The sequence below is a fragment of the Balaenoptera borealis genome, assembly GCF_965194805.1.
Source record: "Balaenoptera borealis genome assembly, chromosome: 1".
Lineage (NCBI taxonomy): Eukaryota > Metazoa > Chordata > Mammalia > Artiodactyla > Balaenopteridae > Balaenoptera > Balaenoptera borealis.
In genome coordinates, this window is record NC_138860.1 from 166,225,155 (window position 1) to 166,367,019 (window position 141,865).

Consider the following 141,865-nt stretch of genomic DNA (forward strand, 5'->3'; position numbering starts at 1 on the left):
GAGTACAGTACAGGGTCTAAGTTTCATGGCCTTCAGGCTACAGCTGAATTCCAGCTCTACCAGCATGTGGCATGGCTGAGTTCCTGCTTCACTGGTTCCTAGTGGTGGTGGTGGTGATAACATCGATAAGAATGGAGCTTCAGCAGGAGTATGATTCTCATGGAATCGTTAGGGCCTGAGGTGTGGAGTCCCTGCCTGTATGTCCATGGCAGTGAGGAAAAGAATGACATAACTAACAGCTCAAGCAATTTCACTGCAGGACCTCTCAAACTGAGCATAACATAGAAAAAGCTTTCTCTCCATTTCACAAGCGATAACTTTAATCTCAAGTATCAAGCCAAAGCAGCAGCATTTTAATTCCATTAACAATGGCACATAACAATGATGGGGGTGCCCATGCCAATGTGGAATGGAGCTTCCACAAATGGTTGGGCTCTGACTGAGCAGGTTTCTGGCTTGGCTAGCCATGGGTTAAAGCTCTCACTTTTTGCTTGCTTTCAAAAGGCCTGAGTTTTAAGCTACCAAGATTTAGTTGTGAATGTTAATGGGTGACATTTGTATTCACCTCCTGACAAAGTTTGACACTTCTGATTATCTTTGCGAGATTTTATATAAAGGTGTGTGTGTGTACATAAAATCTAGTCTATATCCACACTGTTGTTAAAGTGCCGTTTCTTAAAGCGGATCTGATCGTGTCAGTCTTGCCTAAATTAAAACTTCACTGACTCCACATTGCTTAGGCATCCAACTCCTCAGCTGGGCTCACCAGACCCTTTATAATCTGACTCTTGCTTTTATGACTAATCTCATCTCCTACCATTATTCCCACAGTCTCATCATCTTGAAATGGTACTTGGATTCCCACTTTCATTGACGAACTTTTATTTCAATTTTTCTACAACTGTTTGGGAAGTAATATATTCTATTTCTATTCTTTTTTTGATTACTCTAGAAAATTTAACATACATACTTATCAAAGTCTGAAGTTAATCGATCTCTTTATCCTCCTCTCCTCTAATACAAGAGTCTTAGATACTTTAATTCCATTTTTTTCTTTCTTTTCCGGAGATATATGCTATTGCTGTCATATGCTTTAATTCCAACTTTGAAAAATCCACCATCCTGTATTATTACTGTTTTATACAGTCAAGGCCTATTTATATGTATCTGCATATTTACAATTTTCTTTGCTCTTCATTACTTCTTGCATCCTAAACCTTCATCTGAGATCACTTTTTACATGAGAAGATATTTTGTCTAAAGAACTTCCTTTATAATTTTCTTTAGTGAGGTCTGCTAATGGCAATCTTTCAATTTTTTCTTCTCTGAAATATCTTTATTTCACTATGATCTTGAAAAGTCTTTTTTTTTTTAACATCTTTATTGGAGTATAATTGTTTTACATTGGTGTGTTAGTTTCTGCTTTATAACAAAGTGAATCAGCTATACATATACATATATCCCCATATCTCCTCCCTCTTGCGTCTCCCTCCCACCCCTCTAGGTGGTCACAAAGCTCCGAGCTGATCTCCTTGTGCTATGTGGCTGCTTCCCATTAGCCATCTATTTTACATTTGTTAGTGTATATATGTCCATGCCACTCTCTATTCTATTTGTTAAAATTTGGGCCTTTTTAAATGTATTGGCAGTATGTGCATACAGAAGCTTTTTATTATCATTAAGATGATGTATTCTGGAATAAAATTGATGGTTTTGTGTATAGCAAAAAAAAAATGTGAAAAGTCTTTTTTAACTGGGCATAGATTTCTAAGTTGACTGTTTTGTTTCCTTAGCATATTGAACATACTGATCCACTGTTTTCTGGGTGTCTGTTGTTGCTTTGTGAAGTCAATTGTTAGCTTATCTATTGCTTCTTTGAAGGCAACCTGTCTTTGGCTGCTTTTAAATTCTTCTTTTTATCTTTGGTTTTACAGTTTTAATATAATGTTGTAGGTATGGATTTCTTTCTATTTATTCTACTTGAAATTTGTTGGGAATCTATAGTTTGATATATTTATCAGTTCTGAAAAATCATCATTCTCTCTCCATATATTGCTTCTGCCCTATTCTCTCCCTCTTTTGGGGGGGAGGGCTTCTGATTAGAAGTATGTTAGGTCATTTCATGTTCCCTTCGTGTCTCTTAACCCTTCTCCCTCAGAGCTTTATTTCTCTATGATGCTTCCTGCATATATTTTTTCAGTCCTATCTTTCTGTTTCACTGGTTCTGTTAGTACCTGCATCCCCTTGGCTGTTAAACCCACTTATTGAGTTTCTAATTATAACTAGTATATTTTTCACCTCTAGAAGTTATATTTAGTTCCTTTTCTTATCTGCTTGGTCATTCTTTAAAATTCCTTGTTCTTTGCTCATGTTTCAAAATTGTCTTTAATTTTTTAATGAATCTGAGACACAGAATTGGATAAATCATAACCCTTAGTTCATGGTCACTGGCATCATTGGACATAGACCTCTTATTTGTGTATGAATGAATGTTTGTATGTATATATAAAAGAATGTAGTGAATACCTATAATCCCACCATCCAACCCAACAGCTGGAAGAGCTACCTATCTACTCCTCTTCATCCTATAACTGTGCTTCCCCCTTCCTAAATTTGTGATGATCATTCCCTTTCTTTTTTGTTTTTATAATATATCTATGTGACCTAAATATATTGTTCAGTTTTAGTTGTTTTTGAACTTTATGAAAAGCGTATTAGCGTGTATATAATCTTCTGGGACCTAGAGAAAATTTGACATTATATTAACTAAGATTTATCCATATTTCTGCATGCTCTTTATAATATTCCATTGTGTGACTACTCCATGATTATTTTATCTGTTCTTCTGGTAATGGGAATTTTGACTGGGCATTAATATCTAACAGTCTTGCTATGAATATTCTTGTACCTATCTCTTGATAAACATGAGCAAGTTTCCACTGGTATGTAAATAGGGGTGGAATGCTGAGTTATACTGGAAGTAGCATTAGTAATAAGCCAGTGCACACCAGTAGCACTATTGGCTAGCATCCAGTCTGGTTGGCCAGGCATCTGTTCTAATTTGTCAGTATCCATGTGGTATTGGTTGTTAATACTCTGAATATTAACCTTGAGGGTCTGTGTAATGGCAAACTTTGTAAATTAATGCCAAATTATTTAAAAATCGTTGTTCAAATTTATACCTCCACAAGAAATATAGGAGATTCTGTTGATCCACTTTCTCTCCAACATTTGGAATTGTCAGATATCTTAATTTTTGCCAATCAAATGGGTGTAAGTTGGTATCTCAATGTGATCTTGATTTGCATTTCCTGTTTACTAATAAGTGTGAGCATCTTTCTGAGTGTATATTAACCATAGGCCTTTCCTCTGAGAATTCCCTGCTCATATATCTTGCTCATGTATTTTACTCTTGTATCATATATTTTTCTATTTGATTACTTTTTCTCATTCATTTGAAGGAACTAATATAAAGAAATTAAAAAATTCTTGATGCCAATTCTTTTTTAATTGAAGTATAGTTGATTTACAATGTTGTGTTAATTTCAGCTGTACAGCAAAGTGAGTCAGTTTTATATATATATATATATTCCTTTTTATATTCTTTTCCATTATGGTTTATCCCAGGACACTGAATACAGTTCCCTGTGCTATACAGTAGGACCTTGTGGTCCATCCATTCTATATGTAATAGTTTGCTTCTACTAACCCCAAACTCCCAGTCCATCCCTCCCCCAACCACCCACCTCTTGGCAATCACAAGTCTGTTCTCTATGTCTGTGAGTCTGTTTCTGTTTGAGAGGCAGGTTCATTTGTGTCATATTTTAGATTCCACATATAAGTGATATAATATGGTATTTGTCTTTTTCTGACTTACTTCACTTAGTACGATAATCTATAGTTGCTGCAAATGGCATGATTTTGTTCTTTTTTATGGCTGAGTAGTATTCCATTGTATAATATGTATATATGTACCACATTTCCTTTTTTTTTTTTGGCTGCGTTGGGTGTTCGTTGCTGTGCGCAGGCTTTCTCTAGTTGCGGAGCATGGGCTCTAGGTGTGTGGGCTTCAGTAGTTGTGGCTTGCGGGCTCTAGGGCGCAGGCTCAGTAGTTGTGGCACACGGGCTTAGTTGCTCCACAGCATGTGGGATCTTTCCAGACCAGGGCTCGAACCTGTGTCCCCTGCATTGACAGGCGGATTCTTAACCACTGAGCCACCAGGGAAGTCCTGGAACATATTCTTATATTAGAAAGCAAGGAAATCACCAATATTTCTGGAGTTGCAAAGTGCCCAGCAGTCAGCTTAAAAAGGCTCTCTTTGGTCAAAGATGGGAAAAAGAGAGCAAAATAGAATAATTAATTCAATGGATTAAAATACTTTAAATATATTTAAATCCATGAGTTTGTAATGAGATTTTTTAAAAAATTTGTTTTAATTAATTAATTAATTAATTAATTTTTGTCTGGGTTGGGTCTTCATTGCTGCATACAGGCTTTCCCTAGTTGCGGCAAGCAGGGGCTACTGTTTGTTGTGGTATGCGGGCTTCTTATTCCAGTGGCTTCTCTTGTTGTGGAGCATGGGCTCTTGGTGCCCGTGCTTCAGTAGTTGTGGTGTGCAGGCTTCAGTAGTTGTGACTTGTGGGCTCTAGAGCATAGGCTCAGTAGTTGTGGTGCATGGGCTTAGTTGCTCCACAGCATGTGGAATCTTCCCAGACTAGAGCTCGAAACTGTGTGCCCTGCATTGGCAAGTGGATTCTTAACCACTGTGCCACCAGGGAAGCCCATGAGATATTTTTAAAATATTTATTTATTTATTTGGCTGTGCCGGGTCTTAGTCACAGCATGCGGGATCTTCGTTGTGGCATGCCGGATCCATAGTTGCGGCATGCGGGATCTAGTTCCCTGACCAGGGATCGAACCAGGGCCCCCTACATTGGGAGTGCAGAGTCTTAGCCACTGGACTACTAGGGAAGTCCCTGTAATGATATTTTAAAAATCCTCATTGGTCCCCTTAAGAATGCTAGTGAACCAAATCATTACTTTTATTTGATTATCTTAACTTTGTATTGAGTTTAAAAAGACACAGTAGAGTGCATCTTAAATGTATAGATCTAAATATGTACAATTGAAAGTATTATCTTAAATGTAGAGATTGATGAAAATTTACAGTTATATACATCTATGTAACTATCACTCAGAACAAGATATAGAATAGTGCTTCTCAAATCTCAGTGTGCATTTGCATCAACTAGTGAATTTGTTAAAATGTATATTCTGATTCAGTAAGACCTTGGATCCTGCATTTTTAACAAGCTCCCAGGTGATGCTGATACTGCTGGTTTGTGGACCACATTTTAAGAAGCAAGGTTATAAATTCTTCAATGTTGTAACATGTAGCAGTAGTTTGTTCTCTTTATTGGTGCATGATTTTCCACTGTTTTAATATTCTAACATTTATTTACTTATTTTACCATTGATGGACATTTTGTTGTTTTCAGTTTGGGGCCATTATGAATTAAGTTGCCATGAACGTTCTTGTACATGTCTTTGGGTGGACATATGCACTCACTTTGGGGGGGATATATATCTAGGAGTAGAATTGCTGGGTCATAGTGTAGATATATGTTTAGCTTTAAGAGATATTGTCAGACAGTTTTCCAAAAATGATTGTACCATTACACACTTACCAGTAATATATCAGAGTTCTAGTTGCTCCACATTTCACCAACACTTGGTATTGTTCTTTTAAAAATATAGCCATTCTGTTGGGTGTGTGGTGGTATCCAATTGAGGTTTTTTGGCCAGTGAGAGACCCTCTTTTGAGAAGTAGTTACTCAAGTTTTTTTCTCATTAAAATTTTTGGTTTGTTATTTTGTTTCATATTGATTTGGAGGGATTCTTCGTATATTCTGGATATGAGTTCTTTATTGGATACACGTATTGCAAATATTTTTTCCCAGTCTGTGGTTTGACTTTTCATTCTCTTAATGGTGTCTTTTAGTGAACATCTGCTTAATTTTAACAAAATCCAATTTGTTAATATTTTTCTTCAATTAAAAAAATTGTGGTAAAGTACACATAACATAAAGTTTACCCTCACAACCATTTTAAAGTGTACAATTTAGTGGTATTAAGTACATTCATATCATTGTACAACCATCACTACCATCCATATCCAGAACACTTTTCCACTTGCAAAACTGAAACTGTATACCTATTAAAACAATTACTCTCCATTCCCTTCTCCCTCCGATGGGTGGCAATCACCATTCTGTTTTCTGTCTCTATGATTATGACTACTTTAAGTACCTCATATAAGTGGAATCATGTAGTATTTATCTTTTTATGACTGGCTTATTTCATTCAGCATAATGTCCTTCTTTGTCTCTTGTAAGGCTTTTTTGATTTAAATTTTATTTTGTCTGACATTAGTATAGCCACTCCTATTCTTGCATTATTGTCTTCTTTTGTGTTTAGGTATTTTTTTTGGTAATGAAACATTTAAATTCCTTTCTCATTTCCTTTGTGTATATTATAGAGCTATTTTTCATTGTGGTTACCATGGGGATTTCTTTAAAGTCCTAAAATTATAACAATAATTTGAATTTATACCAGCTTAACTTCAATAACATACAAAAAAACTCTGTCCCCACCCCTTTCAGTTGTTGATGTCACAAAATTTTGTCTTTACATGTAGTGTGTCCCATAACATAAATTAATAATTCTTTAAAATGCATTAGTATCCTAAATTATGTAGAAAACAAAATTTGGAGTTACAAACCAAATTTATAGTAATACTAACTTTTACACTAATTTTTTTCTTTAAATGTATTAGTCTCTTAAATCATGTAGAAACAAACAAAAAATACAGTTACAAATCATCATTACAATAATACTAGCTGTTACAATTGTCCATGAATTTACCTCTAGTGAGATCTTTATTTCTCCATACAGCTTTGAGTCTAGTGTCCTTTCATTTCAATCTGCAGGACTCCCTTGAGCATTTCTTGCAGGGCAGGTTTACTGGTAACAAGCTCCCTCAGCTTTGTTTATCTGTGAATGTCTTAATTTCTCCCTCATTTTGAAGAACAGTTCTGCCGAATATAGGATTTTTGGTTGATAGTTTTTTCTTTTAACATTTTGAATATATTGGCCACTTTCTTCTGGCCTCCAAAGTTTCTGATGAGAAATCTGCTTACTATTTTATTGATGATCCCTTGTTTGTGGCAAATTGCTTTTCTTTTGTGCTTTCAAAATTCTCTCTTTGTCTTTTGAAGTTTGATTATAATTAGTCTCAGTGTGGGTCTCTTTGGGTTCATCCTACTTGGAGTTCATTGAGCTTCTTGAATGTTTATATTCATGTCTTTCATCAAATTTGGGAGATGTTTAGCCAAATATTTGAAGAGTCCTTTCTCTTTCTTGTCCTTTCTCTTTTTTGTCTCCTTCTAGGATGCCTGCAATATGTACATTGGTCTCCTTGATGGTGCCCCACAGGTCCCTTAGGCTCTGTTCATTTTTCTTCAATCTTTTTTTCTTTCTGTTCCTCAGCCTCAGTAATTTCCATTGTCCTATCTTCAAGTTCACTGATATTTGCTTCTGCCTGCTCACATCTGCCTTTGAAACACTCTAGTAAATTTTTATTTCAGTTATTGTATTTTTTTCAATTAATTAATTAATTAATTTGGCTGTGTCAGGTCTTTGTTGCAGGATGTAGGATCTTCGTTGCGGCATGTGGACCTCTTAGCTGTGGCATGAAGGATCTTTAGTTGAGGTACGCAGGCTCTTCTTTGCGGTGCACGGGCTTCTCTAGTTGTGGTTCGCGGGCTCCAGAGTGCAGGCTCAGTAGTTGTGGCACATGGGCTTAGTTGCCCTGCAGCATGTGGGATCTTAGTTCCCCGACCAGGATTGAATTTGTGTCCCCTGTATTGAAAGGAAGATTCTTAACCACTGGACCACCAGGGAATTCCCCTCAGTTATTGTATTTTTCATCTCCAGAATATCTTTTCAGTTTCTTTTTATTAAGATAGTTGTTCTAAGCCTTTGGCTGGTAGAGCCACCATTAGGTCTTTTTCAGGGACAGTTTCAGTTGGCTTATTATTTTCCTTTGAATGAGCCATACTTTTCCGTTTCTTTGTGATTTGTGTTTTTTTTGTGGCTTTGTGATTTTATTGTTGTTGTTGAAATCTGGACATTTTAATCTAATAATGTGGTAACTCTGGAAATCAGATTTTCCCCTCATCCCGAGGGTTTGCTGTTGTTTTTTTAAAATAAATTCTTGTAGGCTGTTTCTGTACCGAGGATCAACATGAGGTGTAAAGTTGAGGTCTTCTCAAGTGTTTTCTGAGCCTGTACCTTTTCCTGGGCATGGATGGTGACACTCTAATTTCTCTTGAATATGTAGTTGCTTTTGAATATCTTAGTCTTTAATGCCTGTGTCTCAAAAATGGAAAAGAGGAAAATGAATGGGGAAAAAATCTCCAGCCCCATAAATCTCTGGAAATCACTTTAGCCAGAGGGGTAGGGTCTTGCAATAATAGGTGGAGGTCTAACAACAATGGACACTTCCTCTTTGTCTACATCTCTATTATTAGATATGGCTTCATTGAGCAGAGCATAGATCTCTGATAGTTGGAGAACAGAGCCCTTTCTGCACCCTGGCTTATGCAAGCTGCTCCAGGAACACATGCACAGCTGCCTGCTACATGGCTGAGGATGAGGAACAGGCCACTGCTACTGTACTAAAAGCTGAAATTGACCAAAATCAACAGCAATTTACCGTCCAAGTTTTCCCCTGAAAGTTTCAAGCCCTCAATAGACTCCAAAGTTCCAAAATAGTTATATCAGACAAATTCTCACGATGCAGATGTCTAGGTGGGAAGACAGATTCTTGGTGCTTCCTACTCCACCATATTCCCATAATCCTCTCTTCAATATTTTCTTATACTGGTAGCACATTTTGCATCCTGCTTAAGAAATATTTGTCCACTTCAAGGTTATAAAGATATTCTCCTATATTTTCTTCTGGAAGCTTTAATATTTTACCATTCACATTTAGGTCTATAATCCATTTTGAATTGCTTTTTTTATAGTCAAAGATTTTTTTCCCCTACTTTTTGAAGTCAAGTTTCATTTGTTACCCAACTCATTGTTTAAAGACTGAAAACTGAAGGGAAAAAAAAATCATGTGTTTTTTCTTCTTTTCCTCTACAAACTTTACATTAGGGCAATAAAATAATTGAGGAGAGAAGTTTTTTTTGATAGAAGTTTTTCTTTGTAAAAGTGCTCCAGCTAATAATTGAGGAGGGAATTATAAAACTGGTATACCACCATTTTGCAGCCTCTAATGCAGAAAAAGGAGACATCATAAAAAGAGAGATTATGATAGAAATATATAACACTACTTATGAAGAATTATTGCCCCAAAGTTGAACCTGCATCTGATCAAACTTCTAGATCTAATTAGCAATGTACAAAAAATATGAGGGATAAAGAAATATGATAAATAACTCTGCAGGTAAAAAGATCCAAGCTGTAGGATTAACAATCTTGTTTTTTGCAACAAATAAATTTGCTGAGAAAAATGGAGAGAGGGAATCTAGATATTAAAAAGACTTAAATGACATCAGTCAATTACAGCTGACCCTTGAACAATGTGGACGTTAGGGAAGCTGACCCTCCGAGCAGTCAAAAATCCACTTATAACTTTACAGTGGACCGTCCATATTTGCTGTTTCACATCTGTGGGTTCAACCAACCATGGATCATGTAGTACTGTAGTACACATTCACTGAAAAAAAAATCTGTGTATAAGTAGACCCACACAGTTAAACCTGTGTTGTTCAAGGGTCCACTGTACAATGTATGGGAAATCAGAAAAAGTTGATTGTCTATTTCCCTAGATGTTTGATGATATTAAGGGATTATTGTTAAATTTATTAGATGTGATCATTATATTGCAATTAGGTTTAACAAAAAATTCTTGGGTTTTGGAGATACATACTAAAATATTTATTAACAAAATATTATGTTTATGACTCACTTCAAAATAATACAGAGAGGGAGAGTGGAAGATATATAGATTAAACTAAGTTGGCCGGGAATTTATAATAATTGAATTTGGGTAATAGATACATGGGGGCGGGGGTGTTATGCTAGTCTTTCTACTATATATTTGTGTGTGTGTTTGAAATTTTTCATGATAAAAAGTTTTTAAAAATGTGTCTTAGTTGTTCTTGGTTCTTTACTTTTCCATAATGATTTTAGAATCAGCTTATCAATTTTTTAAAATTGAAATAGCATTGAATGTAGGGATCAATATGGAAAGAACTGACATCATTACAAAATCATGATTTTTTATCCATGAATGTGAAATATCTCTCCATTGATTAGGTCTTTTTTAGTGAATTTGAGTAAATATTTATACTTCTATGTATCTTTTATTAGATTTATTATTAAATATCTAACACCTCTGTAGCTATTATAAATGATGTATTTTTACAGATTACATGTTTTATTATTGTGTTAATGTAAAAACATGCAAGTGACTTTTTTTAAATAAATTTATTTATTTATTCATTTATTTAATTTTTGGCTGCATTGGGTCTTCGCTGCTGCACACGGGCTTTCTCTAGTTGCAGTAAGCGGGGGCTACTCTTTGTTGCGGGGCGCAGGCTTCTCATTGTGGTGGCTTCTCTTGTTGCAGAGCACAGACTCTAGGTGCATGGGCTTCAGTAGCTGTGGCACACGGGCTTCAGTAGTTGTGGCTCGCGGGCTCTAGAGCGCAGGCTCAGTAGTTGTGGCGCACGGGTTTAGTTGCTCCGCGGCATGTGGAATCTTCCTGGACCAGGGCTCGAACCCATGTCGCCTGCATTGGCAGGCGGATTCTTAACCACTGCGCCACCAGGGAAGCCCGCAAGTGACTTTTGTATATTGATCTTCTATTGACACCTTGCTAAATACAATTACATCTAATAGTTTGTCTTTAGATTATTTTCTAAGTAGACAATTATGTCATCTGAAAATAATGATAGTTTTATTTTTCCGCTTTAATCGTACCATGCATGCACCTAACAAAGTAGCCTTAAGGTATATAAAGAAAATTTGATAAGGCTACAATATAAAATCCACAAATCCACCATTACGATGGGAGATTTCAACACATTCTCTTAAATTGCTGACAATCTCAAGCAGATAAAAATTCACCAAATATATTGAAGATATAAACAATAAAACTGAACGAACAGAAGCTTGACTGTACATAATTCTCCTTTCTACAATAGAGAGTACAAAATCTTCTTCAAAACTGTCTTAGTTATCCACTGCTGCACAAATTCAATAGTGTAAAACAAAAATAAGCATTTTTTAAATCTCTAAGCGTCTGTGGGTCAGGAATTCAGGAGCAGCTTGGCTGGGTGGTTTTGGCTCAATATGTCTCATGAGATTCAGAGAGATGTTGTCAGTGGCTGCAGTCTTCCTGACTGGAGCTGGAGGATCTGCTTTCAAACAGGTTCACCCACATAACAAGTAAACTGGTGCTAGTGGTTGGAAGGAAGCCTCAGTTCCTTCCCATGTAGGACTTTTCACAGGGCTGCTTGAGTGTCTTCATGACCTTGCAGCTGGCTTCCCTCAGTGTGAGCAACCTCAGACCAAAAGATGGACACTGCAATGTGTTTCATGATGTAGCCTCAGAAGTCCCATACTGTCATTTCTGCAACGTCATATTGGTTGTACATAACAGCCTTATTATTCAATGTGGGAGGGGACTACCCAAAAGAATAAACATCTTGAGATGAGAATAATTGGGGGCCACCTTGGAGACTAACTACCACAAGCACACATGTAACATTCACAAACATTGATTGTATACTAGTCACAGAGCAAATTTCAAACAATAACTAACATACAGGCAAGATTCTTTGATCACAATGCAATTAGGTTAGAAGATAATAACAAAAATGTACACTAAATACTGCTCTTTGGAAATGATTAACACACTTCCAAATAACTCATAGGTCAAAGAAGAAATCTCATTGGAAACTTAAAAACACTCAGAATTGAATGATAATGAAAACATATGAAATGCAGTGAAAATAGTTCTTTAAGGATAAATTTTTTTTTTTTTTGCCATGCTGTGGCTTATGGGTTGTTAGTTCTCTGACACCAGGGATCAAACCTGGGCGCTTGGCAGTGAAAGCACCAAGTCCCAATAACTGGACTGCCAGGGAATTCCCAAGGATAATTTATAGCCTTACATATTTATATTTAAAAAGAGGAAAAGCCAAAAATTAAAAAAATACATTTCCAATTTAAGCAGTGAGTTAAAGAAGGAGTAGACTTAAAGAAGATAGAGGGAAGTAGATAATAAAAATAAGAGCAGAAATCAAGAAATTAGAAAAGATACAATAGAGAAGAGCAACAAAGCTAAAAAAATTGGTCCTTTACAATAATTAAAATATGGACAAGTCTCTGGCAATGAGAATCAAGAAAAAGAGAGAAGGCACAAATAAATATAATAAAGGGGGGGGGGACAATTACAGAGGAAGCAGATACAAAAGATAATAGAATTTTATCATCAACTTTATGACAATACATTTGAAAACTTAGAAAAAATAGACATTCTTAGCAAGATATAAATTATTAGAATTGATTCAAAAGAAATAGAAAACCTGAAACAGTCCTTTAAATAGTCCTATTAGGGAAGTCCCTGGTGCTCCAGTGGTTAGGACTCGGTACTTTCACTGTCAGGGAACTAAGATCCCACAAGCCGCGCAGCACGGCCAAAAAAATAAAAATAAAAATAAAAATAAAAATAAAAATAAAAATAAAATAAATGAACAGTCCTGTTAAAGAAACAGAAGCAATAGTGAAACAAAACAAAGCAAAACAGAAAACTTCCCATTTAAAAAAAAAACAACACCAGTTCCAGATGGTTTTACAGATGCGTCTCACCAAACTTACAAATATCTGATCATCCCAATCTTATACAAACATCTTCAGAGAAAAGAAAAAGGATAATATTCCCCCTACTCACTCTATGCAGCTAGGATAATTCAGAAACCAAATCCTAGACAACAAAAAACAGGAAAATATCAGACTCATTTTATTTATTAATATAGGATGCAAAAATCCAAAACAAAATATTAGCAGATCAAATCCAACAGTATATGTAAAATAAATCATAAAGCTCTTCAGGTAAGTTGGGTTTATCTCAGGAAAGTGAAATTTAATATTAGGAAAATCTCTAAATGGAATGATGACAACAGATTAAAGGAGAAAAGCCATATGATCATGTCAAAAGATGCAGAAAAAGTCCTTGAAAAATTCAACATATATTTGATTAAAACTCTTAGTGAATTAGAAGTAAAGCAGAACTGCCTTTTCCTGCCTTTTCCAAAAATCCTACAATAAGTATCATCCTAAAGAAAAAATGTCAGAGCATTAAAGTTATGAATGAAACAAACATACCCACCGTCACCACTTCTACCTAACGTTGTACTCTGGCCAGCACAATAAGACAAGGAAAATAAGCCAAAGGCAACAGGATTATTTTATTTCTCTAAATACATTAAACATAATTATTTTATGTTCTGTGTCTCATAAGTCTAATAACTGGGTTCTTTGCAGATGCATTTCTGCTGTTTGTTGTTGTTCATTTTCTTTGGAACTTTATCTGTGGAAATTATTTGAGGCCTAAGATGAAAGTGAGTTCCTCTAACAAAGATTTACATTTGCTTCTGCCAGGCACCTGGGGCACTACCTGTCTGAGAACATTTTATACTAAATTTTTGGCTTCAGGTTTTTCAGATCACCTCGGTAGAGTGAATTTGATTGCATGTGAGGTCTAAGTTGTAGTTATGGAATCTCAGGAGGTGACTCTTCCTCCCTACACTCATTGTTATTGCCAAGGTTTAAAACAGATAATTTTCCTTGCAATTTCCTACGTGTGGGGATGGGGTGAGTTTTTTCCTAGTTCACCTGTACATTAGAGTAGAGCCCTTTAGGGTTCTAAGTTTAAACAGGGGAGTATTTGCCCAAGTTAAACCCTGTGCTTCATCTTCTTTCCCTCATGTCCTGTCCTGTCTTTCCCTCATGTCCTTCTTTCACAAAAAGTGAAGTTCAATTTCATATGTTAGCAAATACCCCTGAATCAGTTATTTATTGCCACAATATTGTGATACAACACATTATTCAAAAATTCAGTGGCTTAAATTAATAAGCATTTATTATTGCTCAAGAGTCATCAGACTGACTGGGTGGTTCTTCTCATTCAGCTGGTCTCACTTAAATGTCTGCAGTCAGCCACGGTTAGGTATATGTCTCTGTCGCTCTCGGCTGGACTCTCTCACATGTTTGGGGGTCAGCTGGCTATAGGCTGGTCTATGATGGTCTTGTCTTGGATAGCAAGGCTCTCTTGCATCTTGTCTCTCATCCGACAGCAGGTTACCAGGCTTGTTCTCAGAAAGGAGGCAGGAGACCAAGAGAAAGAGTAGAAGTAGGCAAGCCTCTTATAGCTTAGGCTTAGAACTGGCACACCATGACTTTTTCCACATTCTATCGGTTAAAGCGAGTCACAAGTCTACCCAGATTCAAGGGGTGGGAAAATAGAGCGCCCTCTTGATGCAGGGAGTTGCAAAGTCATATGGCAAAAGACAAGGATTCAGGAAGAGGTGAGCCACTTTTGCAACCAATGTGTTATAGCTCCCAAGGCTAAAGTTGGCTTCAGTGCTCTGCTTACTTCCCTGGTTCTGCCTTCACTTAGATTTTGGCTGGAGTGATTTTTATTTTTTTGCCAGCTCATTGATGAATTTAAGAAGATTTAAAAATTTAAAAATAATCATTTATCATGCTTTCAGTGAGAGGATCAACCAAGCACCTAGTCTGCCATACTGCTTGATTGACATTTTGATGAATTTCTGTCTCTGTACATGTGTGGCTCTCTACCCTAATTCTCTCTCCCAATCTTTGAAACTCTACTCATATGCTTCCGTTATGCTTCTTCACTTCTTTGACTGCCTTTCTTCACCCAGACAGAGCTCTAGATGCTAAAGGTATTTAGTGCCCATTTCTACTAAGGCATGGAGTTCCTAATACAGCAGTCATAATTTGTGGAGTGCAGGGTCCCTTGTTAAAAAATTATTAAGAATTTCAAGACAGTGACTGCAGAGCATAAAACCTTGTAAGCGTGGGGCCCTGTGTGACTCCCATGAAGCTGGCCCTGATAGTAATGATTGATTTACGTCTCCATCTCCCTTATACATCACTGGATGGATGTGGGAGAATACTGTCTAAAGTCTGTCTGACTAATCTTTATGCCTCAATGGGCTAGCAAGGTGCCAGGTACAATCAGTAAATGTTTGTGGAATAAACAAGTGAAAACTACACTATTTCTCAATTCTAAAACACATCAGCTCGTTTATACAACTGTGAGAGAAATGTAGAAAACCATATAAAATGTCCCTATCCATTGTAAGATGCTCTTCCAATTTCAGAATAGTTAACAAAGTATACATCTTAGAACTGAGAAAACATGGTGGTGCCTTTTAGCATCCTACATGATGGCTGTTCTTATGCTTCATGGAAAGTGAGATGCTTCTTGTAGTTCTAAGGGGGGTTCCTAGGATCAACTTTATATCTTATTTTCCCTGATATCTGCTCTTGGCTGATCCCTAGGCTGGGAATTATCTGCAACCTTAGCTCATGTTGAAACGTCTTGACTGAACAGGTCATGTGGGCAGTAGGACAGGTGACCAGTCTGCCTATCTCCCGCCAGAACTTTATGTCATGTGGCATCTTTAAACGTCTTCTTGGGAAATGGGAAAAGGGCTTGACTCCCAGTTTTAATTCACTTGGGCCTGTGACTTCTACTTTCTCTGTCTCAGTTTCCCCCTTTATATGAGAAGGAGAGCCAGTGACCCCAAAGGGGTACAGGGAGAAAGAGGTTGTTGGGTGGGTATTGAATCAGAACTACTCCAAGGTCTATTCCTAGAGAGGAGGATGGTCGGTCTCCCTAGCCTCCCAAGCCCACACCTCACCACCCCAAAGCTTTCAAGACCAGAAAGTGTGGAAGAGGGAAGAGGGCAAGAAGACTTTAAGGCTGCCCACTACCCTCCACCCCAACTTTCGGAGCCTGAGGCAGTGCTCTCTTCACACTCACCCAGGGAAATCGGAATCCAGAATGAGCCCCTCCCCAAGCGGCTTCCCCAGTGCGCGCCCCCACCCCCCCCCACCATTACAGCATCGCTCTGGGCGCCAAGACGGATTCAAGCCAGGGACTGCTGCAGTCAGCTCTCCTCCGCCTCTCCTGTCTCCTGCAGCCTGTGTCCGGGCTCTGCAGCCTCCGGCTGTGCTTCGGACCATCCCCTTTCCCTCCCCCACCCCGCCCCCGCCTAGGCACGACCCCTGGCTCAGGGCCTAGCGGTGGGCGGCCACAGTGGGTACAGGTGGGGGCCCCAGCAAAGTCGGCAGGTCTAGCGGGGTTCTCGCTCCACGCTGGGGATGCCTGGGCTGTGCGGACTGTGAATGGGGGATGCCGGTCTGTGGCTCTGAGGCCCGGCACAGCGCCCCACCCTGGGAAGCAGAGGAAGGGGGCTCTTAGACCCGAGGCCAGGAGCTGAAATCGCGTAGCTCACCCGGGAAGCCCGAAGAGTCTCCTAGAGGGATGTGCCCGGGGGGCTGTGTGTGACATTCAGGGTGTGACTGTGCCTCGGTGGGGCGCGAGACCGTGTCTGGGAGGCTGTATGACTGTTGCCCTAACCGCTCGCCTCTGGGCTGGGGTCCCTGTGCCTAGGCGGCTGTGCGTGACCGTGACACTGTGTGTGCCCGTTCCTGGGTCCCCGGGGAGGGGGGTGCTTATTCGCTCCCCCACCTGGGTCTCCCCAGCGCTGTTGCTCAGCTAAGCGGGCGCTCCTCTGAGACCCCGGCGGCCGTTCGCGAGCTGCAGCCTCGGCCCTTCTGGGTCCCGTGCGGGGGCGGGGAGCTCGGTCCCCCTCCCTCTCGCCGGCTCCGGGCTTGGCGGCCGTGCGCGGGGGCGGGGGCGGGGGCGGAGGCGGAGCGCGCGGGCGGGATCCCCCCGCCTCCCCTTCCTGGTCCCCGGGAAATCCAGCCTCCGTGGCTTGGCCGCCTCCCGCTCCCGCGCCCGCAGCCGCTCGGCGCTCGCTCGGGGCTCCGCAGCCAGCGTGGCCCCTCAGCCCGGGGCTCCGCAGTGCCGGGCCCCGTCCTTGCCCGCCCGTCAGCCGCCGCAGCGCCCCCGGCCCGGGCCGCCGGCACCATGTAACCCGGCCGGAGCCCAAGCCGGGCCAGGTAAGGCGCGGAGAGGGGTGGGGACGGGGCCGCGCGCGCCGCGCCCTCTGCAGCGCCCCCCAGCCTCGGCCTGGCTGCGGCCCCGGCGCCGCCCACGCCCCGGGCTCCGGCGGCCTCGGCTCCCGGCCCCGGGATGGGGGAGGACTGGGCCTCCTCCGCCGCCCCCGCCCCGCCCCGGCCTGGCTGCCCGCGGGCCTGACCGGAGGGACGGGTGGCGGACCACGCGGAGCGCGGACCGGCTCTCGGGGTAGAGCCGCGTGGCCGCCCGCCCTGGCCCAGCCCTGGCCCGGCTGAGGCTTGGGTCTGGGAGGGAGTAGCCAGCTGGGTTGTGGAGGGCAAGTGGCGGTGTCGGGGAGATCCGGAGAGAAGTTTCCTCTGCAGGTGTGTGAGTGCGCGTGCGTGTCACCGTGGGTCTGTGGGTGATTGTGTGTGCCAGTGAGTGTATGCAGCGAGAGTGTGCGTGTGTCATTGTGGGTGAGTGTGTGCGTGTCAGTGGGTGTATGCCTTGTGAGTATGGAGGGTGTTGCTGTGTATGTGTCGGTGGACATGTGTGCGAATGAGTGTGTGTGTTGCCACTGTGTGTGTGCCTGTGGATGTCTCTGAGTGTGTATGCGAATGGATGTGTGTGTGCCGGTGCGACTGTTTCTGTGAGTGGGTCCAGGTATCTGTGGCCTGTGTGAATGTGTGTGTGTGTGTGTGTGTGTGTGTGTGTGTGTGTGTGTGAGAGAGAGAGAATGTATCCGAGCAGGGTTCACTCTGAATCACCCGCACCTGGGCTTTGTCCCCTCCTCTCCCAGGGGATTCCTGGTGGTGGTGGGGATGGGACAGGGAGAGGGGACTTTTCAGAGGTCAGCTCAAACCCCCTCCCCAGGGACTCCTCACCCCTGACTCAGGCAAGAGCTGCATTGCACTTTCCACGTTGGTTCCCACCTTCACCCACCCCAGGGGGTACCCTCTGTGATGCTGCTGGTTGTGTCCTAGCTGCATGCTGAGGCCTTTGGGCCTGGGGTGGGGGGGAAGCTGGAGTGTATGTGCCTGTGTGTGCTTCTCCTTCTTGGGGCCTGGAACTTGTGTCACCCCAGTACTGTTTCACCAAGGGCCCTTTAGAGCCAGGAGCTGAGGAGGCCAGGTGGAGGCTTCTGTCCTGTTCTTAGTCATCAGAGCAGGTGGCTGTTTCCAGACTTCTAAGCCCTAAATTTCCAAGTTCTGGGTCATTGGTTCAGCCCACTGACTCCAGGTGGGTCTGTGCAAAAGCTCTTTGAAATAATAATAATTAAAAAAAAATGCCCTTATATCAGTTCAGGGCTTTTAAAAAACGCTCCCTTCTCAACACTTTTCTCATCTTCCTAACAGTCCCGGGAAACAGGCAGGGCAGGTTAAGCCATATGAAATTGCCAATATTCAACTGTTTTGTTTTTTACCTACAAAACAGCAATTTCATGTGGTTCAGCTTAATATAATGCCAATTTACAGATGAGGATGTTGAGGCTTGAGAGGTGAATTGCATTCCCCACAATCACACACTGCTAGTCAGTGGTTCGGAAAGACTCCAACCCAGGTCTTTTGGTGACTCAAAGAGCTGGGCTGGGCCAGGGCTAGAGAGTGGTACTCCCTGGTGTGATCTCTCTGACCCTGGTGGCACTGCCCTCCACCTCCGCCCAGCATTCCCTGAGTGCTGGGGCTACTTCTGCACCCAGCTGCCAAGGCCTAAAAGGGAGAGAGGGGGAGAAGAGAGGAGGGAGGGGAGGGAGAGGCTTCGTGAGTTGGCAGTGAATCAGGGTCTAAAAAGGGAGCCGGGAGGGCTAGGGTGGCAGGTGTTTCTAAAAGGAACATGCACATAGGACGAACAGCTTCAGATACAACCCCCGCATCCCCCACACCCCCGCCCCACTGATCTGGCAGGCAGTGCCCACTGCATTTTATGCCAGGGGGCTCACATCCAAGGAGTGCGCTTGTATGTAGCTCTAGAGTGATGGCCAGGGGAGGAACCTTAGAATTGACTTGGTCCAAACTCTTAATTACAAAGTGAGGAGACTGAAGCCCAGAGAAGGGAGGGGACTTGCCCAAGGTCACACAGCAAACTTGTGGGTTCCTGGCTAGTTTTAGCCTAGGAACTTTACAACCTTCCATGTTGCTTTCCATTCCTAGAAACCCCCAGTCTCACCCCACGCTCTGCTCATCAAAACTGAGCAGAGGGGATTTGGGGAGAAGAAACAAAGACTCAGTAACCTTAAGGCTGTAGACCCTTCAACCTGGGACCCCTTTCCAAAGAGAAGGAGTTACAGATGTTCCTGGGAATGGGGATTCCTAGCCATACCCACCACTGAGGTAGGCCATTGAGCATCTCTTAATTCCTGCTGAGGGGTTGAAGCTGCTGCAGGCCAGACTCCCAGACTTTCTTCTGTGGCAGCAGCTGCTTTCAGCTGCTGCCTGGCAGCTCACATCATCTCTCTCCAGTTGATGTTGGAACTTGGGCTGGCTGAGCTCCATTTTCCTTCATCCCATCCAGTTTCTGATGCATTTTGCCTCATTGGCCTGATGGTTCCTTACTTCATATGTTCCTGTTAGGTAGAGAAACTTCTGGGGCTTGTCTGATTTTGGAGGGGGTCTGTGGTTACCCTTAAACTCTTTCTAATTAAGCCTTCCAGGAGCCTGGGCTAAATGATAAAGATAAGCGTTCCCGTTTTACAGATGGGAAAATCAAAATTCATAGAAGTGCCTCCTGTTTGTTTGGTTTTTCTATTAATCTACTGAGATCAGTAGAAGAGGTTCTTTTGAGTGAGGGGACAAAAGAGCAAATGGCAACAGGAGCTTTTGTCTAGAGGGGCTTCTACAGACCCCTTCCAGTGTCTTCCATCCCCATGGTCAGGAAACCGTTCCAGAATCTGATTTCATTCCACTTGGTAGCTTCAAAGCTTTGTCTCTCAGTGGGGGTTGGAAGAACAGCTGCGTACCCTCCACTCTACAAGCGCTACCTCTTGATTCCCTCTTTACCCACCCCCTCCCCCAGGTCTGAAGGCTGCTGGCTCAGCGGGCCTCCTGCCGTCTGGGGAGTCTGGGTTTGAGCTGGGGTGAGGTGGTGGCACCATCGTTATGGTAACGCACTGCCAGCTCATCGTTGCTAATAACTTGTAAAGTCCCTGGGCTCAAATGCAGCATGCCTTCCCATCAGTCCTTCTCCCCATGTTACAGAAAGAGAAAGTGAGGCTGTGAGGGAGGGGCCTGTGAAAAGGGAGTCTGGGGAGGTGGGTGGCCTTGTCCTTGGGGTTTTAGCTGGAGAGCTGCGAGGAGGTCGCTTGGGGACTGGTTGACACATACGATTATATAAGTTTGCATATGATTGCATGGGCTGTTACATGTGGATGCACTCAGAACATACTCGTATAAACCTGTACATGCTAGCTGACATGTTCATGTGCTTTTACACAGCGGTCCACATGCAAACACGCCTCCAAGCATCAGAACGTGCTTGCGCATGAATACTGCCTCTACCCTCTGAACATAAGGCACCCGAGAAATCTGGGTTTGTGGGGGTGTCCAGGTATGTGGGTGGGGATCTGATCTTTTTCTGATGCTGCTTCAAAGTGTCTTGTTAACAAAGGGACAGAATGGTCCCAGGGTTCCTTCTTCCTTCCAGTCAAGAGCTCAGAATGGGAATGGGCTGGGGATGGTGTGAGCTCCTAGCTCCCCAAGGCCCCTGCGTTTATGCCCTTTGAGCTCAGGTATCTCCTGCCCCCCTCACTCTCTGTTCTTTCTCATCCTCTCCTCTTCCTGTGTGTAAATATTAAAGAGCTGAGCCTGCAGGGCTGATGTAGACATGGGGAGAGAATGAAATTGAAGGATTCCCTCGCCCCCATCCCGACACCCCCCCCCGGCAGTCCTCCGCTCCTGCCTCCTCCCCTCTCCCTTCTCCCCTCCCCTCACTCAGTGCTTCCACATGTCTCTCCTCCCCCCAGTCCAGATGGGAGCTGGCTCCTTCGGAAAGGGGGCTCAGAACGGGGTGTGGGGAGCTACCTCTCTCTGCCTCCCCCCGCCATATCTGCTTACAGGGCTGGGGGCCCCCACGTGAGTATTTATTTTATTTTATTTTTGGGGGGGGTGGTTGAGGAGGAAAATGGTTTTAGAACCAGCTGTGAGTGGCGTTGAGAGGCTCAGGGCTGAAAGGAGGTGGGTGGGGTCCTCTCTCTAGGCTCACTCAGGGAAGCCTAGAGTCTGGGTTTCTTTTCTTTCTTTGGATACAGAGGGAAGAGAGGAGTACCAGGTGCCTCCGGTGGATGGGAGCGAGTGTGGGAGGGGCAGGGGAGAGGGGCTTCTGTACTAAACCGGGGGTGTAGTGGGGTAAGCCTTTCGTTTCTGGCATCCTGGGTTTCTGGCAACAGGACCGCAGAGTGGCTGGGAGCTGTCCCAAGTGCTGAATTGGACTTGGTGGGATTTGCTCCTTTGGAACTGTCCCGGGTATTGAATGGGGCTGTGTTGGGGGCCCAATGATGGAAAGGTTGCTGGGCAGTGCTGAGGGCTCACTAGAAAAATTCTCCCTGATGACCTACTTTCCAAGGACAGGGTGCCTGGACGGAAAGATAGATTTTGGGGTCCTTCCTCTGACCTTAGGCCTCACGGCTCCTAATGGTATTTGGGAAAGGGACTCCTCTTTTCCTGTTTCAGTTCCCCCTCCCCTTTCCAAAACCACCAGACTGCTGGTGTGGGGGTAGGGATGGAGGGTGATGTTGCGGTTGTGAGCGCTCTTCTCTTGGATAGTTTTTAGTGCACTAAGCTTAGGGGTACTGGCACCAGCCTTTCTCCTACTGGGTCCCAGAACTTCAGGCTCAAGGCAGATCTGGATTAAGAGACTTTAGGTTTTGCTGGTTAGGCCTGGGGTGTGTAGAGCTCAGGAGTTTAGGATAATCTGATTGACCATGTAGCATCCCCCTGCCCACCAAACTTTCAAACTCAGGACAGGAGACAGTGAAATTTTCTGCAAGCCTGTCTCATGCTTTGCCCAACCCAACCAGAGCTCAGAGCAGCATTTGGGAGAGACTTTTGTTGGGGAGGAAGATTTCCAAGCACAGGACTCAAGGAGTGGGTGGGATTGTTCAGTGCCATGCAGCAGAGAAGGAGGAGGTTACTAGAGATGGGGCAGTGGGAAAAGAGAAAAAGCTGGGGGAGAAAAAAACGATTCAAATTGGGGGATGGGGGTCTGCATTTCAGTTCTCAGCTCCCTTGTAAATCTTTTCCACACTAACCTAGGGTCAGGATCATCTTAATTTTCTGGGTTCTTAGGCTCCATCTTTGTAAATCTGAAGGGAATAGAGCAAGGACTTATTTTTCCAGGTCCCTTCCCTTGTCATCCCAGGGGGATGAGAGCCAAATGTCAGGACATGCAGATGAGACTGTGGGGGAACAACAGGCAGGAGTGGATGATGGCAGCTTCACCTCCCATCCCCAAGGAACAATCAAATATTCAAATGGGATCCTTCTTGAGGGGAGAGGAAGGAGAAAGTTTCTGGATGCTGGGCAAAAACTGGGTGTGGCAGGGAGGTCAAAAAAAAGGGGAGGTATTTAGGGACCCCAAACTGAACCAGTTCATCCCTTTCCAGATGTGACTTCTAGTTAATAAGGAGCCCCTCACCCATCATGTTTTTGATGTAACTCATCAAGATGATTCCTCCCTTCTCTAGCTGCTTGGGAGGAGCTGAGTTTTCCTATGCTGTGGATGCTGGGAGGTGGTGGGTGTGGGTGTGGGTGCCTGTTTGGGGAGGGGAGGTGTTTGTGCTCCACTCAGCTCCCTTGGTTACATAACAGCTTTGATAAGACTTTACTTTGGAGCTGCCGCTACTGCCTGAAGCAGTCACCCCTCCACCCCCACATGGAACGTTGGATGTCCGCCCCCTTCTCCCTGGCCCATTGGAGGGTCCTGCTATTCACGATCCAGTGTCCCAACAGCTGCCTTCCTGCTGGGAGGTGTCTTCAGCTTGCTCCCCTGCTCCCTACCCAGCTCCTCTTTTCTAAATACTTGCTTCTTTTCTTATTGTGAGCCCAGATCACCCTCTGCCCCTTTACATTTTTAAGCCTCCAGGTCTACCCTGTCTTTGCTGGGGTCCTTGGCTGGGGTGGGAGGGGTTCACTGAACATCGTGAAGCTGCCCTCTAGGGAAGAAGAGAAGCATCCCCAAGAAGTTTTAAGGCCCAGAGATAATTTTCTTACTGTTCCTTCCTCCGCCCCAATAGCTGTTTTGGAGTCTGGGAGCCGTGGACCATACCCAGAGGTACTGGGAGGAAGAACTCTGGCCTTGATATTTTCTCTTCATTTCCCCTTTTAGAATTAAAAAGTTGTATATATATGGGAGGTGGGGGCTGCCTGTTGGGTGGAAAAAGGTGCACCTATTCTGAGGTATACCTACTCCATTTTTCCCTGCCTCCCAGGTTGTCTGTGGAAATACTGGTTATTCCAGGCATGAGACAAGGGGATGACAGAGACCTTGTTTGGAATGACTTTTGTTTTCTTTGAGTGGGTAGGAATGGAGTATATCCAGGAGTGGGGCATATCCTATTGATAATAGGAATAACTTTCCAAAATGAAGTGGGAGACTGGCAAGAGGAGAGAGCAAACGCAAACTTGTGATGTCACTTGGGAGAATATGGACTCCTGGCTTTGTGCACATCTCTGCTATTCCAGTGCATGTGCATGTGTATTCCTGCCTGTGAGTGTGTATGTGACCGTGTATATGTCCATACGTATGTGTGAGTATGCTGTATGAATGGGTACAAACACATTTATGAGTTTGTGTATTTGTGGACATATGTATACATGTGTATATGTATGTATGACTATGTATGCGTCTATGTATATATGTGACTATAAAGGCAATTACTTAAACCCGTGTGTGGGAGGGTGCTCACCCAACCATACATATATGTGAGTGTAAGTATGCATGTGAGCACGTATGTGGGGGCACATGAATTAACAGCATGTGAATATGTGTACATAAGTTGAGTCATTCATGTGAATAAATGCGACAGAAAGAATGAGACGGAGAGATTCTGACTGAAAATTGGGGCTGTCCAAAAGTTGTTTTCACACAAGCTTGAACTTGATCCACTCTCATGCCTGCGGCTCTTTTCCAAAAACCAGGCTCCTCGAGGTGTCTCAAGTTATCTTCTCACGGGGACCCAACTCTTCCCTGCCACCATCCGTATGAAAGGAGCTTGCAGAGGAGAAAACTGTACAGGCCTTGGGGACAGCTGAGAAAGGGAGCTGAGCTCAAGGCTGATCAGATGCTATGGTGCTCAGGGGTGTATGTAGGGGAAAGAGTTTGGGAGCTTGAACATTACCACTGAAGTTTCAAGAATCAAGCAGAACAAGCTGGGCTTAGTGGATGAAAGGGGTAGGGATTTTTAGGGAGGCCCAAGTGTGTGCATCAGCTTCACACATGTGCGTGTGTGCATGTATATGTGTGCATTACTTGTCTATGCCTTAATACGCATATCTGAACATAAATGCACTTTCTAAGATGTATATATACACGTGAAAAATCTACAGGAATGTACATACCAATGGAGGGATTTGTCGACATGTACATACATGCTAACACATATATGCATATGGACAGAGTAGAAGAAATACGTGGACCTGTGTTAATACTGGCCTGATTGCCACCCGTGACGACATACACGTGCACCTCATTCACCCAGGTTAACAACAGCCTACAAATTGTCCCTGTTCCATCACATGTGCCTCCCCCAATTCATCCATTCATTCAGCCAGTGTTTTTTTATGTCTGTGATGTGCCACGTGCCGTGCTGGACACTGGTGATGGTCCTTGACCTCAGGTAACTTACAATCTAGAGAAGGTAAAAGACCTGGATCCAAGTAAGGAGAGTGTTCAGGAAAATAGGAGGACATAAGTGTTCATGGGGTGAAAGTGGAGGCCTATGGAGGGCTTGGTCAGTTCTGGAGCAGGGAAGGGAGGGGTTTGGTGAAGGATCCATAGAAGAGGAGGCCTTTGAGCCAAGGCTTGAACAGCTGTTCACCAGGTGGGCAGAGGTAGGAAAAGGTGGTTTAGTGACAGGAAATGTCCCAACTGGTCTCCCTACCTCCACCCTTGCCATCCCCTCCTCCGGAGAGTCTCCCCACAGAAGCAGCCAGCATAAGATGAGATCATGCCTTTCCAATGGCTTTCCATCTCACTCAGAGTGAAATCCTAAGTGCTTAGTGGGGTCTGAGTGACATAAGTGCTGTGTGTAAAATAGCCTCCAGTGACCTCCCTGATCGCAGATGCCACCCCTACAAGTGCCTCCCTTCGGTTCCACAAAGATGCTGAGCACAGCCTCACCTTGGGGGCCTCTGCTTTTCCCTCAGCCTGAAATGCTCTCCCCTCCAGATACCCACATGACTTGCTCCCTCACTTGATTCAAGTCTTTGCTCAGAAGTCACTTTTTCGGAGAGGCCTCCCCCACAGTCTATCTTAAATAGCCCCTTGTCATGCTGTCCTCTCACCTCCCCTTTTTTAAAAAAATTCAGCACTTACCACTTCCATTATTTCATATACTTGTTCATCATCTCTTTGTCCATTAGGAGAGAAACTTCATGAGAATGGAGCAAGAGAATGTTTTGTTCACTACTGTACCTACTGTGTCCAGAGGAGTGCCTGGCTTGGAGGCACTCAATACATATCTGTTGAATAAACCGATTTTAGGAAGATCGCACTGGCAGCCAGTGAGGAGAGTGGATCGGGCTGGGCCAAGATGCAGGCAGGGAGATCAATTAGGAACCCGTTGTAAGAGCTTTAGTGAGAACTTAGGATGAGGGCAGCCTGATGGAGAACATTGGGAGTGGAGGTGGAGAAAGGGAGATACAGTGTACCAACACGCGCATGTATGCACACACAGGCACACGTGTGCACATGTCATATTTTAGCCAGTGACATCTACTGTCTTAGTCGCGGAAGGCTAAGGAAGAAAGTAAAAGTGTCTTTGTATATAAATTGGTATGTATGTCATGAACACCCAGTGACAAGCGGGACAGCCTCCAGCTAACCCTGGTTGATGTTCTCCTTTCCTTTGGGATCTTCTCACCACCACCCCACGTATGTCTACCCCTGTCAGCCAGGCTGCGAAGGGCTGCCAGGAAGGTTCCATTTGGTCAGTGATGCAGGGCTCCTGCCTGAGGGAATAAGGATAGGGCACAGGGCGCTGAACGGTGGAAAGGGTCTCTGGAAGTCAGAGTCACAGAGCCTTAGAGACACACGGGGAGAGGCACGTGGACCAGTGAGAGGGGTGCTTAGAGCCGGTGAGGAGCTCAGGCCCGGCCCAGACTTCCTGAGGCCAGATGTGGTGGGAGGCAGGACAGCATCCTCAGGCAGCGTCCACTTCCTAGCCCTCACCTTTCCCTGCCCCCCCTTCCTCTCCCTGTTCCACTCTGGTCCCGTTTCCTAGCCGGGTGGGTGCCTTGACCAAGTCTGGGCTTAGGAGTGAGTGGTTCCCCCCTAGGGTGTGTGAGTTCCGGGATGTGGGGACACCCAGGGAACTGGGACCCGATTTCTAGCGGACAGGCTGGGGCTTTGGCGGTAGGGGAGGAATCTCTCTGAGAGGCTCAACTTTGTCTGATTTCCTCTCTAAGGAAAGAGCATAGAGGCTTGAGCTTGTGTTGCAGAATGAGGAACTGAGGCCGGACCTCAGGCGGGACCATTCAGCTTCTAGGGTGAAGTGACTGAAACTTAGTACCTGGGGAACGCTTGGAGGCGGGCTGGTGAGAAAAGGAGGAAGAGGTGGGACCTGTGGGTCAGCCCCGCTGGTGCCGCTGCCTGACCCGCGTAGGGGGCGGGCCCTGAGGCCTAGAATCCGCGTTGAGAGATCCTCCGCAACCCCTCCAAGAGCTAGGTTGCCTCATTTCCAAGAGCTAGAGCCCCTTCCAGGATCCGCGGTGTATGATGGGGACCTTCTGCCAATCTCTCCCCTCATTTGGACCAGGGGCGGGGGCGCTGCCGCCGCTCTCCTCCCACCTGGGCTCTGAGCGTGGGGGTTGGGCCGAAAGAGCCGCCAGAGCCGCCCACCTGCCCGCGGTGTCATGGCAACGACTCTGCCCACGTGGACGACGAGGAAAGGGAGGAGAAGAGAGGAGAGGAGGCACCACAACAGACAGGAGGATGGGAGGGGGCTCCTCAGGGTCTTGCACGCGGGAGCCCCCATCCCTCCAGCTTGGCCCAGGGCCCCCAGGGCAGGGTGGGGCTCATGCTCCCGGCCTGGCCTCAGAGAGTGCGTGTCCTTGGGCGTCCTGAGTGATGACGACCTTGGCCTCCTGTGCTGGGGGCCCCCCCAGTGGAGTCCTGGGGGAGAAGGGGCTTTGGCATGTGCAGACCTCTCCTTCTCGCCCCACCCCACAAGTCCGGGATGGTGCCTGGGGCTGAGGGGATGAGAGCCCGACCTACTTCTCCATTTTCTCACTATTTTTCAAAAGGAAAATGACCCACTTTTCAGCCAATCGGACTGGGGCCTGTTCCCAGGCTCATTCCCTGAGCCCCCCTGCCCAGGCCTCTGCTCCATCCGCAGCCTGTTAGTCACGTGCTGGACCCACTTCCTGAGGGAAGCAGGTGCACCTGTGTGGAGGGTCCTTCCCTGCCATCTGCGCCAGGCAGGGGAGGGGCCTATTCCAGGGGTGGCCAGGGCCTGATTTTACGTCAGCTCCCCTTTGGGCTGACAGTCCCCATTGACGGCCATGGTCCTGGGCACTTTGAGTGTCCTGTCCGCCATCCCCTTACACTCCTAGGACGCACACCGTGGAGGGGCAGGAAGGACTCTGGGGAGGGTGGGAGGAGGACTGTACCCCGCCTCTCACTCTGTATTAGTGGGTGGTGGTGGGCTGTCTTCCCAAGCTGCTCCATTTCCATGTGGAAAGGGAGAGCCAGTAGCACTGGAGAACCATGTCTGTCTGTCTGCCTTCCAGAGAACCCTCCTAGAGGGTTCTGTCTATGCCTGTCTTCCCAAGCCCCTCCTCCTCTCTAGGATATTGGTCTGGGCCTCAGAGCCCCCTCCCTCCCTCAGCTATATTGGCTTGGGCTGGCTTGGGGGGGGTGATTAGGAATTTAATTATTTAGTTTCTCCAGCTCAGTAGATTAATTCCATCCATCACAGGCAGGCTGAACCATCTCCCGATCTTTGGGTTGCCTGGCCAACCCCAGAGGGAGGCAGCATCATTGCTCACCTGGGCCTAGTACTGGATCTGGGAACAATGGATAAAGTTCTTGTTGGGGGAGGATTTGGTGTATGACATTGAGCAGATGTGGGTGCCTAAGTGATGTGAAATGAACATTTATGTCTGTTGTGTGGGGATAAATATGTGAATGTGTATGTGAGGTTTTGTATCTGTGCAGCTTCTGTGTGCACAAGCATCAATGTCCATTGGATGAAAATGCACGTGCGTGTGAACCCTTGTGGGAACAAGTTTGTATATATCTGTGCACATTATGTGACGATGACTAGCTATTTGAGGACAAATGCCATGTGAGTTGCGTTGGATGAGCCTGCATCGCTGTGTAATCTGCTTCTGGAGAACACGTGTGTTAAATTGTGAATAAGCAGTCTTGGGACCGGATGCCCATGTGCAAGGGAGGGATGGCAAGGGTGGAGGTTTCCTGAGGCTGAGTGATGAATCAGGGCACACTGAGGGTCCACCTGGTGACCTCATCAGACCAGTTTGGTCAGAGAGAGATGCTCCTTTAGACCTGCCAGGGCTTGGTCTCCTAGTGGTTGAGATGTCAGGCCAGGACTAGATCCAGATTCAAATCCTCCACCACCTGTGTGACTTTGGGCAATTTTCTTTGCATTTCTTAGCCTCAATTTCCTCATCTGTAAAATGGGAATAATAACGGCACCTACTGCAAAGGATGGTTGCGAGGCCTACACAAAGAAGTACATCTAAAGCACTTAACACAGTGACTGTTCAGTTGTAGGCGTTCAAAGAGCTGAGCCTTACACTTCAGAGTTGAAAGGTACCAGAGGGTGTATGATCTGAAATGTGTTCTGTGCTTGAATGCATCCTATACCATCCTCCAAAGTGGTCCTCCAACCTCAGCTTATATGCCTCCCTGGACAGGACACTCCCAGCTCTTCAGGAAACCCACGTCACACTGGTCCAGCTCTGCCTGCTGGAGAGTTCTGGTCCAGCTGCAGGGAGTCATTTCGCTCATGCCTCCTCCCGTTTCTCTCCCTATTTCTCTCCCACAACCAGCAGAGGGGTGCTACTTCTTGATGGCTCAATTACTGATCTTGAACTTATTGAGCATCTACTATAAGCCAGGTTTTGTTTATACAGAGATAGATCAGATGGATCCTGGTTTTCAAGGAGCTCACAGCCTGCAAACAAATATTTATCCTACTGTGTTGAAGTATGGGACCTCAGAGAAGGTAGCAACTGCTTTGCTCTGGGACTGATGAGGAGGGCACGCTTAGGTGAGGTTTCTTGGAAGAGAGGATACTTGAACTGCGTCAGAGGCAAAGTTGGGAGGACAGGCTTTCCACACGGAAGAATCTCATAGTCTGTGCTGACTCCTCTCCCCATACTCTCTCCCGTTGTGGTCCTAGCTCCTGCTAAGCCCAGAAGTCCAGCGAGGAGAGCAGGGATTAAGATACTCTGAATTCTGGGGGAGGATCAGGCAGAGCAGAGGGGAGGGAGGTGCCACCACGTCAACCTGGCAGTTAGCCAACCAACTAGCCCTCATTGGGTCCCCTGGGGGCCGACTCTGTGCTTGACTTCCCTGTAGGAGAGGCCCAGAGAAGACAGGCCCTGGTGCAGGCAATCCTGGTCCCACCTCTCACAGAGAGCTTCAGGACAGTGTGCCAACCCAGGAGGCAGGCTTCACGGGGCAGCAAGACACCTGGGCCAGAGAGTAGCCCAGGCCACAGGCCTGGCCTGGCTGAGAAGCTGCTGCCCAGGGGACCCTTGCCGTGGACTTGGGATTCTACCTGTTGTTTTCTAATGGCCCTAGAAGACACAGGTCTGGCAGCATCCTGGAGGCCGGGGCAGCATCAGCCCAAATCTCATCAAACACATACAAATAAAAGAAGGCACTAGGGTGCTCAAGTCAGGAGAAGCCAACGTGTGGAAACATATGTGCCAGTTGCCTTGAACAGATCAGCCTATTTACTCATTGCCACAACCTTAGAAGGTAGGTATTGTTATCCCTATTTTACAGATGACAAAATTGAGACTCATGGTCATGCAGGTAGGCTGAGATGGAATGGTTGGAAGCAGATGATTGTCTTTTCAATACCGAGCAATAAGCTCACTGGGCTTTCCCTCCCAGATCCTTGGAGTTGGAAGAGAGACCACCAGCCCTGGCTGCGGGGATCAGTGGGGTCTACAAATCAAGGGCGTCTAGTTCTCTCAGATGCCGTCATCTTTGGCCACCAGAGCTGCTCTGCTGTCTTCAGCATGCTCGAGGGGTGGGAGGTCTTCAAAAGGAACCTAGGCAGACAGAAAGTCCTGGGTGAAACATGAAACAAATGAGTATTCAGAGTTTTGGATCTCTGATCCACACCTGAGTCAGGTATGGCTACAGCCTCTGTCTGAGGCTGTCTGAGAAACACTCTCAAAGGCGCTGCTCCCAGATCACACGTGTTTTAGTGGTTTCTCCCTGGTTGTCAGGCGCTAACCCTCAGCACTGTGCTATTCTACCTGCAGTACCTTAATCCTCATGACATCATGGTGAGAAAAGAACTAGGCTTGCCCCCATTTGAAAGGTGAGGAAACTGAACTAGAGAGAGATGCAGGGACTTCCTTAAGGCCACATGTCTAGTAACTGGTGGACCCGGGACATGAACCCAAATAGTTGTAACTCGGGGCCCATAACCCACAGTCTCTCTCGTTAGCCGTCCCTGACCAGGGTCCTATAGGAGTCTAGTCCTGGGATCCTGCCTCTCAGCGGCTGGCTGGGATGACTTCCCCAAAGAAGACTCCTGGAGACCCTCAGGAGGCGGAGCATGAACAGGCTGAGCAACCTGAGGACTGATCAGTTGACAGAAAGGGAAGAACGGGCCAAAAGCCGTTGGCTGTGGCTGCAGCTAGGGGGTACGAGGGGTGAGGCGGACCAGGCGGAACTGTATCCCGTAGGGCATTTGGTAGCCCTGGAGAAGTCTGAACTTTGCTTCTGGTGCCTCTTGACTATATGGCCCCAGCTGGGAGAGAAGCTGGGACCCAGAGAGTCTGGAGGAAGAGACCTACTTGGGGCTGGGAGATTCCCTCCTCACGGTCTCCTCCTCCTGCTCTGCAGTGTGGGGAGTGTAAACTTCCCCCCTTCATTCCTCTTTCCCCTCGCTGCCTTCCTTGAACTCTGCAAAGGGGCACACCTAGAGAGCCCCAGATGTGGCTGGAAAAGAACCATCTTTACCTGCCAGTTGAGAGGGGCTAGATAAACAGTGACGAACAGGGCTGGGTTTGGTGGCGGGATTTCGAATACCAAATCCTCCAGGGGCTCTCTAGAGCCCTTAGAGGGAAAGGAGCGGAGGTCCTTTCTGTGGGCTGCTGGGCACAAGAGTAGAGTGGAAAGTGACGACATTCATTCATGCGATAGATGCTTTTTGAGCACCTGTTCGTGCTAGGCATCGTTCTAGACACTCAGGATACTGAGGATACACTCAGCACATAAGACAGACTTAATCCCTGCCCTCCTGGGGCTTATATTCTGCTACGGGGAAACATACTATAAACACGTAATAGATAAAGAAAATAATTTCAAAGAGCAATAGTGCTATGAAGGCAATGAAACCGGGTGATGTAGAGCGTTCCTGGGGGATGGAGTTTGACTTTAGTTAGAGAGTGGTCAGGGAAGGCCTCTCTGAGCTGAGACCTGAGAGATGAGACAGAGGAAGCCATGGGAATATCTGGGGCAGAGTGTTCCAGCAGAGAGAACATCAAGTACAAAGCCCCCTGAGGTGGGATTTTCAAAGAGATTATAGGTAGTGTGGGTTATTCACGGGCTGAGCACTGTCCAATGGGTCAGGAGATGGATATAGACTTGGATCTTCCTGTGTCTCAAGTGTTTTGGAGCAGTAAGCCCATTTACTGTAAAATTCCTACCCTAAACCCCTAGGAAGAGTTGATTAAATAAAGTAATAAAGGTGAATGAAAAAGGTCCCAAACCTCCCTCCTGTTCTGTTCCCCCTTCCTTCTTTCCGCTTTCTGGGGCAGTGAGAGGAAGAGAAGGCTTTTCTAGGGTCCTAAGGGTGGGGGCTGGGCACGAGGCCTGCTGCGTCTTCAGTGACAGAGCTGGGTAGCGAGGTTGCAAGAGGCCAGGGGTGAGGAAACCAGCCCAGCTGCAGAGATCCTGCCGAAGGCAGCTGAGAAAAGCCAGTGCTGAAATGGTCAAGGGGGCTCGGACAGCCCTGGATGCAGGAAAAGGCTGGGGCTGAGGAGGAATTCCTATCGGTGGGCATGGGAGTGTGGGCTACAGGTCAGAGGCTCTGTGTTAGGGCCCCCCACTAGCTGGCCCCTTCACCGTGGACGGAGCCCCAGCCTCGGAGCTGCTGTCAGGATAGGGGGTGGAGGAGGACTGGAAAGGGAAACTGAGGCAGAATCTTGGCCACTCTGGTTAGGTTGACACAGGGAAAGGGGATGGGAAGGCAATGCCTGAAACTTTGAAGTCCCAAGGGCACACGTAGCTCACCCACAGGTGTGGAGGAGCCTGGGCCTACAGCAGCAAAATGAATTCCAGTCCTCACTTGCTGTAGGTTCTGCTATGTTGGAACTGGTGAGGGGATGACCTCAGAGGCTCCAGTGTGAGGGGACTAGAGAAAGCTGATCCACAGCAAGAGAGCAACGGTACCTTTTTGCTGCCATCTGGACCATCATGTCCTGCTTGTAGCTCTTCCAGACAGCTTCTTGGGGGAAGGCATGAAACAGTTAATATTTGATTTTTGAAATCTTTATCTTTGCCCAAAGCATCACTTTGTGTCAGCCTCTGAGACCCTGGCTTTTGTCGAAGGCACCTTGATCCTTGGCTGCCCAGGTGTGGACAATCTTGAGTAAGAACTGCTTTTTTTCCAGTAGAATACCTTTGGTCTTATACAGTTGTCCCAGAGATACTAAGTGACCTACTCAAGGTCACACTGTAAACCAATGGAGGAAGTCATAAAAATGAAAATGCAAATACTGATAGCTACCTTTATTGAGGATTCACCGTGTGCCAGGTGCAGTATTATATGCTTTACCTGGTTAACCATCACATCCTTCATACCTTTCTGATGGTGCTAATATTATCCCCATTGTACAGAAGAGAAAATAGCCAGAGAGAGGTGAGTCACCTGCCCAAGTACACACAGCTAGTAAGTGAATGGAAAGGGACTTGAACCCTGAGAGTCTGACAACAGAGGCTATACCAATAACTGCTTTGATCCAGGGAGTTTGGGAGTCAGCTAGGTCTCAAGAAAGGAAAATCAGCTGGTTTGGCTGCGCAGGGTCCTGGGAGAGAGGACAAGAAAACCCCTGTGACTCTCTCCTCTGCAGCCCTTTTCCTTCCTCCATTTTCCATTGTTTTTCTGGAAGGTAATTGCTTGGGGCAGTGACAACCTCCTGGCGAATTACACAGCTGGTTTCCCAGTGAGATTTGTAACAACAACTCCGCCAGCCTGGCAGCCCCCAGCAAGTTCCGGTTTAAGAAACTAATTGCTGGATTGTGTAGTTGGTGCTAAATTGGGTAATTTCTCGGTGACGGCATGTGTGCCACTTCTTCCAATCCCAGATAGATGCGAGCTGCATCAGAGAATGTGCCACACACAGCACCCTCCTAGCCTCCTTCACTCCCCACTTCCTAGCCAGCTACAGGCAACTGCAAAAGCAGCTGCTTCCCTGGGCTCAGAGGTTCACCATCTGGGCAGCTCTCTGTGTGCTGGTGGCCTGGGATAGTAGATAGATGACTTGGTGCAATAAAACGGGGGAAAGTAGCACCAGCGCCCAGAGTTGTCAGAGGGTTTCAGGGAGCTTCCTTTATTCTGTACTTATCTGACCTTGGACTTGGAACAAATTCAGTACTCACCACTCAGGGGAAAAGGCTAAACCACACTTTGGTTACCTCTGGAGTGTGTGGTATGGGTGCGGTTCTTAGTTGTTTGTTTCCTTTTTAAAAAACAGAAAACAAAAAACAAATTCATTACTGTGTTCCTTCGGAAGGGTGTTTAATCCGTTTGGCTTCCCTGAGCAGCAGCACAGGTAGGAAGAAAGCTAAGGCGTTGGCGTGAGACTACACTGGGTTTGACTTCTGGATTTGTCACCAACTGTATGACCTTGGGACTGTCAGCCCCTCCAAGCCTCAGTTTCTTCTTCTGTAAATTGGGAGGTGGGGATAATATCTATCCCTTGGCATAGTTGTGGGAATTAAAATGTCATAAGTGAAAGGATCTTGTTCTTTGTAGGCTCACATTCACTCAACAAACACCTGCCATCTACCAAACATTGTTCTATAGGAGTGGGGGGGATAATGCAGTGAAAAAGATGGATGAAATTCCTGCACTTACATGGAGCTTACATGCTAATGGGAGAGACAGACAATTTCTGGATCACACAAATTGAAAATGGTAATGATAGAAGAGCTGTAGAGGTACACAGTGCCTTGAGAGCAAACAGCAGGGGGATCTGACCTAGTCAGGGAGGCCAGAGAAAGCTTCCCTGAGGAAGCAACAACCGGGCTGAGATCTGAAGGATGTGTAGGAGTTAGCAAGGCAGAGGTGGACGGGAAAAGCTTTCTGGATGGGGGTGGGGGGAATAGGCCCCGTGATGGGAGAGATCATGGGACTGCAGAAAGACTGGCCTGGCTGGAGCAGAGGAAGCAAGGGGGAGCGTGTTGTGAGCAGAGTTTGGAAGCCCAGGAAGGGCCGGAGCCTGCAGGCCTTGTTGGATGGGTTAAGGCATTTTATCCTAAGAACATCAATAAGCCAGTGAAGAGTTTTAACCACAGAAGTGACATGATCAGATTTGTGTTTCCAAACGACCATTTGGATTGGAGCCGGGTAAGAGCGGAAGCAGGGAGACCATTTAGGAGGCTTTCGCAGACGTCCAGGCAGGAGATGATGTTCTGAGGTAGTTGGATTAGTTAGCAGTGTTTTCTGCTGCAAATACAGAAAATCTGGCCGACAGTGGTTTAAATAAAGAGGAGTTTATTCCTTCCTGCATTTAGGCCTGGAGGAAGGCAACTGCTTTATTTTGGTGCCATGGCTCAGTGGCTCCAGGGTCAGCATTTCTGTGATTCTCTAGGCCTTTCTTTCATGGTGGCAAGACAGCTGCCCTAGCTCCAGGCATCATGATTGTATTCAAGTTGAAAAGAAAGGGAGGAAGGATGGTACTTGCAAGCCCCATCCCTTTTATTATAAAGGCAAAAATCTTTCCCAGAATCCCTCATCAAATTTTTATGTATATATCATTAGCTACAAGTGAATCATGTGGCTTCTAGGTACAAGGGAGGCTGGGAAAGGGGAAAGGAGGTTGAGAATGAGTTTTGGCTAGTCAGCCGACAGTGATTTGGTGGATATGGAAATAAGTGGGCAGATCTATTTTTAGGAAGCAAAATCCATAGGACTTGGCGATGGATTGAATTATTAGTCCCCTCCTCGCTTGTTTTTCCTGCCTGTGGATTATGTTTAGTAATGGGGTGGCAGCAGAAGGTATGTGATCATAACTGTGATATATAGGAGGAAGTTTATATAATTAAATCTATATCAATTAAATCTTCTCTTAGGAAATCCATAAATTGGATATCTTCTTCTCCCAGTAATTTGGATTTGATTGGATTGTTTAATATTTGGACACTGGGGATTTTGCAAATCCAAAATGAAGGCTTCACATGTGGGATTATATTGCGTAATCTTTTAGAGTTTACAGAGTGGTTTTGTATCACTTGATACTAAAATCCTTGGAGATAGGTGAGCAGGTATCATTAGGCTTAGAGAGGGCAGGTCACTTGTCTAGTGTCACACACTTTCTGGTCTCAGGGCTTGAGCTTTTTCCACTAGCGAGTACTGCCCTGTAGGACATGGGTAAGGGAGTTGGGGCTGGTCTGTCTGGAGAGGAACAAACACAGGGGCCCATCTCCTTTGAGACCAGAGCTGGGAGGACATGGATTGATGCTAAAGAGACTGATAAGATCTTGATGAAGGTTTAGGGCTGGCAGCAGCACCTGTGTGGTGGTGGAGGAAGGGGGGAAACCTGGGAATGCCCACCATTGGTGTGGACATTCCCAGGTTTGATGTGGCCACAAACAAAGCAAATGGGATGGTCTGGGTTTCTGTCAAAGTGGCCTTTTGTGCTGTGAGTCTCAGACATGGGTCCTGCCTGGGGCAGGAAGAGGAGGACCATGCCATGGATGAAAGACCAAGCTATCAAAGCTTCTTTCCAAGGTGGGGAGATGCTTCTAGGTGCTTTCCCAATAGCTGCTTGAGAGGCCATTTTGGTCTGCTTCCCCAGAGAGGGGCAAAGGAAGAGAATTGTCATCTAGAGCCAGGCAGTTGATATATGTGAGGTGCCCCCCCACCAGTTCCCCTCCAGGCAAGATAATGAACATCTTCTCCAGCCCAGGTCATAGGGTGGGCCAGGGGCTGGGCATGTCCTACCTTCCCCTCTATGGAAGATTCCCAGGAGACTTCACAATCTTCCTCATTGTCTCACATCCCTCAGGGTCAGGAAGTTCTTCTTGTTGTCTGACTGTGTCTCTTCCACTACTATTAATCATGCCTGCAAAGCTAGCTCTTCTTCCTGACATCCCTGTGTCTAATAATGGCATCATTAGTCTTCCAGTCACGGCTGCTGCAAACTTCAGAGTCGTCTTCCTTTCTGACTCTCTTCCATCTCTTCCCAGTGTTTTCCAAACCCCAGTGTCTGCTGGAACTCTCTCAACCCGTGCCTCAGAATTCCTTATTTGCCCACCTCTTCTGCCTTTGTGCCTGCTGTTCCCTCCAGTGGGAATTCTCTCTCCCTTACACACAGCCATCTTGTTCTCCATCTTAAACACACTTTTCTCTGGGAAGTCTTCCTCAATTTCCCTCTATTGGATCTGCTCTTGCCCTCATCTTAACTGGCCTGACATTTTGGTACCTCTTTCCAGCACAGTCATTTATTCATCTACTTAGCAAACACTTATTAAGTACCAGCTCTGGGCAAAGCCCCGAGTTAGGTGCTGGAGATCCAGTGATAAATAGAGTTTGGTTCCTACCCTGCAGAAGACCAGATTCTAGTTGGGGAGACAGAAACTGAAACAGACAATTTCGGTGCAGTGTGATAGCTGCTTTCATGAGAGGAGCCCAGGGTGTTATAAAAACCCAATAGAGAGGCATAACCCAGAATAAGAGCACAAAAAGTCTTCGAGGGAAGGTGGGCTTAATATGAATAAGTGTTAGCCAGGGGCCTGGGTTGGAAGGTGGATGAAAGGAGATTCTAGGAGGAAGGAGCAGCTTGTGCAAAAATGCAGGGACCTAAAATAACCCTATCACGTGAGAGATTGTTCCCCTGTTAGACTACAAGCCTCTCGATGACAGGGACCACACTTAAATCACCTCTATACACTTCTCATTCCGAGTCTTATTATGGTAGCTGCTCAACAAATATTTGTGGAATGGAATCATATTTGAGAGCAATGAAAAAAAATGCAGTGGCTCAGCACCATGGACAGATCACACAGACACCTGCAGTTGGAGGTAGTCCAACCTGTAAGCTCATTTGCATTCATTTGCATAATGAAGCCAACTTCATTTCCCTGGGGGTCCAAAGGCTCTGCATCATGGGGGATCCAATCAGTCCTGGTTTGGGGGGTTGGGCAGGGAAACTGTCAAGGCCAGAGACTGGTCCTCTGAGGACTCCGGGAGAATCTCTTTTCCTCTTTGCTTACCACCCTTTTCTTTTTGGTCAGGAGCCAGTGGTCCTGAGCCTTCTGAAGTTAGGATTCTGCCTGGCAGTGGGAATCCTGACACCAAGGATGGGACAACCCGGATGGTGAGTAGTAGGAGACTCTGGGAGATGGGGTTCTTAAATCAGAATAACCTGGGTTTGAATCTTGATTCAAAGTGACTCACCCATTTACTGGCTTTGTGACCTTACCGTTTTGAGCTCAATTTTCTCATGGGTAAGTGTGGATAATGTCTACACATAGGATTTCAGTGGGATCAGAGACTATTAGGTATGCACAGTACCTGGTACATAGCAAGTGCTCAGAGATGAGCTGTGAGCAGGATTTGGAAGAAGCCATACCCATGGTGGGTATGGGGAGGCAGTGGCGGGGAGGAAGGGAGGAAGAGCCTTGGAGGTGCTGCTGTCTGGAGTCTTTGAGGCTGTCATCACCTCATAGTCAGCAGATGGCCCAGGAGCCTGGTCTGGGATGAGAGAGGGCGCCGTCTGCCAGCTCCTCAGTCCCTGTCCCTCCTGCTGGCACCCCCTCCTGCCGTAGCTCCTGTCCTGGCAGCTCTGGAGTCCTGATTGGAGGCAGTACTTGCTGAGAGCTGACCTCTCTGTCCTGTAGTCTTGGCAAGCCTGGGATGGGGGCCAGGAGCACTGGTTCCAATGCTTTCTCTCCATCACCCCCCTGCCCTGCCAGCCCACTGTTCCTGGGAGGAGGAACTCCTGGGTTCTAACCCCAGTTTAGGATTCAGATGCTGCTCGAATAGCCAGCATTCCTCCTCTTTATGTTTCTCCTCCCTTCATGACTCCCCTCCATTGGAATGGGGGTGGTGGTAAAAGGCAAAAGGGGAAATTTCATCAGGGGATATTTGGAACCTGGAAGAGGAAGGCAGAGTTATCTCAGGTTATCCCTTCCTATCTCAGTCCTGGGTGGGGGGGAAGGAGAATAAGCCTACAGCCAGATAGAAGGAGCTGGGTGTGGAAGGAAGCGGAGGGGTTTTCCTGCAGAATCGTGGTAGATATGTAGATTTGGGTCCAGTGTTCTCTTTGGTTATTGCTTCTGGGAGCTGTGACGCAGAGGCCTGACTCTTCATAGCAGTGGAATTGGGTAGGGATGGGACACAGGTGTGGTGCTGGATCAATTTGCCTCATGTCAGCTTGTTAAAAGCTAGTTCACCTAATGGCTAGTATGTTTGACTTGTTTTTATGTCTGTATTGGTACCTTTTTATTTTCGGTTACCCAAGGATTTTTAAAAACCCATTTGGTTGAGGGCGTTTCCTCTTGTGAATAAGTATTTATCAAATTTGCAGCATTTGATGAATGATGACGTTATTTTGTGCCCTTGTGAGCATCTTTGTCTAGTATGACTGTTTTAAGGCTTTTAAGCCCATTTGTGGAAAGATGGTAGAATTAATCACACTAAATTGGTATGCACTACCTAAAGGGATATAAGAGTACCTAATAAAAGATAGTTTCAGGTGAAGTGGCCTGTTGTTCAATCTTAATCCCACTGCCCCCTATTTTCCCAGGAGGTTCCTGGGGCCTGGCCCCCAACACTATGAAGAGCCCTTGCCGAGGCCATGAGGGCTTATCATGGCGACCGAGGCAGCCATCCCCGCCCAGCCCGCTTTGCCGACCAGCAGCATATGGACGTGGGCCCCGCTGCCAGGGCTCCATACCTGCTGGGCTCCGGGGAGGCCTTCTCCACCGAGCCCCGCTTCTGTGCCCCAAGAGCTGGCCTGGGACACCTTTCTCCTGAAGGGCCCCTGAGCCTGAGTGAGGGGCCATCAACAGGCCCCGAGGGAGGGCCAGGAGGGGCCGGGGTTGGGGGGGGTAGCAGCACCTTCCCCAGGATGTACCCTGGCCAGGGCCCCTTCGACACCTGTGAAGACTGTGTGGGCCACCCACAGGGCAAGGGTGCCCCCCGCCTGCCTCCCACACTTCTGGACCAGTTTGAAAAGCAGTTGCCCGTTCAACAAGATGGCTTCCACACGCTGCCATACCAGCGAGGTCCAGCGGGGGCCGGGCCCGGGCCAGGGTCTGGCACTACCCCGGAGGCCCGCAGCGAGAGCCCCAGCCGCATCCGGCACCTGGTTCACTCTGTGCAGAAGCTGTTTGCCAAGTCCCACTCTCTGGAGGCGCCAGGGAAGCGGGACTATAATGGGCCCAAGGCTGAGGGCAGAGGTGGCTCCGGCGGAGACAGCTACCCTGGCCCGGGCTCTGGAGGCCTCCACACCTCCCACCACCACCATCACCACCACCACCACCACCACCAGTCCCGGCATGGCAAGAGGAGCAAGAGCAAGGACCGCAAGGGGGATGGACGGCACCAGGCCAAGGCCGCGGGCTGGTGGAGCTCCGATGACAACTTGGACAGTGACAGCGGCTTCCTGGCCGGTGGGCGGCCCCCTGGGGAGCCTGGTGGTCCCTTCTGCCTGGAGGCTCCAGATGGGTCCTACCGGGACTTGAGCTTCAAGGGGCGCTCGGGCGGGTCGGAAGGCCGCTGTCTTGCCTGCACTGGCATGTCCATGTCACTGGATGGACAATCGGTCAAGCGAAGTGCCTGGCATACCATGATGGTCAGCCAGGGCCGGGATGGATACCCAGGGGCCGGGCCAGGCAAGGGGCTCCTGGGTCCGGAGGCCAAGGCCAAAACCAGGACTTATCACTATCTGCAGGTGAGGCTTTGGTGGGGGTGGGAAACAGGGTCCTCAGCCCTCATCAGTGTTGTCACCCAGGGAGCTGTGGAAAGGGTTGGGTGGGAGCCAGCTATTCCCAGGATGGAGGGTCTGGAGTCAGGGGGGCTCTTCCCTGCCTCACTGTATTGCCTTGAGCCCCTTTTGGGACCTCAGTTTCCCTGTTTGTGCAGTGAAGGGGCCCTTCTATTTTGATATTGTGTGTCAGTGCCAGGAAGACTTTTCCTTTACCTGATGTTTTGGACGAGCCGTGCTGACCTCTGCCTTGTGAGGCTGGAGGCGGGATGAGGTTGAGAGTAGACAGTGAACAGGACAGTGCGGTGCTCCCTGCCTGTGGCTTCCCCAAGATTGGAGGTCAGCAGTTGGAAAGCAGTCCTCTTGCCCCTAGGCCTTCTCCAGACCTCTTTTCTGCCCAAATCTGGGTGGTCCAGATATTGTTTGAATGTGAAGGTCAGTTATTTCCAGAATGTGCCTCTGCTGGTGTTTGTCGTTCTGGGGAACCTGCAGTAGGGCACCCGTGAGGCTGTGGAAGAGCCTGGGAGCCTGTCTTACGGGTTTCCCCAGGCTGGGCTTCACACTGAAGTCTGAGCTCCACACACAGCAGCAGGCCAGGGCTTCCTGAGAGTGGATGGTGCAGGTGATAACTAGCACACTGTCCCTGTCATCTTTTACCAACTCTGTGGTGTCTGCAGGTGAGGCTAAGAGCTCTGACCCCTTCTTCTTATGGAGCCTTCATCCATCTCCGTCCCCTCTCTGTCTTCCTACTGAGATGGGGTCAGGGGCTCTTCTTGCCATCAACCTTCCTCTTCTCTGCCTTACGCTCCCCTCTCATATCCCCTGACACGCTTTCCTGAGCCCTGCTGTAGTTTTAGGAGGAAAAGTCTAGACAAGTTCTAGAAGTCCAGTAGACTTAGGGTTATCCCCCAAACCCACGTTCCGCATAGTTAATCTGCATCCATTCATTCAGTGAGCGTTTCCTGGGTGCTGTGGAGACAAAGATGAAGACACAGACGCTGCTTGGGAGGAGCTCACCATTTAAAGGTGGGATAGACAAGGCATCAGGTAGAATACACTGTGATGAGGCTGTGAGAGGAGAGAGCCCTGGGAGCCTTGGGAGCCCAGAGGAGGCACCTCACCCACCTGGGTGATGGTGGCCAGAACAACTTCTAGGAAGAATGTCCCCTGAGCAGAATCTCCGTGGAGAATTTGGAGTTAGTTGAGTGCAGAAGTTCCAGGATTTAAGGGTGTTCCAGGAAGAGACTACAGCACGTTCAAAGGTGTGGAGAGTTGAGCTTGCATATGTCTTTGGGTGTCACTGGCCTTTTTGGTAAGTTGTTCGCATGTTAGGGCTCTCCTGGGTGGGGAACTCACAAAAGCTCAAGGGAACAGATAGGGCCACAGTGGAAGCAGGAAGGGGTGGGAGACGGAAGGGGAGGTTGGAGACTTCTAGGATTCAGGACTTCTGGGTTGGCCTTGGATTGCCCCCTCCCTGGGAGAGAGGTTCTCTAAGCCGGGGATTGAAGGGTCCAGCAGAAAGGGCCGAGGAGAGATCACCAACCCTTCTTCTCCCATCCCTGCCACCTTGCCACCACTCCGCTGCTCCCTGCTGCTTCTCCAGGGCTGCCCTCACCTCCCTGGGGGCTTCCTTTTTAACATGCAACTCACAGTGTCCTGCAGAGAAGCCAGCAGCTCCGCAGTGGCTATGGAGTGGGAGCCCTGCAGTGTGCAGAGCGTGCCCGGCTGTCCCATCCGCCTCCCTCTGCCTCTGTGGTTCCTCTCTGCAGAGTACGGGGAAGGGGAAGGATCTGTCAGGGGCCGGGGCTCCAGGGAATCTTAGGACTGGAAAGTCTGAGCCTGTTTGGGGGAGAACAAGGGGCTGCAGGGACTCTCTAGACAGACTGCTGCCCCCCCGGCACAAAAGCAGGGGAAGCTGGCCACATCAGACCAGGTGTCTTTGTTGGGTCCCCAGTCCTTTTGTTGAGACCTTGTTCCCCTACAGGATGCCAGCTCTCTCTCTCAGACTTCTTCCAGAATCCCTCTTTTCACTCGGAGCCCTTGTTCCTTTATGGAGCCTCGTCTCTTCCCTGCGTTCCCATCTTCTGATTGAGCCCAGCCCCCCACCGAGCCCCGTCCGCCTCACCCCCTGAGGGCTCCTTCGTGGGGCCCCATCCCATCCCTGTTCTCACACTGATCTCTGACCCCTCATTTAGTCCCACCCCAGAATCTCTATTCCTCTCCTGAACCCTATGCTCTCCCTGAACCCTAACCCCCACCCCATTTAACCTGTTCTTTTCAACAGGTGTTTTAAATCTTCGCTACCTGCCCTGGGCCCCTCCCGCATGCCTTCATTACACCTCATTCTTCACAGTGTAGGCAGACCATCCCAGACTCCCTCACCTTCCTGTCAGTGGACTTGTCAAGATCCCCCGCCACCCTCATACCCTTCCTTCTTGGCTCAGAGGAGAAGCCAGGACCGCCCATCCCAGGATGACGCCTCCACAGGGCTTGAGCCCATCTCTCTGGGATCCCCTCTGTCCATGAGCTGTCCCCCCTTCCTCCCCACATTTAAAGACTGTCTCTTTACTGACTCTTTCCCTCATCCTGCAAACATGCCGAAATCTCTCTCATCCTAAAAAAGAAAATCTTTCTTCAACCCCATACCCCTTTCCATCTCCTTCCTGTCTTCCCTTCATTTCCAAGTTCTTAGAGTGCAGACTCCACTCCTTTACTTCCTTTCACTCTCCCCTTTACTACAGTCTGACTTCCACACCCCTGTCCTCTAAAATGTCCTGGGAGTGGTCACCAATGGTCTCTTGAGAGCTCTCCTTGAAAGGTACCTTTCAATGCTTATAATAACAATGGTCAACATTGGGCACTTACTCTGTGCTGGGCACTCTATATTGGCTCACTTATCTTTCCCACCAATGCTGTGAAGTGGGCATAATTATCATCACCAGTTCACAGACGAGGAAACTGAGGCTTAGAGATGAATCAGTTCTGCTCAAGTTTACCCAGCTAGCAAGTGATGGGGCCAGAATTTGAACACGGTTCTAACTCCCTAGCCCGAATCACTAACCTCTGCATGCACTGTGGCATTTGACATTATCAACTCCTTCTATTCTGGAAATGTCTCCTGTTTCCATGACACGGCATTCTCCTGACTTCCCTCCCACCCTTCTGCCCACTCTTTCTCAGGTGACTTCATAGGCTCCTCTCCCTTTCTTCGCAGTCCCCTTTTAAATGTCAGTGGATCCCTTCCCACCTCTCTTTCTTCTTTCCCCTGGGCTGTTTCATTCACTCCTGTGTATTCAGCTGCCACCCATGACTCCCCCATGTCTGCCTCCAGCCCAGGTCTCTCCACTGAACTCCAGAACCAAACGCCCAACCACCTGCTCCACAGCTCTCTGCCAACTCAAGATGCTCAACGCTGAACCTATCACCTTTCCCCCAAACCTGTTTCTCTGGGATTCTGTGGCTCAGTGATCGACAGCACCATCCCCCCAGGTCCTCAGCCGGCAGCATCTCAGTCATCATCGACTCCTCCCCACCCCCTCACCCCCCACGTCTAATCAGGCTCACTGATGCTCCTTAACACCTCTCATTTCCATCTCCTCTTCCCCCTCATTGTCATTGTCTTAATTTAAGCCTCATCATCTCTTGCCTGGATAACAGCATCAGCCTCTTAATTGGTCTCCGTCTCGCTACTTGAGCCCCTGCCCTGCTCCTGGCTCTCCACAATCCATCCTCTGTTTGGACTGTTGAAGTGCTCTTTCTGAAACACAAATTGATGTCACTCCCTCTGTGTCTCTTCACAGAAGGGAGGCAGAAAGTTAGAGGATTTGGGATATAAGCAGTTAAGAGGATGAAGGAGAAGGAGGGGTGAAAGGTCACTGAGGTCAGGTGACGCTTTACTGCTAGGGGTGAGATTGACGTAGGTCACTTTGACCTCTGAGCTTCAATCTCTTGGCACCTGGCATGTCAGCTCCTAGACTCTCTAGGTGGTCCTCAATTAAGTAGCAAAAGTCACATGGAGGACGATGAGGCATCTCCTGTAGCGGGGACCACAGCTGCTCTGCCTCTGCACATTCCTGAACGTGGCCTGCTTGAGCCAGGGCTGAGTGTCTCCCACTGGCAGTGGAGAATGTGGGTCCCGGCTTCCAGATTTAGTAGGGACTTGTCTGAAAGATAGAGGCCCCTTGTCCCTGCAGGTGCCGCAAGATGACTGGGGGGGTTACCCCACTGGGGGCAAGGACGGGGAGATCCCCTGCCGCAGGATGCGGAGCGGCAGCTACATCAAAGCCATGGGGGATGAGGAGAGTGGAGACTCAGATGGCAGCCCCAAGACATCTCCCAAAGCGGTCGCCCGGCGCTTCACCACCCGCCGCTCCTCCAGCGTGGACCAGGCCCGGATCAAGTAAGGACAGGGAGAGCTGGGGTGGGGGTGGGGTGTAGGGTGCTGATCCTGGGTGCCTGTAGGAGATGTGCATAGAGTGGGTACCAGTCAGGTTCCCTGCTTAGGGGTCAACTGGGCAGTCTTGCTCTGCCCCATATAAAGAGGGGGTGCCTGTGATAGCCCCTATCTGAATGTCTCTTTGGAAGAATCCCTTTACCCAGGAGTCTCCTGGGGATCTCTGGGATTTCTGAGGGTTAGAACCCGCTCAGGGGCCTCAGTACTCTCATTCCCCTCCCCCACCTCCTCGCAGACCCCCATTCTGAATCTGGAATTTTGACCTTTCCCAGCTGCTGTGTCCCACCCCGGATCCACCCCCGGAGCTCCATCCCTGGCTATAGCCGTTCCCTCACCACCGGACAGGTAGGGAGAGGCCCAGCATGCTGGAAGGAAAGGGTGGGAAGGGGGATTCAATCCCATGCTCAGCCTAGGCCTTAAAATCAGGAATCTGCCCATGGAGAGAGCACAGGTCTGGTTCTGGGGAGCTGGGAAGCCTGCCTTGGGACTCCTGGAGCTGACTCAGACTGAGGATCTCAGAGTCACATCCTTAAAAACCACCAAGCATCCTCAAAAGTGATGAACTTGTAAGGGCAGCGTCAGTTCTCTGAGGTTCCCCAGCCCTTTCGTGGCCTGATTGCTCCCAACCCACCCCATGTAAAAGGCAAGATTGAGTGTACAGACCGGGGATAGATAGAACTGCAGTCTCAGAGATGATCAGGGCTTGAGTTCTTTCCCCTCCACTCCACCCTGTGGAACACTGGCAAGATATCTCCCTCTCAATGCCTCTGTTGGCTCATCTTTTTTTTTTTTTAATTTAATTTTATTTATTTATTTTTGGCTGTGCTGGGTCTTCGTTGCAGTGCGCGGGCTTCTCATCGCGGTGGCTTCTCTTGTTGCGGAGCACGGGCTCTAGGTGCGCGGGCTTCAGTAGTTGCGGCACGCAGGCTCAGTAGTTGTGGCGCATGGGCTTAGTTGCTCCGCGGCATGTGAGATCATCCCGGACCAGGGCGTGACCCCGTGTCCCCTGCATTGGCAGGTGGATTCTTAACCACTGCGCCACCAGGGAAGCCCCTGTTGGCTCATCTTTGAAATGACAATTGTAATGATGCTTATCTCACAGGGGTTTTGTGAGTTCAGTGAGAAAATATATGCAAACACAAGGTACCTGGCCCCACGCTGGTATTTTACAAGTGTGAGTTCTATACCTAAGTGTAGACTTTACCCTTAACTAAAGGAGGCAGTGCAGTTTAGTAATTAAATGCATGAGGTGGGTTTGAATTCCAGCTCAGCCACTTACCGGCTGAGTGACCTGGGGCAAGTTACTTGACTTTTTTGAGCCCCACTCTCCCTATTTAAAAATAGGCATCATAATAGTGTTCTTGGCACACAGCCAACACTCAATAAAGGTTAGCTATTTTTACTGTTTGCTGGGGAAAAAAAGCAATGCAAAGACCGTCCTGGTTGGCTTCCATGGTTTTGCTGCTGCAGTCTCTCAGCATTTCTTTGTTACATTTCCTGAATCAGGGAATCTGATTGGCACAGCCATCTTTTCACAGAAGACCAGTCTATGTTGCTAAACCCACTAGTTAATGCTCAGCCCTTGTTTTACTTGATCCATCAGCAACATCTAACGCAGCTGATGACTCTCTCCTTCCTGAAACACTTTTCTCAGTTGGCTTTGAGGACACCACACCTTTTAGGTTCTTCTAGCTTCTCTCTCAGGTTGCCTATTCTTAGTCGGTGTCACTGGTGCCCACAGACTCTTCAGGATTGGAACACTGGAGTTTTCCAGGGCTTAGTTCCTGGACTTCTTCCTACACTCACTCTTTGGGTGAGCTCATCCAGGCTCATAGCTTTGAATATTATTGAGAGCCTGATGACTCCCAAATGTCTATCACCAGCCCACATTCTCCCATAAATGCATATATATCTGTGTGTTGAAATCTCACTTGGATGTTGAGTAGACATCTCAAACTTAAGATGTTCAAAACCAAACTGCTGGTACCCTTTTCTCCCTCCTCAAATTTCCTACTCCATCCAATGTCTTCTCCATTTCAGATAATGGCAATTTTATTCTTCCAGGAGCTCTGATCTAAAACACTGAAGTCAGTCTGGACTCCTTTCTCTCTCACACATCCCATGTCCAACCCTTCAGCAAATCCTGTTGGTCCCACCTTCAAAGTATTTCCAGGATCCAGTCACTCCTCGCCATCTCCACTGCCAGCATGTCAGTGCAAGTCACCATGTTCTTTTGTCTAGACTGTTGCACTGCTTTCTAGTTGATCTCTTGCACTTGTCCTTGCGCCACTTCATTCTCTCATAATACGGCCAGAGTGATCATTTAAGAATAAAATTGCATTCAATCAACACCTTGCTCAGGGGAATAGTCAAACACTGTACTATGATGTATAAGGCCCTGCATGATCTGGCCCTTGCTACCTCTGAGTTCCTATCCTAACACTGTTCCCATCCCACACCCACTCCAGCCACACTGGTCTCCTTGCTGCACCTCCTACACCACACGTGTGCTTCAGCCTTAGGTCCTTTGCTGCTACCTCTGCCTGGATCTCTCCTTCCCAGATACTCCCATGGATTGCTCCCTCGCTTCTTTCAGGTCTTTACCCAAACGTTCTAAATTTTAATTTTAACCCCCCTCAACATTTCCTGTTTCCCTTCTCTGTTCTTCTCCTTTTCCTCTTCCTCCCCACCCCCACTTCTTCTTTTCATCACTTTACACTATCTAACATCATGTATACTTTACATATTTTTCCAGGGGGGCATGGTTTATAACCCCTGATTTACAGAAGAGGAAACAGGTTTAATGAACTAGTGACGTCACTCTATTATCTTTATCACTTTTTGCCCTTCTAGTATTTTCCTAGAACATCTTTTCCTATATTTTACTTTAAAGCTTTTTGTCTCTTTATGTTTTAGGTATGTCTTTTGTAAGTAGTTTATAGCTATATTTTATTTTATATCCATTCTGACAGTTTGAGAGTTTAGTACATTTATATTTATTGTGATTTCTGATATGCTTGCATTCATTTCTGTCATCTTATTTTGTGCCATCTATTTATCCTGCCTTTTGGGTGATGCTTTTCTACTCCTTTGCTGCCTTCTTTTGGATGAATTGGATTTTCTTCATTTTTCTCTTCACCAAATCCCACACTGATTTGGCAGTTATATATACTAATTTCATTATTTTTGTGGTTATTCTTATAATTTCATGTGCATATTTGACTTAACAAAGTCTCAGATTGACAATTACTTCTACCCTTCTTCTGAACAATGTAAAGACCTTAGGACACTTTACTTTTGATCACCTCTTCCCTTCTTACATGTACCAGTTGCCCAGTATTTTAGTCCCACCTTTTTTTTAACCTCTCTCAGTTAGTCTTTATTATTGTTATTAACTTTTATACTACTAATACTTGATTAGTAGTATTACTAATACTAAGTATTACTAATACTTCATTTTTTTTTTTAATTTTTATTTATTTATTTATTTATTTATTTATGGCTGTGTTTGGTCTTTGTTTCTGTGCGAGGGCTTTCTCTACTTGCGGCAAGTGGGGACCACTCTTCATCACGGTGCGCGGGCCTCTCACCATCACGGCCTCTCTTGTTGCAGAGCACAGGCTCCATATGTGCAGGCTCAGTAATTGTGGCTCACGGGCCAAGTCGCTCCACGGCATGTGGGATCTTCCCAGACCAGGACTCGAACCCGTGTCCCACTGCGTTGGCAGGCAGATTCTCAACCACTGCGCCACCAGGGAAGCCCCAACTTCACATTTTTACCTTTCCCCCCTCACTATTCCTTCTTACATTTCATTTCTTCCTTTTAAAGTAAATTCTTTAGTAACTTTTTTCAGTGAGTGTCTGTTAGTGGCAGATTCTGCCTTTAACCAAAAATGTCATTTACTCTCACTATTTTACATAATTTAGCTTATTACAGAATTTTAGGTCAACATTTATTTTCTCTCAGTGTTTTGATGATATGCCTCTGTCATCTATTCTGTTCTTGCTGTGGAGAAGTCTACTATCAATCTAATAGTCTTTGTTGGTTATTTTCATTTCTCTCTGATTGTTGTCAAGATTTTGCCCTTGATTTTGGTGTCCTACAGTTTCACTATGGTGTGTGTGTGTGTGTGGGGGGGTGTGTGTTCCCTGAATCTGAGGATTCATGTCTTTCATCAAATCTGGAAAATTCTCTCATGGTTACTGTTTGCTGGTACATCTTTTTCCTTCTTTTTACTTTCTATCTACTTGCTTTTTTATCCAGTCTGAAAATCTCTGCCTTTTGAATGGCAGTGTTTTGTCTACTCACATTTAATGTGATTATTGATATGGTTGGATTGTCTCATGTCATTTTTGTTCCTTTGTTCTTCTTTTACTACCTTCTTTTGTATTAAATACTTTGTGTACCATTTTAATTTCTTTTCGTTAATTCCTTTTTACTATCTTATTCAAGTTATTAGTGGTTGCACTAGAAATTACAATGTGTATCTTAACTTATTAAAATCTAATTGATTCTGGTAAAATACAGAAGCACTGCTCTAATATATCTCCTTTCTCTCTCCCTTTTCTGTGCTATTATTGTCATATGTATTACCTATACCTGTGTTATAAACCTAAAAATTATTATAAACCAATAATAGTGTTATAATAATTGCTTTGCTTATGTCTTTTAAAGAAGTTGAGAGAAAAAAATGTGAAAAATATATTTATAGAGCTATTTATATTTACTCACATATTTACCATTTCTGGTGCTCCTCATTTCTTCCTGTGGATTTGAGTTACTACTGGTTGTCACTTCCTTTTAACCTGAAGAACTTCCATTAGTATTTCTTGTAAGATAGTTCTGCTGGCAATAATTTCTTCAGTCTGTATTTATTTGGAAATGTCTTTATTTTTACTTCATTTTTTGAAGGATAGTTTTGCTGGATATAGAATTCCTGGTTGACAGTTTTTTTCTTTTAGCACTTTCACTATACCATTCCACTGCCTTTGGTGTTCATTGTTTCTGATGAAAAGCCAGTTTTTAATCATATTGGGTTTTTTTTTCTTGTATGCGATGAATTGTTTTCCTCTTGTTGCTGTTAAGATTTTCTCTTTGTCTTTCAACATTTTGACTGTAAGGTGTCTGGGTGTGGATCTCTTTGTGTTTAACCTACTTTGGATTCATTGAGTTTCTTTGATCTGTAGGTTAATGTTTTTCATCAAATTTGGAAGTTTGGGGCCATTATATTTTCAAATATTTTTTCTTCCTCTTTCTCTCTGTCTTCTTCTGGGACTCCCATTACATGCATACTGGTATACCTGATGTTGTTCCATAGGTCTCTGAGGCACTGTTCATTTCTATTCAGTCATTTTCCCCATTCAGTTCTTTATACTGGATAATCTATACTCATCTATCTTCAAGTTTACTGATCACTTTTTATGCTGAGCCCTTCTGGTGAATTTTTAATTTCAGTTATTGTACTTTTCAGCTCTAGAATTTCCATTTGATTCTTTTCTTGTTCTTTTTTAAAAATAATTAATTAGGAGCTTCCCTGGTGGCGCAGTGGTTGAGAGTCTGCCTGCCAATGCGGGGGACACGGGTTTGAGCCCTGGTCTGGGAGGATCCCACATGCCGTGGAGCAACTGGGCCCGTGAGCCACAACTACTGAGCCTGCGCGTCTGGAGCGTGTGCTCCGCAACAAGAGAGGCCGCGACAGTGAGAGGCCCGCGCACCGCGATGAAGAGTGCCCCCACCCCCCCGCTTGCCACAACTAGAGAAAGCCCTCGCACGGAAACGAAGACCCAACACAGCCAAAAATAAATAAATAAAATAAAGAATTATAAAAAAAAAGTAAGAGCAAGGGCCAAGAGAAATTGTTCTCCCAGACAGTTAAAAAAAAATTAATTAATTAATTTTTGGCTGCCATTTTTGCCTGGCTGGGTCTCCGTTGCTGCGTGAGGGCTTTCTCTAGTTGCGGTGAGTGGGGGCTACTCTTCACTGAGGTGTGCAGGCTTCTCATTGTGGTGGCTTTTCTTTGTTGTGGAGCAGGGGCTCTAGGCTCATGGGCTTCAGTAGTTGTGGCACGCGGGCTCAGTAGTTGTGGTTCGTGGGCTCTAGAGTGCAGGCTTAGTAGTTGTGGCACATGGGCTTAGTTGCTCTGAGGCATGTGGGATCTTCCCGGCCCAGGGCTTGAACCCATGTCCCCTGCATTGTCAGGTGGATTCTTGACCACTGAGCCACCAGGGAAGTCCTTTTCTTGTTCCTTTTAAAAAAAAATTCTCTTTGTTGTGATTTTCTATTAATGCTGTCACTGTTGTCATACTTTCCTTTAAATATTTAAACATGCTTTCCTTTAGTTCTTTGAACATTCTTGTAATAGCTGCTTTGTAGTCTTTGTCTGATAAATCAAATGTTTGGGGACATTCACATTTTCTTGTTTATTTACATGTGTCACAAATTTTTTGGTTAAATACTGAACATTTTAGATAATGTATTGTAGCAACTCTGGATTCTTATTTTACCTCTTGAAGATTGTTATTGCTTTGTTTGTTTGTTTGTTAATCCCTGGGCTAAATCTGTGAAATCTATCTACGATTCCAGATGCAGCCTCTGATTTCTCCACTAATTTTTTTTCTTTCTTGTTTTTATTTTAAAGCCTGGTTTCCTAGGGGTTGACCCTGTCTCTGCATAGCTTAATGTCCAGCCAGAGATTGATCAGAGGTTGTGCTCAAAAACTTCAAGCCCGTAAGACTTCTTCTCTCTCCTTTTATGGTTCTATGTGTGATCTGGGGAGTACAAACATTGTGCTGTTTTCAAGCCATCTCTGGCTTTTACTTTTCACCAGGCTCTCTTGCATTTCTTCTGCACGTATGCACAGGCTCCATTGGCAAAGGATATGTGGGTGGGCTCAAGGCCTTTCTGATCTGTGTTGTACATGCACCCAGGCTCTAGTTAACCCAGACTATGTGAAGAGCTTATCAAACTCTCTATGGCTATCTTACCCCCTGGAACTCCCCATCAAATCCCTGTCTAGTCTGACAGTCCCATTGCTTGCCCCCAAACAGTGCTGAAACCTCAGCCTGGCAGTGCTGCTGGTTATTCCTATTCTTGACACTGTAACAGACAATGCTCAAAATTAAGTGAGCTCCCTTTGTTAGTTGCAGTGAAGCAGCTGGTTTTTCATAGCCTGGCCCACCCTTTTTGAACTATTGCAACAGACAGAGCTGGGAGCTTGGGTAATGGGAGCAGCCCCAGGCAAGGACACCACAGACTCATGCTGTTCTTACCCAGAGTTCAGTAATTTTCATGAATGTGTTTCTTTGCTGTATACCTTTGATTGATTTTCAGAGTGATAAAATGGTTGTTTTTGACAGTTTTGTGCAGCTTTATAGTTGTCTTGGGGGATAGGATTTGGTATCCTCACTCTGTTGTGTCTGAAGTCAGAAGTCTGGAAAATTCTCAGTGACTATTATTATCCCTTTGAATATTGCCTCTTCTACATTTTATCGAGTCCCCCCTCTAGAACTCTTATTTGTTGTATTTGGGGCCTTTTTATTCGCTCCTTCATATTTTCCATCTCTTTACCTCTGTATGTTGCCTTCTAGGTAAGTTCCTCATATATTATTCACTATTCACTGGTTCACTATTTTTCTCTTCAATTGTGTTTCATTTACTCATTAGTTGTGTTTTAAATTTCCCCCTTTGCCCCCTAGAAATCTGATTTAGTCCCTTTTCAAATCTTTCTGTTTTTTTCAAAGCTTTTTTGTTTTTGGCTGCACCACGTGGCACGTGGGATCCTAGTTCCCCGACCAGGGATCAAATCTGTGCCCCCTGCTGTGGAAGCGTGGAGTCTTAACCACTGGACTGCTAGGGAAGTCCCTCAAAGCTTTTATTCTATCCTTATGTTTTCAGTTTTATTTATCTTTTAAGTTTTAGAAAACTTAAACATTGTTTAAAAGCTAATCTGTTTTAGCTAAGGTAACACTAGCTGCTGTAACCGATAATCCTTGAATTCTCAACGGCTTCACTCAGTAGAAGTTTAGTTCTTGTTTATGTCACTGTTTGCATTAGTGATCTATTGCTGCATAATAAATTACCCCAAAACATAGTGTCTTAAAACAAAAAATATTTATTATCTCACAATTTCTGTGGGTCAGGAATCCAAGCACAGCTTAGCTGGGTGCCACATGGATCAGATGTCTCACAGGCTTCGTCAAGGTGTTGGCCAAGTCTGCAGTCATCTCAAGGCTTGCCTAGAGGAAGATCCCCTTCCACACTCACATGGCTGTCAGCAGGCTTCAGATCCTTGATGTGTGGGACTCACCATATGGCTTACAACATAACACAATTCACAACATAACAACTTGCTTCCCCCAGAGCAAAGACTCCTAGAGAGAGATGGTGAGAGAAAGTGTCCAAGATGGAAGCCACAGTGTTTTTGTAATCTAATCTCAGAAGTGACATGCCATTGTATCTGCCATATTCTGTTCATTAGAAGTGGACCAATAGGTCTAATCTGCACTCAAGAGGAGGACACTATGCAAGGATGTGAATGCCAGGAGGTGAAGATGATTAGGAGCTGTGTCAGAGGTTGTCTACCACACAGTTTAATATGAGCTCATCTTCAATGGAGCTTTATCTTTGAGAACCCTCATCAGCCTGGGTTAGGAGTGGGTCCCCCAGAAAATATTTTAAATTAATTAATTAATTAATGTATTTATTTTAACATCTTTATTGGAGTATAACTGCTTTACAATGATGTGTTAATTTCTGCTTTATAACAGTGAATCAGCTATACATATACATATATCCCCGTATCTCCTCCCTCTTGCGTCTCCCTCCCACCCTCCCAATCCCACCCCTCTAGGTGGTCACAAAGCACTGAGCTGATCTCCCTGTGCTATGTGGCTGCTTCCCACTAGCTATCTATTTTACATTTGGTAGTATATATAAGTCCATGACATTCTCTCACTTCGTCCCAGCTTACCCTTCCCCCTCCCCGTGTCTTGAAGTCCATTCTCTACATCTGCGTCTTTATTCCTGTCCTGCCCCTAGGTTCTTCAGAACCATTCAGAAAATATTTTTAAATTGCTTCTGTTCAACTATTCTCGGTCTGGGACCTTTTTATGTTAATTTTAAATTTTGGGGGCGTCTGGCCCATGCAGACACTGAAGGCTGGGTCTGTGTGAAGATTAGCTTGTGGGTATAAATTCTTAGGAGATTTATCGTCTTTCCCCTATCCCCAGTGCCTAGACTACAGACTAGCTCCCTTGTCATCAGTCTGTGTTGATAATTGATTTTTCTAGTTTGTCTTTTCATCAAAGCTTTCCCGTTTCCTACTTTTATGCAGGTTCCCATTTCCAATTCCATGCTTCGTGTGGGCCCAAGTGGGTGTTAAAATCTAAGCCCTTTGGTTACTGAGACCAGCAACCCCTGCCCCCGCCTCCCACCCTCCACTGGGCTGTTTGCAGCATTGGCTCACACAGTTAATATTCTGATTTTCCAGTCTCCTCTTTGCTTTTGTCCCCTGGGGACTTATCTCGCTTTCTTGTGAGCTCAGTTATGCACATAAAACGTTTGTTATATTTTATTAAGTGTTTCAGAATGTTTTAAAATGGGAGGGTTTTCCAAGGTTATCTAAACCAAATGACATATGTAAAGTATACAGGATGTTGCCTTGTCCCCAGTTGGACCCACTAACTCTAGTACAGACAATTTTCAGTTAGACCCAAACAAAGTATTTTCTTTTAAATATCCCACATTCTTGGAAATATTTACTGATTCTGAGTCTGGTTTGCAGAAAGGCTAAGGTTCTCATTTCCCAAGAGGATTCTTTGGCTTTGACTCTCCTGAAAGTGAGAGTTGGGGGGAGCAGGGTGGAAGGCAGTGTAGGGAAAATAGGAGAATTCACAGCACAATATCACAATTTCATACTTGTAATACAGTAAAGATCAGCTCAGATGCAGTATTCCTCTGAGACTCTATAAAAGTCTGCGTTTCCCTTAGGTCCTGGTCCCTTATTGGAATGCCAGAAGCTCCTCTTGGCTAGTAGAGATGGAATATGTGTAGCCCCAGAGGGTTTCTCACCCTCCTTCTGTCTGCCTTGGATAGAATTGGTCATGGGACTAGCATATGGTGGAGATTTCAAGAGCTTGAGAACCCTTGGGAAAGACGGGCCTTTGAGAGGTATTGTCACTGTGATTTAAGAACCTCTTGCTACTAATAATAGTAGTTAATGTTTACTGAGCACCTGCTATATGCCAGATGTTATGCCTAGTGCTTTACACAGAGAAGAGAGCTGGAGATACACATATAAGCCACAGAATGAGATTCCTTCCATCCTTGGTGTCCAGACTTGAGACCGACATGCTCTCTGCTAGGGTTAGATAAGCTTTCTTGTGCTTCAGAGGGACCCTCTGGGCTGGATTGGTTCTAGTTGGGGAGTATCTTGAGCCTGGCCTAGAAATAGCAAGAGTTAGATCAGATCATGAGCTTCAGGTACCACCTGTGCTTGGTACCCCAGAGGTCAAGAGATAGGAAAATGAGAGGTAGACTCACAAGGAGTCGTGAAAGTCACAGGTGCCACAGGAGTGTGGCTTGTGCCAGACAAACATGGGAGAACTTCACTTCTACAGGATCTTGGATTGATTTGTCCACGGCCTGTGATTTCTGTACACTTGTAATGAAGTTCCTTTAGAAAAACCTGCAGACAGTCTTTCTTTTTAATTAATGAACCCATGGTGGAATCACTGAATCTCCAGCAAATTTGGCTCTGACCTTCAAAGCAGCCAAGGTGAAGAGAGGCTTATAGTTAGAGAACCCTGGGTTCAGATCCTTAGGGTGGGGCCTGAGTTAATATAGGTTTAACAAGCTCTCCAGGACATTCTGATGCTCAGTCAGCCTGGCAGGAGAGACAGGAAACTGGGCACTTTAGTTTTCTCACTTACATGCTGGGCATCTTTGGATAATTCATCTGCCCTCTCTGAGCCTTAGTTTGCCTATCTGTAGAATAGGATGGAAATTCCTGCTCAACTTGAGGTAGACTCTAGTGATATAATGTCATATACGTTTTGGGGGCCGAGTTTGGAAACACTGAGCTGCAATTTACACATGGGTCAAGCTACTCCTTTCTCTGTTGACTGTACATAAATATGATGCCATGAATCTTTCCTGGGAGGTCACAAGATGCAGCCATGGGATACTTGCTGTCGCATTCACCATGCGGATGCCCCTGAGGACCTTGTCCGTGACGTCATCCAGTGGCCTCTACATAGTCACCCATGGGGGAATTTCTCAGTGACAAGAATAGTGTGATTGTCATGAGTGGTGGCCTGTGTCTACCCGGTAGGCCCTGAGACCATCCCGTGGCACTGATTGAGGGCTTACCTGCGCCAAGTGCCTCCCATGTTTTTCTTTGAGTCTCCTAAATAGCCCTATGAAGATGGTACCATCATCATTCCCATTTGACAGGTGATTAAACCGAGGCCCAAAACTTTGAATAACATTCCCAGGCCACACTGCTAGGAAGTAGCAGAGCCAGCACTTGAGTCCAGCTGGGTCTCACAACATAGGCCATGTGGGCAACCCAGAAGCTATACTCCTTGAAGCTATGGGTGCTCTGAAGCTCAGGGTCAAATGTGCAAGCATCCTGTGCTCTGGGTGTTGAGCTTACCACTGAACCACCCTCTTCCCTACCTTTATATTTTCTTTGTGTCAGTTTTCTCATATAAAGCAAATGAAGCTGCCGCCGCTGGTATATTTAGTCTTAGTGCAGTGTTATGTGACATGGTTCCATGAACAAAATTTTTGTTTTGCTTTTTCTTAGTTGCTTCAATTTTTTTTTAACACCATGGATTCTGCATCACAAAATATCAAAACCGAAACCAGGAACCTCAATCAGCAGTGGCTGAACTTTCCTCAGAGGATGAGGGCAGGGAAGGAACCGGCAGGCTGAACCAGAACTCTAGTTAGTGGGCAGAAGGTGGGGGAGGGCTTGGAACACTTGAAGGATGATAATTTTTGCTCCGTTATGTACCCATTAATTTCCTTCCTGCCACATGATTTTACCTCTATAGGTTGCTTTCCATCATTTTTGTAATGCAGTTGGTCATAAATAATAAAATAAAAGTTGTCCTTCCCTACAGTACCCCACCCCATACTTGGCAGGAGGGTGACTGTCAGCTCTCTGGTCCTCTCCCCCCAGGGTCAGGTGAGAGAAACGTGAAGGGCTGGGACAGGTGGAGAGGAAGATGGGGTGGTCTGGAGGCACCCGAGCTAGATGTCTGGGAGAAGCATAGGTGGGGTCGAGGGAGGAGTATTCAGAGGAACGATTAGACCCCAAGGCTGGTCCCGAAGGAGGCCTGGCGAGCAGCACAGGGCAGAGGTGCCTCCATCTTTCTTTGCAGGGGGTGAGGGTTTCTTTTAGTCCAAAGGCATTAAGAGTCACACAGAGACACAGCTTCTGCAGAACTAGATATATTCCTAAGGCGAAGTGCCTCAGAGACGCCCCCATCCCATCTCAGCACCACGGTAACTGTCCTTCTGGCCCCTGTACCCAGCTCAGCGAGGAGCTGAACCAGCAGTTGGAGGCCGTGTGCGGGTCCGTGTTTGGGGAGCTGGAGTCCCAGGCCGTGGACGCCCTGGACCTGCCCGGCTGTTTCCGCATGCGGAGCCACAGCTACCTCCGGGCCATCCAGGCCGGCTGCTCTCAAGACGATGACTGCCTGCCCCTCCTTGCTACCCCTGCCTCTGTCTCAGGGAGGCCCGGCTCCTGTGAGTACGCTCCCCCTGTCCCTGGCCCGGCCCTAGGTTGGAGAGCGATCTGGGTCCGGTTCTGGCCCTGGTCACGGCTCTGCTGTGTGACCTTGGGCAGATCGCTTGCCTCTCTGGGTCGGATGATGGGGAGGAGGATCCGTGGTTCTGTACGTAGCAGCACGTGGAGTACGCGTGGCTGCTGGGTCCTGTGGTACCGCGTGGGTGTGGGGAGTGACAGACACCTGCCAGGACGTGTTTCTCACCCTATGTGTCTTTGCGTTCCCTGGCCACAGCCTTCAACTTCAGAAAGGCCCCGCCCCCCATCCCACCGGGAAGCCAGGCCCCGCCCCGCATCTCCATCACCGCCCAGAGCAGCACCGACTCCGCCCATGAGAGCTTCACCGCGGCAGAGGGCCCCGCCCGGCGCTGCAGCTCCGCAGACGGGCTGGATGGCCCGGCAATGGGCGCGCGCACCCTGGAGTTGGCGCCGGTGCCACCCCGGGCCAGCCCCAAGCCCCCTACACTCATCATCAAGACCATTCCAGGCAGGGAGGAGCTGCGGAGCCTGGCGCGGCAGCGGAAGTGGCGGCCGTCCATCGGGGTGCAGGTATGGAAGGAGGAGGCGCCGAGGAAAGTTCAGGCCCTGTCCGGTTGAGGATGGATTGAGGGAGTCAGTGGGGCCTTCCGGATACACAGACCTTTTCCTCGCTTGCTCTTAGCATGGTCATGGACGGGGCTGATCCAAACAGCCCCAGCCCACATCCTTGTCCCTCATCCTGGCACCATCACCCCTGGCGAGCGGAGAGCGGTGCCCAGAGGTTGGCACCTTGATGCATCTAACCTCCTGGGTCTCTCGTCTTGTTCAGGCAGATTGTCTTTTCAGGATCTGCCAGCTGGCTTGGGGCTCAGGCATCGCTTGCCCGTCTCCCTGGGAAGGGCTTGCGTCCCTCGGTCTAGCCCTGGCCACTGACTTCCCAATCCTGCCACCAGGTGGAGACTATCTCAGACTCGGACACGGAGAACAGGAGTCGAAGAGAGTTCCACTCCATCGGTGTGCAGGTGGAAGAAGACAAGAGGTGGGTCCGAGTGCGGATATCTCAGACTTTGCTGGGGGTGGGGTGGAGAAGAGAAGAGAGGGATGCATAACGACCTCACTGGCCTGGGCTCCGTGCACACCCTCTCTTCCTGGTCCTGAGGACAAGCCCTTTGAATGGGGAGGTGTCAGAGCAGCCACAGAGGCTCTCCACGGAGATGTCACCAGGGCAGTCAAAAGTGAATTCTCCTTGTACCCGTACCTGTCCCAGGTGCTGTGAGGTGGACAGGAGAATACAGTGGTCCCGGGAACGGGGTAGTAGGGAGAAGTAGCAGGTAGGTGCAAAGCAGGCCTCTAGCAATTGTCCTTTATAGGGGATAACAGGATTTTTCCAATCCCTCGTTACTTCCCGTGGTGTACAAGTATGTGAACTCAAAAAGTAACAAATAAACATGAAGACTGCCTCTCAGGGGCCCCTGGCAGATATAATACTCCTCCCCACTCGGCTCACACAAGCATTTAACCAGTTGGGGGTACCTATTATATGCCTGAGTCTGTGGTGTACCAGAGAAATCAACAGCCACTATTCTGGCATTAGGTGGCCTCAGAAACATTGTTTCCTTAATTTCGAACTGAAAAATTAGCACTGAGAGCTCTGGAGGGGATACTGGGAGGAATCCCTCTGTTGTTGGCTTCCTATGGGAAGATGCTTTCTCTGATGGCCATGTGGCAGTGTCATAGTGGCCCATCTGCCCTCTGGGCTGCAGTGCTCCCAGCCCAGTGGCCCTAAGTGTGGTGTCTGGGAACCTGCCTGGGGCTGGCGGTAAGAGTTTCGTGGTAATCTGTGTTGCCCAGGCCACACCCCTTGAAGGAATAAAACTAGAGTGCCAGTAGCAGTCCCTCACAGCTCTGTTCCCGGTTGCCATTGTTGGGTTTTAGACCTTCCCTAAATTCCCCCAACTATTTCTGGGAACCCCTGGGAGCATCTTGTGTGTGTGTGTGTGTGTGTGTGTGTGTGCCTGATCAAGACTTCTTGGGGTTCCTGTGGGGATTCATCACTTTTCTCTACTCTCACACTAGCTCCCTGCAGCTCCATATGCTCCTGAAGCTGTAAATGCCTCCATCGAGGGCGGCAAAAAGGCGCCCTTGTTGCCCCCATTATTACTGAAAGCTACCATCTTCCAAATTCTTAATATTCCACAAAGATCACAGAAAAGTAGCACTTTACGGTAAAGCCAATTCTGCAAGTCTATGACTTGAGTTCTTGAGAGGTGGGGTAGGAGTCATGGCTGGGTGCAGCTCTGTGTTCAGAACACTGCCCCCAACTCTAATGCTGCCCCGTGGACCAGAAACCAAGCCCATGTGCCCCCATTTGCTCCCTCCTGAGGCTTCTTGGTCCCTCATCCATATAGACCCCTGAGGGTCCCCCCATTCCTCCTAACAAGCCTGAATTCTGGGAAGAGTGCAGCAGGCATTATACTGAGACTCAGATTATATCAGCAACCTCTGTCATTCATTTGTGGATTGATTCATTCAGAAAATACTTATTAAGCATCTGTTATATGACAGCGCCTGTTAAATGCTCAGGGAAATGTGGAAGACATGACTCTTACCCTCGTAGAAGTTATGGCCTGGAAGGGAATCAAGGCAATGAATAAACAACCCATGAGTAAAAATATGATTACACACTGTGGTATAATAGGTAATGTGATATTATTACAATTATGGTGGGAATATGAAAGAAAAAAGCAGGCGCTAAGAGAGAAGGGACTTTATTTAGGTTAAGCAGGTGACATTTAAGCTGAGACTTGAGGGTTGACTAGGAACACTCAGATGATGGTCGGGGGAGGAAGCATTCCAGGAAGAGGGAATAGCATATGTGAAGACACTGGGGCAGGAAAGAGTTTGACATGCATTGGGAACTGAAAGAAGATTCACGTGGCTGGTGTGGAACAGGACAGGACAGTGGTGAGGGAGTAGACTGGAGAATAGGTGGGGGCCAGGTCATGTACAGTATGGGCATGATAAAGAACTGGAATTTAATTCTAACTAATGAGTAGCCCTTAAAAGGTTAAAGAAGGAGTGTGGTATGATCTAATTTATGTTTACAAAAGATCACTAGCTGCTGAGTGGAGAAGGAATTTCAGGGAAGTAATGGTGGGTATGGGGAGGCTAGGAAGCAGGATTTTTTCATGATCCAGAAGAAAGGCATTATGGACAATCTTATGCTGGGGATTTTTTTTTTTTTTTTTCCTGTTGGGCAGTACCAGTGTCTGGGAACACTATTAAGTTTTATATGTTGATTTTGTATTCAGCAACCTTGCTGCTCTCTCTTATTAGGACCCAAAGTTTGTCTGAAAAATCACGATGGGTTTTCTATATAGTCAGTTATATTTTCTGCAAATGAGGATATTTCTTTTAAATCTGTATTTTTAAAAATTTCTTTCCCTTGTAATAGTGCATTGAAGAGGACTTCTAGTTTACTGTCGAGTGTAGCACTCTTATGTCCTTCCTGACATTAGTGAATATCTTCTAAGGCCCACTTATAAGTGTGATGATGTTTGCTACAGATTTGATGGATACTATTGATCAGGTTAAGGAAATTCCCTTCTAGTCCTAGTTGGCTAAGAGCTTTTAATTTTTATTTTTTAATAAAAAATGAGAGTGGAATTTTATTGAGTGCTTTTCCAGAATCTACCTAGATGATCATAGATTTAATACTTTCGTCTGTAATGTGGTCAATTATATTAATAGATTTTCCATGTTGACCCATTCTTTCATTCCTGGGATAAACCCCACTTGATCCCATTATCAGTTTGGATTAAGTTTGGCTGTAACAGGGTCTCAATAGCGTCTTCAGTATATTTCTCTCTCACCAAAAAAAAAAGAAAAAGGCTGGATGTAGAAGTTCAGTGTCAGGACCCCAGGCTCCTCCTGTCTTGCTGATCTTCTACCCTTTGTATATCACTCATAACCAAGGAGCTGGTGCTCAAGCCCAGCCATCCTGTCTGCATTCTGAGCAGTACCAAGGAGAAAGAGAGAAGGATGCAGTCCTTCCTTTTAAAAGGACTTCCTGCGGGAATTCCCTGGCAGTCCAGTGGTCTAGGACTCGGCACTTTCACTGCCGTGGCCCCGGGTTCAATCCCTGGTCGGGGAACTAAGATCCCGCAAGCTGCATGGTGAGGCCAAAAAAAAAAAAAAAAAAAAAAAGAAAAAAAGATTTCCTGAAAGTTACACACAACACTTTCCCACATCCTACTGGCTAAAAACTCATCCCATGGTGGCATCTAGCTGCAAGGGAGGTGCTGTGGAATAGTCTCTTATTGGGAAGCAATGAGCAGAGCTGAAAATCAGGGTTCTTATGCTAAACACAAAGAGAAGAATGGGAAATGGAACTCTAACAGTTTTTGTCACAGTCTTGCTGTATTATTTTCATAGAGGTTGCTGGATTTTTGGATAGCTATTATTTTATTTAAGATTTTTATATTTATGTTCATAAGTGATATCTGCCTACAATTTTGTTTGTATTGTTGTTATTCAGTTCAGGCATTAAGGTTATGCTAAACTCCTAAAATGAGTTTGGTAGCATTCTCTCTGTTTCTGTTCTTTGAAACGATTTGTGTAAAGTAGGAATTATCTATTCCTTAAAGGTTTGGTAAAGGTTGCCTATAAAACTATCTGGGCCTTTTTGGGATAAGAGAAACTTTTTGAACTACAGCTTCAGTTTCTTTCATGGTTATTGATCTATTATGGTTTTATTTTTCTTCTTCAGTCAATTTTGATGATTTATATTTTTCTAAAAAGTGGACCATTTAACAAAAATAGACAGTTTTCAAAATTTTTGGTACAAATATTCCTTTCTCATGGTATTATAATTTTACACATTTTTATTATATTTATAGGTTATGCCCCCCTTTTTATTCCTAATACCACATGCTTATACCCTACCTTTCTTTTTTGATTCATTTTGCTCAAGGTTTGTATATTTTATCATTTTAATATATTTTTTAAATTATATTTTATTAGTCTTAAAAAACTAGCTTTTGGTTTGGGTGAACGTCTCTATTGTTTCTCTTTTATCTTTAATATTTCCTTTCTTCTACTACTTCTCTGTTATTTTCTTTCTTCTGCCATGTTTGATTTTTTTCAGCCTCTTGAACACTATTTCTTATTTTCTAATGTGTTTTTAAGGCTATAAATTCCCTTCTAACTATACTGCTGTATCTGCATCTCATAAGTTTTGGGATGCAGTGTTTTCATCGTTCAGTTCTAAATAGTTTGTAACTAACTTCCTTTAGGAAGTTCATCATAACTTCCTTTTTAACTTGTAAATTATTTAGAAGAATTTTTAATTTTTTTAGTTTTTTTAGTTTCCAAATGTATTTTTTTGTTTGAGGGGCTCCTTTTCACTTTTGATTTCTAGATTTGCTACATTGTGGTCATAGAATGCATTCTGTATGATATTTATTCCTTAGAATTTGTCAAGGCTTCCTTCATCATATACACATATAGCATATATATGGTCACACTTATAAATTGCATTTTTCAAATGTTTATCTTTGATTTTTTTTTGGATGTCTGATCTAACAGTTCTGAGTGAGGTGTTTTAAAAATGTCTCACCATGATTGTGAATGTGTCATTTTCCCTGGGAATTTTATTCATTTTTTCTTGATTTGAGAGAATGCTATTTAGTATTCAGGCTTATGATTATTGTATCTTCTTGGTGGGTTGGCCCTTTTATCATTAAATAGGATGCTTTTCATCCTTACTATTGGTTTTTGCCTTGAAGTTGATTTTGCCTGATTTTATTGCTACGTCTGCTTTCTTTTGATTAATTTTCCATTATATCTTCTTCCATCCTTTGTCTCTCAGCCTTCCATAGCCTTATGTTTTAGATATGTTGCTTGTAAGCAGTATGGAGCTAGAGTTAAGTAGACCTATTTAATCCATATATTTCATTTCATTTCATTTCATATATATAATATAATATATATATTTCATATATATAATTCATATATTTTTTGATTACCGATTTATTTGGCCTTATTTCTATCATCTCTTTAAAAATTTTCAACTGGACATGCTTTTTCTTTGCTTTCCTCCTCCCCTACTTTTCTGCCCTCTATTGAACCAATCAAGGTGACTTTATTTCTCTTGTTCCCTCCATTCCTCCACTGGTTTGGAAGTTTACATTTTAGTAGTGATTTCCCTCAAATTTTAAACAAATATACTTAATTTCATATGTCTCTGATAAAGTCTAAAATTAGTATTTCTATCCTGAAATAGGCACAAAACAAGAACCTTGGAACACTTTAATTTCCTTCTTAACTCCCTTCTTCCATTTTCCATGTTTTTTTTTTTTTAAATTATTTACTTATTTTTGGCTGTGTTGGGTCTTCGTTTCTGTGTGAGGGCTTTCTCTAGTTGCGGCGAGTGGGGGCCACTCCTTATCGCGGTGCGCGGGCCTCTCACCGTCGCGGCCTCTCCTGTTGCGGAGCACAGGCTCCAGACGCGCAGGCTCAGCAGTTCTGGCTCACGGGCCCAGCTGTGCTGCGGCATGTGGGATCTTCCCAGACCAGGGCTCGAACCCGTGTCCCCTGCACTGGCAGGCAGATTCTCAACCACTGCGCCACCAGGGAAGCCCTTCCATGTTTTATATATATATATTTTTTAAATTCTTCCTTTATTGGTAAAAAAAAGAGTGATTCTACAAAGCAATCTCAAGGGTCATCAAAGTGTGAAAGCCATCAGGTTTGTCTGGCAACAGGCAGCTTCCTCCTCCTTCAGGGCAGAGCCAGTGGTTCCCATGCCTTCCAGCCCTGAGTCAGCCCTTTTTTTTTTTTTTTAACATCTTTATTGGAGTATAATTGCTTTACAATGTTGTGTTAGTTTCTGCTGTATAACAAAGTGAATCAGCTATATGTATACATACATCCCCATATCCCCTCCCTCTTGCGTCTCCCTCCCACCCTCCCTATCCCACCCCTCTAGGTGGTCACAAAGCACCGAGCTGATCTCCCTGTGCTATGTGGCTGCTTCCCCCTAGCTATCTATTTTACATTTGGTAGTGTATATATGTCCATGCCACTCTCTCACTTCATCCCAGCTTACCCTTCCCACTCCCCCTGTCCTCAAGTCCATTCTCTACGTCCGAGTCTTTTTTCCTATCTTGCCCCTAGGTTCTTCAGAACCATTGGTTTTTTTTTTAGATTCCATATATATGTGTTAGCGTACGGTATTTGTTTTTCTCTTTCTGACTTACTTCACTCTGTATGACAGACTCTAGGTCCATCCATCTCACTACAAATAACTCAATTTTGTTTCTTTTTATGGCTGAGTAATATTCCATTGTATATATGTGCCACATCTTCTTTATCCATTCATCTGTCGATGGACACAGGTTGCTTCCATGTCCTGGCTATTGTAAATAGAGCTGCAATGAACCTTGTGGTACATCACTCTTTTTGAATTATGGTTTTCTCAGGGTATATGCCCAGTAGTGGGATTGCTGGGTTGTATGGTAGTTCTATTTTTAGTTTTTTAAGGAACCTCCATACTGTTCTCCATAGTGGCTGTATCAATTTACATTCCCACCAACAGTGCCAGAGGGTTCCCTTTTCTCCACACCCTCTCCAGCATTTATTGTTTGTAGATTTTTTGATGATGGCCATTCTGACCGGTGTGAGGTGATACCTCATTGTAGTTTTGATTTGCATTTCTCTAATGATTAGTGATGTTGAGCATCCTTTCATGTATTTGTTGGCAATCTGTATATTTTCTTTGGAGAAATGTCTGTTTAGGTCTTCTGCCCATTTTTGGATTGGGTTGTTTGTTTTTTTGCTATTGAGCTGCATGGGCTGCTTGTAAATTTTGGAGATTAATCCTTTGTCAGTTGCTTCTTTTGCAAATATCCTCTCCCATTCCATGTTATATTTATCTAGTATTTTGATTATACCTCTTTAAAAAACCCTGCCTTTAAAACCCTTTAAAAAAATCTGTTGTTGTTATATCTTTTATGGTTTAATAGTTTGGATTTACAAACATGTTTTAACAATTTATGTGTTCACTATTGCTTGTTACTGCCCACTGCTTCCTCCTGGGTTCAATTTCCTTTATGCTCAAGTATTGCTTGAGCTTGGGACCAGTTTTAGAGTTAATATCTCAGCTTGAGGTTTCTGTATTTCACTGGTACTACTCATTCAAACCCCATACCCACAACCAGAGCAGCCTTAATATTCTGATTTCTCAGCATCCTACTTCCAGGCCACATACCTGAATCATGACATGAGTTTTCTAGTCCACGTTTGTAAATGAAACAACCTTTATTTTTGGCTGCTGGCTTTATGCATGGGGTCTCCTTCCAGGTCCCCAGGATGCACAGGCTTGGGGTATTTCCTTTAATCCTCCCTGGGCATTACCATCTAGCCTCTAGCATATGTCTGGCCCATATTCCTGTGGCTCACTTGGCTTAGGTTCCCTTTCACCACTAAGGTTTTGAATTTCCTTTTTGTTTCTGATACCTGAAGATGTCTCTTTCCTGCTTTCAAGCTTGGCATTGTAGCAAAACCATCTTTTGGGCTTTATTTGATCCAGCATTTCTATATGTATGGGGGTGGGGTGGGGGGGGAACTTCCTAAGTTAGTTCAGTCCACTACATTGATCAGTCGTCAGCAGCAGTTACAGAGAGAAGTGGGACCAATTTTGGAAGCATTTGGAGTGAAGTCAAGGAAGGGTGGGGACAGGCAGAGAATGAGGTCTTCCTTGCTCTTGTGTAGGTGCTTGGGAAGGTTTGGAGGGGTGGGCAGGGGAGGGGAGAAAGTTTATGGATAAATGTCTAAAGAACTGAATTGCTTGGGACAGTTGATCACACTGGGAATCCAGAGGGGGTGACAGGTGGGGAGAGAAGAAATCTGGCGCATCTTTCTGGCCAGGCTCCCTTGCTTGTCTGCTGAAGGCATCCTTAGTTTTACACCTGCACCGTCCTTTCTCTCCCTTATGTCCCTGGCACTTTAAGTCTGACTTACTGCACACCATGCCCCAGCTGGTGCATAAAAGTGAGCCACGAATACCAGCAGCCCTTCTAGGCACACATCCAGGCCTAACCCCCCACCCACTGCCACCCCATTTTCTTGGACTCTCTTGTCCTTGCTTCTGTCTCACTGTTCCCAGTATTTCTCTCTCTCTTTCTATACTTTGGTTTAAAAAATTGCTGGGGAGGAAAAGTTTCTCCTTTTCTGCCTTTCAGGTGTTCCCTGCTAACCTCTTGGGTGAGGAGTGCAGATTTATAGCCCTTTATACCTGGGAGTTGTCTGTGGGTCCTTTCTGTTGCTCATCATCAGTGGTGACTTGGCTTAGAAATAGACAGGGGTTGGGGTTGGTGCCCCTTCCGTTCCATCTCCACCCCACCTCCACCTAAGATTCATCTGTCCACAGACATTTATTATAACCCTGTTATCTGTAAAGTACTGTGCTGGGCACCAAAGATACAAAGGTGAGCAGAGCCAGACACAGCCCCTGGCCTGTGAAGCTTGCTGCCATGTTAATCTAAGAACCTCCCAAGTGATGCAGAAGTACAGCTGAGCAGGAGCCACAAAGGAGAGGTATGTACACTATGAGAGTGTGTAATAGGGGCCTTTGACGCAGTCAGAGGGGTCAGGCCTGGATTTCCAGAGAATGTGACATTTGAGTGGAGATCTGAAGGATGAACAAAAATTAACAAAGCGAAAGTGGGAGCTGAGTGTTCCAGGCAGAAGGCCCAGCAGGTGCCAAGACCCTGTGGTGGGAGGGAGCATAATTAAGAAACAGTTACCACCCCCATCTCAGGGCATCCTACAGCACCTGTCTTCCCAGACCCAGCACACTCTGGGCCATGATAAAAGAATGCATCAAATGTCATTGCTGGATATTAGAAGTCTGTTCCTAAGGCCTTTTGAGAACATCAAAACCATGTGATTTTTGCCTCTCTCTCTAATCATGGGATCCCCTTGTAGCTTCCACTTCTAGATCCCTGCCACTAAGATCTTATCTTAAATTCCAGATTTAGCAAAAACAAAACAAAGTAAACAAGTAAAAACACCATACCACCCAATTAAATTTGACTATCAGATAAACAATGAATTATTTTTAGTATAAGTACTTCCCAAACAGTACTTGAGACATACTTATACTAAAAAAATTATCTGTTATTTATTTGAAATTAAAATTTAACTGGGAGTCCTGTATTTTATCTGACAACCCTACTTAGATCCCTTTGTGCCCAACCAGGGCTACCTGGAGAACTCTGTGTTGGAAGTCCACCCCTTCCTCAGCTTCATGATCATTTCTGGCTTTGGGACCTTGGGAAGGGAATGTGCAGAAAGAACAGGAAGCTTCCATCCTCATGAAGTTATATTCCAAGAGCAGTCCTGCAAAAGCAATGAGTCGCTGACTGACCACAAGCCTGGGGTGTGGACACGGCCTCTATTCCTCAGCATCAACTCCAGGACGGTCACGACTCTTCCTCAATCTCCCACCCTAGCCCCACCTCGGCATCACTGTCACAGCCCCCAGCCTGGGGTGGTGGACTTGGGGATTCCTGATTGATTATGTGTTTAAGCTCTTAGATGCTTTCTCAGAGAGGGAGCTGCTACAATGGCTGAGCCTTGCTGAAGTGTCCATGCCCATTCTCCCTCCCACCCCCGCCAGCCTGCTGCCAAATACTCCTGGCAAAACTTCTTGACAACTCCTGGATGTTGAGCATTCCCTGGACAGTATGTCTCTTGGGATAAGCCAGTTTCTTCCCAGAGCCTGTTGTGTTATCCCTTAGAGAATCACCGGAGAAACATCTCCCAGAAGTAACCATGATAACTTCCAGAATCACCAGGAATGTGAGCATTGTCACCCTAAAGGACTTGAGGGGAGGAGGCCTCCTCAACCTTGTTAAAAGGCTTGGGGAGAAAATATTGTGAAAGGCATTGTTACGAGTTAGTGATGATTCATAACTGAAGCCACTTTCTATCCTGTGTTTGCAGCGATTGGTGAAGACTGCAGCAAATACTGCCAAATCCAAAACTAAATAGGGACATAAGCCTTGGACTTCACTACCCTGAAAATGGATCAGTTAGAGTTAGGATTAGGTTTGGCTGTGAGTTACAGAAAACCCCCAAATGACAGTGACTCAAACATGATAGAAGTTTATTTCTCTCTTGCTTAGAAGTCCAGAGAGTCAGTTGAGGGCTGGTAGGTGCTCCGCAGTGTCAGACCCAGGCTCCTTCTATCTTATTGCTCCTCCATCCTCAGCACATGGCTTCCATCTCATGTTCCAAAATGGCTGCTTGAGGTCCAGCCATCATGTCTACATTATGGTCAGCAGGAAGGAGGAGAAGGGAACAAAGGAGGGCATGCCCTCTCCTTTTAAGGACATTTTCTGAAAGTTGCACTTACTACTTCTGCTTATAACCTGTGAGCTAGAACTTAGCCACATAGCTACACCTAGCTGCAAGGGAGATGGGTAAAAGAATCTTTATTTGAAGGGGCCATGTGTCTAGTTTAAAATTGTGGGATTCTATTACTACGGAGGAAAGGAGAATGGATGTTGGGGGATGATTCGTAGTCTCTACCATCCTTCCTTCCAACCAACCAACCAAACACTCAACCAACGTTTATTTGAGGAACTGCCCAATTTAGTAAGGGAGACAGATATGTAAATATGTAACTAACTACAATACAATGTGATATGGGGTATAAAAAAGGTTTTATTCAGAGTGCTGTGGGAGAACAGATGGAAATGATCAACAGCAATCATAATAATCAATAACTACAATGGTCTGGCTGGGTTCTCAGTGCTACACTCCCATTATGTTTTTTGTCCACCTCCCTTTTTTTTCAGTGTGAGCTGCAAACCTTCCTGCCTCACCACGTAATAGCTAACACTTGCAATGGGCAGGCCACGTGCTGTTCTAAGTTTCTTAGATACATTATCTCATAACAATCCTGTGAATAGGTACTATTATCATTCTCATTTATAGATGAAGAAACTGAGGCACGAGCCATAGAGCTGGGTTTTGGACCCGGACATTCTGGCTCCAGAGCATACATGCTTAACCACTCTGCTAGCCTACCTCCCCTAAAACTGTTCATTCTCATTCCCTCCCCCAGCCTCCTCACCCCCAAATCTCCAGCAGACAACCTCCCTGCTTACTTCGTCGTAACGATTGAGGTCATTGGTCGGACCTCTCTTCGCTTCCGGACCATCCTCCAACTGGCATCTCTTTCCTTGCCTCCTCCAGCAGTCCTGCCTCAGGAGCTGAGGCATCTGGCTTTCTGGTTAAAGCTGCTCCTCTCCCGCAGTCCTAGGAAGGCAGTGGAGTGTAATGGTTTAAGAGCTGGCCTCTGCAGACAGACTGCCCTATATTAATAAGTGTCTGGTCTTAGGAAGTCACTTAGGTTCTCTAAGCCTTAGTTTTCTCATCTGTGAGTAGGGGTGACACTAATGTGAGGATTGAGCATATTGATTCATGTAAAGTGGTTATTATTCGTTCCCCTCCTATCTGGTCCTTGGATTACTGCCTGTCTCTTCTCTAGCTTGAATTGACTTCTCTTTACAGGTTGTATTCGTTACCTATGGCTGCTGTATTATTACAGCACAGTATTATAGCCACTAATTTAGTGGCATCCAATAATCCATATTTATTATCTTACATTTCTAGAGGTTGGAAGTCTGAACTGCGTTTCACTAGGCTAAAAATCAAGATGTTGGCAGGACTGACCCCTTTTGGAGTCTCTGGAAAGCATCCATTTTTTCACCTTTCCCAGTTTATAGAGGCTGTCCGCATTCCTTGGCTTGTAGCCCATTTCTGTCTTCAAAGCCAGCAGTGGCGGGTTGAGTCCTCACAGGCAATCCCTCCAACCTTGATCCTATTGTCCCATCTGCTTCTCTGATTCTGACTTTCCTGCCTCCCTCTTTCACTTATAAGGACCCTTTTGATTAAAATGGACACAACTGGATAGTGCAGGATCTCGTCTCAAGATCCTTGACGTAATCATTTTCACAAAGTCCTTTTTGCTGTGGAAGGTAACATATTCATAGGTTCTGGGAATTAGGACATAGACTTTTTTGGGTGGCCATTATTCTACCTACCCCTTGGGGATATGGCATGTGAGAACCATCCATATGTCCCTCCTTTTTCTCCCCCTCCAGCTCTATTGAGATACAATTGACAAATAACCGGATTATCCCTTCCTTAAAGGTACATTGTCTTCTTTCTTCCTTCCTTCTCAACCAAGCTCTTTGGAAGAGTTGTCTTGCCTAGTTTTCTCCACCTCCTGACAACTCCCTCCCATCTGCGTCTGCCCCCATACTCCACCAAACTGACTCTTGCCCTGATCACCAGTGGCTTCCATATTGCCAAGTCAATGGACACCTTTCATTCTCAACTGGCTGCATTTTCCAGTTGGCTGCTCATTCCTGCTTGAGACCCTTTTTTGAGGATTTCATCCTTTTGTTGTCCCCTGTCTGCCTTTAGGTGACTTGCTCTTGATTTTCCTCCTCTTCCTCTCTGGCTTAGACACGCCTGGGGCTACGCTGTCTCCACTGGCCCCTGAAATGTCTCTGTTCCCAAGGGCTTTGCATCTTTGTTCCATTTCTCTTTTCTTGGGTGATCTTGTCCCGCACTGCTGGTTTTAAATGCCACTTGCACAAAGATGACCAATTCCTGCTTGTGCTGTGCAGATCTCTGGCTCCTGGCTGGAAGTGTTGGTGAAGATTATGTTTCCAGTAATCCCATAAGCTCCTCAATTTCTTTGGTCTTCCTTCAAGTAGACACAGCGAGAGAGCTACTTGAGGTACTGACTCGAGAACCATGAAGACTGGGGCATTCATGCTTCTGTTCCAGACTGTGTGGCCTATTTCCATCAAGACACAGTGTGGGGCTTCTCTCGTGGTGCAGTGGTTAAGAATCCGCCTGCCAATGCAGGGAACACAGGTTCGAGCCCTGGTCCGGGAAGATCCCACATGCCACGGAGCAACTAAGCCCGTGCACCACAACTACTGAGCCTGTGCTCTAGAGCCCGCGAGCCACAACTACTGAGCCCACATGCCACAACTACTGAAGCCTGCGCGCCTAGAGCCCGTGCTCCGCAACAAGAGAAGCCACTGCAATGAGAAGCCCGCGCACCGCAACAAAGAGTAGCCCCTGCTCGCTGCAACTAGAGAAAGCCCACGCACAGCAGCGAAGACCCAACGCAGCCAGAAAAAAAAAAAAGATACAGTGTGATCTTCTCAGGACCCCTCAGAGGACAGTGAAAGGCACAGACCCAGTGATGACAAAGGACAGCTCCACGTTTCATGGGAGTAACAGAAAAGCAAATAGGGAAGGCAGATCTTCACTAATGTATTTATTGGGGCAAGCCCCACCTTTACCTGTGTGGTTTGCAATTGCTGGAGCGCCGAAGGAGCCAGAGGCTAACTGGAGCTCAAAGCACAAAAATATTTAAAGGGAGCCAAAGGGCACCCTGACAGTTCAGTTAGACATACAAAACTCTCACCAGAAACAGCAATGTAACCAAACCGTGGGACCGCCTCCAAATGCAAGAAGACGGCTGAGGGAGGGATGGTACGAGGATGGCCTCTGGGCAGTCAGGGGGCTCACAGAAGAGGAGGGGGCTTGAGCAGGGAACCGACAGGCAGTGAAGGGGAGGAAGGCCATTTCAGGCAGGGGAATAGCACGTGCAGAGGCTGAAGTCAGGGCCAGTATATTCTACTTGGGGAGCAAGGAGGGTTCAAGGGAGATGAGGTCAGAGAGGACTGCATCCAGAGTAAATGCTAGCACAGGAAGCCTGGGCTTTATCTTGTTGGCAATGGGGAGCAATGGAAGGGTTTTGAGCAGGGGAATGGGTTGGGCAGAGGTCAGCTTTAGAAAGACTACTCCAGTGCTGGGTGGATTGGTGAGGGAATGTTGGGCCCCAGATCTTAAAATATGCATAGGTATAATTTTACAAGGTATAATTTTTAAAAGGTACAATTTCATTTTATTTTATTCCAAAAATTATTTTATTATTATTTCTTATTGAAATGTAATTGACCTACAACACTATGTAGTGTCAGGTGCACAAATTCAATATTTCTATACATTAGGCATGACCACCATGATAAGTCTAGTTACCATCTGTCACCGTATAAAGTTACTACGATATTACTGACTGTATTACTCATGCTGTACATTTCATCCCTGTGACTTATTTATTTTGTAGCTGGAAGTTTGTCCCTCTCTAATCTGCCTCACCTATTTCACTCATCCCCCACCTGCGAAGTATCATTTTAGAGAGAGGAGGTGCCTTGGCATTGGTACTGGTCCATTCCTGTCATTTTATAGCATATATGTGTGTGTGCTTATATATAATATATATTCATATATATCACATAATGTATTTTATATACACACATACATATATACGTACTAGATGGCCCAGGTGGAGGCCCAGGTGGAGGGTGAGTGACCTCCCAAAGGCACATAGCAACAAGGCCAGCGTTAGAACTCTGGTCTGCCTCTCAGTCCACTGCTCTTCTTCTGTGCTATTCTGAGTGGAGGCAGCAGTGTCCGAAAGGAGGTTGATCCAATAGTCAAGGAAAGAGAGATGCAAGCCCTGACCAGGGCAGGACAGGGCAGGTGCCAAGGTGAAGACCACGTGGGAGGCAATGCGGATATGTTCCTGCTTTCTCTTTCTCTGGGTGGGGGTTGGGACAGAGGGCTGGCTGGGGACTGCACATGAGTGCATCTCTCTTTCCTGGGTCCTGCAGCATCCTTCTGGGCCTGGTTTCTATGGCAACAGGCTCCCAGCAGGCAGCCCGCCAGCTGGAGGGAAGCAGGCAGGCAAGGCAGGCAGGGAGAGAAGGACCAGGCAGCATGAGGAAGGCTAAAGTTGGGGGTGGGGGAGTCTCCTGGGAAGCAGGAGGAGCCCCTAAACCTGGCCTCCCAAATCCCTCTCTCTTCTGACCATATGAGGGTGGAGGTAGCTTAGGACACATGGGCTTTTGTTTCACGGTCCTTGAATTTCCAGACCTCAAACATCTGTTCACCTCTCCCTGCCACCCTCACATATCCTGACTCTCTCTTCTTTAAGTATTATCTGACCCCAGCCTCATGCCCCTCAGGGAGCACGCACTTCATGGATAAGAGCCCTCACTCTGACTGAACTCAGTGGGGAGGGGGAGAACAAGGTCAATTGACGTTCTGTTTTGCATAAGATTTGCATATTATTAACTCAAAGACAAGAAATTTCCAGGCCCTGTGTCATTCCTGCCAACAACTTAATTCAGCTCCACTGGCACCGGCTGACTGTGTCTGGCCAGGCTCCGTGCTGAGCCATGGGGTCCCTAGAGGAGAAGTCCTCCCAGCTGCAGCCCACCCCTTCTCCCCCAGCTGCTCTAAGGCAGTTCTTCCTGATGTTCTAGCAGCTGGTGTGGTGGGAAGTTCTTGGGCTGTGAAGCGTGGCAGCCCTGGGTCCAGATCTTGGCTCCACTGTTTTGCAGCTGGGTGACTGTGGGCCTCTCTGTGCTATAGTTTATTCATCTCTCCATAGGACTGAGGGTATACCCGTACAGCTGGTATGAACTAGCGAAGACACGTTGTTTGTTAAAATGCTGAAATAATTCTGTGTTCATTGGTAAAGAGCGACCACCCTGGACCCTCCCCAGGCCCTTTTGGCCCACAATCCAGCTTCTGCAGGGTGATGCCCTAGCACTTTGGCTTTGTCCGTCTGATTAGTGTCTGCCAGCATCTGTTCTGCCCATGGAGTACAGGTGGTTAAATATTTTGAATATCACCCCTGTCCAGAACCAGTGCAACAGGTAGGTATATTATGTACCGACCCGTGGCAAGGACTGATACATTTAAAGGTCATGAATAAATGTCCATCACTTTGTAGGTTTCCTTTTGGCCTGGGGCGCGGGTGAGGGCTGGGATGAGACGGGGCAGGGGCAGAGATAACCACCAGCTCTCTCACCAGGCGGGCGAGGTTCAAGCGCTCCAACAGCGTGACAGCCGGCGTGCAGGCCGACCTGGAGCTGGAGGGCCTGGCCGGCCTGGCCACCGTGGCCACAGAAGACAAGGCCCTGCAGTTCGGACGCTCCTTCCAGAGGCACGCCTCTGAGCCCCAGCCCGGGCCCCGGGCCCCCACCTACTCAGTCTTCCGCACGGTCCACACGCAGGGCCAGTGGGCCTACCGCGAGGGCTACCCACTGCCGTATGAGCCGCCGGCCACCGATGGGTCGCCCGGCCCCGCCCCTGCCCCTACCCCCGGCCCCGGGTCCGGGCGCCGTGACTCCTGGATGGAGCGCGGCTCACGTAGCCTCCCCGACTCAGGCCGCACGTCCCCCAGCCCACGGGATGGCGAGTGGTTCATCAAGATGCTGAGGGCGGAGGTGGAGAAGCTGGAGCACTGGTGCCAGCAGATGGAGCGCGAGGCGGAGGATTATGAGCTGCCGGAGGAGAGTGAGTGAGGGGACCCCGGGCACGGAGGCATCACGGCGGCAGTGGCCGCTACCGCGATGTGATAGGAGAGGCCTTTGGCCGGGCGTGACTGTGCCTTTCTCACAGTTTGGTCGTATGGCCCCAGACCTTGGTGGCTCCCATTGGCAGTAGCAGGGCATGTTGGGAGCTCTTGGAAGGAAGCAGGGAGCAGCTTCAGATGTCAGAGCTAGGACTGGGAAAGTGACCGGGTGAAAGGGCTGGGCCTTCTAGGAGATGGCTGCCAGCCCAAGTCCATGGGGACTGAGGGGACCCTATTCCCATCTGGGCTGGTGTGGGAATCCAGGTCTGATCCAGGTGTGAGACCAGGACTTCAGGCAGAGGGGGAGGCAGTGCACGGTGTCAGCTCACGTCTGAGGCCTAGGAGAAGGAGAGTCAGCCAGGAAGACAGGGCCCTGCATGAGGGAGGACATGCCCTTCCCTGCAAGTGCAGTCTGAGGGGAGACCCAGTCTTAACCGCAGGATCCCCAAGTTGATGGGGTAGTGACTAGAAGACGAGAGTCACGCACATGACATTATTTGGTAATTCTCAGTGAGCCGAGGGGTCATATACTGATGAGTGACAAAGTTCTGCCAATGAGTGGTCACGGAGCTAGGGCCTGGCTAGGGCTATTGGGCTAGGCTGGCACTGGTTTCCATCTGTTCTCTGACATGGGAGGGAAGAGGACACAGGAGGATAAGCACTCAAGAAGTACAGATCGTATGAAAGAAGAAACATCCGTGTCTGGGGAGACAGTCTTCTTGGTGAAGTGGGATAGGAGCTGCTTGTTAAGACCTTGAGGATGGGATGGGGAGGGGGCCGGAGGAGACAGACAGATAGACGGTGCCAGATAACAGAGGGGTCAGTCATTCAGGGCGGACTTCCTGGAGGCTGGGTAAGGAGAGGCATCTTTCCTCTCCCCCCATCTCCTTTTGCTCTCCAGTCCTGGAGAAGATCCGCAGTGCCGTGGGCAGCACACAACTTCTCCTGTCCCAGAAGGTTCAGCAGTTCTTCCGGCTGTGTCAGCAAAGCATGGTGAGTGCCCATGGTGGCACAGAGCCTATCAGGTGTGTGTACCTGGTAGGGGACTGGAGTGTGCGTATGCCTGGAAGTGAGACCAGGTGTTTGTCTTGTCTCCCTACCTCCCAGTCCCCGCCCCACTCTCCCAGGTTGAACTTCCTGACAATGAGGGTGGGTTGGGCTTTCTCTGGTCCAAGCTGGGGCTCAGACCCTGCTGACTGACTGCCTCCCCTCTGTCTCCCTCCACTGCAGGACCCCACTGCGTTCCCCGTGCCCACCTTCCAGGACCTGGCGGGTTTCTGGGACCTCTTGCAGCTCTCTATCGAGGATGTGACCCTCAAGTTCCTGGAGCTACAGCAACTCAAGGCCAACAGCTGGAAACTCCTGGAGCCTAAGGTTGGGGGAGGTCCCTTCAAACCAAGAGTCCAGACCCTGGAAAATGCCCTTCCCCAGAGAGTGTGGGCGGGGGTGGGGGCGGGGGGGGAGAGGAAGGCAGGAGAAGAGACCCTGGGCAGCAAAGGTAGTCCTGGACAGGTGATGGTGACCCTCTTCGACCCTGCTCTTGGTCACTGCCCTCTGCTTGGTCCCACTGCTCATCACTGCCTGAGCTGCAAGAACCCTTTGGTGGCTGCAGCCACCTCGGACCAGCTGTCGTTTGAGGGAGCCAAACTAGAGCTTCCAGAAGGGCAGACTGCCCTCAGCTTGGACCTCGGCACAGAGGGGACCTTCAAGGTCCCCTCAGCCCTCATCTCACCAGACCTTGTCAGTGATGGGTCCCAGCAGCCTGGAACGTGAGCCCTCATTGCCTTGCCTGGGTCGGGAGAACTGCACTCCTCTGGACCAGGAGGGAAAGGCTCCACTCCCCGGGCGGGAGCGAACGCTCTGATGCGAGTTGTGGAAAACGGCTCCACCAGGGGGCGCTCGAGTCCATCTCTTTAAAAAATGAAAAATGTGGGTTTGACCTTGGCAGAACAAGCACCCCTGGGGCTTCGGGGGCCGTCACACGCTCTCAAGAACCGCTCTCACGAGTCAGAGGCGCGCGCTGTTAACCGTTCCGGGCCGCGGGGGCGCCGGTTGGGAAGTCGGGTGGGACCCGCCCCCAAACTAAGTGCCGCCCCCTCTGCCGGCAGGAGGAGAAGAAGGTCCCTCCGCCGATACCAAAGAAGCCCTCGCGGGGCCGGGGCGTGCCGGTGAAGGAGCGCTCCCTGGACTCGGTGGACCGGCAGCGGCAGGAAGCGCGCAAGCGGCTCCTGGCGGCCAAGCGCGCCGCCTCCTTCCGCCACAGCTCGGCCACCGAGAGCGCCGACAGCATCGAGATCTACATCCCCGAGGCCCAGACCAGGCTGTGACCGGCCCGGCCCGCCCAGCCCGGGCCCGGGCCCGCGGTTTTCTACCCGTACTGTACACCCAGCGTCGAGGTCACTGTGAACGCGGGCCGCCCCGTGCGCCCGCCCCGCCGGCACCGCACGCCCCGGCCCTTCCTGCCCGTCACGGTCTCGTGGGTTTTTTACCTTCCCGACCCCACGCGAAGGCGCCCGGGCTGGGCTGGGGGCCGTGCCTCTCCGCCCTGCGCTCCCACCGGGACCCCCCACCTTCCAGGTCCGACGCTTCGTCCCCACCTCCTCCCCACGGGCACCATCTCTGCCATTACTTACCCCACGGGCCAGGCCGGGCCGGGTCCCCCATCTGGGCTCTGCGTCCCCCCCACCCCGCGGGGCTGGGCTTCGTGGGGAATCAAGCTTCGTGGCTTTTTATGAAGAATCCCGAACCCCGCCTAGGAGCCCGCCCCACCTTCCCAGGGGCTCTACCCTCAGCCCTCAGCCCACCGGGCCCAGGGACCACAGTGGCTGGACCAACCCAGGACCAGGGCGCCTGGGCCTCTCCCCTTTCCCAGCTGCTGGGGAGGGGAGATGGGGGCTTCCCCTCACCACACCTGTGGCTGTTCCCACATCCCCTTGAGTATCCCAGGAAAAATAAAACGGCAGAACTGCACTCGAGCCAGCTGCTCTCTCCAGAAGAAGCCACCTCTGCCGAGCGTGGGGGACGGGGTGGAGGGAGGAGAGGCCGGAGCCCAGGCTTTTGGTTTGGGGAGAGCGGGGTTGTCTGGGCCAGCTGGGGGAGAGGGGATTCGGCCCCCTGGTGGCGACAGAAGACCTGAGCCCTCCTGCAGGGGCCCGGGTGGGGTGAAGAGGCCTGTCTTCCAATTCCTCCTAGTTTAGTCCGGTTCCTTTTCTGCCTTCCAGTTCCCCAGGGTTCCCCCAGAAAGGGAAGCCCAGAGCCCAATCTCTGGCACACAGCGTGTGCTCCATAAACAGGAGGGCTGCTGTTCTTCGAAACGGGCAAATATTGGTTTCCTTTTCCCTAAGGGGCCAGTGTTCTTTCCGCTCCAGAAAACTGTTCAATTCTGTGCTGTCATGTTTTCTGATGCCTCCTGTGCATGGGTACATTGATGGGGAACGAAAGAGAGAACAGAACTTTCCTGGGAAGCTCAGTGGCATCCCAAACCTAGTAGTGGTGGCTAATATTTATTGGATGCTTGCTGAGGGTCAGGCAAGATGCGAGTGCTTTACATGAACGTAGCTCATCCTTACAACAGATGAGAAAGCTGAAGCCCAGGAGAGGTCAAGTGCCCTGGCCAAAGTAACAGGCAGACCTAAGAGTGGTGGACCCAAGTCTGTCTAATGTAAATCCTGAGCATTTAGCTCTACAGCCTTTTGAGCCCAGAAAGAGTTAAATGGTAGCTCCTACTCACAAAGCCCTCTTTCCAGTCTTTGGGTTGATGTGTCACTCTGAGGCAGGAGGAAGAACCTTCCAAAGGGGTTGGCTGCTCTTCTGGGCCACACTGGACTAGCCAGTTCTTCTCATTCATTTATTCAGCAAATATTTGTCAAGAACCACTGTTGGCCCTGTCCAGCACCTGAAGGTAGCTCTGAACAAGTTAGTTTCTGCTCTTATGGTGCTAACAGCCATATGGGAAAAACAGACAAGTAAGCAGTTACATTATAAGGGTGAGTGCTGGAAAGATGACTAGGTATTAGCCACTGAAGGAGGGCTGGGAAGAATGTTCAAGATCAGAGAACAGCTGGGCAGAGGCTTGGAGGAGAAAGAGGTATTGGGAGTGCAGAGGCTTGATCATGCTGGGCTTTTGGGTCAATTTGAGGAAGGTGGGCCTGGGTCCTGAGGGCCATGGGGAACCACAGAAGGGTTTTGAACACGAGAGTGGCATGAATAGATGTTTTACAGGCTGGTCTGGAAGACCACCTGAAAAGCAAGAGGTCATATACCCAAACACTTGTTTGAGACCACTGGGAGGTGAAGAGGGCTCCCGTGCGATCCAAATTCCCAAAAGTGAATCAGCTTGGAGCTGATCCCAAACAGATTCCTGGGCCCTGTGCAAGACTTAGTGAATAGAGTCTTTGCTCTCAGATGAGTTTTTTTGGCTTATCTATTTATTTTGGCTACGTTGGGTCTTCGTTGCTGCGTGCAGGCTTTCTCTAGTTGCGGCGAGCAGGAGCTACTCTTCCTTGTGGTGCACAGGCTTCTCATTGCGGTGGCTTCTCTTGTTGCAGAGCACGGGCTCTAGGCACACGGGCTCAGTAGTTGTGGCTCGCCGGCTCTAGAGTGCAGGCTTAGTAGTTGTGGCACATGGGCTTAGTTGCTCCACGGCATGTGGGATCTTCCTGGACCAGGGCTCGAACCCGTGTCCCCTGCATTGGTAGGCAGATTCTTAACCACTGCACCATTTTGATGGCAGCCAGGTTTGGGAATACTGAAATTGGATGACTCAAAATTTCAACTAGAAATGTTCATATGTCTGTTTCCCCCAGATTTGCCAAGTGGGGCATTGGCTGAGTGACTTTATCATCCTGAGGTTCAGTTTTCTCACCTCGAAAATGGGGACCTGGGAGAGGTTTGAACTAGACAATACTCAGAGCAATCCTATGAAGCAGGTATTGTTATCACCCCCATTTTACAGATGAGAAAACCGAGGCTTGGAGAGGTTCAACAACTTAGCCCAAATCACGAAGCCAGGAAGTAGCTGAGTCCAAGTTTAACCTCTACATTATATAGCTTTTTATGGGTCTCTGTGTTTTCCCAGAAACTGGGCCAGGCTTGCCAGGACCATGAGGTATATGGGAATGGACACGGAGAGACGGGTAGCATCCGAGACTGTGTGGGCATCCTGCTACAGACGTGATGTCTAAAATCTCCCCGTGTGGGGCTGATGTAGGGGGTGTGTGGGGAGTCTCCTTAGGGTATTGTGGCCCAGGTAGTTGTGCTGGGCTCCATGGCCATGTGAAGGATTAGATCTAGTCCCTGTGCTTGAGTTGCTCCCATCTGGCCATAGCAAGGCACATAAACACAAAGTTATGGTACAAAGGGAGGCCTGCTCTCCCAGAGGGGCTGAAGAGACCAGAGGAGGGAGCCTCTAGCAGCCAGCGAGTCTAGGAAAACTTTCTGCAAGAGGAGCCTTTTGAACTGGGTCTTGCAGGATGAATTAGAGTTTTGTAGTCAGGGATGAGGAGGGAAGACATTCATTTCAGGCAAAAGGACCAGCTTAGGCAAAGGCATGGAATGCTATGTGTGTGTGGGATAATGGGAAGAGCAGAGACTGGAGAGAGGTGACAGGCTAGGACGGGTAGAGGGGAAATAAAGGAGATGTGGCTGGAAGGCAGCCATGGGTTTAAGCTGGAGAGTCCATGGCTTTATTTAAGTGTTTGAAAGACTCTTTGGCCAACAGAATAGAAATGGACTGGAGGAGGCAATGGAAGGCAGAGAGACCATTGAAGGAGTTGCCAAGGTGGTCCAGGTAAGAGATGATGATGAATCTGAGAGACATTCAGGAGGCATAGGTGCTATAAACTGGATCTGGGGAATAATGCAGAGATGAAGAGGCCTTGAAGATGTCACTCAGGTTTTTGGCTTGGTGAGTAAGTAGTGCCATAAATGGACATAGGACATTACAGAAGGAGGAGTAAATTTGAGGAATACTAAACATACTGGTGATCAATTACCAAGCACTTAGAAGGTGCCATATACTGTAAATGCTAAGCATTTTATACACATTAGGAGATTTAGTACAGAACAACCGAAGGGGGGTGGGTACTATTATTATTTTTTTTAAAACAATGAGTGTAAACAGCTCTTCTGAGATTAGCAGGCAGCAGGGTCAGGATTTGAACCCACAACTCTCTGATTCCTAAATCTGTGCCCTGCAGCCCCACTCAGTTCTGCCTGACAGAACTGCTAGCCGCTACTTGAGACTCAGCTCAAGGGCAGACTCCTCTGGGGAGCCTTCCCTGATTCTTCCTGGGGCTCCTTCTCTGTGCTACTTGTGCATGCTCCCGTCATCACATTTCTCACACTCTCTCGACATTTTGTAGACCCCTCTGCTTCCCCATTAGTCAGACAACTCTTGGGGGAAAACATGGTCCCAGTCATTTTGGCATCCCCAATGCCTAGCACATGTTAATTGGCTGACTGAATGCTAGTTATTCTAGGCAATTCTGTTCCCTTGTCCTCTCTCAGTGAACACGTTCTGCTAATAATGGTTTCGTACACATTTCTTTATGCTTTATCTGTTCCTTTTTCTCCACCTCCATTGTCAGAGCCTAGCATTGAGATCTTTGAGATCATAAAGGAAGGGTATCTACCCCGATAATGCAATCTAGGAGGCTTCCTACCAAGGTGTCCCTTGAGCTTGAAAAACAAGACAGAGCTACTTTGGTATAGAAAGGTAGGAAGGGCACTCCAGGTAGACGAAAAAGCGTAAATAAAGGCACAGAGGTGTGAAACAGTTTGGTCTGCATGGGGGAATAGGAAGGGTTTAGTATGTGTTACTAAAGGTAAATAAATACGCCTGCCTGAGACTAGTGGAATTAAGGTGGAAAGACAGGGCTAGGTGGGGGTGTTATGGAGCTTAAACTTTGGTGTTTTTTTTTTCTATATGTGATAAAATAGACATCTGTACAGGGCGCAGTGGGGACACAGAGGAGGCAGTGAATACTTGCACCTAAGGGGTCAAGTAAGACAGGTTTTACTATATTTCAATTATTTGTATACTAACAATAGTACCATTTATTTCCCTGCTTGTTATGTGCCAGCACAGCACTTTGCATACATTGTCTCATTAACTCTCACAACATCCTGTGAAATAGGTGTTATTACCTCTATGCATAAGAAGGAAAGGAGGCTCAGGCAGATTGACAATGTTCCCAAGGTCACGTGGCTAGAAAGCTAGCCCAGACCGGAAGAGTTCTTAAGAGTTCTAGATTTTACTCTGCTGAGACCTTCTTGAGGTCAAGGATCATGTTTTTTATTTTTCTGTGCCCAGACCGAGGTCTTAGAATAAGCCTAATAAACATCAGTTGAATACATGAATGCGTGACCTTCCACTTTCTCCACGCGGAAGCCCGTGGTGATGTCACTGGGAAACCTCCTGTCCGGAAGGGAGCGCTGTATCCCTCTCAGCGCAGCGCGGCCCGTTGCGGAGCCCTAGCTTCCTCAGGCCTTTGGCTCTGGAGCTCAGCCAATCCCTGCGCTCCGAGGGAGCCGGCGTCGGTGGGCGGGGTCCGGGGCGAGGTCCCGCGGGCCGCTGGGAGTGGCGGCTTCGGTGCTCCCCGAGCGCCGGCGGATCGCGGTTGGAGGGCTGGGGCCGGACGGGCGGAGTGTGAGCTGCGGCGCAGGTGAGCACTCGTCCCGGCAGGCAGTTTCTACCCCCGAGCGGCTGCTGGGCCGCCCGTAGCTGTGGCTACGGCTGGTAGCCTTGACCTCTGAGTTAGGGGAAGGGAGATGGCGAGCGTCCGCTGCGGCCCTGACCAGGCTGGACTGCTCCCTCTCTTCCCCGGGCTCGGCGTGGGAGTCTGAGCACCCTGCAGACATTCTGCAGCCCGGGCTTCTCGGCCTTAGGCACGTGGGTGAGGACAGACCAGACGAGGCCGTGAGCGTGGTGGGATAGGGGCAGGGGACCGGGAACCCAGAGGAGGGAGAAGGACAGACCCTTGGACCCTGACCTCCTTGCGCTCTCATCCCCGGACCGGACTCAGTAACGGTCAGAATTAATTCTTCCATCCAGTCAGGTCTCCTCTGCCCTTCTTAGCAGTTCTCAAATCTCGGACTGCGGCTTCGTGTCTCCTTGGGCCTCCGAGGCCCCCGGCACAAGGGCAGGTTTCCCGGCAACCTTTACCGTTTGACCTTCACCGGACGCTCAGGCTCCTTTAGTGCAGGGCTGGAAATATTTGCCACTTTTGCCTCTTTTCGTTTTGACACCCTGGAGATGACTTGTTAAGAGTATCTAGCTTCTTGTAATCAGCAAAGGCACCTGCTGTGTTCCTGCCGCCTTTCGAGGGCGGGTGGTTAGATGACTGCGGTGGTTTTACACAAGTGAGTTGCTTGAGCTCTCATTCATTCACCAGACTTTTTGAGCACTTAATGCCGGGCATGGTGGGAGGGGTGGGGGATGAATAGGGCACGGTGGGGACGCACAAACATGGGCCTTGCCCTCTTGGAGGGTAAAGTGCTTTGAGAAATGCAGACAAATGGGGTAGGCCAGCCCAATGTGTGACACAGAGAAAGTGGTTATAAATGTTGAATAAATGAAAGGATTACGTTATTTGGGAATGATTAGAATGTGAACCCCACCACAGAGGGAGACCTCGGGCTGCATGTGAGAGATAATATTAGTTGTGGACTCATGCTTCATATATTTGAAGACAGACTGGAAATCTGAGTGGAGAGTTGGCTGTTTAGGAAAAGTGTTTACTTATAGAGAACTTGCTTACAGGTAGGAAAGAAAATGAAGTATTAGGTTTGAGATTCTTCAAGGGTGCCTCTTTTAACAACTCCTAAATCTTGTAATTTCACAAATCTCTGAGTGTAATCTTAGAGTTTGCAAAAAGGGAAGCTCTTCTAGGTAGTGAAATGCCAAGCTGATGGGAAAAAATTGCAGTAAGTTCTCCTCAAGTCCAGGATTTGGACAGAAACCGTACACCTATTTGCAGTGTGTTCTTTCCAGTAGAAGGAGCATAGGTGTTGAAGTTGGAGAGGCCTGGGTTCAAGTCAATGTCTCTATCACTTCTGGTGATCTTGGGCAAGTTAAGCTTATGTCCCTGAGCCTTTGTGGCCTTCAACAAAAATCTGGGCTAATAATTCCTGCCTCATAGAGGTGTTGTGAAGATCAGATGATGACTAATATGTTAATTGTCCAGCATAGTGCCTGGTGCTAAGACGGGGACTCAGAGGGCAATCTTGGAGCTGCTGCAGTTTTTTCCTTGGTGATGGTCCATTATAGTCTTGGGTCCACAAAATGCTGGGGTTCCTCCAGAGAGAATTGAAACCAAAGGGAGAGGGAGAGAGTCATCTTATCTTTGGTGAGGTTCAGACCAGAGATAGCTAGATTGGAGAAATACCTGCAGGGGCACAAAAGGAATGATCTTTCACTTGAGACTTCTGGGCATGTTACTTAACCCTCTGGTCATGCCAGCTACATCAAGAGAGCGGACATGCGGATTAAAGGAGACAGTATATGTAAAGAGCTTAGCCCAAGGTCTGGCATGTAATAAGTGCTCAATAAATGGAGCTATCACTATTATGATAATTGTGAATAGTCTTTGATAATTGTTAATAATGATAATAATCATTTGAGACTAAATGGCTATGAGAGTGACCCAATTTGTGTGTTTTTACATTATCCTGGTGTTGCCTTACTTCATTTCTGGAAGCCCTGGGGTCATTCCACTTCTTTGTTTTTCTGCCATGGCTTGTACAGTAGTTTTTTAACATAGAATTTTCAAGTTCTAGTGTGTCCAGAGTATGTATAATGGGCTGGTGATATTTTTAGGAGCTTATTGTGCAAATATGAGGATATGGCTTTGGTTGAAGAGAGTGTATTTTGGCAGCAGATTTGTAAAGAAGAGGTTTGTCTTGTTAGAAAAGTCAAGTTCAGAATAGGAAAAAACCAGTATCTTTATCTAAAATCCAGAGTGGTTGGGTAATGGTTTGGGGTTTTGGCTGCCTAAATACGTTGCTTATTCTTTATGTGGGGCAGAGGAACTGCTTCTCATTAACCTGGAGACAGGAGACTCCCAGGGGTGAGCGTGGTGGGGAAAGGATGGCTGGCTCTGCTGATGGGGGAATTGCGTAGAGCAGAGAAAGGCTCTTACCCACTCTTAGAATGTTGGCAAGTTGTGCAGGGAGGCCCTGGGGTCAACAGTAGGATTGAAGCTTTATTAGGTAAGGCTCAGAGGTCCTCTCGTGGGGAACGCTGCCATACGTGGTTGCATAATTGTCAAAGAGTGTAGTACGTAAAAGAGATTCTTTCCCCCTTCCCTAACAATTGACTCTTCTGAAATTTCCTAGATTGTTTCAGAGACCCAACTGTTGCATAAAGCAAGGTGCCCTCTTGCATTGCTCTGCATGGGGTGGATGCTCAGTAAATTGTGCCAGGCTGCCTGGTGAGTGGAGAGCCCTGGTGGGTGGTCCGTGCTTGGTGGGAAGGGGTGCTGCTTCTCCCTAATGTGGCCTCGTGCTCTTCTGCAGATGTCATGTGGCCTGTGCTTTGGACCGTGGTGCGTACCTATGCTCCCTATGTCACCTTTCCCGTGGCCTTCGTGGTTGGGGCTGTGGGCTACCACCTGGAATGGTTCATCCGGGGGAAGGATCCCCAGCCTGCGGAGGAGGAGAAGAGCATCTCGGAGCGCCGGGAGGACCGCAAGCTGGATGAGCTGCTAGGCAAGGACCACACCCAGGTCGTGAGCCTTAAGGACAAGCTGGAATTTGCCCCTAAAGCTGTCCTGAACAGAAACCGCCCAGAGAAGAATTAATGGAGGACACAGGGCCCTATGGGTCCTTCTGGGGGCCAGGACTGGTCCCGCCACCATGTCGACCCAGCAACCAGAACCCACATCTGATTTGCTTTATTGCTTCTTCTGGCCCCTCCCACCCCACACAGCCACACACATACTGGCTGCTCTGCTATGGACAGGCAGACACACTAGTAGCTGAGGGCCCAGTGAAGAGGAAGGCCCGTGAGGGTTCTGGCCTGAAGGCTGCCTCTGCTGGATGGTGGCCACAGCTGCTCAGGCTTCTGCGCTGCTAGGTGCACCCCTGGGAGGAGAGTGATGAAATGAACATTGGCTGTCAGTCCCTGTGGGGAGGCAGTTTGGCCTCAGGTGGGAGTGGCTGGGATTGGGGTGATGCCTTTAGGAGGGATACCTACATGCCTAGTTCTAGTTTGCACTGGGAAGAGTTCAGAAATCTCCCTGGCTCCCTTCACTAGCTTGCTCTGTCCTTTGTGCTCATTCTCCCTGAAATCCTGTCCGCTCAGGAAGGGGATTCCCCTGCGAAGGAAAGCAGTTTTCTGTTCTTGGGAGCCCCGGCTGTTCACCTTGGGGCAGGTGAATTTGCTTGAAAACAGTCACCGTCTTTCACCCCCCACCCCGTCACTGTGTAGTGCAAAACTTGATTAAAGTGGCGTCTGAGAACCATTTTGATCTAATCCTGTCTTCCAGGTGGTGCTGGGGTCTCCTGGGAGCTATGCAAAGCAGGCATCTCCGGGTAGGATAAAATTGGCCTTTAACTAAGGACTTTGGGGCCCCGGAAGCTTTGTTTTACTAGCGTGGCTGCATTGGATCCTGGAGGCGGTGAGTCCTGGAGGCGCAGGTTCCCAAGGGCCTTTTTATCATGATGACATGAGGCTTATATACTTTCAAAGTCTACATTAAGAGTAGACCAGGGAGCTTAACAATTGCTATCAAATTTTCCAACTTCACACACACATGCACACATACTTTTCCCTATAAAAGTAGTATGTGTACATTAAATTTGGTAGGGGTTTAAAAAAGGTTACCCACACTCTGAGGGCTCTAGTACGGATAAAATGTTAACATTTTGGTATCTTTCACATTCTTGGACTAGTTTTTTTAGATACTTATTACTGTACATTTAATTTTATATTCTTTTTTTACAGAGTGTTTCATATCGTCATCACTTTCCTATCTTATCACATGGTCTTCATAATCCTAATTGTTTTCATTAGCTGTATAATTGCCCATCAAGTGGGAATATAGCATAGTTTGTTTTTAACAGTTTCCCTATTGCTGGACATTTGGGTTGTTTCTGGTCGTTCACTAGGAGAAATACTGCAAAGAGTATCTTATATAAGGATTTTCCTGCATTTTTGGACTAAATGGTAGGAACAGTAAATGGCATTTTGGAGATTAATCCTTTGTCAGTTGCTTCATTTGCAAATATTTTCTCCCATTCTGAGGGTTGTCTTTTCGTCTTATTTATGGTTTCCTTTGCTGTGCAAAAGCTTTTAAGTTTCATTAGGTCCCATTTGTTTATTTTTGTTTTTAATTTCCATTTCTCTAGGAGGTGGGTCAAAAAGGATCTTGCTGTGATTTACGTCATAGAGTGTTCTGCCTGTGTTTTCCTCTAAGAGTAAATGGCATTTTGGATGAAATGGGACGAACGGTTTTAAGGGCCTCAATGCATAATACTACATGTCTTTCCTGAAGGGCAGTAGGAGCTTATACTAAATGCTGCCACTAAATATGTTGTCGGTGAGGTTGGAAGGGGTGAGAGCAGAGAGCAGACCTGTTGCCTCACGAAGTCAACTGACCTTTAACCTGAGTGAGCAAAGGCAAGTAATGAGCATTTGATGAAGAATGAACCTGCCTTAAAAGGGGGAGGGTGTTTGCCCTGCCTCTTACCTCAGGATCTGAGGCCCAGTGGTGTTAACAGGGGGTGAAGGTAGAATTCCTGAACAGATAGAGATGCCGGCTGTGGAGTGGGAAGAGCGGGGGGATGTGGAACGTGGTAGGCAGGGAAGGAGGGGGCAGGTCGAGTCGTGGCTCCCCCTCAGTCGCCGAGGCCTGGTGGGAACGTGGAGTTGCTGTTGCTTCTCAGGGCATAAATCCGATGGGGGACGTGGGGAAGCAGGGTCTGCTGCTGAAGTGAGGATGACGTTTCTGGTTCTGAAAGGATGTGCTAATAAGCTCAGCTTGGTTACAGGCTCAGGCTGACGCAGGCCTCATGGGCAGACCAGTGCTGCCCCCCTGCGGCAGTTCTGAGGACGACCAAGCCTGGGATCCCTTCACTGGGCTAAACCACCAGTAGCAAACTCTCTCGCCTACAGGGGTCAGTCAGGTGGCTTAAATGAGCGGCCAGGCCAGGTGCTAGAAAAGCACAGGCCTGCCTAAAGGGGGCAGTGGCTGTGCAGCTTCTTCCAATTTGTGCTGCTTGCCCAGAGATACCAGATTGTTGTGTTTTTTTCCCCCTCTCTAAAAGATGCCAGAATTTCAGATTTTTGTGGATTTTTTTGGGGGGTGGGGGGGAGGTGTGGTATGGAAACTTCTGATTTTTAAATGTTGACAGTTTATTTTTAAAAAAATTCTAAGCATGTTAACATACCCATACGGTTAATTTGACCCAGTGGCTGCCAATATTGCCACCTGTCAAGCTGCCCCTTGCCTTCTAATGAAATCTTAGAGATGTGCTTTGTTTTTAAGCAGTCTAACAACTGTGGCAAACATTAGATCCCAGGATTGGTTCTCTCGAAACACTTTTGGGCATCCTGCACATATGTAGTTTAATATTGGCCTAAGCAAAACATTACAGGACAGAAAACCTACAGAAATAACACAAAAAAAGCTTTCCCACAGACTAAGACATTTTTGGATATTCAGATATTTTAGAATAACCCTGCCACCACTGATGTACGTCCTCCCAGTGCCTGATGGAAGAAGCACTATCTTTGGAAATCCAAGTTGCTCCCTTTTTCTAGTCTCACTTTGTGCTCCTTTTAAATAATTTTATTTCCTCGGGCTGGCCCTCGCTGAATTTTTGCCTCCAGCAAGTCTGTTAGTATTCTCAGCTGGCTCGCTCTTTCCCACGGGCTGGCTGAGCTCCGCTGCTACCGCCGGGCTATGAGATCCTGCGTGCCTTCTTGCCTCTGCTCAGGTGTCATCAGGCAGCGGGGTTTCTGTGGATGGGGCAAAGGTGGGCCAGGCTTGCTGGGACCAACCAGGGCATGGACTGGTTTTCTTCCACTCTTGCTGATTCACCTTGGAGGCACGTGACCCTCTTTTGGGTTGGACCAGCAGTCACGGATTCACTGAAACACAGTAGTAAGTAGATGTGCTTGGGGCTTTTACCCACCCCTCCCGGCCCCCGCCCCGGGTCTCTTCCCAGCCTGGTGATAGTGGTGGCTTTAGAGCTGCGTTATCCCGTCTGAGCATGGCAGGGATCACTTTGCTGCCCTCAGCGGCCCAGGGTCTGGTGCTTTTCCACTCTCTCTCGAGCCTTTCCTGTGCCTGTTGCTGTGTTAGCTCAAGTCAGCTGGGCAGCTGCCAGGACAAGCCTGCCAGGGGGCCCTTTGACTCCTGTCAGCTTCCCAGGGCCCCGGGCTGGTGAGGCCGTCGGCTGAGTGAAACACCAGGGGATTAGCCTCCCCAGAGTCACTTGGGAGCCAGGCAGTGAAAATGAAAAGGCTCGTGCCTTGCCTCACTTTTCCTTTTCCACTCTGGTGTGGGTCTCTAGGCACTTGTAGAGTGGTGAGCCAGGGCGGTGTGGTACAGTGAAAATAAAGTGGATTCTCGAGTCTGACAGACTTATGAGTACTGCCTCAACCACTAGCTGAATGACCTTGGGCAAGTCACGTAGCCTTTCTGAGCCTCAGGTATCGGTTACCCTCATCTGTAAGACAGGGATAAGAGTACCAATTTTTGCTGGGTTGTTGCAAAGTTAAGTTAACATATGTAAACATATGTAAAGTTCTCAGCAGAGTCCATGGCAACAAGTAGGTGCTCAATAAATGTTGGCTGCTGTAGTTTTATTGCAAGAAAAACAGTTCCATGTAGCCTGTGATCCTAGTGAGCTAGGGATCCGGAGGGGAGAGCAGCCTTGGTTGGGAGGGTGATCACAGGGACCCACCCTCACAGGGACCCTCTCAGGCCTGGTGGTTGAGGGCTTCTTAGGAGTATCTTACAGGAAAGACTGCCTTGTCCAAGAACCAGGCTGGCCACGGGGGTGCAGGCTTCAACCTGTGTTGCTAAGTAGTAGCCGCATCGGTGCTGTCTCAAGGTCAGAGTCAAGACGGGCGGAGCGAGGTGTGGGGGAACGCCTGAGAGTAGCATGCGTCAGGATGGGTGGAGGTGAGAGCCTTGGACTTGGAGGCAAGAGACTGGGGTGGCCTGGGGCACGCCCCTTCACCTCTTCTGGCCTTGGAAGAATAGGGGTGCTGATGTCCTTCCTGCTGTAGTGTAAAAAGAGTGAGAAGCCAGCTTAGAGCTTCAAAAACGTGCAAGTGCTGTTCTATCCCAGTAAAATCTCCCTTTTATCGAATCAGGATGACAGCCAGTCTGAATAATGGAAGAGACATAAATGCTCCTTTATTCTTTTCCTGAACAGTCTCTTCAAAGTATTTGCTAAGTAGAAGTCTTTGGGGAATCAGCTTGAAGAGTAAAGAGGAATAATTAGTAATTAGTGTGTATCATTTTGCATCCTGTTCCAGTGGTGCCTTGATGTACTTAAAAACAGTTTATTCTTTTTTAATTAAATTTGTTAACATTAGTTATCTGTTTATCAGATCCCTTTTACACAATGCAGAGATGAACCTTGGCTTTGTTTTTTTGTTTAAAAATTCCAAATGCGTCCTCCAAATATTTTTGAGATTTTTAAACATCTTTACTGGTGTCCCAGAAAGGGCAGCTCTTCTCTCTAAAAGAGTCCAAAGTCCCTTGTACCCTTATGCCCCTCTCCACTGCCCCTGTTCCTTCACTTCCAACCCAGCTCCACGGTCCATTTCCGTTTGCTTCTGGGCCTGAACTGCCCAGTGCAGCTAGAGAATTTTGCATAACCGTGTGGCCTGACACTGCATGTATGGGTTCAGATGTAGCCTTCAAGGTGATTTCTTATTGTCTTCTTTGGCTGCGCTGTGCAGCATGTGGGCTCTAGTTCCCTGACCAGGGATCGAACCCATGCCTCCTGCATTGGGAGCGTGGAGTCTTAACCACTGGACCACCAGGGAAGTCCCTGATTTCTTTTTTAAACCAAGCTTGTCAAGCCCTCAGCCCCATCCCTGCACTCCTCTTAGCCCTTGCTGCTTGCTCTCCACTTCCACCACTAAAGTGGTGAAACCAGTTTGGCTAAAAGCCTTTGTGATTGCACATGTGGTATCCATTCCCAGTCACACTAATGCTTTGCAGTGTCCGGCACTCTTCAGCGAATTCTGTCTTGACTTCACCACCACCTCTGTTTCCTTTTCCAGCTGTCTCCTCTGCCACTAGCTCCTCCTGTTCTCCTAACTGTGAGTGTTCTTCCAGTTTCATCCTTGGCTTTTTTCTTGCTGCACTGTTTTAGCCTCACCTGTGGCTTCAACCACCTGCTGATCTACCTTGAGAACTCCCAGATGTCTTATCTGTAGTCGTGAATTTCCCCCCAAGCTCTAGATCATTCTCTGAAACAGCTCACTATACATCTCTGTCTAGATTTGTATGACAGTTAAAGGTGTTGACCTGGGTTTGAAGCTTAACTCTGTAATTTAGTTGCATGACCAGAAAAGTCACTTAACTTCTGTAAGCGTCATCTGTACAATGGGGACGATTCTTGTGAAGATGGAGAGTGTTTGTAAAACACCCGGCCTGGTGTTTGGCACGGATTCCGTCTCCTCTCTCCTGTTGCTCAACTTGGTTCTGACTCCCCCTTCCCCCAACCTGTGGTGACCCACTTCTTAATCTGGAATTCATCCTCTGTTCTCCATCTCACTTACCTGCCCTTATAATCTCTTGCCTAAACTTTTGGTCTCTTCCTGAAAATTCTTCCTGTTTCTGGCAGCATTTTCTCTCTAAAACACATTTTTAATGAGGTCGCTCCTTAAAGACCTCCATGGCTTCTCTCACCAAAGGCCCTTGTGTGCCATGCAGATTCTTTCATCATCTTGCCCTAGCCTCCCTCCCGTCATCCCCAGGACAGAACATGCTTTGTATTGATACCATTTCCTGAACGTGTTACGCTCGTTCAGGTCCTGATGCCTCCGGGTGCACTATGCATCGGGCCTCCTTGGCTGCCTGGTGGACTCATTACACCACAGGACAGCCTAGGTAGCTAAGCAGAGACTGCCGTCCCCTCTGCCTCCCTAACCCTGTGTCCGCTCTCCTACTGCAGCATTTACACAAGGCACTGTGACGGTCGTGTGTCTGTTTCCCTAGACTGTGAGTTCCTTGAGGGCAGGGACCAAGCCTTGCACAGAGTCATTTCCAATAAATGTTGAATGAATTAAGAGGCCCCTGAGTGTGATTCTGGGACAGAAACTGGGGCTGGGTATGGAGACAAGCCTCTTCGGAAGACGGAGCAGGGCTCCCAGGTGTGTGCTTTGAGCTGCCTGGCAGCCTTGAGCTAATGGCAGCCGCGTTTTGCTACAGCTTTGCCTTCCCCAAAGCTGGTAATGAGCTAAACCAAGAGAAACCACTGGCTTAATTTTCCCAGGGGAAGTGGGGCTTGGACAGAGGGCGGGCTTTCCCCACTGGGTAGGACCTGGACCAGCATCGCCCATGATGAATTTGACCCTGATGACTCTGTAGTGGGGAACAATGTCCTCAGGAAAGCATTCAGGAAACCCTTCGTGTAGTAGTGATCAAAGCGGTGTCGCAGCTCGGCAGGGTGGATGGGAGCCCTCCAAGGAGCCCGGCAGGGCTCTGGGTCAGAGCCCAAGGAACCACTTAATGCCTTTACCAAGTAGGGCTCTCCCTCAGCCTCAGCAGACCTCTGGGTTGACCCTGCGGAACACGGAAATCCTGGGTACGCATGGGAATGCCTGGGAGCCCGAGGGAACCGCTGCTCCTGGAGTGTCTTCTGTGTCTCCTTTTCCCCTTCGTGCCTTCCCTCTGGCTGTGGCCTGGGAGGGGGCGGGCTGGAAGGTGAGACGGAGCCTTGAAAACAGAGATGGGCCAGGCTTTGGTGTCCTCATTTTTTTTTTTCTAATTAACCATTTTATTTTATTTTATTTATTTATTTTTTTGAGTATGAAGAGGTAAGTTTTACTCACTCTCTTTTTTTTTTTTTTTACACACACACACTGTATTTTATTTTTACAATAGATAAATAGACTGACACCAAGCATTGTACATGGATGACCACAACAAAAGCAACAATGATTGCAATTACCAAACATGAAACACACTCATACTATGTCATAATATTGACATTCAGTCCAGTAAACCTCCACTGTAACAGCTCCTTTACTTTGCAGTGAAAATTGATTTGTATATTCTTTGCCTCTGAGTCCTTGTTGGATTTTTTTTTTTTTTTTTTTTTTTTTTAGTAAAAATGATACTTTAATCAAACACTATTGCCAAGGACAAAATATCCATATATGTTTAGATAATTAAGGGTAAGTTTACTTTGAGCTATAATCTCCTAATTTTAATCATTATGCATTCCAGTAATCTTGGGAAGTTGACTAATATATAAAACTAAAGTTAATATTGCTTGACAAGCAACAGTAAAATTGCTTGCATTTTCACAAGTGGTTTACATTTAAAACTCCTTAGATTTTTTTTTTTTTTTTTAGAAATTTCATGTAATGTCTGAAACATATTAACATATTTCCATACATATTTCCATACAAATACAAATATAAGATTTTTAGAAATTTCATGTAATGTCTGAAACATTTATATTAACATATTTCCATACAAATAACCCAATGAAAGTTTAGTATTAGTTGTTTTGTTTGTTTGTTTTTTTATACTGCAGGTTCTTATTAGGCATCACTTTTATACACATCAGTGTATACATGTCAATCCCAATCCCCCAATTCAGCACACCACCATCCCCACCCCACCGCAGTTTTCCCCCCTTGGTGTCCATATGTCCATTCTCTACATCTGTGTCTCAACTTCTGCCCTGCAAACCGGCTCATCTATACCATTTATTTTATTTATTTTTTGGCCATGCTGCGCAGCATGCGGGATCTTAGTTCCCCGACCACGGATTGAACCTGGGCCCCCGGGTGAAAGTGCTGAGTCCTAACCACTGGACCAGCCAGGAATTCCCTAGGTATCCTCAGGTATCCTCATTTCATCAAGAAGCTGGCCTAGAACGTCTTGTGTTTATATGAAGCCCTCTTCATTTGTCCTTCCTCCCCAAGGAGCTCAAACAGAAAGGAGAGGAGTCCTGGTTCCCCTTATGCTAACGGGATCGAGGCCCAGGGCGGGAAATGGCTCACCTAAGATAACAGGGAATTCTTGGCAGAGCTGGGCTTGCGGCCATCCCGTGGCCCCTCCCCTTCCCAGTCTGCTGCTTGTCATCACACCAAACTGAGGTCAGCTGGCCTGCCAACCAGTTGACTCTACCAAGGGAAACACCCTTGAGTGTGTGAGGGCTAGTGGGCACAGAGCTGGCACTGCCACAGCCCCTCTGCTGGTGGCTGGCGTGACTTATCTCTGCCTGAGGCTGCAGCCTGCTTCTCCTGCCCCTTCCCAGTTTCATTTTCCCAGCACATAGACCAAAGATAAATCTTTGGGGCAGCTGTGCCCCTTTGATGCTCTCCAAGCTGTTTTCCCCACGTGCGGGAGGGTAGGAGGTCACAGTCTTTCCCACAGATGGAGGCCTTTGTGTTTATAATTTGGTCAATTGATGACAAGGTGGATTGCCCCGTCTGCTGTTGTCCCTAAAGCTCTGTCCTTGGCTGGCCCTTGCGTCACTGTCCTATGCTGGGGCCTCGATGGGCTCAGATCCCAGCCTTCCCCTTCTGCCTCCAACAAACTCGGCTCTGGAGTTAGACTGCTTGGGTTCAAAGCCCAGCACTGCCACTTACAGCTCTGTGGCCTTTGCCAAGCTACTTAACTTCTCAGAGTTTAATCTCACGTGTCAGGTGGAACTAATATATTGCTTCCCTCAGGGTTATTGTGAAGATGGAAAGAAAACACAAGGCATTTGGCACAGAGACTCACGTATAGTTAGCACTTAGGAAAAGTTGGTTATTTTGATTAGTGGTATTTTTCCATCCTGTGCATTTACCCACACTTCAAGACTCAGGTCTGTGGTCTCTAAGAAGGGGTGCCTGACTGTAGAGGGGAACTGAGGCCTAGGGCAATGCCGTGGCAGAGGGCTGGAGGATGGTGAGGGGTCCTGGTCCTCAACTCTGAGGCCCCTTGGCTCTGCCATTTGATGCTGCTCTCCTCCCATTTGCCTCCCCCACTCCCAGTCCCTCTGTACCCCCTTGGTATTTTACAGCATCCCCAGCTCCAGGGGGGTCCCTGATGCCCTCATAGCCCTGCCTTGGTTGGCTCACTGAATGGCCTGCAGGCAGATGGGGGTTTCTGGAGGAGGATGTAGAAGCTGGGCAGCGGAGGGGTGGGGCTGAGTGGGAGGGGCCCTGCCTGGGTGGTTGTGGCTCTTGGAGCGCCAACCCATTGTGAGGCTCAGCTGGAAGTAAATGGGGGGAGTCCCCCCAGACCCCTCCTCATGATCCCCCAACGAGGCGGGGGGTGGGTGGGGGGGGTGGTGTCTTAATTTGCTAGGGCTGCTGCAATGAAATACCACAGACCAGGCGGCGTAAACAACAGAAATTTGTTCTGTTGTTCTCCCACAGTTCTGGAGGTCAGAAGTCCAAGATCAAGGTGCCAGCAGGGTTGGTTTCCTCTGAGGCCTCTCTCCTTGACTTGCAGAGACCATGCTCTTGCTGCCTCTTCACAAGCTTGTTCCTCTGGGCACCTGAGCCCCTGGTGTCTGTGTCCAAATATCCTTTTATAGAGACACTGATCAGATCGGATTAGGGCCCACTAATGGCCTCATTTTCGCTTAATCACTTTGTTTAAGGCCTGATCACTGGATACAGTCACATTCTGAGGTGCTGGGGCGAGGGGTCAGGTCTTCAAGATATAAATTTTGGGGGGGACACAATTCAGCCCATAACAGGAGAATAGGGTGGCATCATGGAAGGGGCTGCCTCTGGGGGAGTCTCCAAGGAGAGGGCGGCAGTGGCCAGAGCCTTGGATACGGGTGCCCAGCCTCCTGAGGCAGGAGCTCACCGGTCCCTGGTTGCTGGCCTGGTCCTGGAGTGAGGCTGGTGCCGGCGCCTCTCCCCAGAACCCTCGGGGTGGGAACCCTCAGCCGGAAGGTTCTCTGAGCTGATTATCCCTGTGGTCTCTGGGGTGAAGGAACAGCCAGTGGCGGGGCGCAGGCACTGGTCCTGTCTTCCCCTTCTTATCAGAGACTGGATGCCCTTCCTTCTCTAGGCAACTGTTAGAGTCCGGCTGTGGCCCCAGGCTCTCCCAGTGGGGCCACACTGACTTTGAAGGGGACAAATCCAGCTGCCTGGGTTTTAGCTGAGCTCTGCAACTCTGGACCCTTCTGCGTAGGGAGGACTAGAAACAGCACTGAGAATCCAAGCATCACTTCTGTTATCTTTTTTCTAGAAGATTTACCTGTCTGATTGGTTTGGTTCAGGCTGATATTCTGGTAAAGACTTTTTCCCTTGAGCTATGTGTTTTTTGATAAAAGCTGAGCAGGGTGGGGAAGTGGCTCAGAAGTTTGCTGGGATTCAGAATTGGCCACAGATAACAACTCCAGGAGCCCACCTCCCTGTCACTTTAATGCAGCCCCACTAGGTGGGCTAGAGATCACTTCAGGGGCCTCTGATGGTGCCTTGCCCCTCCCCAGCCCTCGGTGTCTCCCTCTGGGGTCAGCAGCCCGGGGTCTCACGTGGCCGCGGGTCCCCCAGGGTCCAGGAGCCAACACTGGAGGCAGGGATGATGGTGCTTTAGGCCAGGCTGCCAGCCGCCTCCTGCCCAGACCGCTCCACGAGTCCCACGATTGCGGAGGTTTCCTGCTTCTTGGAAAAGGGCTGGAAGAGGGCAGCCACGCTCTTTCTGCTGTGGACCTTGTTAGTTGCGGGAACCCGAGGCAGAGAAAGCCCAGAAAACTTGAGAAGGAAAACCCGCTTGCTCACTGAGCTTCAGTGAGCGTGGGGCTGAGTGTTTCACGATACCTCATTTAATCCCTGCAAAGCCTAGTTACAGGTGAGCACACAGACTCAGAGGCTAAGTCACCCTCTAAGTCACTGGTGGAGAAGGCTGTGGAATTAAGCCCTGGGCTACTGGCTTTGGGTTCTTTTCTACCCCCAGGGAAACTGGCTGCCCCTCCCTTTTACTTTCTTCCCTTGTGACGGTGGAGGGTGGAGGGTGGGAAAGTTGGTGAGGGCTTCCTGCCCTCCTTCCTTCCATCTCCAGAGACCTCTTTGTTCTCCCGGATTCCTGGACACACGGAACCTGGGGGCTCCTGCTGGCTGAGCTGCAGCTCTCAGGTCTCCAATGGCTAAGGGCAATGAATAGGTTGTCACTTCTTGACCTCTCCCTGCCTCCCACAGCAGCCCCCCTCCCACCCAGCGACCACAATGGCCTGAGGCTGATTCAGTGCCCTGGCATTGAAAGTGGAGAACAATACTCACAGCAGCAGGCCACTGATGGGGTGGGTGCAGCCCCCTGCCCTTCTCCAGGGTTGCCTGCCGGGAAGGCAGGGGAGGACTTTCCGTGTCTGGAATGTGGGTGGGTGTCCTAGAGAGGGTATGAGAGGAGGGGGTGAATGGTATCCTCCCCTTTCCCCTCTACCTAAACCTGTCTCCCAGTGCCAAGCAAGGCTGGGGGTAGCATGGCTCCGCCTCTCATTAGCTGGGTGACCCTGGGCCAGTGACTTAACTTCTCTGTGTGCTTGTCTTTATTCAAAAAAATTTTTTTTTACTGAGGTATAGTTGATGTACAATATTATATGTTTCAGGTGTACAACAGAGTGATTCACACTTTTTAAAGATTACATTCCATTTATAGTTATTATAAAATATAGGCTATCTTCCCTGTGTTGTACAACGTATCTTTGTAGCTTATTTATTTTATACATAGTAGTTTGTACCCCTTAATCCCCTACCACTATCTCACCCCTCCCCGCTTCCCTCTCCCCACTGGTAACCACTAGTTTGTGAGTCTCTACATCTGTGAGTCTGTTTTGTTATATTCCTTAGTTTGTTTTATTTTTTAGATTCCATACATAAGTGATAACATGTAGTATTTGTCTTCGCCTGGCTTATTTCGGTGCTTATCTTTAATACGAGGATTTACTACCTCCGTCACCAGGTAATCGAGGGGAAAGCTCTAAGCATAGTGCTTGACTCCGCAGAAGACGTTAGCCCCGCTCTTGCCCACCTTCCTGCTAGTTGGGAGGCGGCCTTGATCTCTTTGACCAGCTCCTTCTGGGAGGAAAGGTGCTCGGGAAGGCGAAACCTGGGAAAGCCTTTTCCTGAGTCCATCTGGAGCCCAGTGAGGGCAGAGGCCTCCCTGGCTCTTGCTGTGCTTTGCCTTTTTTGACAAGGAGGAAGCTGAAGGAATTGTGATTGTCCACTCTGGGAAGATAAGGTTGAAGCGATGACTTAATAAGCATTTGTAAGCCTCTTGAAGGTTATCATTCAGAGTCGAGTGACCTGCGGACACGGGGAAACGTGTTTATAGTGTACACCCGAGGTATGCAAGTAGCCATGGGCGAGCCTTTCCCAGCAGAAGGCTTGGGATCCTGCAACTGGGCAGGGGTGGGCGGTGGGGGACTGAGAAAGGCTGCAGACCCTTTAAAAATAGGTCCTCTGTTGTGCCTGGGCTGGGGTGGGGTTTGGCCAGGAGTCAGGTGAGACTGTTGGCATCGTTGGGGGAGAGGGTTGAATAGCACCTGGCCCGGGGGTGGACAGGGAAGCCCCGCCTCTGCCCCTGCCCCCAGCTCTGTCTTGCTGTATTTTCGGAGACAGCACAGGAAGTGGGCCTTCACAATGTCAGGATACAGGAAGCTATCGGACTATTGAAGGCCACTTCCTGTGAGCTGGTCATTCACATACATTTGTCACTGGTTATCAGGCCTTTTGGGCCCTGCCATTGTCTGGAGGGACTGCAAAAGCGTGGGGACCGCCAGCAGAGGCTCTTGGACACAGAATGCACTATTGTGCTGAACTGGCAGCTCCTCATGGGGTGGGGAGGAAAGTGGTCGGTGAGAAGGGGACGCCTGCCTCTCATTGTCATCGACCGCACAATGGGATTGGGGGCTGGGGTCCGCTCCTGCTCCCGGGAGCCTGAACTTCTGGGAGAAGGGATGGTTGTAGCAGCAACCTGGCTTTAGGTGTGGTGCCAGATAGAGCTGGAAAGGAGTGCAGGCACTTTGTTAGCAGTGGTGAGTTTTCTAGATCTCTACCAGGAGCCAGTGTGATATAAAGTGGCCTTGGAATCAGGCAGACCTGGATTTTGAAGTCATACTCTGCCACCATCAACTGTGTGACTTTGGGCAAGTTGCTTCACCGCTCTGAGCTTCAGTCCTGCTCCTGTAAAACACGAATAGTCATAGCTACCTCATCGGATGATTATTAGTTGAGTAATTTGTTGAAGTTCTTAGCTTGGTACCTGGCAAGTCTTAGATGTATAAGAAATGTTAGTTCCCTCTCCACCCTCATCTCCTTCCCTTCCAGCTCACTTCTGACCCTGCTGTCTGGTTCTCCAGTGAGTGAGCAAATCAGCATGCAGAGGGGATAAATAGGTATTTTAATATCAGCCCAAACAAAACAGAGCTCTGTCTTCCTTTATGCCAAGAATATCAAGTCAGCTGTTAATTATCTGCACTAATGGAAGCACAGAACAGATAATTTTTCTTTGGCCATGTGCCTTTGGCCTTATGTGTGGATCTGGGTGTGTCCGGGTTCTTGAAATGCACTTCAAGCCAAATAATGAAGTTGTAACAGGGCAGACTTAGCTCAGGAAGAGGCGCATTAGAGCGCCGTCCAGCAGCCCACGGCTTTGCCCTCCCAACCCTGACCCGTCAGTGCCAGGAAGGGACACTTTCTTCCTCAGACACGTGATGAAGTGGAAAACCGTGGACATAGGAGTCAGACACTTGGGTTCAAACCCTGACTCTGGCCCTAACTAACTGTGTGACCCTAGGCAAGTTATTAGACCTGTTCGAGTCTCAGTCTCTTCATTTGTAAGGTGGAGAAAATTGTACTGCCTTTGCAGGGTTTCCGTGAGGATGAGATAAGGTAGATATGTCTTCCTTTCTTTTCTTTCTCCTCTTATCTGTGTCACTCAGGCCCTACCTTAACAGAGACCCCTTTTGATCGTTCCTGGCACACGGACATGGTTAAGTGTTTGGACCTCAGAAGGGTTGACTGCCCCACCTTATGGAAGAGCCAAGAGTGCTCTGTCCAGTATGGTAGGTGCCAGCCACATATAACTATTAAAAGTAAAATGGGGAACTCCCCGGTGGTCCAGTGGTTAGCATTCAGCGTTTTCACTGCGAGGGCCCGGGTGCAGTCCCTGGTCGGGGAACTAAGATCCCATAAGCCGCTCAGTGCAGCCAAAAAAAAAAAAAAACCAAATGAAATGAACTAAAATAAAAAAATTCGGTTCCCCACCAGCCACATCTCAAATGTCCAATAGCCACAGGTGACTGGTAGCTACTGTACTGGGCAGAGGAGGCAGAACATATCCGCCATCGCAGTGTTCCACCGGACAGCGCTGCGCTGGGGGATGTGCTCTACCCTGGAATCTGATAAGCAGGTAAGGAGGGAAATAAATGAATGGGGAGTGGGAGCGTGGGTAACCGAGAGCTGAGTAGCGGCCCTCTGCTACTTGGAGTGTCTGTGGTCTTGGACGCTCTGTGTGGCACTCTTCTGCCATCAGTGGAGTTAATCCACAGCACATTTGGGCCAACACTCAAATGCCAGGGACCTCTGAGACGGGGCTGAGAAAGCTGCCCGGAGTCAGCCCTGCACTCCAGGCTTGGGTCACCTCCAGGCCTGACAGTGTTCCACGGCCCCCGTGCATGTACGAATCTTGACTGCTTAGGCCTGGGGGAGCCGCAACTGCCAGGAGACTCTTTACCCCAAAGCCTGCTGCTCTGGACTCTCTTCCCCCTTTGTCTCCTGTCCTTGGTGTAGATACCAGAGCCATTCACGTGACTGCTCTGGGCTCTGGAATTAGCTTTGGGCACCCGTGGATCTTAGCCATCTAACCCCAGCTGCACCTTCCCAGTTGATATCATTGATAAGCCCTGCTTTGCTTCCGGATACCCTGACTAGTCTTGTTGGTGTCCCTGTCCTCTCCCCCTCTATCCCCAGAGCGGCTGGGATGGGTTTCTGTGCTCCCAAGCTGCAGGACTCGGGTCCTGCTCTGAATATACTCATCTCCTGAAGCTCCAGTTCTAAAAGCTGTCTGCTCTGAATACCAAACTGGCCTAAAGACATCGACGTTGGGCTGAATCTTGCCTTTGGAGGAACTCACTCTCCCTGCCCAAGTCCCAGCTTCCTGTCCTTTCCCATCAGCTTGCACCAGCAGTGAAGTCCAGCATGCCTGGCACCTGAGGCCACGGGTGTTGGCCCCCTATGCTTGCCCACCTTGGGCAGGTACACAGACAGTCATAGGAGTCAGAGTTCAGAGGAGCTTGGCAGCTGCTAAGGTTAGCAGTGGGTCTGGGATCACACGTGACGCCAAGTTATCCCCAAACTTGGGAGAGATCATGGTTCTCTAGCTCAGAGTATATTCTGCTCCCATGGCATGTTTCACAGTTGGGGACCCTGAAGGAAAGAAAAGAGAAATGGCTGGCTTCAGCCGCGTTGCAGGTCTCAGTAGGGCCATCTTGCTTCTATTGGTCAGAGGTCTCCCAGCCCCTTCTCCACCTAAGCCCAGGGTCATCCCCTTCCTCCCCAGCACTGAGCAAGTTATTCTCTCGTCCCCCATCTGACCTCTCCTCTTTCCCTCCCTGCTCACGCAAAGCTGGGGTCAGGGAGGTGGTCCCCAGGCATCAGAAGGTTTCCAGAGATACTGGCAACTGCCTCTACCGTCTGTTTCTGCCTCTGCCTGACTCACTGCCAAGCTGAGGGGTGGGGGTATCCGGGGAGGTGTCTTGACCCAGAGAAAACAATGTGCTGCCCATGCCATTGTTGGGAGGAGCCCCAAGGGACAGCCTGACTGGTGCCCCCCCCCACCCCCCCAGCTTTTCTTTTCCCTGGCGCTGCTGCTCGTTGTCGGGCCCATCCTGGGATGGAGGGGAAAGGGCATGTGGGGGCTGGGCAGGGCCTTAGGCAAGCGACCAAGATCCAACGTGTACTTTTCAGGCAAAGAAGACCTTCAAGGTCCGCAGAGTTGCTTCAGTGGCAGACGCGGGGGTCACCCGTGCTCTCTCAGCCTCTCACCTCTGTGTCTCGCTCTGTGGTGGCTCCAGCCTCTCACTGCACGCCTTTTTCTTCCACGTGGAGGAAAACGGGGCTGCTAGGAGCTCCCAAGTCTGATATATTACAGGAACAACTTTGATCCTTGGTTTCTGAATCCAAAAGAACCCCAGAGAAGAGACACGCTGGCCCTTGACTAGCAGGTAGTGCCTGGGGGAAAGGTGAGTGTTAGGTGAGACACGGCACCTTCTGCAGAGGCTGGTGGATGGGGACCCAGTTCTCAGAGAAGGCAGACGTTACAGGGGAAATGGGTACGATGATGCCTCGCGAGCAGGGCAGGGCTTTGCCACGTAGGCTCAGCCCTCTCTGCTCTGGAGATTTCTTAGTAGAAATGCACTGGCCTGAGAAATGGGGCCTTGGCATTGAGGTGGACATTAGAGGTGACCCAGGTCAGCTGCTGTCCTGGAAGGAGTGCGACTGTGGAGCCTGTGACTTGGCCTCTTTGAGCCTGACCCCCGTCTCTAAAGTGTGTGAGATGTGGCTTTCCCTGGCCTCACCAACCTGTGCCTGCAAATGAAATCACATTGGCCTTAACGCCCCACTTTTTCTGCCTCGTAGCTCCCCATCTATAGGACCCAGACTTCTACCTACTCAGAGGGTTCCCAGGACATCTCACATGTGTTCATAGTCTGTTACTTCATGACTGGTCCTGGCCTGCAAGCCACAGAAGGGCTATGGGACCCCTGAAAAAGCCCTTATTCCCCGCTCAGTGCTGTCCCCGTGCCCTGAAACCCGCGAGCAGACTGGGTGCCAGGTGGCATCCTGTTTCTTTCAGTCCTCCGTGAACTGGAGCCACTTGGGGGTTCCACGAAGTGGGGAGAAGATTCCTCTCACCAAATCCAGATCATACTTTGTCTCTGGGCCCTAAAGCTGTGTGCTTGTGAGCCTTCTCTCATGTGATCCTCCAGGAGAGAAATTCCCCTTGCCAGCAACTTGCCTCTCTCCCTGATGTTCTGTCCCAGTCCCAGGAGCTGGGCCGGGGAAAGGTCATCTGCTCTGGCCTCTTTCTCTGGGAGCCTGCTTCCTGTATATACCCCAATGTCGAGCCCTCCCCTTGTGAAGGGTTGCTGCGGGGAGGGGGTGCTGTCCTTTCAATGTATCAGACACAACCTGACTCGTAAATCCTGATTTAGCCTCCTCTGGAAACCCCTTCTTCACCAGAATAGCAATTCCCTTTTAGAAGGGTTGGTGTCAGTTAAAGGAGATACGTGATAGGTGCTCCACAATGTTACTTCCTGTTCCTTAGTCCAGGAGTTATTGGTCTCCTTTTGGGAGGCTGAGGATGATAGCACCTCTTGTTTTTGCAGCTGCTTGGGATCCAGGGCTGTAGGCCTTTGGAGGGCCAGGAAGGCCTGGCTGGCCCGGCCAGGTGAAGCCAGTGTACCTGCAGCCTTGAAGTTCTTCTGTGGTCTTTCGGGGTGAGCTCCATGGGCCCCAGTGTGGTGAAATCAAAGATCCTGGCTGGCCATTCAGTCTCTGCAGGTCCATCAAATAGGAAAAATGCGTGCTCTAGATTCAAAGACATCACGTGTGTTGGAATGAAAAAAACCTAACAGGGGTAGAGGGTAAAATAATAAACTGCATAAAGATAGGGTGGGGAGAGCTTGTTTAAAGATAGTCTCAAAAACAACCTTGGGGAATGTGGTGACAGGGACTCAGTGAGGTAGATGAGGGAAGGGGCTAGACTGGAGGCACGGAGAAGTCACTTGGGGATGTTTGGGATCTCCCTGAGAGGAGGATATCTTCCCTGATTAGATGTTCTGGGCTCTGGAGGCCAGGCCTGACTGTCCCCAAATCCTCCCCCTGTTCTCTGGGAAAGGTCCTCGGAGAAGGTTCTGGCTGGATCACTCAGTCCCCAGCAAAAGTTGGAACTAAGTCAGTGACCCGAGAAGGGAGCATGCAGAGGTGGCATCCTTGGGGACCAGGCAGGATAAAGAGTCCACTGGAAGCTGCTTCAGGAGCATTGATGCTGGTGGCTTCCCAGAGGAGATGGCTTGTGTGCTCAAGAAGGCTTCTAGAGCTGCCCTTTGCCCCGGGACCTAAGACAGGGAGGTGGCCGCCATGACCTGCTGTGTGTCCACCCAGCCTTCATTTTCCGTGAAGAGACACATGAACCCCAGGGTCAGCCATGTGCACACACGGAGGTGCATCACGCATACCCGGGGCACCTCCCGCACATGCACCCCCGTGCGCATACATGGACCCTGACATAGGCACATGCGTCCTTCCCATCTTTAGCCACTCTTGTCCTGGAGACTTCATCCCCTCCCCCACTGCCCTCACTGCCCCACCCCACCCCCCGCCAGCCCCACCCCTGAGAAAGTACAGCTCGGGGGTCCCCAGGGCTGCACAGGAAATGCTTTGCACACTACGGGTCAGCCAGGCTATTTTCTGTCCCAGAACTGGAGGGAGGTTGGGCCGGGAACAGCCAGATGCGACACAGTCAGCTGTTTTCTGCCTCTTTTTTTCTGCCTCTACAGTCTGCAGTCAGTGTTTCTCTGTCTCTCTCAATGACTCTGTCCCGTCTCTGTATTTCTCTTTCAGGCCTCAGGGTCTTTTTGACCCAATGCCCTTTGACACCTTTCACTTGACTATTGCCTACACACCCTTCAAAATTCAGCTCAATGCCACCTCTTCCAGAAAGCTTTCCCTGACTCCTATCTGGACTCTCCCCTTTGCTCCCAGAGCTCTGCACAGATGCTCTCAGAGCACTGGACTGATGAATTGGCCTCCGTCTCCCGCTGGACCATGAGAGACGTGAGCACAGGACCTCTGTCTTCATGACCTGGTTTCTCAGCATCTACACACAGAGACATCCACATGCACATCCACGTGCACTTTGCACACATGCCTCATTTATTGATTTGCTCACATATGGGGGGACAGGATGTGCAGTGATTAAGAGCCCAGACTGGAGTCAGACCGCCTGAATTAAAATCTCAGCTTTGTGACCTTGGGCAAGTTACTTAAACTCTTTGTGTCTCAATTCCCTGGACTGTAAGATGGGGCTGAGACCAGCACCTGCTTCAGTGAGTTGTTGGGAGAATGAAATGAGTTAACACATGTAGCACTAAGAATAGTGCCTGGCTTATAGCAAGCGCTCCCAAATGTTAGCTATATTATTATTTACACTTGTGGTAAGATGGAGAAAATCAATTCGCCAGCACTTCCCTCAGGGAGAGTATCTCAGGGAGAATATCGTATCTATTTGGAAGCAGTATTTTGATTAGTTGCGAGGGTGTGAGCCAGCTTGTCGAGGGATATACTTTGTATAACAACAGATGGTTGCTAAACTGCCTTTTAAGGAGGGTGAGTTTGGGCAAACTGCAGGGCTTTTGTTCAGCTGGGTGAGCTGTGCAAGTTTGGGGCCAGAGTGGAATTGCTGGAGACAGGAGAGTCTGGGCATGGTAAGGGGCAAGGGCAAGAGGATGCGTTAGTGTCCTATTGCTGCTGAAACAAATGACCACAAACTTAGTGGCCTAAAACAACACACGTGTATTCTTTTTTTAAAAAAATAATTTATTTTTGGGTGCTTTGGGTCTTCGTTGCTGCATGCAGGCTTTCTCTAGTTGTGGCGAGCGGGGGCTACTCTTCATTGTGGTACGTGGGCTTCTCCTTGTGGTGGCTTCTCTTGTGGGCTCTAGGCATGCAGGCTTCAGTAGCTGTGGCTCGCGGGCTCTAGAGTGCAGGCTCCGTGGTTGTGGTGCACGGGCTTAGTTGCTCTGCGGCATGTGGGATCTTCCCGGACCAGGGCTCGAATCTGTGTCCCCTGCATTTGCAGGCGGATTCTTAACCACTGTGCCACCAGGGAAGCCCCACAAGTGTACTCTTTTGGTCCTGGGGGTCAGAAGTCTAAAATGGGTCTCACTGGGCCAAAATCAAGGTGTTGTCAGGCTGCATTCTTCTCTGGAGGCTCCAGGGGGAAATCCGTTTCCTTGCCTTTTCCAGCTTCCAGAGGCCACTTCCATTCCTTGGCACATGACTCCCTTTCTCCTTTTCCCATCTTCAAAGCTGGCTCAAGTTCTTCTCACGTTACATCACTCTGACTCTCACCTCTGCCATCCTCTTCCACTTTTTACGACATCCTTGATAATCCCAGGATAATCCCCCATTTGAATGTCAACTGACTAGTAACCTTAATTCCATCTGCAACTTTAATTTCCCTTTGCCGTGTAACCTGACATAATCACAGGTTTGGGGATTATTAGGACCTGGACATCTTGGGAGGGGGCATCATACTGGCTACCATCAAGGACTACTGGTGTCGTAGGAAGGAGATTGGAAATAAACATGTCTGATGGGTATTTGGAGGATCTTGCTGTGGGGTGTGCGTTCTCTCTGTCTTCTTTACAAAATCTCCAGCAGTCAGATGCTATGTGGCATGTATTTTCTTTGGGGTAGATGGGAAGACATATGGACTCTTGCTTCAAGGGTTGACATGAGGAAAAACCCCAGGCTTCCCACAACAGAAAGAGCTGAAGGTTGGGTTATACATTCATTCACTCAACCTGTATGTGCCGGGCTAGGCTCATAGCCCTCAAGTCATTCATAGTCTATTTGGGGAGACCGGTGTACAGACAGGTAAGGTCACGCTAGGGTAGGAAGATCAGTGATGAGAGTCTGCGCAGAGAGAGTACAGAGGAGACATCAACTTAGGTTGGAGAGAGGAGAGGCTAGGAGGATTTCCCTGGGGAGGTGACCCTTCATCTGAGGTTGGAAGGATAAATAGAAATTCACCAGGTGAAGAGGGGAAAGCATATTCTAGGCAGCCTGGACTGTTAGGGCAAGGGCATGGAGATAAAAGATGTGAGCCACCATGAGGGGTGTGTGTGTGTGTGTGTGTGTGTGTGTGAGCCATGTCCTGAGTACCTGCTAATTGCTGGGTGTCCTGCATCCTTCCCTCTGGTGCTGAGGCAGCTGGGACCTGGTTCTGGTTGGCCTTGTGCTGCCCATGACCGTCCCCCGCCTCTTCCCCGGAAGGGGTTTCCTGAGGGTGGAAGTGGGCTCCGAAGGCCTAGAGGGTGTGCATTGTTCATCTGCACCTGGAGAGTGAGCTCATGTCAGCGGCTCCAGTCAGGGGGAGGGCCTGAGCAGTTGCCTTGGCCCAGGTCTCTGCCTCCATCTTTGCCTCCTTTTCCTGGGAACAGGTCCTTTCCCTAAGTCCTGGGTGGACGGTCAGGAGGCCAGGGAAGTCCCTCAGTTTCCCTGTCTGAAAATGAGGGTTGAGTTAGAGTTCCAGAAGTGTGGTCTGCTGAACAGAATACTTCTATAAAATACTTTGCAAGAAAAGGGATGCATGGTCAAATAAGGGAAAAGCTGATGATGTCTTCCCCTCTTGGACGTTCACAGCGTATGCTGGTGCATCAAAGGCTCTGAGAGGCCTGAAATGAGGGAACTGGTTTAGCCAGCGTCTCTCACTTAGCCTTCCTCATACTCCTGTCCTCATGGTGTTCCACTGACAACATGTGGAAGATGTTGGAATAGATGATCTCCAAGGTCCCGCCTCACCTCTCCTTCCAAAATGTAAGCTCCTTGAGGCAAAGGTCTGTGGTTGACATTTGTCGTATAGTTTTGGCTGCCCAGCACCCAAACTCCGCTCTTTGTTTTGAGGGAATCTCAACATGTGTCTTAGAAGGAAGCTGAGCCCCATCTCTCACTACAGAGGTTTCCCTTTGTGAGACAGTCCTCCCTCCCCCTTTCTGGCAGCTTGGGTGGGGGTGTATGATCTAGGCTCAGGACTTTGAGTCCAGAGAGAACGACCCAGAGATCAGGGGCAGCCGCGGGTTTGTTCAGACAGGCCGAGCCTGCCGCCAGCAGGGACAGACACCTGCGGCAGCATTCTGCACGGATCTTCTGCCCACGGTGTCACCTCAGCTGGAGCCCTTGCCTCCTTGGATTCCTGGGGGATCTCTGAGCCTCATTTTTTAAAAAAATTTATTAAAGTATAGTTGATTTACAATGTTGTGTTAATTTCTACTGTATAGCGAAGTGATTCAGTTATATATATATGAATATATGTATATATAGACATATATATATGTACATTCTTTTTCATATTATCTTCCATTTTGGTTTATCATAGGATATTGAATATAGTTCCCTGTGCTATGCAGTAGGACCTTGTTGTTTATCCATCCTATATATGATAATTTGCATCTACTGGTCCCAAACTCCCAATCTATTTCTTCCCCCTCCCTCCTCCCCCTTAGCAACCACAAGCCTGTTCTCTATGTCTGTGAGTCTGTTTCTATTTCGTAGATAAGTTCACTTGTGTTGTATTTTAGATTCCACATATAAGTGATATCATATGGCATTTGTCTTTCTCTTCCTGACTTACTTTGCTTAGTATGATAATCTCTAGGTCCATCCATTGTTGCTGCAAATGGCATTATTTCATTCTTTTTTATGGCTGAGTAATATTCGTATATATATAAAACCTTCTTTATCCATTCATCTGTCAATGGACATTTAGGTTGTTTCCATGTCTTGGCTATTGTAAATAATTGAGCCTCATTTTTTAGTCTTCCTATTGCTGCTCTACATCCCTCCAATAATTTTTCCATGTTCGTTTGCCAGAGTTGTTAATATTACTTACAACCAAGAATCCTGACTGAGCACATAGTAGCTGCTCAATGAATATTGGTTGGCTGAATTTACATAACCAGTTTCTGTCCTGTGGTTGAGCCCACTTTCCTATTTTCAGTAATCCAGTCCAATTAATTCTGTCTTGTCCCACAGCCATGAGTGCAGACCCTTTGTGGGATGCAGCAGGAATCCAGAGATGGGCTAGACTCAGTCTTTGTCTACGAGCAGCCCTTTGTCTACTGTGGGAGACTGGCCAGTGCCGGCACAATGGGCCTGACACAGTGCTGAGGGAACATGAGAGAGTCCTGCTGGCTGAAAAGACTTCCTGGAGAAGGTGCCCTCGAGCTTGGTCTTGAGGATGTAGGGCAGGATGTGAGGGAGGATGTCCCCGGGTAAGGAAGCAGCAGCAGCCAAGGGAGGTGGGTGAGCCTGGAGCATGCAGGCCTGGTGTTTGTAGAGCAACAGGCGAGGCCCCAAAGTCCACCCTAAAGACATTGCCTTTGATTCTGGTTGCCAAGGGAGCCATGGCGTTTTGAGTAGGAAAGAGACGTGAGGGCAGCCTGAAAGGCAGTTTGGTGCCGTGGGAAGAGCCTGGGTTTTGGGACCAACAAACAGATGTTACCACTTATGCTCTATGGAAGGGGTCCCCAGCCCCTGGGCCGAGGACAGGAGGAGCTGAGCAGTGCACGAGCGAGTGAAGCTTCATCTGCTGCTCCCCATTGCTCGCATTACCAACTGACCCCACCCCTCACCCCTGGTCCGTGGAAAAATTGTCTTCCACAAAACTGGTCCCTGGTGCCAAAAAGGTTGGGGACCACTGCTCTATGGCTTGAACTTTCTGAGCTGCAGTTTCCTCATCTGTAAAAATGGATACGGTAAGACCCACTAGAACTGTTGAAAGGATTTGAGATATTGTATGATATAGAGTAGTTGGTATATAATAGGCACCCAATAAAGGATAATATCATCATCAGATCCCTGTGCTAGAAAGATGAGCCCCTTCACTAGGTGAGCTCCTTGGGAATAGGGATTATTGTGCCTTTTATCTCGTCATCCTTAGCACAGTTCCTGAGACGGTAGCTGTGAGGTGACACTTTTTGAATGAAAGATGGATGGATGGTGTATGTTGCCGGTGTGCAGGAAGGAATGGAGACCGTCAGATGGATCCAGGCCAGAGATGCAAGGCCAGCACTGGAGAGTGACCTGTGACTGAGGAAATAGAATCTTCACAGCTTGGCAACTCTTTCCATGTTGGGAGTGAGGAAGGGCGAGACTTGAGAGCTGAGAGGTTCTTGCCCCGTGCAAATAGAGGGGGAGAAAAGCAGCTTTTTATCTTGGATGTGCTGACCTTGGCGTGGTTGGACGACATCCATGTGAACATGCAGATGGGCCTGGGACAGAGACTGGGGTACTAGTGTGAGAATATAGGGGTTTGTCCCAAGGGGTGAAGGACATAGAGATTTTAGCTCAAAATTTGGAAAGATTTTGGGAACGGGCTGCCTTTGAAGGTCATCAGATTCCTGTTGATGGAGTCGTGTGAGCAGAAGCTGGTCGGCCATCGATAGGAAAGCTGGAGCACAGTGGTCCAGTACCCACTTGGGTGGTACATCAGTCCCGTCTTCCTGCGAAATAACCATAAAACCTCAGTGGGACACAACAGTGAGGACTGAGGGCTCCTGGGTCTGCAGGAAACTGGGGGTTTGCGGGGCAGCTCTGCTGGCCTCCAGTGGGCTCACTCGCAGATGTGGGGGTGGCTTGTCTGTTGGCCAGCGTACGTCGCCTGGGCTGGGGTGACCTGTGGGCTGGGCTCCGCTCCATGTGTCCCTCATCTGCCCACAGCCTCACCCAGGCATGTTCTCTTGGCTGTGGCGGAGATGCAGCAGTGCAGATGCACACGTGCCAGGCCTCTGGGGGCTCTCACCCAGAACCTGCGCACGGTCACTCTGTTGCACCTTGTGGCCAAAGCAGGCCACAAGGCCAGCCCAGATTCAAGGAGTGGGGACGGAGACGCCATCTCTTCAATGAGAACATCTGCAAAGCCATATGATGAAGGCTGTGGGTCCGGGAGGGGAAGAATTAGCGTCATTCATGCAATGCAAAATGAGTGGTGGTTAAACAGTGTTTTTCGCTCTGAGTTCTATGCAAACCTAGGTTTTGAACATTTTCCTTAGGGATCCCTGTAAGTCGGGGGGGGAGTCTGAGTGGGTTGGAATTTCTCTTCTGGATTATAATAAAAGCCTCTTAACTTGGTGTTAATAATGTATTATTAACTTGGTAATAATAATGGTAAATGCAATTGAGGGCTCACTACACATCTGATAATTTAGCTCCCTATTTAATCCCTGTAAGAACCTTTGAGATGTGTATTTTTACTCTTGTCATTTTGTTGATGAAATGGCGCTGCACCTTAGAGAGGTTAAGAATCAAACTGTCTGATTCTAGGGTCCTAGCTCTCAAATACTCTGCTCTCCCACCTCCCGAGTTTCTATCCCCGGGGCTGCTGACTGGTTGAGCAGGTGCTGGGGAAAGACACAGATCTCAGGGAACCAGAGCAGGGGTGAGAGCACAGGGAGGAGGAGGAGGGCACAGCAGGGCTGTTGGACAGAGGATGGGTGGCAGAAGAACCCGAGGGCCTTTGTGAGGGAAGGGCAGGTGTGCTCCGAGGGGGCTCAGAGTTTGAGATCCCGGAGGCAGAGTCATTCTGAGTGTAGAGGCTACCCCAGGTGGGTCTGGGCCCACAGGGTCAAAGTGTGGGCTGGGAGAACTCGTTTAATTCTTTCAGTTGCCAGCTGCTGCTTCATTTTTTTTTTGGCCGCACCTTGCAGCATCCCCAACCAGGGATCGAATCCATACCCCCTGCAGTGGAAGTGAGGAGTCCTAACCACTGGACCGCCAGGGAAGTCCCCTCAGCTGCTAGCTTCTGAGTGTCTACCACGTCCCAGGCACTGCTCTAGGTACTGGGGATGCAGCAGGGCACAAGATGGACCAGGTTTCTGCCCTTTTGAAATTTACTTTCCAGTGGAGGGAGACAGACCCTAAACCTACAAGCAAATCTGTAATGTAACTTTAGATAGTGATAAACCCTAAAGGCTAGACCTCCCTTAAGGGGATTTTTCAGAGGGCGTGTTGATGACACAATGCACAGGTGAGAGGTCACCTTGCAGTGCTCTTTGTGGATCTCTTGCATGTGACCATCAGGAGACCACTGCCCAGAGGTAGACCAGCTGAAGGCCAAGCGTTTTTGGAATGAATTCTCAGGCCAGGGCCCTGGGCGCCCTGGGGGCAGGAAGCAGGTGTGTAGTTGGACAAGGACAGAACAAATACAGAGCAGAGGACAGTAAGGGAGGCTGAGTGAGGATTGTGAAATCAGAGAGACGGGGGTGGGATTTGGGTTCAGTGTGAGAGGACGGGGTTCAGGCTAGATTCCCTAGCCAGAGAACAGTCTGTGGAACACTTCTTGAACAGGGTCTGGGCCAGGGATCTTAGGTGCTAGAGATCAGTTTGATGCCAGCTCAGAATAGGTTTGCTTAGAGTAACGTGTGGAGGAGAGGTTTTGAAGCAGCATCTCACTTCAGTGGAAAAGAGAGACCTGACTGCTTTATAATGTCTGTCACAGACACAGAGTGGGAGAGGAGTGGCACCAAGCAGTGGCGCCTCAGGGGTGGTGGTGGGAGCAGTCCCCCGCCTTGGCGGGGGGTGGTGGGGACCATTTTATCACTAACATTCTCTAGAATTGCCACTGCATGACGAAAACAAAGAGCCGGCTGAGTTTTATTTTCTTTATTTTTATTATTATTTTTTTAATACATTTATTTTATTTTTGAGTGCATTGGGTCTTTGTTGCTGCGTGCAGGCTTCCTCTGGTTGTGGTGAGCAAGGGCTACTCTCCCTTGCGGTGCGCAGGCTTCTCACTGTGGTGGCTTCTCTTGTTGCAGAGCATGGGCTCTAGGTGTGTGGGCTTCAGTAGTTGTGGCTCGCGGGCTCTAGACGCAGGCTCAGTAGTTGTGGCGCATGGGCTTAGTTGCTCCGTGGCATGTGGGATCTTCCCGGACCAGGGCTCGAACCCGTGTCCCCTGCATTGGCAGGCGGATTCTTAACCACTGTGCCACCAGGGAAGCCCTAAAAGCCGGCTGAGTTTTAGTCAGTTTTATTATTCTTTTAAAATTTGCTACAGACGACGCACCCCTTTATTGACCACATGTGGGGTGGACCACTCCCCCCTCCACCTTGGTGTACCCTTGCATAGGGGCAAATGGTGGGACCAAAGCAGACAGAGCACTGCTTTCTAGCATCTGTTACAAACCTCAAGTGACAGGATGTACACTCCCTCTTTTCCAAAGACTTGGAATCAGGAGGTAGCGTGCTGAATTAAAAGTTTGTCCATTTAAAAAAAATATAAAAGTTGAGAGTTATGCTTTATTCGGTGGAAATTTTTAGGACTTCAAGCCCAGGAGGCAGCATCTCAAGTAACCCTGAGAGAACTGCTCCGAGGAGGCCAAGCGGGGAGCCAGGATATGTAAGAGTTTTGCAACAAAGGGCAGGTAGTCTGAACGTCACTTAGAGATGAAGAGGGGCCTTTGGGACCAGAGTTCTAGTATGCATAGGTATGAGGATGGTGTGGCCTAAGAACACAAGGGGTTACATCTGCCACATGGGAGTGGTGCTGCCTGTTTTACTAACTGTTGCAGGGCCTGTCAGTGCCCCACTCATGTCCTCTGGGCCCTGACTATTCCCGCACATACTGTTATGTCAACTTGCATTTCTCTGCCTGAGGACTTTCTCTGGTTGTGGGATCATGCTCAGCCCCCCTCACAGGGCAGTCTGAAGGCTTGGAGAACTAAGGGGCCAGGAGTAGCACCTTAGCTCTCAACCAAAGCTGGGCAGGAGTGGTGGGTAAATATTGCAGCTTCCCTTTGTCTCTGGGGGACGATTCTGTTCCGTGTTGTGTCCCAGAGGTCTCCGGCAGGACTGAGTCCCAGTTGCCCACAGCAGTCCCAGCCTCCTGATGCACCCTGTATTTGTTTCTTCCCTTCCCTCCCTTATAGGAGCTTCCTGGGATCAACTCCGGAATAAATGGCTTTGCATTGAAACCCTTACCTCAGGGTCTACTTTGGGGGGAATGCAAACTAAGACACTAACGGCTTCCTGATAAAAATGGCAGGTTGATAATGGCTCCCACTGCAGCCCTTAGAAAGTAATACGGTAAGCTCATAAGTGCTTCGTAAGCTAAAGACCCCTGCAAATACAAAGGGCTGTGGGGCTGGCTAGGGCGTGATCAGAGGGACATGGCCTTTGGGATCCGGCAGGTGTGGATTCACATCCCAACTGTGCACCAGTCGCCGTGTGGCCTTGGATGAGTCGCTTTGCCTCCCTAAACCTCTGTCTCCTTATCTGAGAAACGTGAGGGGCAGCAGGCCTTACATTTCACATTCTCTGAGGGCTGAAAATGGTGATGGCATAGAGAATGGCCGAGAAGCAGGCACCCGTGGATGGGGCACTTCTGCCCTCAAAGGTTAGGGCACTGTGCTTCTGAGGTCAGTGGTGGTGCTCGTAGCCTGACAGCCCCTGGGGTCTCCCCTCTTCAGTAAAGGCAGCTTTGGGGTTGGGTGCTTTATCCCCGGAGTGGCCAGGACCTTGCTCTGAACCTGGCATTCTGGCCTGAATGGTCTCCCGGGTGGGCCTGGTTCTGCCCCTGCCTCCATGGCCCCAGCTGGCAGCCTGGCAGCCAGGCCTGTCTGTGCTTATCAGCTCCCGTGTTTACCCAGGATGGGTACGGGCCTCCTCCTCCCCTTAGAAAACAAGAAAACATGTTTTGCCAGCGGCGGGGTGGAGTGGGGGGCCTCTCTGGCTCCAGGCCGGCCCCCCAGCAAGGCCGCCAGTGGGCAGGCAGCCTGTTGTTGTTGGAGTGGAGAGCGGGCTCTCCAGCGCCTGTTTCCTCCAGCTGTCCAAGCGCGGCGGGCTGGCGGGCTGGGGAGGAAGCCCCCGGTCTGCGGGCCCCAGCTGAGCCCCCTGTGACAACAAGGGAACAATGGCCTGGAGGGGCTGGTGGGTGGGTGCAAGGGCAGCCCCCTCTGTTCCATGCTCCCACCAGCAACAGGGACAGGTTGCTGGGAGCTCTGCTCCCTCTCCCCTGCCTTGTTTTCCACCTTGCTGGGCACGCTGTCTCCCACCACGGGGCCAAGGAAAACAGTGGCCTCAGGAAATGTCTCTGGGCTGTTGCTGGGGTTCTGCAGCTCTGGAAGGTAGCAGAATGGGGGGAGGGGACCAGAGAGGGCCCAGCATTGCACAGGCTCCATTCCGCCTGGGACTGTAGCTAATGTCATGGGTCTGTTTCCCACGTGCACCTTGAGGACTTGGTCTCCTTGCATCTTTGTGTCTCCAGGCCCAACATAGGGCCTGGCACAGAGCAGATAGGAGAAATGATCTGTTGACTAAATCAGTGGACGATTGAACATATGAATAGGTCAATTTCTAGCTTTGCTACCTGGTGGCTATGTGGCTTTCAGTAGGTTACTTATCCTCTTTGAACCTTACTTTCTTCATCGGTAGAATAAGTACCTCATAGGCTTGTTGCGAAAGTGAAGTGTGCTTCTAGCATCTTATTTTCTTCTGGGGACTATGCAACACAATAAACCCAATAGGCTGTAACTAGCATTAGTACATGATTGGTGCTGTTGGTGTTATTGTCAATGTGTGATTTAAAGGAGGTTGCCACAATATTTGCAGTAAGAGGTCTATGGTTTTGTCTCTATGGGTACAGGAAGGGGGCTGAGCAGATGCTGTCCCTCCTGGGGCCAGGAGTACCTCCCCACGCATTCACAGCCCTCTGAAATGTAGACTGGCTCCTGGGAGCCTGGCCAGCCTTGGTAGCCCTTGGGGATGAGGCAAGTAGTTTTGGGTCCACTGCAGGACTTAGTATATCAGGCTGTGTAGGCCCTGCCATCTCTTACCTAGTTTAACCTTCACAACAATCATTTGAAGAAGATGTTGCTACCCCCATCTTACAGATGGGGACACTGAGTCTCAGAGTCACACAGCCAAGGTCACATGGCTGGTAATTTAATGGAGAGATTTGGATTTAGGTCTTAGAAATGCCAAGCCATGTTCATTCTATTGTGCCTCACTGCCTAGAGATAAAGACGCGCTACTTAGAACCTTGAATTGTTGGTGGGATTCGGTCTATCAGTGACTTTGGACTAAGGACTATAAGAGGAAGTAAAGATGGAGGTTGAGCATAGAGCCAGGGACGGAAACTGAAGAGTGGGAAGCGGAGCCTAGCACTAACTAAGGCTTTGGGGAGTTGTGTTCAGAGTACGAAGGATAAGGATGGGTACACATATATATGATTAGTCAGGCGGGCTAATGCTGTAACAATAACACCAACAATAAAAACTCACCTAACTCTCCATGGCTTAATACAGGAAAAGTTTATTTTTTGCTTATTTCACAGTCCAGTGCGGGAAGGAGGGAGCTCTGTTTTATGCAGTTATTCAGGGACCCAGGCTTCTTCCATATTGTGGTTTCATTGTCTTTTAGGGTCTGAGTCCTCCACTGGATCCTCTCCATCCTCCAGCAAACAGAGAGATCATGGAGAAAGCAACCCACTCCTAACTGCCTTGCCCAGAAGTAACTCATATCACTTTCATCCACATTTTATGGGTGAGAACTAGTTGTGTGGTCCTACCTAAATGCAGGGAGGCTAGAAATGGGGTCCTGCAGCATGTCCAGGAAGAAGAGGATGACATGATATGGGTGAATCCTAGCAGGCTCTGCCACAAAAATATCAATGATTTAAAAAATATAGCTAACAATCGCTGAATTCTTTCCATGGGCAAGGTCTGTGCTAAGTTCCCTATAGAGGTTACCTCATTTAACTCTCACTTAATCCTTCAACAACCCTATGAGGTAGGTACAAATAGGGAGGGCTCCCCACTTACAGCCCAGGAAACTGGCAACCATCAATCTGCTTTCTCGCATTGAAGTTTTGTCTTTTCTAGAATTTCATAAATGGAATTATATAACACATTGTCTTTTATGTTTGATTTTTTTACTTAGCATGTTTTTGAAATTCATCCATGTTGTTGGTATGATTAGTCTTTTGTCCTTTCTACTGGGTTTTGTTGTGATATTTCATTGTGGTTTTAATTTGTGTTTCCTTAATTACTTATATTATTGAGCGTCTTTTCATGTATTTCAGTTTACTTTTGATGAATTCCCATTTATCAATTTTTTCTTGCATGGTTTGTGCTTTTTGTGTTCTATCTAAGAAATCTTTACCTAATCCAAGTTCACAAATCTTTATCCAACCCAAGAATTTATCTTCTTTTTACCTCTAGAAGTTTTCTTATTATTAGCTCTCATGTTTAGGTTTTTGACCTACTTAGGGTTAATTTTTATGTATGGTGTGAGGAAAGGGCTCAGGTTCCTTTTTCCCCTCCATATCCAATTGTTTCAGGACCAGTTAATGAAAAAAAAACCATCCTTTACCCATTTATTTATCCTACATCTTTGTCAAAAATCAACTGACACCATATATATGGGTCTATTTCTGGATTTTCTAGTCTGTTCTGTTGATCTATTGTCTATTCCTATACCAACACCACATCTTTTTGATTATAGTAGTTTATAGTAAGTCCTTAAAACAGGTAGTGTATGTCCTCCAACCTACTTCTTTTTCGAGGAATATTGCATTTTTAACTAAGTTTCGGTCAGCTGGATAATTTCTACCCAAAAAGCCTGCTGGGATTTTAAAATTGTGATTGTATTTAAATCTATATATATTTAACTTATGTTGTATTTAATCTATAAATCAGAAGAATCAACATCTTAAAAACAATGAGCCTTATTATCCATGAACCTGGTATAGCTTTTATTTGTTTAGATCTTCTTTAATTTCTCTCCACAATGTGTTGTACTTTTCAGGGTACAGATCTTACACATGTTGTTCAATTGATCCCTAGTTTGTCATAGTTTTGATGCTATTACAAATGGTACTTTAGAAATTCCAATACCAATTATCCTTTGTGGTATATAAAAATAAAGTTGATTTTTATACATTGACTTTGTAAGTTGAGATCTCATGAAATTCACTTATTAGTTCTAGTATCTCTTTATTTTGTAGATTCCTTAGAATTTTCTAAACGATCTTGTCATTTGAGAATAAAGACCATTTGACTTCTTTCTTTACAAAGCTGTATACCTTTTTTTTCTTGCCTCATTGCATTGTCCAGTAAAATGCTGAATAGAAGACATCCTTGCCTAATTCACCTTAAGTATAATGTTAGCGGTAGGATTTTTGTAGACATGCTTTATCAGATTGTAGAAGTTCTCATCTATTCTTAGATTACTGAGAATTTTTAATCATGAATACATGTTGAATTTTATTAAATGCTTTTCTTGTATCTATTGAAATAATCATGTGGTTTTGATTTTCTAGTTACACCAAACTTGCACTTCTGGAATTATGCCCACTTAGTCATAATGTTCATTTCTGATAGAGGGGTGTTGAAGTTTCCTACTGTAATAGTGGATACATCTTTCTCTCCTTGCAGTTTTATCAGTTTTTGCCTTACATATTTTGATGTTCTGTTAGATGCTTACACATTGATGATTGTTATATCTTCTTGGAGAATTGTTCCTTTAATTGTTATGTAATGCCCCTCTTTATCACCAATAACTTTCCTTGCCCTGAAGTCTGCCCTGTCTGAAATTAATACAGCTAGTCCTACTTTCTTTTGGTTAGTGTTAGCATGATACCTTTTTCTCCATCAACTTACTCTTAATCTATATTTAAAGTGGATTTCTTATAGACAACATATAGTTGGGTCTTATTTTGTGATCCATTCAGACAATAACTGTTTAACTGTCTTTTTTCTTTTTGGCTGTGCCACATGGCTTGCAGAATCTTAGTTCCCTGACTAGGGATTGAACCCGGGCCCTGGCAGTGAAGAAACTGAGTCCTAATCACTGCATCACCAGGGAATTCCCAATAACTGTCTTTTAATTGGTGTACTTACACCATTGATGTTTAAAGAGATTATTGATATAGTTAGGTTATTATCTTCCATATTTGTTACTCTTTTCTATTTGTTGCCCTTGTTCTTTGTTATTTTTGTCTTTCACTCTTTTTCTGAATTTTGTGGTTTTAACTGAACATTTTTTTTGATTTTAATTATATTTTATCTAACCCCAAATATTACCATTCCAATATGTAAAGATTATGAAAAAAATAACAAGATATTTTCATTCCTTTTTTATAGTCTTTGAAATCCTAACTGAACATTTTTATATGATTCCATCTTCTTTGTTTTTTTAGCATATCAGTTATATTTCTTTTAACTTTTTTTAGTAGTTGCTCTAGAGCTTGCAATATATATTTACAAATAATCCAAATCTACTTTCGGATAATACTATACCACTTCATGGGTAGTGTGAATACCTTATAATAACAAAATAATCCTAATTCCTCCCTACTGTTCATTGTATCGTCACTTTCATACATTTCAGTTATACATAAATGCACATACACTCAAATACATATTTGCTATTATTTTTGAACAAACTGTTATCTGCTAGAGCAACAAGCATAAAAATAAGTTTTTATTTTAGCTTCACTTATTCTTTCTCTGATGTTGTTTCTTTCTTTATGTAGGTCTGAGTTTCTGGTCTATATAATTTTCCTTCTCTCTAAAGAACTTCTTTTAACATTCCTTGAAAGGCAGATCTACAGGCAACAAATTTCCTCAATTTTTCTTTGTCTGGGAAGTCTTTATTTCTCCTTCATTTTGAAGAATAATTTTGCTAGGTACAGAATTCTAGGTTGGTGACTTTTTTCTCTTAATACTTTATTTCAATTTACTTTCTTCTTGCTTGCGTAGTTTCTGAGGAGAGGTAGATGTAATTCTTATCTTTACTCCTCTATAGGTAAGGTGTTTTTTCCCTCTGAATTCTTCCAGGATTTTTTCTTTGTTTTTGATTTTCTGCAATTTGAATATGATATGCCTGGGTTTAGTATTTCTGGCATTTATCCTGCTTGTTGTTCCCTGAGCTTCTTAGGTCTGTGATTTGGTATCAGACATTAATTTTGGGGAAATTCTGAGTCATTATTGCTTCAAATATTTCTTCTGTTCCTTTCTCTTTTTCTTCTTGTATTTCCATTTTGTGTATATTATACTTTTTGTAGTTATCCCCTAGCTCTTGGATATTCTCTTCTGTTTTCTTTTAGTTTAGGTTTTTTGTTCTTTTTTTCATTTTTGGAATTTTCTATTGAGATATCTTCAAGCTCAGAGATTCTTTCCTCAGCTGTGTCCACTCTACTTATAAGCCCCTCAAAGGCATTCTTCAATTCTATACTTTTTTTTTAATCTCTAGTATTTCTTTTTGATTCTTTCTTAGAATTTCTGTCTCTCTGCTTACATTGACCATCTGTTCTTGCATCTTGTCTCTTTTATCCATTACAGCCCTTATCATATTAATCATAGTTGTTTTAAATTCCCTGGCTGATAAATCCAACATCCCTTTCATATCTGTGTCTGGTTCTGATGTTTGCTCTGTCTCCTCAAACTGTAGTTTTGCCTTTTAGTATGCCTTGTAATTTTTTTTTGCTAGCTGGTCATAATGTACTGGGTGAAAGGAACTGCTGTAAATAGGACCTTAGTAATGTGGTGGTAAGGTGTGGGGACAGGGGAAGTGTTCTCTACTCCTATGATTAGTCTCAGTCTTTTAATGAGCCTGTGCTTCTGGACTGTGAGCTTCATAAGTTCTTCTTAGATATTTCCTCCCTCCCTCCCTTTGGTGAGACAAGTTGGCAATAGGGGGCCAGAGTTGAGTATTTCCCTTCCCCCCAGGTCAGTTAGGCTCTGATAAAACTCCAGCAGGTTAGGCTCTGGTTAAATCGTTTCTCCTGAGGACAGTCCTTGATAAGAAGAATAGAATGCTCTGATGTATTTTGAAATGGCTACTTTCCCCCTCCCTCTGCCAGAAGGGGGACTTTTTCTTCTGATATTCATTGTGAGAACCTAGGTGAGATCCTGAATGTAAAACTCACAGAAGTGTGAGGACCCTCCTTCCCCATGATAGGTTCCCCTGGTTTTTGACTCTCAGACCTGTCTACACGGAGACTCCAGGATTCATCAATTACAGTTTAGGTTTCCTACCCCAGCACTGGTTCCCTCAGAGGTTTCAGCTCATGGATCTGGAATGTTGTGATTTTTCTATATTTGCCTGTTGGTCTCTCCTTTTGTGGGGACAGTGGTTTACTTCTCTTACAGATCCAGGAAGAGTTGTTGATTTTTCAGTTTGTTCAGCTTTTTACTTGTTGTTAGGAAGGAGTGGAGCTCTAAGCTCCTTACATACTAAGTAAGAAACCAGATGAGTGGAATCCAGAAGTCTCACTTACTTTTGAAATATATTTTCCCTGGGATTAGAGTTCTAGATTGATCTTTTTAAAAAAACTTTAAAAAACTGTTGCACCGTCTTGTTTTGGCTTGCTCAGTTTTTTTTTTTAACTTATTTTATTTTTTTTAAATTTTTGGCTGCATTGGGTCTTTGTTGCTGGCCCAAGCTTTTCTCTAGTTCCGGCAAGTGGGGGCTACTCTTTGTTGCAGTGCACGGGCTTCTCATTGCGGTGGCTTCTCTTGTTGCAGAGCACGGGCTCTAGGTGCATGGGCTTCAGTAGTTGTGGCACGCAGTCTCAGTAGTTGTGGCTCACGGGCTCTAGAGCACAGGCTCAGTATTTGTGGCGCACGGGCTTAGTCGCTCCATGGCATGTGGGATCTTCCCAGACCAGGGGTCGAACCTGTGTCCCCTGCATTGGCAGGTAGATGCTTAACCACTGTGTCACCAGGGAAGTCCAAATGTCTTCCACTGTTGTCTTCAGTATGTTCATGTTTTTCTTTATATGCTTGAGCATAATTTATATATATATATAATAACTCTTTTAACTTGCTTTTTGCTAATTTCATCGTCTCTATCATTCTTGGGTCTGTTTCCTTTGGTTAAATTTCCTCCTGGTTATGAGTTACATTTTCCTGCATCTTTGCATTTGTGGTAATGTTTATTGAGTGTTGGACATTGTGAGTTGTACATTTTGGATGCTGGATTTTGTTGTATTTATTTTTTAAATGTTAAAATGCCCTAGCGTGCAACTAACTTACTTGGGATTAGTTAGAACCTCTTGAGGCTTGTTTTTAAGTTTTGTTAGGGGAAATCCAGAGGATCCTTTAGTTTGTGGCTAATTTAGCCCCGCTACTACATGATACTCATGTCAGGACTATTCAACACCCCATATATTATGTGGTCTCTCACTCTGGTAGGTGGGGACACAAACTATTCCTAGACCTTTGGAGCTCCAGGATTTGTTCAGCTCATAGTTTTCCAGTGATTCTTGCTCTGTCTTCATGGAGTTTCACCATGGACTCAAGGGGAATTTTCTAAAGATCTCTGGAGCTCTCTGTGAAGTTCCATCTTCTGTGGCACTCTACCCCAGAAAGTCTAATTGTCTTGGCTTCCTTGAACTCTGATCTCTTTCTCTTCAATTCAGCAAGACTGTTGGTCTCTGTTTGGGTTCCTCTTCCCTGCTTTGCGGCCAGGAAACTGTTCCCACATAGTAAACTGGGGTAATTGCAGTGCTCACCTTGTTTATTTCCCTTCAGAGATCATAGCCCTTCACTGCCTATTGCCCAATGTCCAAAGGAGTTATTTCATATATTTTGTCTGTATTTTCTAGTTGTTTATGATGGGAGGAAAATTTTCATAGCAATTAATCCTTTGTGAGTAGAAGCACAATTCTCCATTAGTTTTAACTTCAATAACTTGTAAAATTTTTCTGTAAGTTTGATTTAGTTTTTTTTCTAAAATGCATGGACATTTATTTCTTAAAAATGTCTTTCTTTCTCCCTTTTTTTTTTTTTAAATTTTAATTTATTATTTATTTATTATGTTTATTTTTGGCTGTGTTGGGTCTTCGTTTCTGTGTGAGGGCTTTCTCCAGTTGCGGCGAGTGGGTGCCACTCTTCATCGCGGTGCGCGGGCCTGTCACTATCGCGTCCTCTCTTGTTGCGGAGCAGAGTCTCCAGACGCTCAGGCTCAGTAGTTGTGGCTCACGGGCCCAGTTGCTCTGCGGCATGTGGGATCTTCCCAGACCAGGGCTCGAACCCGTGTCCCCTGCATTGGCAGGCAGATTCTCAACCACTGCGCCACCAGGGAAGCCCATCTTTCTCCCTTTTTTATTCCTTCTTTTTTTCTTAGTCATTTTAAACATACTTGTTTGTATAACTTAGCTATTTCCATAATAATATTGGATAATACATCATCCAAAAACTGAGTGGCCTACAACAAAAATCATGTATTCTTATGCATCTGTTTATTGGCTGGGGCAGCTCTGCAGAACTAGGCTAGGTTCAGTTGGGAGCCTCTGGTAGCTGGCATGGCTCTACTTCTCACTGCAGGTCTGTGGTCAGCTCCGCTTCTAGAGTGTTAGTTCAGGGGCAACTGCCACTCAGGGGAAAATCTTCTCATAATGGTTGCAGAGGCACAAAAGAACAAACAGAAACACTTGAGGTTTCTTAAGGCTTAGTCTGGGGACTGATCTATGGTCACTTCCTCCCCATGCCTCTGGTCAAAACAAGGCATCTAGGCAAGCTGTAAGTTAAGGGGTGTATAAGCACACTCTGCCTACAATGAAACCATAGCAAGGGTGTGGATGCAAGGAAGGATAAGTATTGGGTCAGTAATTCAATCTATCACAATTCGATCTACTGAATCTATCCCATGGTTCAATGATTCGAAGTTTTTCGAGGTCAGATTCTTCTGTATGTTGTTTTTGCTCACCCTTATTCATAGTGCATTACTTTCTTGTGTGTTTTGTAATTTTGTGTTGTGTGTTCGTATATGGTGGTGCTATTTTTATGGGACTTCCATGTGGCTTTGCTTGAGGAAACATTCCTCAAGCATGACTTTCTTTCAATTTCTACCAGGTGCCCTAAGTTTCATTAGCTAAGGACTACTTATTATGTTAATTTCTGAGCTTAGGGGTACCTGGATATTGCAAGGAGAAGAAATTCGAACTCCATACTCATGAGAACAGGTTTGTGGTTATTAAATCTCAAGGGAGGCATTTTTTTTCCTACTAGTACTAGGGCTGAGAGAAAGAAAGTACTGGCTTTATGCAGGAGTCTCAATTCCAGCTCTGCCACAGGTGGGCCCAAAGCCTTGTCTCCTATTCCCACATCATTGTTAAGAGCCAATCCCCTGTTACCAAAAGCAGGACAACAAAAGCATTGGTGCCCACATACTCACTTTGATTTTAAGTTTTCCTCCTTAGTTTTGATGTCTCTTTTCAGCTCAGCTCTCCACTTGAAAAGTTGTTTGTAAAATTTTATCCAGCATTTCTGTTTTATATTGCATCGCATCAGCTATATGGTCATTTTGTACAAGCTTTTCTCTTCCCCTGGATTTCTCCTTTCCTGTTCCCCAATCCTTTGGCTGATACCCTCTTATCCTTCAGGCCTCATTTCCTCTGAAACCTCCAGTAAATAAGATATCCCTGTTATTCCCCCTTATAGGGAAATTATTTTCCTTTATAGCATTTATTCACAATTTGTAATCTTATATTTATACGCTTTATTTAACTTCTGTCTCCCTCATTAGACTATTAAGTTCCTTGTAGACAGAGACTAGATCTATTTCATTTTCTACTGATCCCCAGAGCTTAGTACAATGTTTGGAATATGGCAGGCTATTTACTGAGGATAAATATTTGTTGAATGAATAGTCATGATATTTGCAAATACCATATTAAAGTCGTGTATGTGATATTATGTTAGTCAAAATAACTTCCAAAGTGTTCATCAAGTGTGGTTTCCCAAAGCTGGGGAAATATGAATGAGGGAGGGGCTCTAGTGGCCTGCTGTAGAGCTGTATCCTAGACTCTGTTCTGGTCAACATTTTAACCAATGATGGGATGATGACGTCTATGGAGTACGTCAGAGAATTATATAGGCTTTGTCAAGCTCTTGGTTGAAATCAGTATTTGATTAATTATTAATTATTAAATTATTTATGATTAATCTAAACAGAAAAGGAATTTAATTGGGAAGGTATTAAGTAGCTCATAGAATTGACCCAGAAGGCTGAGAACTGGTCTTGAACAAGCTCTAGGGAAGACAAAGCCTGCTAAGATCCAAGCATGGAAATGGTTTGCTTAGGACTCCTCAGCTAGGGCTGATGTGTCACTGGACACATCCTACCGTTGTTCTTGGATTCAGTAGTCCCTGGGCACTTACCATCTGCTATGGAATGAATGTTTGTGTCCCCCCCCCCCCAAAATTTATATGTTGAAACCTTAATCCTGAAGATGATAATATTTGGAGATTGGGCCTTTGAGAGGTGATTAGGTCATGAGTGTGGAACACTTGTGCTGGGATTAGTGAACTTATAAGAAGAGACAGGAGGAGCTTGCTCCCCACCCACTCCCTGCTCCCTGCTACCCTCTCTCTGCCATGTGAAGAAACCAGGGAGAGGGTCCCCACCAGAAACCGACTGTGCTGGCACTCTGACCTCTGACTTCCAGTCTCTAGAACTGTGAGAAACAAATTGTTGTTTAAGCCACCCAGTTTTTTAGTACTTTCATTATAATATAGCAGCCTGAACTAAGACATCATCATACCAGTGGGCTCATCTCTAAGTGCCCTGTGTCTTGGCAGCCCTTCCTGAAGAGTCTTGGGTAGAAACATCTGATTGGCTGAAATTAAGTCATGGGCTCAAGCTCTGCTTGCTAGGTTCCAGGAACGAGGTCCTATCTCCTCACTTCAGCTTCCATGTTGGGAGGTAGACCCTGCCCTCAATTTATCTTAGGACTCCTTCCCCATTGGGAAGAGGTTCAGATGCTTGTTCAGACCCAGCTGCTGACCCCCAGAGAATATACTTCCCTTATCTGCCTAGGTCTCTGTTTGCCACATTTCCTCAGCCCCTGCTCCAGGCTCCAGGGATATAGCTTCCTTTCCTTTTGTGACTCTTACCTGCCTTCCATGCAGCATTTTGGAGCTTTCTTCTAAATTGTCTGTGGATTGGGTAGGTCTCCCCTGCTCTCTACTTCTTCATATCCTATAAATAAGCTCATGGACTTTACTCTTTTGAAAGTGTTCTCTGCTGAGCCCTACTAGAATGTCTGAGTTCGGTTCAATTAAATTCTATAAACCTGAATGAACCCATTCTCCTGGTTCAAAAAGTGGTTACTCTGTATGAGAGTTTTCTGATTCTGGGTATTGAGGATGCATACTCCAGGCCCTTAGGGAACTCATGGGCCAGTGGAGGAGGCCTAGAAAACCAGACTATCAAAATATTTAGTCCAGGTTTCTCTTTTCAAAGCCTTTCAGGTGGGGGCTTCCCTGCTGGCGCAGTGGGTAAGACTCTGTGCTCCCAATGCAGAGGGCCCAGGTTCGATCCCTGGTCAGGGAACTAGATCCCGCATGCATGCCGCAACTAAGAGTTTGCATGCCACAACTAAAGAGCCCACATGCCACAACTAAGGAGCGGGTGAGCCCCATCTAAGGAGCCCGCCTGCGGCAACTAAGACCCAGAGCAACCAAATAAATAAATAAATAAGTAAAAGAGTAATATTCTTCTGGCTGCTTACAGAGACATGAGTAATATTAAAAAACAAACAAACAAACAAACAAAAAAAACCTTTCAGGTTTTTTTGGGCTTGGGCTACTTTCATTTTTTGAAATGCTTGGGCTACTTTCATTTTTTGAGGCTCTCACTATATTAAATAGTTAAGAATTGTATAGAGAGAGTTACAAAAATTGTGATATGTTTCAAATATGTCAATATTGAATGCTTTTTAACACACACACTAAAACGCAGTTGTGTGTGTAACCTCATTTGGAAATAATGTCAAAACTCCCATTGATGTCGCTGCTGGGTTGGTAGAGTTCTCGGTCTTGGTTGTCCCTTGTTATCTCTACTCCAGGTATGTCTGGCTCTGACACAGCTTGTTGTCATCGCCTCTGTCCTGGAGGCCTCTCTAGAGCCAATCTTGGGAAGCCATCCTGGGCTCCCTGCCTTACTGAGTTCTGTTCTCTGCAGGGACCAACTACTGTAAGGCTGAGAATGGGTCTTCCAGTGGCTAAAACTTGGCTTGTGCACCTGTGGTCCTAACCTAACACTTGCACGTCTCGTCTTGGGAAGCTTTTGGGCCCTGTGCTGGGCTTGGCTTCCTGTGTCTGCCCCTCATTCCCCCTTGTAGAATCCACCCTCTGTCTACCCTCGAGTTTCTGTTTCTGGCTTTAGAGCTCCTCTGGGTCACAGCCAAGCTGGACTGACTGCCGTTCTTTGAGCTCAGGGCATGACCTGGGTAATCAGGTCCCCCCACATGCTCAGGTTCTCTGTGATACTTTGCTCTGCTGCCTCCCCACCTGTGGAGTGGGGTGGAGCAAGGAATATGCCTTTTAGAAATAGCATTTTGCACTTAACAAAGACCCCATACATACAGATGCAGGAATAAACATAGTCTTCACCAGGAAGGGCCATTTAATTGCATTAAACTCTCAGATTTGCCAGATGAAAAATAAGCCCAATTTATGGAAGCTAGAAGTGGCTAATATTCCAGATGACAGAGTCCAGATTTAAGAGGATGGTTCTTGTCGGAGCAATGGGCTGAAGTGGGCATGATGGAATTTCGCTGGTACAGATGTAAGTCAGATGTGTTATTTTTAATTCCCAAATTCCCAGTTACATAAGCTTATGCTTAGTAATAGCTTAGTGGCAGCCCACATGTAAATGGCTTGGGGGTTTTAGCTGGAAAGCTTTCCAGTTATATTTTACCAAACTAGCATGACCCTGATTATGAAACGTCTTCACATGGCACACAAAGAAGCCAAGGAACAATTTTACTAAGGCTTTTAGTTGAAGTGTAAGCAAAGTGAGAATATATGGTCTGATGACAAAAGGCTGCTCAAACAATCAAATAGGCAAAATTTTTTTTTGTGGGAAAATATAAATTACTAAGATTCATGAAGAAGAAAATCTGAGTAGACAAATAGTCACTGAGTGACAGTGAAAAAATTTTTAAAGAATGACATAAAGAAGGCATTGAGTCCAACTGGCTTTACAGGCGAATTTGTTCAAACCTTCAAGGAATCATGCTGTTAAAACAATTACAGAGCATATAATCTACTTTAGTTGATCATCATCCTGGGTATAGAATTTCTGTTGCAAATTACTTTACTCAGAATTTTGAAGGCTTTGATCCATTTTCATGTAGCCTCCAGGATTGCTGCAAAGTGTGATGCCATTCTGATTCTTGAGACTGTGTTCTCTGTCTCTGGAAACTTCTAGGCTCATCTCTTTGTCTCAGGTATTTTGAAAAATTTCAGAGGTGTGGACCTATATTGTCCATTGAGCTGGGCACTTAGTAGCCCTCTCAATCTAAGATTTTCTCTGATTACTTCCACTCCTTTTTTTTTTTTTTTTTTCCTGTTCCCCTTTCTAGAACTCCTGTTAATTGGACCTCCTGTACTGGTCCTCTAACTTAAAAAAAATTTTTTTTGTAATGTCTATATCTTTGTCTTTTACTCTATTTTCTGGGGTGATTGCCTAGCTATCTTCCAAAATGTTTATTGAAGTTTTCAATTCTGCTATCATGTTTTTCGTTTTCCAAGAACTTGATTTTGTTGCTATTCTCTGCATATTTCTTCTTTAGAGCATCATCTTCTTTTCTCATGGATGCAATACACTCTTTTATCTTTCTGAAGAAAGCAGTGATAGTTAAAAAAAGTTTTATTCTCCATACATAATCTCTATCTCCTCTAGAAAACTTTATTCTGTTTGTTTCAGACTCTTTCACATAAGGCGCTTCCCTCGAATACCTGACATCCTTGGCTGCGCGCTCATATTTGAGAGTGGGTCACTAAAAAGCTGCTCTGAGTGAATGGGTGGGGCTTGGCCATCTAGCTGTCTGTTTTCTTGGGGAACATCTAGTGCCATATCTTTAGCTCTTTTCTTTTGGGTCTGTCAGATTCCACTTAGAAGATTCTTTCAAACATCTGCCTTGAGAATATATACCTGGCTTTGAAGATTCTCAAGAAAAGTAAAAACAATAAAGGGAGAATGTATTCTACCAGACATTAAAATGTGTTACAAAGGCACACTCGTGAAAAGGGTGGTAGTATCATATAATTTGATAGGTTGATGGAATATAATTTTAGGTAGTCCAGAAATAGACTGTTTTATGTATAAAAAGGTAGTATACAGTCAAGCTGATATCACAAATTAGTGTAGGAAGGATTAGTCAATAAGTGCTGATGGAATCATTAATTATTGGGGGAAAAATTAGCACCTCAGCTTATATTATATGCTAAAATTAATTTATTTGTTCATGCTTTATTTCATTTAATAATTATTTATTTGTCTCATTATTTTCAAGACAGGTTACAGTATTAAATATCAAAGAGGAAAAATAATCTTAGAAAGTGGGAAACAGTATAAGTATAAAAATATTGTAAAGGAAAAAATTGACAAATTTGACTACATAGAAATTTAAAAGGACAAAATAACACACTGAGAAATTTTTAAAATAACAAATATGCCAGATAAGGAGTTGAAATCTCTCTATAAAGAGGTTACCCAAATTAAACAGAAAGCACCAAAACATGAGCGAAAAATGGGCAAAAAAAATTCACAGAAGAAACGTGTTAAAGACGCATGTGTTAAAATGTTTAGGCTCACTAGTAATCAAGGCTTATGCATTGAAAGGTGATATATATTTTTTTCTGATTTATAATTAATAAACATGGGAATTGAAATTTTTAATAGTGCTAGCGTGGGTGCTTTGAAACGGGCACTTTCATATGATGCTATTGAATATACAAGACATTTTTACTGGAAAGAAGCTTGTTTCATATCTAAAATCATCCTGAACAATGAATATATCTATCACCTTTGTTCATCAGCTCCTTTCTTCTTCAGCTGTTCCCTCTACCTAGGATGCTCTTCCCCATCTCTTCCCTGGGGCCTGCCTCCTCACCTTTCAGGTGCTGAAGCTCACTTCCTCAAGGAGCCTTCCCTGCCTGCAGTCTTATGGTCTTATCTATCAACCAGCACTCTGGGAGCCAGCTGGGGGGAGATGGCTGAGTGTCTCGCCATTCAGTATATAAATTTCCACTTCATTTCTCCATGATCTTCATGGCGCTCCCACCCTCTACTTGGTGTGGTGTTTCCCCGTCCATCTCTGTTCTATCCTCTCCAGAGAACGAGCTCCCATCGCTCCACAGGGTAGGGGAAGGGTGGTCACCTAGCTGCTCAGAATGGAGGAGGGGACCCATGAGCCCACCGCCTTCAGTCAGCTCCCCTGTTTTCAGCTCCACCTTCTCTCCACCCTCAGAGGTAGCTGATGCCTTCACTTATGATTTGCTTGTGCTTTTCTGAATTTCTGAATCATCCACAATGGATTACTTTCATAATCAGTAATCCATTAAAATTTTTTTTTAATTAAAAAAATTTTTTTTTAATTTTAAAAATTTAAAAAATTTTAAATTTCATACCTTTTGACCCAGTAATTTCACTTCTTGGAATGTCTTTCTTTTAAGGAAATAGGCAATTTGGAAAACTTTTATGTACATTCACATCACAGTACAATTTATAATAGAGGATAATTAGTTGCAAACACTCTGAAAATCCAATATCAGGGTCATGGTTAAGTAAATAATGATAAAGCCATAAGATAAAGCCATTAAATGGTGTTTCCTAAGATATTTGATAACATGGTGAAAAGCCTTATGATTTAATATAAAATTAAAAAAGCAGAATACAAAATTATAGGTACACCTTTACTCTGATTTTATTTAAATATATGGATGGAAGAGTCTGGAAGGAATTACTTCTGAATATTAACAGTTGTTACCCCAAGATGGTGGGATCTCATTGTCTATAATGATCATGCATTACCTTTGTTATCCCCCCCCCAAATTCTATATATGAAAAAGAGAAGAAAAGAGAAAAGCTAATGTAACCCTAGGTTGCATTAATAGAGGTAGAAGTTTTGAGACAAGAGAGGTGATAATCTGGATTCTGACCACCTGGAGTATCATGTCTGGCACCCAGGGGAGTGTGGCACATGTTAAGAGGAAAGTAGACAAACTGCAGGTTGGCCAGAGACTTCTGGAAATCAGAGTCAGCTGGAGGAATAGGAGAAAAGCAGGCTCAGGACCAGCCTGGTGGCTATCGGTATGTGGCTTGGACGGGAAGGGCAGAACTGTTGAGCCTCATGTGACCCTTGAAGTCTGAGCCAGGACTGGTGGGAGAAGCTGTACGGTGGAAAAAGAAGTTCCAACAATCCTGAGATGAGTACCTCTTCCTGCAAACATCAGTAGTCATGCTGACGTTAGTGTGAAAAGGAAATGAAGGACCTCCAGTCAAGGCACTGGAGGTCAGTGGTAAATTCATGAGGTCAGCAACCCAGTGGTCAGTGAGCCAGCATGTTAGATGGGGCAGAAGTTTTGACATCACCCAGCCCACGAGCTTTCTGTTTTGTTTATGTGTGGCCCGTGACGTTCACTGCTCCCATGGGCTGCAGATAAGATGACCTTGGGTTATGAAAAATTCCCAGTGCACTCCACATAACCCCATCCCTTTCTCTTCTACTCAGGAAGGCAATGTGGATTCAACTAACTGGAATTGACCTTATAGAAATAACCTTGAATCTGTTCTGATTCATGAAAAATAGCACATCGCTTGTGAGCTGCAGATCAACGATTAGTGGCAAGTTATTCCTTGCGATGCTCTTCATGCCTAGTTGCCACATAACTGTTTCTCATCCAATCCTTTCATTTCACAGTGGTGACACTGAGGCCCAGAGAGGGGAAAGGACCACAGTCAAGTGAGGGGGTGGGGGCGGGGAGGCAGGAGTCAAGCCTCCTACGGCTTTTTCTGTGACCAAGAGTTGCCTGTTACCAACTTGAGTTTTGGTGGTGATGAGGGATAGGCTGGTGGGAGGAAGAAGAATGCGATGGAAGACGTGAGATGTGAATCTGCTGTGTTCCATCCAGGCCACGTCACAAAGGAGATGCCTGAGTACAATATATATTAGCCTTCTCCTTGACCTCCCTCCACCAGTGCTTGGACGTGAAGTGGGGCCCGTGGGGTGGTGGTATGGGTTGAATTGTGTCCCCCCAAAAGGTATTGCTAACTCCCAGCCACTCAGAATGTGACCTTATATGGAAATAGGATCTTTACAGAGGTGAGCAAGTTAAAATGAAGCCATTAGGGTGAGGCTAATCCAATAGGAATGGTATCTTTATAAAAAGAAGAAATTTGGCCCTAGAGACAGACAGGCACACAGGGAGAATGCCATATGAAGATAAAGGCAGAGATGGGGGTGATTCTGTAAGCTGAGGAATGGCAGGTATTGCCAGCAACCCATCGTAGGTCAGGAGAGAGGCATGTAACAGATTCTCCCTCACAGCCCTCAGAAGGAAACAACCCTGCGGACACCTTGATCTTGGACTTCTGGCCTCCAGAACTGTGAGACAATACATTTCTGTCATTGGAGCCACCCAGTCTGTGGTACTTTGTTATGACAGCCTTAGGAAGTGAATAGGGGTGGGCTGGGGCTTATAGCCACTCTTCATTTCATAAGTCTTCACCGCACTGCCCCTGCCCTAATCTGTGTGGTCCCATCCCCACTACACTATCCTCATCCTTAAACCCCTAGCCCATTTGCCCTTGTGTTTGAGTGGCCACCAGTCTAGGACCCAACCCCAGCCTTACCAAAGGCCCAAGTCCCAGCACCAAGCTCAGAGTGGGTGAGCTTTGAGGGAGGGGATGGATGCCCTCCTCACTCACCTAAACCTGTCTTCTCCCACCTTTCCAAGCCAGGACAGGTAGGGGATACCAGAAACACAGGCTCCCAGGCCCCCAGGTTGGGTTGGCTCTAAGAGACCAACCTCTGACCCCACAGATCTGGCCTCTCAGCCTGGCTTGGGGAGAATCCCTTGGAAGGGGACCTAAGCCTCCTGGAGTTACGCCCTTCCAACGTATGAACAGTCTACTTTCTGCCCAGTCTAACTTAATCCCTCACTTCATAGTCAAAGTGAATGCAGGGCTAGGCCCATGGTAAATGAAGAACGTCTCCCCGGCGGTCCTTAGAGACTCATTGGGGAGATGAAATAGGCTCATACCAAGCAGTGATCCAGATTGCCGAAAGGTAGAGATCATCACTGGAGACTGGCTGGAGAAGTGGGGGAGGGCTTCCTAGAGGAGGAAGAACCTATGATAGCCTTGCTGGAGAGGGTGAGCTGAATTTTATTGCATGGCGTTAGGAGCCGGGTGCACTCATATACTTTCTCTTGTTTTTATTTCTTGCACCTGTGAGGCAGGCAATATTATCTGCATTTTATAGCTGAGAAAACTCAGACTTGGAGAAGTGAAATGATTGACTTAAGACCACATGGCTTTATACATATTACAGGCAGCATTTAATTTGAGGACCCTCTAACATCAAAACTCATCTTACTCTTTCTTCTGCTTCAGGCTCTGCCTTTTCCAGGGTACAGAAGTGTATAAAGGACTGGTGGGGTTTGGAAGTGTGGGGAAGAGGCACTCCAGGCTGGCAAAAGAGCAGGGTGAGAACATACCCAGTGAGTTTGGGGAGCTGTGAGGAGGCTGGTCTGATTGGATCTCAGGGATTCAGAGGGAACAATGGGAACCAAAGCTGGAAGAGTGAGGGCTGTAACTTATCAGGCCGAGCATTCAGACTTGATGCGTAAACAGTGAGTGAGTGAATTCTGGGGTGAAGGATACAGAGCTGGTGTTTTGAAGACCTATCTTGATGGGACAGGGGAAAGTTGCTCACCCCCTATAACGGCTCTCAAGGAGAAGCATGTGGCCACGTGAGATGGACCCCATCCCCTCCTCCAACCCCACCCCCAGATCTCCCTGGGTAGGTGAGGACAACCAGCAGGCAACAGCTTGCCTCCGAGGGCCACTGAGTGTTCCCTCCATCCGGGTCACCTTCCACGTCAGCTCTGCCAACACTGGGCTTATCCTCAGCTGTACTTCCCACATCCTAGGTGGCTCATCAGGCCCTAAGCACCCCCTCAGTCCCCAACGGTTCCCCTCCTCCATGCCTTTGTACCGTTTTCTGTCCAAATAAGGTGTCCTCTTCCCTCCCCAGTAGACTCCTATTTATCTGTCAAGATCTAGTTCAATTGCTTATTTTTTTTTTCCTGCAACCTTTGTGACTCAGAGGCAAGATTCGATTCCTCCACTGGACCCTGACTGTCCCTTTCACCTCTCTACACTGCCATTGTCTGTTCTCACTGTGTGAGTTTTAGGTGTATGGGGAGGATTTATGATGCAGGTCCTTGAGTTGCTCCTTCTGGTGGGCAGACTAGACAGGGCCAAGGTAGGAGGGGGCAAGTGATCTAAACCTGCCTCCCCAAATACCAAAGGGTGCAGGCCCATTTGAGCTGGACTCTGAAGGGTTTGGCTGGCATGCAGGCAGGGTGGGGAGCAGTGTCCAGTAAGGAAGCACACTTCAGTAGGGCGCGTGGCCAGGGCACTGGGTGGCCATGGGGCAGGATGGGGACAGACTCTGCTTTGGCCACTGATTAACGGGCAGGTTGAGGGGGCTGGTGCTGGGGCATTTCAAAAGGCAGTGTTTAGGACTCAGAGCTGCTGAGAGGCAGTATGTAGGAGTTTGAGGGTTTAAGGTGCTGCCTGGTGTTGGGATTGCTAAGGCCAAAGACAGATTATGCAGGACCAAAAAGGAAGCCTGGGTAAAGCAGCTGTCCCCCCACCCCAGGCACATCATGACAGTATCAATACACACCTCGCTTGTGGTCAAGTCCTGTTTATTTTAGAAGGATAAACAGCAGAACTAGGAAGGAGTGATGAGAACAAGACCCCAGTCCCCTTGACACGGCCAGATCTAGCACAGGCTCTGTCTGTGTGTGGGATCAAGGCTGACCCAGCAGCCTCGACCAGCCTTTTTCTGTGAGGACAGGGTGTGTGGACAACCTGGGCAGAGGTGAATCTTCCACGGGGGTGGGGGTGGAGTAAGTTGTCTCCGAGTCCCTTTGAACACGGTGAAAAAGACCACAGGGCCCAAACACGCTTGGCCAAGAGCACCCCAAGCTACCTCTGTCTGTGCCTGGGACAAAGCCACATTCTGGAGGGGAAACTATGGTGCCCTCTGGTCACCAGGAAGGCCCCAGGTGTTCAAGAACAACATGCAGTGAGGCCTTCTGGCCAGCAAGCACCTGCTTCCCCAGCCCCAGTCATCTCTGCAGAGTCTTGCACTAAAGGCAGCAACACTTCCCGGGCTCTTATACATACTGTTTCTTGGAAGCAGAGCTGCTGGGGCGACTGGGGGATTTCCGGCCACTCTGGGGGGGCGGGTCCAGGAAGAGGGGGGCTCTGGAAGAAGCCAGCCTCTCCTCCGTAGTCAGGTTGGCCCAGTTCTGCTCACTGGACGAGAGCCCATTGTAGGTGGGGCATGGCGGGGATGAGGGCCCCTCACCCATGGGGAGGTAGAAGAAGACCTGGTCAGGATAAGGCTCCGAGGAGGTGCCCTGGGCTGGGGGCATGTCCTGGCTCTGCCGGGCCCTCATCCCCCGGTTGAGGCAGCGGCACAGCAGGTACGCCAGCTCCAGCAGGTTGAGCACCAGGGAGATGAGTCCAACCACCAGCATGAAGATGATGAAGATAGTCTTCTCCGTGGGGCGTGAGACAAAGCAGTCTACGAGGTAGGGGCAGGGTGAGCGCTGGCACACGAACACAGGCTCCATGGTCCAGCCATAGAGACGCCACTGGCCGTACAGGAAGCCTGCCTCTAGCACACTCTTGCAGAGCACGCTGGCCACATAGGTGCCCATCAGCGCCCCGCGGATCCGCAGGTGACCGTCCTCCGCCACCGAGATCTTGGCCATCTGTCGCTCTATGGCTGCCAGTGCCCGCTCCACGCGTGGGTCCTTGGCCGGCAGTGCCCGCAGCTCCCCCTCTTTCTGCCGCAGCCGCTCCTCGCGCCGAGACAGGTAAATGACGTGGCCCAGGTAGACCAGGGTGGGCGTGCTGACGAAGAGGAACTGCAGCACCCAGTAGCGGATGTGGGAGATGGGGAAGGCCTGGTCGTAGCAGACGTTGGTGCAGCCTGGCTGGGCCGTGTTACACTCGAAATCCGACTGCTCGTCGCCCCACACTGACTCGCCAGCCAGGCCCAGGATGAGGATGCGGAAGATGAAAAGGACCGTCAGCCAGATCTTGCCCACCACGGTCGAGTGCTCCTGGACCTGGTCCAGCAGCTTCTCAAGGAAGCCCCAGTCGCCCATGGCTCCTGGGCCTCCGTCTGCAGGGAGACAGAGGACACTGTCAGCATCTTTCTCAGCTGTCCTAGCAACAGGCCAGCAGGGAGGCCGGCCACACCTATTTTACCTACAGGGAAACTGAGCTCCAGGAGGGGAAGGGACTGGCCTGGGGACTCACACCCAGATCTTTGGATGATGACTGCTAAGCTCTGGCAAGGGTACAGCTAGGGTCCCTGTCTAGTCACATCTGTGTCCCTCTTGTTCCCAGCTGCAGTCCCAGGGTGACCACAGCCGAAGGAGGTCTGGATCAAGGTGAGGCTCCTGAGCCTAAGGGAATAGAGAATTTGAGGAACGTATCCAAGGTCACACAGCTGTGCCATGCCCCTCCTCCCTTTTGCCCAGGACAGGCTGTCCCCCCACAGCGGGGGGCTGGGTGGTGGTGGTGGTATCTTCAGCTTCTCAGGGGGCCCAAAGCCTCAGGTCCCCACTCCCCACCCCATCAGCTCTCACCCAGCTGGCCTCACTCTAGCCTCTGAGTTGATGGTGGGGTGGGTGAAGGCACGCTAGACACGCAAGGCAGCATCCTGCATCAGCGCCACCTGTCAGCGATACTGACCACCTGCCGCTAAGTACCGACACTTGATCCTGTCCCCTTTCTCCATCCCCTCCCCCTGCCAAAGCTGGTGCTGCCAAATTCTAGACTCTTGAAAGGAACTGTCATAGCAGGGTGGAGGCACAGGCCACAAAGTTCCCAGAACGTCACGGGGAGAGTGGGGGGAGGAAGGTAGGGGAAAGGGGCAGGGGTGGTGCTTCTCCCCAGGAGCAAAGGCGTTTAGAGCCAGGCTCCGGAACCAGACCTGGGTTCAAATCCTGACTCTTCTACAACCTGGGACCTTGGATAAGTGACGACCTCGGAGCACTCCTCTCCTGTAAAATGGAAATGATACTATTCCTACCGCCTAGGGTTCTAAGGATGCAACCGAAGGAGGCAGGAGCCTGGCTTAGCACAGGGGCTGGCCCAGCAGGCTGGGTGAGCGCGGCCGCGGTGGGTCCCCCAGCAGCCACCCTCAACCCCTGGCACGTGGCAACCTGTCCCTGCCCGCTCGTCAGCTGGCAGGTGGCGCCCCGGCCCAACTCACCGCCTGCCTGCCGGCGGCCCAGGTGGCGGTGGGGACGCGCGTCGGCCGGAGCGGCGCCCGTGGGAGCCCTGCCTGCTGGACGGCGCCTGGCGGCGGGGGCGCCTTAAATAGCACGCGCGGGGCGGGGTGGGGTCAGGAAGCGGCGGGAGGGCGGCGGGCGCTGTTCCGAGCCGAGCGGGGGCGGGACGAGAGGTGCAGGCTCCCTGAAGCCACACTCAAGGAAGGGGCCCGGGAGGTGGCACTGGGGGTCGAGAGGGAAGAGGATGAGAAACCCCTGCTTTCCCTGTCTGCCCTCCGAGGTCTTCAGGCCGGCAGACTCTCCCAGCCTCAGCTTCCTTGGCTGTGGAACAGGTTCTCGCGGAGGGGGTTACGGGGTTGTGAGTTTTCCAGGGTGGCTGCATTTGAAAGGATTACAGCCAGGACTTTCTGATCTCAGACAACTGGCCTGAGAGGCTGTGAGGGATGGGCGGGTGGGGATGAGGGTGAGGGGGCCTCCAGGGAAGGGCATCTCCTTGACCCCGGGGGCCTCTTGCCCTTGGTGAGAAGGGAGAAGACCCCTCATTTGTGGGGTGGCCACGGGGTGCCCCCGCGCAGTTCCAGGACTTGGTAATCAAGACTCGTTAGGGCATGGGGAACCACACTGGGAGAGAGGGGTTATAATCTGACCTCCCTGGCATCTGTGGTGGAGCTGGGGTCTCTACCCAGCCCCTGTTCTTGCAGAATTCTCAAACATCCCCACTCCTGGGCAGGCTACACAATCAGAGGGCACTAAGCAGTGCCCATGGACCACCTGAGACTGGGGAGGTGGTGGCTGGGGGGGGACTCTCCCGACCTTTAGTTTGGATCCCATTCTCATGCCTCTAAATATGGGGTGGGGGGAGACATCCAAAGGAATTAGGGGTGGGCAGAGCCCGCCATTGTTCATTCAGGCATCACCCTGTCTGTGAACACTCGTGTGCTGCAGGCATTGTATGTGGAGCTGGGGACTTCACAAACCAGCCAGATGTGGTCTCTGGCCTGGGTCTCTCACTGGCTGGAGCAGGAGGCAGGAACTGAGCATATCAGCCCTTGGGTTACAGTAAATGCGCAAAGTTCTCCTGAGAACTACCAGACTCAGGGGGACTTGGTTAGGAACGTTTCCTGGAGGAGACCGCGTTAGCCACGTCGACGGACATAATCAACAATCTATAGTAGGAATAGAAAAGAGTTTTATCTGAGCCAAACTGAGGATTCTAGTCCAGGATATAGCCTCTCAGAGAACTCAGGAACTGCTCTGGGGAAGCATGGTTTTCAGCACAGTTTCTATCTTGTCAGAACAAAGAACGTCAAACAAGTCAGGGATACATTCCTTCAAGGTTTCAGGAAAAACAAAAACCAAAAAGCCCCAAACCCCCAAAAACCACAGATCAACAGCACACAGTGAGTCCGTACGGCCTTGGCACCCAGGAAGGGAGTCATCATCGAAGGAGTAGCAGCATTGGCGTCCCAGGAAGGGAGGCGTGATGTGATCTTTATTTGTTTTTTTAAAAATTTTATTTATTTATTTATTTATTTATTTTTGGCTGTGTTGGATCTTCGTTTCTGTGCGAGGGCTTTCTCTAGTTGTGGCAAGCGGGGGCCGCTCTTCATCGTGGTGCGCGGGCCTCTTATTATCGTGGCCTCTCTTGTTGCGGAGCACAGACTCCAGACGCGCAGGCTCAGTAATTGTGGCTCACGGGCCTAGTCGCTCCGTGGCATGTGGGATCCTCCCAGACCAGGGCTCGAACCCGTGTCCCCTGCATTGGCAGGCAGATTCTCAACCACTGCGCCACCAGGGAAGCCCGTGATCTTTATTTTTAACATGAACATTCTTTACTTCTGGTCAATGCACCCTTTTCTTTAATAATTAAAGCAGATGAACAACGTAGGTTTGATAGGTCACAAACAGGCTGTTTCAGTTAGCATAAAATTTGAATTAACTCATGTACAAGCCAGAATGACTTTCCCATACTGCAATATGTGAAACTTGCTTTCGTCAGCCAGATGGGGGTTGGGGGGAGAGCATTCTAGGCAGAAGAACAGCATGAGTAAAGACCCAAGGACTGGGGGCTGCGAGGTCCTGAGGCTTCAACGGCCTTGGGAGAGGCAGTAGGGCCTAGAAGTTGAGACTTTTCTGTTTATCTCTGTGCCCTTAGGCACGTTGCTTAAACCCCTGAGCCTCAGTTTCTTCCTCTATAGATTGGGGAGGTAATAGTTCCTACTGTATAGGGCTGATGGGAGATCCAATCAAAGCACATAGCATAATATTAGTACACAGAAAGTTTTCCAATGGATGGTGGCTAAAAACGTTGTAACAAAACATTTTTGTGACAAAAAGGGTCAGTGGGTTGGTCTTGGTGGGAGCAGAAAGGGCTGAGAGGGAGGGAGCTGGGGTCAGAATGTTGGTGAAGGATAGGGCAGCTAAGGAAAGGGAATGTGGCAGGTGGGGTCCAAGGCCTGGGGCCGGTGTCAGAAAGGTCCTGTGTTTCTCCACAACAGGATTCAATCTTTGGATTCCTGGTGCCCCAGGGTGGGCGCCCCAGGGTCCTGCCTTCAGCCCTCGCAGGAGGACCTCTGGGGCAGCAAGTGTGGTAGGCTCAGCTCAGACCTCAACTTCAGGATCAGGCTAGGCTGGCTTCCCCTTCCAGGACTGTCCCTCAGGGCCATGACGAGCTGAGTCTCCTGGATTTCCAAAGCTGACAAGGAGCCCACGAAATTCTGACCCCTGAGGGCATGAGAACGGAGGTCCCTGGAGGCGGGTTCTCACCACGCCCCCACTGCAGCCTCTGCTCCCAGAGTTCCTCTCATGTGGCTGGGCCCAGGCCCTCCCAAAGCCTTTCTGATCCCAGCTACTGGGAAGGAGGGAGGAACTGCCCTCACCCTCACCCCTTCCTTAGGGGCTCTGGAGGTCAGAGTTTGAATGATCCCTCCCCTTCCTGGAAAGGATGAGCCGGGGTCAGCCAAGACAATCCCACAACCTGGCCATTCCACCTGGGAAACATCCTTAGATCCCCACACCTCCCTCTGTTCCCACTGCCCTGACCCTGTTTAGGCCACCATCTCAGTGGCCTCCCAACTGGTCTCCTGGCTTCCAGCCCAGCCCCCCCCTTCCCCAGAAATCAGACCACACACTGCCCTGCTTAAAACCCTTCTGCTCTCCTTTGCCTCCTGGCCTCAGCTACCTCTCCAGCCTCCTCCCTCTTCCCCTTTCACTCAGTGATCCAGCCATACTTGACTCTTGCCTTTGTCCGTGTTGTCCCCTCTGCCTGGGGCACCCTCACATGCTCAGCCCCACAGTCGTTCAGGACTTTGCTCCATGTCTCTTCTCCCAGAAGTCCCCTTGCCGGCCTCCTCTGGATTAGATGAGCCTTTACGTTCTCAGCGGCTCACCTACTGCCCCTGGGTGCGCTGTTTAGTCGTGTTACATACATTCACATTGTTGTGCAACAGATCTCCAGAGCATTTTCATCTTGCAAAACTGAAACTCTGTACACATGAAACCATCCCCATTTCCCTTCCCCCCACCCGGGGTGCATTGTTTACTTGTCTTTGTCTTTACCCCCTCCCCTATTAGTCTGTGAGCCCCTTGAGGGCAGGCAGCTGAGTCCTGTTTACACGCCCAGCACCTAGCAGGGCCCCAGGCTCATGTACGAATTTATGAATTCAACAAATTATTTACTGAGCACTGCCTGGTGCTGCGGCTCTGTCCTAGACACTGGAGATCAACCAGGAACCAGCAATAACAAAAATCGCTGTCTTGTGGGCTTTACATTCTAGCCGGAGGGAGACAGACAAAATATAGAATGTGTTAGCTGGTGATACCTGTTAGGTGGAGAGTAAAGCAGGAAAGGAGGATCAGGGCGCAGGGGGTGGTGGTTTCAATTTTGAATAGAAGAAGGGAGAAATTCTCATGAAGCAGCTGACCTTTGATGCAGGCCCTGAAGGAAGTGAGGGACCCCTGTGGCT

The 141,865-nt window shown here is 47.5% G+C and overlaps 3 protein-coding genes and 1 long non-coding RNA gene across 7 annotated transcripts; 2 read left to right on the forward strand and 2 right to left on the reverse strand.

Moving 5' to 3' along the window:
* The first annotated feature begins 17,121 nt into the window (after window positions 1-17,121).
* Window positions 17,122-82,985, forward strand: DLGAP3 (DLG associated protein 3). 2 transcript variants are annotated; one of them, XM_082362842.1, is made up of 12 exons: window positions 17,122-17,299; window positions 38,181-38,263; window positions 39,695-40,843; window positions 45,070-45,275; window positions 45,602-45,674; window positions 57,870-58,083; window positions 58,359-58,672; window positions 59,056-59,141; window positions 75,084-75,568; window positions 76,528-76,619; window positions 76,857-77,000; window positions 77,735-82,985. In XM_082362842.1, exons 3-12 carry the CDS (start codon window positions 39,746-39,748, stop codon window positions 77,951-77,953), a joined length of 2,931 nt encoding a protein of 976 aa, XP_082218968.1. In that variant the 5' UTR covers window positions 17,122-17,299; window positions 38,181-38,263; window positions 39,695-39,745; the 3' UTR covers window positions 77,954-82,985. The 2 variants fall into 2 exon arrangements, with proteins under 2 accessions (XP_082218968.1, XP_082218969.1); XM_082362843.1 differs by lacking the exon at window positions 17,122-17,299 and having other exon boundaries at window positions 31,396-38,263.
* Window positions 82,986-83,134: 149 nt separating this feature from the next.
* SMIM12 (small integral membrane protein 12) lies at window positions 83,135-87,088 on the forward strand. 2 transcript variants are annotated; one of them, XM_082363725.1, is made up of 3 exons: window positions 83,135-83,290; window positions 85,962-86,056; window positions 86,142-87,088. In XM_082363725.1, exon 3 carries the CDS (start codon window positions 86,147-86,149, stop codon window positions 86,423-86,425), a length of 279 nt encoding a protein of 92 aa, XP_082219851.1. In that variant the 5' UTR covers window positions 83,135-83,290; window positions 85,962-86,056; window positions 86,142-86,146; the 3' UTR covers window positions 86,426-87,088. The 2 variants fall into 2 exon arrangements, with proteins under 2 accessions (XP_082219851.1, XP_082219850.1); XM_082363724.1 differs by lacking the exon at window positions 85,962-86,056 and having other exon boundaries at window positions 83,172-83,290.
* A 33,482-nt stretch (window positions 87,089-120,570) lies between these two features.
* On the reverse strand, window positions 120,571-122,357 carry LOC309614899. Its single transcript, XR_014236457.1, has 2 exons — window positions 121,795-122,357; window positions 120,571-121,745 (listed from the first exon to the last, which is right to left on the reverse strand). It is a non-coding gene; the product is annotated as an uncharacterized lncRNA (long non-coding RNA).
* A 12,916-nt stretch (window positions 122,358-135,273) lies between these two features.
* Window positions 135,274-137,981, reverse strand: GJA4 (gap junction protein alpha 4). Of its 2 annotated transcripts, none has more exons than XM_082363530.1 (2): window positions 137,882-137,981; window positions 135,274-136,783 (listed from the first exon to the last, which is right to left on the reverse strand). In XM_082363530.1, exon 2 carries the CDS (start codon window positions 136,764-136,766, stop codon window positions 135,765-135,767), a length of 1,002 nt encoding a protein of 333 aa, XP_082219656.1. In that variant the 5' UTR covers window positions 136,767-136,783; window positions 137,882-137,981; the 3' UTR covers window positions 135,274-135,764. The 2 variants fall into 2 exon arrangements, with proteins under 2 accessions (XP_082219656.1, XP_082219657.1); XM_082363531.1 differs by lacking the exon at window positions 137,882-137,981 and adding an exon at window positions 136,921-137,829.
* Window positions 137,982-141,865: the final 3,884 nt, after the last annotated feature.

What these genes read in the sequence shown, in the direction of transcription:
- DLGAP3 (XM_082362842.1), top strand. Translation starts at nt 39,746, where the DNA reads ATGAGGGCTTATCATGGCGACCGAGGCAGCCATCCCCGCCCAGCCCGC. An exon ending in GTTCCCTCACCACCGGACAG is followed by an intron (nt 45,675 to 57,869) that starts GTAGGGAGAGGC and finishes CCCTGTACCCAG; the next exon opens with CTCAGCGAGGAGCTGAACCA. An exon ending in GGCCGTCCATCGGGGTGCAG is followed by an intron (nt 58,673 to 59,055) that starts GTATGGAAGGAG and finishes TCCTGCCACCAG; the next exon opens with GTGGAGACTATCTCAGACTC.
- SMIM12 (XM_082363725.1), top strand. Translation starts at nt 86,147, where the DNA reads ATGTGGCCTGTGCTTTGGACCGTGGTGCGTACCTATGCTCCCTATGTC.
- GJA4 (XM_082363530.1), bottom strand. Translation starts at nt 136,766, where the DNA reads ATGGGCGACTGGGGCTTCCTTGAGAAGCTGCTGGACCAGGTCCAGGAG.